This window comes from Abrus precatorius, unplaced genomic scaffold, assembly GCF_003935025.1.
Source record: "Abrus precatorius isolate BTA unplaced genomic scaffold, Abrus_2018 Scaffold11, whole genome shotgun sequence".
NCBI lineage: Eukaryota > Viridiplantae > Streptophyta > Magnoliopsida > Fabales > Fabaceae > Abrus > Abrus precatorius.
In genome coordinates, this window is record NW_020874303.1 from 28,061,497 (window position 1) to 28,173,083 (window position 111,587).

The following is a 111,587-nucleotide window of genomic DNA, read 5'->3' on the forward strand; positions in this document are numbered from 1 at the left end:
TTTATCAATAAAAAATAATGTCTTTCGTTACATGGGTTACTTCGTAACATTTTTATTTGAAAATTCAACAACTTAATTATGCATTACGCCTAAACTTTCATATTTTCTCAACACATTGGATTGAGCCAGTTAAACTACAGACGCATACCAGTCAGTTTTTTTTGCGAGGGGAGGGGGATGGAGGTCAACGACCAGTCAGCTTGGAATTCAAAATTTGTTTCACCAAAAGATCAGATTGGATTATTTACCCAAAAAAAACGAAATCAGATTGGATTTGATATCAAATTAATCGTGGCCCAACTGGTCCAATTAAGGCCCTCAGCACACCTATCTTTCCCATTTGTACAAGTAAGCTTGAATTCCACACCAGAAGTTGTTCGTCCACGCCTTGGAATATAGTGGAAGATAGAGCTAATTTCTCCTAACCATGCGAGGTCCTTGTCAAACACCTAGTCAAAATTTCCGATGCCCCCTATGCGTTTTTCTTATTCCCCACCCATTATTACCACCTAGGATTTCGCCACAACCAAGTCATTTCAGGATTCCTCTTGGCAGCCCCATCAGCGTTGACTTTGTCCAACGCGGAAGCTGACACCCTATTCCTTGCCAATCTGTCCACATTGCATCTTTTTTTCGTTACATTCAATTCAATATGCGATCTTCTAATTCACATTATAAATGGGTTTCAGAAGTCAACTGACATCTCTCCAACATTTAAAATTCAGGCGTGATGATAATGTTGAAAGAGTTGAAGGTTTGATTGGATATTCCATCATGTAGTAACTTATGTTCTCTTTCTAATTATGAAAGAGAGGCCAAAAAAACAGTTTGAGAAAAAAGATTAAAAAATACGGGAAAGTATAGTGGTAGAGAAAGGTTCAACTTTAGTTGGCTGGCTGTAGGGCTGAACCAAGCGTGCCAAAATTCAGAATTGACTACTCAAGTTGAAGTGCGAGACAGTTGTCAGACTCAATCCATGGAGAGCCATCGGTGAAAAATGTTTAACCGAGTCCTTTTGGAAAAGTTCAAACAATGTCCACAGTAGAGGAAGCGGTTATGACTACAATTGAACAGATCAAAAGGGCATGCAAGTGCCAAGGAGTTAACACCATAGCTAGCCATACATGTCAGAGCCAAATGAGTAAAGTTAAGGCAAGAGGGGAAAAAAATAACCTTTATCTTTTGGCAACTAGGTCCATGATTAAGGAGTGAAACAATAAAAGTGAACGAGAAAGGAATTCTTGAAACGCATGGGAATTCGTGGTGTCATCATCATCATCAAGCCAAAAATGACCATAATCCCATCAAACACCATCTCCACCCCACCCAAAACTCCCCTCCCAAGAATAAAATGAATGCCTCTTACAAGGACACAGATTTTGTATTCCTTCTCTGTTCTGCTGAATTTGGAATAATTCAGACCCCAAGGACTACTGCAACAACAATAATGATTAACAACAATGATTCTGCTCTTGTTCACGCGATTTGCATCCCACACCCAATATCTTCTCTTCTCTAAATTGGGACAACATCAGACATAAATTTAAAAAGAATTCTTACAAAGAATATGTGACTAAAACATATAAACATTAAACAAATCAAGTAATTAACAACACGAGAAAGAAAAATAAGCAGGGCTTCTTCCCCAAATGGATGCTCTGAGAAGCAGGAACAGAGTTTCTCGGGAGTTCCCTTTGGTGATGTATTGATATGGCGATGCAAATCGCAGAAACTGGGACACGTAGGGTAAACTAAACTTCCTCCATCTAACTATAATACCCACTTCAGTTCTATCATATTTACAGTAAGAATTCTCAACTGAAACTGAAACCTTGCTTTCCAAAAATAACTCCAACCAAATCAACCTTCCAAGACCCAGGTTCTGCTTCTTCTTCTACTGAACAACGAAGACGAAGAGCTTCGGCTTCGGGTTCTATTAAGGGACCCAATTCTCCCAAAGAAGGAAAAGAAATTGCGGAAAATTCTACCAAATCCACCGCTCTCCCTAACTCTGCCGCTCCCCACTGCCAGCGAGATTCTTCTCGAACCTTCGTTCGAATTGCTACCACCATCCATCTCCGTGTACACAACCGGCAACTGACTATCGCTGGCTCTTCGCCCGCCGGCAAACCGCCCGACAGCGAATCCGCCGCCCGGTAACCTCCATATGGTCAGCCCTACGGCTTCTTCCTCGATCTGACCAGCGACTCTGGATTCCACCGGGTTTTGATCGGACGGCAACTCGTGGCGGCACACAGGGCACGAATTTCGCATCGAAAGCCATGGGAGAATGCAATCGGAATGGTAAAGGTGGTTGCAAGGCATCTTGCGCGCCTCCGAACCTAGCTCGAAGGCTTCTTTGCAAACGGCGCAGTGCGTCTCCGTCTCCACCTGCGCCTCCGCGATCTCGATCGTCGGCATTGACTCTATCGCAGACTTCGACGCCGGCGGATTCTCCGCCCTCCCGAACCCGTTGATCTCGATCTGAGAAAACTGCTCCAACAACCGATCGAAGCCGGATCCGAGCAAAAACTCTGACATAGTTGGCGGCAGCGGTCGGAGACCGGTGCCGTCGCCGTCGTCGTAGAATAACTCGAAGCTGGTCCCCTCGTCCTCGCCCGGTCCACGGAGAACGATGACGGGGTTAAACGGCGAGCGGGTGCCGGCGTTGCGGCGTCTCCGGCGGAAGCCGTGTCTCCGGGAAGTGTGAAAGCCATCAGCGAAGAGGGAGAGAGCGGGCGATTGACCAGCGTGGATCTCTTCGACGAAGCCACTTTGGCAGTGGGGGCAGAGGACGTCGTCTTGGTCGAGGAGGTGAACAAAGCGGGTGCAGCTATAGCACCAATACGACGGCGTAGCGCGTGGGGTCTCGGAGCTCATTTTGGTTTACAAAGAGGGAATGAAATTTGAGTAGTAACTCCCAATAACTAAAGAGCCGATGAAGAGAGCGTTGATTTATGGAGTTTGAAAAGCGGAACGCGTCAGCTACAGAGAGGGATAGGATTGGATATTGCTAATTTCACTTTAATATTAATTAATAGGGATGTGGATTGGATTAGAGGTTCTTAATTAGGAAATTTATTTAATTATTAATTGATCGTGAGAACCCCAAGCCAAGGAAGCCACTGCCATAATAATACAATACAATACAAGAGACGCCGATTTTGATTTTGATTTTGATTTTTATTCTTTTAATTCACTGGATTCCAAGAAAGTCACATTATCAGTTCATTACCTTAAACGAGACAGCGCAGCGCACCCACTGTGAAACTCCATTCATACACAACTGGCCTTTCTCTTCAACAACTCCAATCCAATTCATATTTACACCTTTTTTATCTCCTGTTATAAATTCACAAATTAATTTTCTTCTATTCATAAAATTTAAAGTGTAAATGAGAATTAAAACTTTAATTTAACATCAACAATTATTAAATTTTGCATTGTCATTTTCGAATAGAACAAATGTGGCATCAATGGAGGCGCTTTCTTTCTTTAGGTTAACAGTGTTTTGTGCTCCTAACAGTCACTAAAATGATATCCTTGTGTTTGATTATTGATCTGAACCAGTACGAGAATCTTATTCATTTCCAGAATTAACATACACGTGTTGAGTATTCCATCGACTGGGTCAACATAGGTTTGATTCTAGATCATTGCCCACTTGCGCAGTTATGATAATGCATTTTCATATACATAATTAAAACTCTATTATATACCCGCGGTTTGTGATAAGCAGCCACCTTCTTTGATTCCCAATTCACTATTTTCATTGTTACAGTGACTTTCAGGTTTTATTATATATGCTTATGAAGACGATTAACACTAAGAATTTTAGAATCATACGTTCATTAATATTTCTAGCTGTAATTTCAGATTATCTATTCTGTGTATCCATTACCAACACCCCACAAATGTTCTCTGGTGAAAAGAAAGTTATTATAAGAATGGATTTGAGTTTTATTTTACTGTCTTATTTGTAAAGATCTTCACATTGTTGATAAATTTAATTTAATTTTAAAATAAATACTATAACAATTGACAGTCTTTGTCACAATTAATAATTAAATAATAAATTTTATGTTTTCTTTTGCACCTTGTAGTAAATTTCATAAAATCTAAGATATTTATCATTTTTTAAATATTTTATATTTGACAAAATTAATGATTCGGCCATCTATTTTCATTTTGATTTACAGAATAAAAAATTATAATATTAAACGCAGTTTAATGATATTATTAATATTGTAATTTTAATAAAATTTATATTTAATATGGGTGAATATATGAATTTATAAAATTTGTTATTTATTAGTCATCTATAAATTTTCAATAGCGATGGCATTAAATAGAATTTTATGTTGATTAATGTGGATTTGAAATCATTATTTAGCATCTCTAAAATTCATTTGACGTTGATTGAATTGTTTTCAAGTTTACGATACTGAATAAATTATTCAAATGACATTAAGATGATTTATTATAAATTGAATTAAGGACTATTTTTGTGTTTTTCAATGTTTGGAGAATTTAAATAATAAATGAATACTATGTTAGTCTCTAAAGGATTTAAATCATTAGTTTAATCTAAAGATTATTGAAACTGTCAATAAAATTTATAAGAAGCAAGTTATTATTTCATTTGTCATAATTAAATTGACTCAAACACATCAATAGAAATTCATTATGCTTTTTATTTGATTCATTTAAAATGAACGAGTCTCGTTCTATCAGACCAATAAAAGAATCATAACTAGAACCAGAAACAATAACTAATAACTTTTTGGTGTTGAATGTTTCAAACAAAATTTACTAATACTGCAGTTTAACTAAATTAATAATGAGCATTTTTCAAGTAATTAATCACATCCACGTTCCAATTTAACCGTGCAACTTGGACAGTTGCTAACTCGATTTTAGCTGTTCAAAGCCCAAATTTCGTAATGGATCGAATTTGAAATGGATTTACAGGCCCAAACCATGAACAGCGTCGTGGGAGTGGTCCACGTCAGAACGAAAAACAATAAATACCAATACTTTAATATCCCAGATGTTGCTCTTTCTAACTTTAATTTATAGTTATCGGCAATGCAATTTTAACATACATTGTGTTTGGAAATAAGTTAAAAAATTTTATAAATATAAATTCAGTGTTAAAATTATAATCAATAGGTTGAAGTAAATATAAATTGTCACTATTCACACACATTAAACATACATTGAATGCAAATGTGATATATACCCATTTTTTTTAAAGATCCAGAATGTTTTTTATGATGGTCTCACAAGACAAAGAATTGAGATGATTTTGAAGGTGTGAGATAACTCATAAAGCATTACAAAAAAATTCAAAAAACTTGACAAAAGACATTGACTCTTATAAGTTTTATAAAATTATAACTATTTATTGATTTTTTTAACATAGCAAGACCCATAAAAGATAACCCCTGGTTTGGTATGAAATTGATGTGAACTAAACGTATACACATATGTTTTAACTGCCACATTCTGTTGTTGATAATGTTATGATGCCTTCAATTGATGACTGTTTTTCTAGATGGGTGACACACCATTTATGGGCATTTAACAAGGCGAGTAAAGGTAATTAAAATGCAGTTAAATTCATGAGGAGTTAGATCCTTGCAACTTGGAAGCCAATAAATTTCCTACCTAGCATTCATTTTAGGAACAATTGAAAAACGTGTTTACTTACATTGATAAAATACACAAGTGTTTTTATTCATACAAATTCTATATAATAAATAAAGATAAAACAAATTTATATATTTTAAAATAAACAATTATAAATATGATCCAGATAATATTTCACTCTGAGAGACACAAAATATCATGTGAGATCCAAGATTAATTTATATTATAAGCTTTTTCTCACACTTGGTACTCGTATATCATTTTGAGATAGAAAAGATACTATTCTTCAGTGGTATTAAAGTATATAAAAAGTAAAAGGTAGCTCTACCCCATTGCTTGGGTGTTGGAACTTGGATGAAGAACACACAACATGAGTTAACAGTGTGGTGTTATATCACATTCCCTATGATATTTATAATCTATTGTATAAAAAAAATATTGAATACTTAAAAAATATTAAAAAATTAATATTTGATTGATGACTAAAATTTGATTATTATTAACTGAGATGAACAAAATGGAGAATTAAAAAATTTGTTAGAAGAACAGTAAAAAGATGTTATATTTTGATACTAAAATGAAGCAGAGAAGCAGAGAAGAGGAGGAGGAATAGGAAAGAGGGGAGGGGCAGTTGGGAAAATGAATTTACTAAAAAATGGGGTATTTTTATTGATCCAGCGAATCTATTAACACTACGTGTCAGTTAGGAACAGATTCTTCATTTAGATTACCACCAAATCTCTCTCTCTCGGCCATGGCAATACCCCTACATCAGTCGGTTATCACTTGGTCAATTTCCCCTAATTTTTAGGAAATAAATTTAGTATTTTAGATATTTCTCTGAAATAATGCTAACTTTTGGAAATTGAAAAAGAAAAAAATAAAAAAAGTAAAAAAAATTTGGGTTCCCTTTGCTATCATCATTGTATATAATCCTCCTCGAAATAGAACAAACAAAACCCTAAGGGTTCTTCTAAGAACCAATCGCCGCCGGATTCATCTCTAACATCGCCACACTCTCATTCTTTCCTTCTTCACTTTGCTGCGCCCTTCTTCTCCTTCTTCTCTTTCTCTTCTTTCCCACGCCCAACTCACGTCAATTTCGCTTCTAGATTCTTATCAGTAATTTATCTTCAATAATCATGGAAACCAACTCGCCCAAGCTTAATTTAAATTTCCTAATCTGACTGATTCTTCAGTTAGTGTTTGTTTCAGCTGCACGAATGAACTGGGTGTAGTTTTCATGGCGATAAGTTATTGTTGCTCTTATTATTTTTTTAATTCCGATTTTTGTTCGCAGCAGTTGCAAGTGAGCACTTTTGAAGTTGTAAATATGGGGCTTGGGCGTTTTGACGGGAAAAGATTGGGTTTTTGAGTTTTTTAGCGGCTTAGGGTTTGGTTTATGGTTGAGGGTAGTGATCAGGTTGTGGGTGGTGAAACTCCGATGATCAAATTGAGTTTTTGAAAATGTTGTCTGAATTGGGAAGAAGACCGATGCTTGGTGGTAACGAGGGTTCCTTTGGAGATGAATTGGAAAAGGAGATAGGGATGTTGCTTCGCGAGCAACGAAGACAGGAGGTGGATGATCGTGAACGCGAGCTCAATTTGTATAGGAGTGGATCAGCTCCTCCAACTGTGGAGGGTTCTCTAAGTGCAGTTGGAGGGTTGTTTGGAGGTGGCGGCGGTGGCGGTGCTGCTGCTGCCGCTGCATTTTCGGAGTTTTCCGGGGCGAAAAATGGGAATGGTTTTGCTTCTGAGGAAGAGCTTAGGTCTGATCCGGCTTATCTTTCATACTATTACAACAATGTGAATTTGAATCCTCGGCTTCCGCCTCCTTTGCTCTCGAAGGAGGATTGGAGGTTTACGCAGAGACTAAAAGGTGGAGCTTCAGTTCTTGGTGGAATTGGAGATAGGAGAAAAGTGAACAGGGCTGATGACAATGGTGGCAGATCGATGTATGCGACCCCTCCTGGTTTTAACACGAGGAAACAGGAAAGTGAGGTATATAACGAAAAGTTGGGAGTTTCTGCTGAGTGGGGTGGTGATGGACTAATTGGTTTGCCTGGCCTAGGTCTTGGTAGCAAACAAAAGAGCCTTGCTGAAATTTTTCAGGTGGCTTGCTTCTTTATCTTTTGATTTATTGCTTGGTTTCTTTGCTCTGCCTTGTTTTCCCATGATTGGATGGCGTGTTGTTTTTTACTTTGATCTTTGGCACATCATGAGGCTGGTTTGCTGAGATTGAGAACGCGATTCTTTGATGCATATTTTGTTTTGATGTTTGAACAGATGGTTGATTCCTGTTTCTGAGGGAATTAATTTTTGATTCAGTCAACTAGTAAATCTTAACATGACTCTGTTTCATACACTTTTTGGCTTTTATCATCTTCAATGTTATTTATAGTGCTTGCGGTGTTGGAAAAAGACAGTTTAAAATTCACTTGATGTGTTCTTATTATTAGTCAACTTCTGATGTTCAGTTCCTTTTTATTTTATCTGTCCAGTACTCCTCTACCTTTTGGTTTCATACAGGCTGGTATATTGGTACTTATAGTTCTGTGTCTTGTTCTATTGCATTCACTGTGAAATCTTTTTACTCACAAATATATCATTTCTTGTTTTTTTTTGTTTCTTTATTCATTTTTACCCTTTTTTGCCGCCCATCATTCATATCCAGTAATTGTGCAGGATGATTTGGGGCGTAATACCTCTATCACTGGCTTTCCTTCTCGTCCTACCAGCCGTAATGCGTTTGATGAAAATGTTGATATTATATCTTCTGCTGAAGCAGAGCTGGGTCATTTGCGTCGTGATTCGTCAGCCTCTGATACCTTAAGATCTGGATCAAATATTCAGGGATCATCTGCAGCCCAAAATACTGGCCCGCAAGCTTCATATACTTATGCTGCTGCACTAGGTTCTTCCTTGTCACGAAGCACTACTCCTGATCCACAACTTGTTGCTAGGGCTCCCAGTCCTTGCCCCACACCTATTGGGGGCGGGAGAGTTGTTGCTGCTGAGAAGAGAGGTGTCAACAGTCCTGATGCATATAATGGTGTTTCATCTGGCATCAATGATTCTGCAGATATTGTGGCTGCATTGTCTGGCATGAATCTATCGGCAGATGATGTTTTAGATGGGGATAGCCATTTCCCGTCACAGGTTGAGTCAGATGTTGATAATCATCAAAGATACCTATTTGGTATGCAAGGTGGTCAGGATCATGGCAAGCAACATGCGTACCTAAAGAAGTCTGAATCAGGACACTTGCAGAAAACAGCTTACTCTGATTCAGGTAAGAGCACTGGGGGTGGGTCAGACATCAACAATCCATCCTTGGATAGACATGCTGAGCTACAGAAGTCTGCTGTTCTTCCCAATAACTCATATTTCAAGGGATCACCTAACTCAGCTTTTAATATTGGAGGTGGATTGCCTGCTCAGTACCAGCCCTTGGATGGTAACAATTCAGCATTTACTAACTATGGCCTGAGTGGGTATGCTGGAAATCCAGCATTGGGATCCTTGATGGCTAGCCAACTTGGAACTGGTAATCTGCCACCTTTATTTGAAAATGTTGCCGCAGCATCAGCAATGGGAACCCCTGGAATGGACTCAAGAATTCTTGGAGGTGGTTTGGCTTCTGGAGTTGCTGCTCCATCTGATTTGCATGGTCATGGTAGAATGGGAAATCAACTTGCGGGTGGTGCTCTCCAAACACCTTTTGTTGATCCCATGTATCTTCAATACATGAGGACATCTGAGTATGCTGCTGCACAACTTGCTGCTCTTAATGATCCTTCTGCAGATAGGAACTATTTAAGCAACTCATACATGAATTTACTTGAGCTTCAGAAAGCTTATCTTGGGAATCTGCTTTCACCTCAGAAATCACAATACAATGCTCCAATGGGTGGTAAATCAGGTGGCTCCAATCATCATGGCTATTATGGAAATCCTGGTTATGGCTTATCTTACCCGGGAAGTCCAATGGCAAACTCTTTATCCACTTCTCCAGTTGGATCTGGAAGTCCTATTAGGCACAATGACCTGAATATGCGTTTTGCATCTGGGGTGAGGAATTTAGTTGGGGTCATGGGGCCATGGCACCTAGATGCTGGGAACATGGATGAAAGCTTTACTTCATCACTGTTGGAAGAGTTTAAAAGCAATAAAACCAAGTGTTTCGAGCTTTCTGAAATTTCTGGTCATGTTGTTGAATTCAGGTATATTCTTTTTCCTTTATGTTGCTCGGGTTTTTAGTTTTATTATATTTCCCTAATGTCTACTGAAGAATTAAATTAAATGTATTTTCTCTAATGTGCAGTGCTGATCAATATGGAAGCCGGTTTATTCAACAAAAGCTTGAAACTGCAACTACTGAAGAAAAAAACATGATTTATCAAGAAATCATGCCCCAAGCTCTTGCTTTGATGACTGATGTCTTTGGTAATTATGTGGTTCAAAAGGTGATTATTACTTTCTCTATGTATTGCCTATGCCTACTGAAATGATTCTCTTAAATGGATCGTATTAGAGTGACTATTGGTATATGGCAGTTTTTTGAGCATGGCCTTGCATCCCAGAGAAGAGAGTTAGCCAACAAGCTTTTTGGCCATGTGCTGACACTTAGCCTTCAAATGTATGGTTGTCGGGTCATTCAGAAGGTATTGATTGCTTTTGGATCTAGTGATTGATATTCCTACATGTGGCTCTGTTTCTAAGATGTTCTGAATTTGTCATCATTTTTTTCTTTTTTCTATTGTGTCCCTCTTTAGGCCATAGAAGTTGTTGATCTGGACCAGAAGATAAAGATGGTTCAAGAACTTGATGGTAATGTCATGCGCTGTGTACGAGATCAGAATGGTAATCATGTAATTCAGAAATGTATTGAATGCGTCCCTGAAGATGCAATCAACTTTATTGTCTCAACTTTTTTTGATCAAGTTGTGACTTTATCAACCCATCCATATGGTTGCCGGGTGATACAGGTAATATTTCTTCTGTACTTATGTTACTCCTTTTATGTACTTAAAATCTGCGAACATATAATAATAACTTTATGGCAGAGAGTACTGGAGCATTGCAAAGACCCTAATACCCAACAAAAAGTAATGGATGAGATTTTAGGGTCAGTGAGCATGTTAGCCCAGGATCAGTATGGCAACTATGTTGTCCAGGTAAATTTATTCTGGTTACTTACAGTCTGGGATTTTCAATGCTGCAATTATGGATTGTACTTACAATTTGTGTATATTTTTGGTTGAGTTTCCTTGTAACTCTCCACTCATCGAGTTTTTTTTTCTGAAACCATTCCCTTTTGTATGGTTTTTTTTTATCTGCAATTCTGTCAGTTGACTTTTTTAAGTTATGATTCTCTTTGTTATGATTCATCATTCAAGGTCATTGCTTAGGATTTTTATGGGGGCTTTTGATTTAATACTTTGTTTTATTGTGAACGTGTGCTCTTCAGTCTAAATCACATTTGTTACTGTCAATTCAATTTTTTTTAGAATTTGTTGCTTGATGATATAACATGCCGTCTTTTTGGTTTTGTGCTTAAAATATGCCATCCAAATTTTGTTCTCTTGTGATATATGGGCTTCTGCTTCCTTCTCCCAATATTCTGTACTCAATATACATGAAACTACTTTATTACTTAAAATTATATCAATATAAAATGCCATTTATGCTTGCCCGCTGATCTTTTGTTTTGTTTCATCTTCTCTTCGTAAATAACAGCATGTACTTGAACATGGGAAGCCTCACGAGCGTTCAGCTATTATCAAGGAATTAGCAGGCAAGATAGTTCAAATGAGTCAGCAGAAGTTTGCATCAAATGTGGTGGAGAAGTGTTTGACATTTGGAGGTCCTTCTGAACGTCAATTACTTGTGAATGAGATGCTTGGTTCCACTGATGAAAATGAGCCTCTTCAGGTTTTTTTTAGTACTTCCTTTAATAAACTATCTATGCCCTCCCCGCACGCATAAAAAAAAAAAACCTTTTCTTTGAGTCAAATTGGCATATATTTAGATTAAAGGTGTGATAAAAAAGTGATTTGATGATGATGGAATGGGGCTATTTTCCTTGCTCATCCGAGGCATGAAAAGCCAATTTTTGTCTAAATAAACTTGCAATGACCACAAGGTGATTATTCTAAAGAATTTAAAAAACTGTCCAATTTAGCTTTAAGGTGTTGTCCTAGGAATTTATTTTAAAAGTTAAGGGCCTGTTTGGTTTCTGAAAACATTCTGTTTTCATTTTTAGTTACAAATCTGCCGCTATGGTTTTATTCTGTTTCTTGTTTTCCTTAATTTGTATAGGAAACAGTGAAAGCAGAAAAAAGTTATTCTCTGTTTCTGATACAAATCTTTGAAGACAAAACAATGAAAACAAAACATTTCTTGAAACTGAACAGCTCCTAATATTCTCAATGCATTCAAGGCTGTTTTGTCTTTAAATACAATGTTGTGTTGTCACATATTCAGTGTTGGACTTTGATCACCAAACTTTTCTGGTAAAGTAAAAGGATGGTTAATATTTTTTCCTACCCCTTTTTTAATGCACTGGTGACCCTAAACTGATAGGTGCTTTGGTTATCAAACTTTCAGCGTGCCTTGACAAAATTTATAGGAGTTTCTCATCTTGCAAATGATAAATCTGGTTCCTCTTTTAAACAGGCAATGATGAAAGATCAATTTGCAAATTATGTTGTACAAAAGGTGCTGGAGACTTGTGATGACCAACAGCGAGAGCTAATTCTTTCAAGAATTAAAGTTCACTTGAACGCTTTGAAAAAGTACACCTACGGAAAGCATATTGTTGCCCGTGTAGAGAAACTTGTTGCTGCAGGAGGTACTTATTCCACGTTGGCATTACCACTTATTTTGATGCATCATGTGGGGTTTTAGGTACATGTTTGTCTAAATAGGTTCATGAATAGAACATACACATGAACTGATGCTGCTATGTGTGCCATTATATTCTTTAAGTTGCATACTTTTTGTTTTGTTTAGTTATCATATGCTAAGGTGTTACGTGTAGTTTGCCAACTGATCATCTAATTTCTTGCAGAGAGGAGAATTGCTGCTCAGTCTCCTCATCCTGCTTAGGTGGGCATAGAAAAAGAATGTTGTTTGTACAGCTAACTGAGGCTAGTGTGAGCTTCCTCCTCTCTTTTCCTACATCCAGAGGTTATGTTTACCTATCTCTTGTGATGGGTTGTGGCCGATTGGAAATAAAATTATCGGTTGTAATGCAGAACTGTACATTTTGTAGTATTAAGGTTATACATAGAATTTAAGTGAGGTGAGGCTCAGATGTGTAATACACCTGATGCCCCTGCAGAGGAGATAAAAGTGACAATACCAAGCCTTTTTAAGGATGTAAAGTTTTTATTAAACGGTGAGGTAGTTTATAAGTTGACGCGACTGTACAAAAATGTTGCCTTGTGGAGAGCTGTTTATGTTTAGGTGAGAGCAGGGTTTTTCTTTCATGTATGGTTATTGACTTTATGCCCAAATTTTTCAAGTTCACTTTCCCTTTCATTTATGTCTTGTGATAGCGATACTATGCTGACTTTCTTTTAACAACTAGTACAAGTAAAATTGATTCAACATACCGATTCATATGATATAAAATATGCGCTTGAGAATAATTTTGATTTCAAATTATAATCACGTTTAATGTTTTAAAATTAATGTTACTACATATGGATATTTAATAGTGACATGCTAATTCTTGTGATCAATGTGTTTAAATTTTAGATAAATGGATGATAATATACTGCGAGCAGGAAAGTGGTATTGAGGGGGTTCATAGAAATCTGCCACCCCTGTATTCGGCTGGGTCTCCCGTAGGGGATTTTAGTCAATTAGATTAAAGAAACCAGCCCCACAAGTGAAATAACTAGATATAATTTCGTGCAACATATGTGCTGGTAGCAAAGAAAAACAAATATAACGTAGCATTGCAAGAACTAGCGTCGCTATTACCATTTTCATACCACTCATGGTTCTGACGATATTTATTATTACTCTCAAGTAGTTATTATTATTATTATTATTATTTATATAAGTTTTGTTTAAAATATTTTTTCTACCTATATTAATAATAGAGATATTTTATACATTTTTTAAATAAAAATAACAAAAAATATTAGAACAAAAGTAAATATTACTCTTGACATATATATATATATATATATATATATGAAGAGTTTTTTTACGTTAATGTAAAATTAAAAACTCTTTAAATATAATAAATTATAACTTATATTTAATGGCGTTGTTAGATGAAAATTAAATAAAAAGTTAATATTTAGTGTAAAAGTTTATAAATTTATTCCGTTACAACATTTTATAATGAACGATTCATGACATTAAATTGGAATTATAACCGGTAGATCGGTTATGGACAAGTACGACAGCGTAGGCATGGCAAATTCCGATAAATTCGGATGTCTGAAACGATGCATTGCAATGAATTTCCCTAATTCGAACATGTTTGTTATAGAAACTGGAAATCACATTGTGAAGACTTAAAAAGAGTTAAAGTAAAATTCGCGATTTGAATGGAAGAGGAAGAGGACCTGAAATGGCTTTGGCGGTGTTATTTTTCAATCTGCAATTTGCATCCTAATCTAATCATCATCCTCGTATTCAACAACCTTTTGCCCAAATCCTCTTGGCCCTGCCCTGCCCCTTCCCACCTTCTTCTTCTTCTTCTTACTCTTGTTTGCTGCTTCTTCTTTCTCAAACTTCTCTTTCTCTCTCTTCTGCAGGAAATCTGTAACTGCTAGATATATTACCTGCAACACAGACACACCCATCCCTTATTCATAACAGAATCAATAAAGTGAAAAACTTGAAACCAAGAGTAAAGTAAAAAAGGGAACTTTTTGTTTTAGGGTGATACCCCAATAGTGATAGCGGTTAGACCAATGAACGCTGCAAAGAGAAGGGCTGATACGACTGTGGACACCCCATCATCGGTGTTGGACACCAATTGGTCCGCAGCATCCACCACGGCATCTTCCGAAGCTACAACAACATCTTCAGCGGCAGCAGCAAGAATGGGTCGAGGTGGATTCCGAAAAAGGGTGAGTTTTTTTATGGGGGAGATAGATGGAGGAGGTGGAAGAAGAGTTGTTCTAAGAGACAAATATGAGCGTGTGTTTGAGCGCAAACTAGAAGAAGAAAGGAAGGTTGCAATCTGTGGAGACGAGGATGATGCAAATGCAGTGGCCATGATTTCATTATCTGTCTGCAATCCTCACCTCAGCCGCGGCTTCCCACCACTTTTCTTTTTCTGACGTGGCATCCAAGGACAACCTGGGTCCGTCTGGGTTGCTTTTGCATTTGTGGACTGTGATTGGTGGGTGTAGGCTTTAGGATGTTCTAATACTGGTTTGCTTTTCTTTTTGGATCATATTTGTTAGTTTGCTGTGTCCAATGGAATATGGGTCACTGGTTGCGTTTTGTTTTGGATTTCTGATACAGACTATTCTAGGCCCTATAACATGTTAATAGTATGGGCTTGTGGTGTGACCTCAAGGGTGTTTTTGGAGGAAATAGATGTTGGATCCTCTTTGTGAACTACACTATTACTACAACTTGCATTTTCCCTTATGGATATATCAATTTATTTGGGGAGATTACTTTTTTTTTTACCAAAACAAAAGGAACATTAGTTTTTTTCGATTAAAAAAAGAAGGGAGATTACTTTTTATCGTTTCTACTAGCTGCTTTTTTTATTCTTTTAAAATTTATTTTTTGAAAACATATTTAATATATTTCAGTGGCAGTGTGAATAAAAAATGGCTTATCTAAAAAATAAGTTCACTTCTTTATAAGTTTGTTTTAGCTATGATAATATTTTCAATGCTTTAGTATACTTTCATCAAAGAGGAGAATCATAGAGGAGAATAACAATCTCAATGGCCTGAAGAACTCAAGGAGCCATATCTACAAATGTAACTAACATGCAAAATTTATTCATTACTGCAAAAAAGAAATCACATGTAAAGCTAAGTTTGTTTAGTTTGATATATCTATACAAGAGTCAGTCTTTTTAAATAAAAAATAATTGTTTTTAGTGACCTTTGCTTATTGTTGATGTATGATAATATTACACACAACACATGCACACACAACACATGCACACAAGACAAGTCAATAAGTTTTTTTTTTTCTTCGGAAAAAACAGGTATTTAATAGCTATCATTTTCTTTTCTTTTTTAATTTTTGGTAGGGGGTTAAACAAGTTAACGAAGAGGATACTCCAAATTTCAATCCAAAGCTTTGGGCGATAAGAGAGTGGTGTTGAAAGTTGATCCAGGCAGATTCCATAACCCTGTCAATGACAACAGAGACAAGAAGAGATGATAGAACAAAGATTTGGAGATAACATGCATGGATTTACTCTCTCTCTCACTGCAAACACCTTTCTTTCTTGTCCTCACACTCACCTTCCCTTCAGATCTCTTCCACCTCTTACTCCTTCTCCAATTTCTGCCATACCCAGTTGCAGAATCAGCTCTGCAAGTGGTTTCAATAATTCCCTTGTGCTCCATTCACTTTGGAAGCGTGAGAAGAAAGAAAGAGGTGGCAATAGAATGGTGGTTGTGAGAGCAAGGAGTGGCGAGTCTCCATATGAGGTTTTGGGTGTGTCTCCATCCGCAACTGTGGATGAAATCAAGAAGGCGTATCGGAAACTTGCTCTCAAGTATCATCCCGATGTCAATAAAGAGGTAGTTTCTATGTTTAACGCTTGTTATTCCTCTCTAAAATTTCTGTGTCTGTTTGAAAATGTTGAGGTTTAGCAGGCCAGGTATTGTTGGATGCCATTTATTCTGTTAAGTTTTCAGAAGTTAAGTGCAAAAGCAATTATTTTTCTCTTGATATCTGTGAAAAATAACTTTATATGTTGTTTATGATTTGGGGAAAACTTTGACAATTAGGGATTTTATCCCTTTCAGTTTAAGCTGCAGTTTTTTTTTTTAAGTTTTTTTGGTGTATTCTGTCGGTGTTCTTTTTCACTTATGCTAGATTTCAAATGTGGTAACTAATATGGAGTTTGATCATCAAACTATAGTTTGGCACTCTCCACTTTTAATATAAACATGGCTACTATGTTGATCTTCAATGAAAAGATGAATTACACTATTTGTTTAGATCCATCGTTAATATGTAGCTTGATCATTGCCTCCTCTTGTTTGGAAAGCACACTCACTCCCTATTACATGTATACTTCAATTCTCAAATGTTATTAAAAATGTGGATCTATGAAGGTTAATAACCTGAATGTCACATATCTAATCGTAACTGACAAAAGATTTATGAATCTCGTGTATTTGAACTTGTAAGTGGCTCATTGTCTTCCAATCTTGAATTTTCCTTTGTTCTTCAAGTTGTTTTACATTTTTTACTTATAGTTTCAAGCAAAAATTATAGTGGCGGTGATGTCTTTGCACTTCTAAAAGACACAAAAAAGAAACGGGAAAATAAATGTAAATCACAAGGACAACAAATAAGGAGTAAAAGCATATCATATTTACTATGCTGATAGTGCTTAAATGATGTAAATGTGATGCATCTTGGATTGTATGTTGGTGACCACTCACATTCATTTTTACTACATTTCCAATTAACACATTAATAATTAACCATCGTAAGATAGGAATCTGTAGTGCTTATTTGATGTATTTTTAAGTTACTTTTCACAGGATAAGGCACAGGAGAAGTTTATGAGGATAAAACATGCATACAATACATTGGTAAATTCCAGTTCTCGCAAAAAATATGATTCTGGAAATCGTGGTTCTGATTTTTCTCGAAGAAGCCGAAGTAGGAATGCACAAGCTGCTGAAGAAGAATTTTATGGATTAGGTAAATATTAATAACCATCTGCAATCTTGTGTTGAATGTACAAAAGTTCATTTTTTAATACGTTGTTTATCATTGCTGTTACACGTCTAAAAAAGAAAAAGGACATCTCAAAGTACCAAAGTATTTATAGTTGTGAATGATACCTAAACAAGCCATAAAAGTTATTCTTAGATGATTTAAATATGTCTTAGATATTCTCTAACGACAACAAAGTGGTTTTAGTGCTGTTGGAACTTAGCCAACGAGATAGTGCCCAAGATACAGCTCAATTGAAAGATATCAAGAAACGTTTTTCATCATTAGACCATTCGTGCATTTTGTGCAGTTAAATATTTTCAGGATGCATATTGGATTGTGATTGGTTAAGTTCTGGTCTTCTGGACTCAACCATGATACTACTGAGGGTTTCTCTATTTTTTTCTGATAATTGAAGACACTAGCTAGCGAAAACCTAAAGCCAACAGCTTCTATCTATGTTTCCTTTTTGTCCTTGCACACTCTTCTCATTCTAATTCTTTCCCTTTAACTGTCTGAGAGAATACTAATTTCTTTCCCTAACTGTCTGAGAGATAATTTTACAATTTTTATATGCTTCCTGTCCTATCATTTTATTAAGTTAGCTACTTTTTTTTTTTTTTAATCTTCTTTTGTCCAACATCTTAATGCTGCAGGTAATTTTTTGAGGGATGTTCAAATATCAATAGGTAGATATATACTCTCTGGTAGACATCACATGATCATTTTGACCATAAGTTTAGCCTGCATTCTTCCCAATTTTGCTGGCCATTGATTTTATCCCATTTAAATCTTTCAACATGGGAAAAGGATGTCTCTAGTATATTGCAACTTAATTTTATAATTCCTTTATTGTAGTGTTTAAGACCTGATTTGTTATTACAGAGGACTTCTTTAAGGATCTTCAAGAAGAATTCAGGAATTGGGAAGCCAATGCTGCTTCACAAGGAAAGCCAAAGAGCCTATGGGAAGAATTGGCGGTGATACTCCTGTTTACATTTCTCTCTGTTTTGGAATTGAATTCTGATGTCTACAAATATATATTAAATCCGGAATTGTAATAATTAAAAATTTAAATTTCAGGAAATAGGAGAAGAATTTGTGGAGTTCCTTGAGAAAGAACTCAATATTACTGATGCAAATGACAATTATAAAACGCCTCAGGGAGGAAATGATTCTAACGTATCTGGGACAGAGATACCAAGGAATAATAGCACTCAAGGTGAAGCTAGCAAGGGAAACAAAAGTGTTGAGGATAACCTTGATGAAATAGAAGCAACACTTGCTCAGTTGAAAAAGGAGTTAGGCTTGTAGCACAAAAGGATTTGGTTCCTCATTTGGTTGAGAGCAAAGGCCAAAATGTATTACCTCATTCTTGGCACAAGGCATATGGGCTTTATGTGAATTGAAGGCATATCTCTTGGGGGCCATTGCAAACTTAAAAGTTATAAAATTGACTAACACAAGGGCTTCTTCTGTTTTACTGCTTTTTCATGCTGGACATTCCTCATCCAGCAATATTTATTTATTTATTTTCAGTGTTGAGTTGGGTAGGTATACACATAACAGCACTAAAACTTCAATCATATTCATGGGTATATTAGGTGAGATGGAACCGAGGGAAATGTAAAGGGACTATAAAACTAAATTAGTTTGTAAAACATTTTTGCCTCTCTAACATGCAACAATACAAATTGGTTGTATTTTTTAAATGTTAAATGCATTCCCATTTTTTCTTATTCTCTTTTTCATAAGAACGCCTAGAAATAACCCCTTAATCAGTTAACATGGCAACGACTACACGAGTTCAAGAAATACCATCATTTTGTTAACACAAAGGAAATCTGTCGAAAAATATATGTACGATTTGATAGGAAGCATTCCAACGCAAACCTTTCATAATATAGATCATGAACTTACCAGTTCGTATTAAATAAACAATCAAATTATTCTACTATATTTGTATACGAACGTGTAGAACAGGGATGACATGAAAAATGTTGTATTAAATGTAAAAACATTATACGCAGGACAGAATTAAAAATGAATGCTTCGAAAAACGAAAACTAACGTAGATCCTATAATTGAAAAAAATGGTAGAATTTCGTCGTTAAGTGGTTCAGACAAGCTTGCAAAGACCTGCACATGCCCCAACAAGGAATGTAGATCAGATGAAAAGTAACCTTATCTTAGTAGAAGACCAAGAAAAACTACATGCAAAAAAGATTTATGGTGTCAGTTTATCTATAATTACGATTCACAATAGAATATTACAACATTATTTGATCCATATAGTCGAAAAAATCTAGTGTGAAAATGCTTGATATGTTATGCATAATCTTGCTACACCTAGAATCTAAAATATAATACAACAAAAGAAAATTTTTAACCTCTAATAATCCGACAATCATATTTATCAAATAAAAAATAATTTGTTTAAAAGATTATAATGTTCGATTTGTTCTCACGAACTGTCTATTGATCACTAGCCGCAGAAATAAGTAATATCCATTGAATAACAGACATCAAGATAATCTGCCATCTTAGTATTTCCACAGAACCCTATACCAATTTTACGGGAAACAAACAAAAAAACACTAAAGTCTACTATAAAAAACATATTAGCAGACAACTAGTCTAGTACCGGCTTGGCGTCCACTTGAACCAACACGTTTTCAAGCATCTGTAGAACCCCTCTGCTCAACTGCTGGCTGCAAGAATTCTTCCGCAAACCAAAAGAACAAAACATACTCAGCAATATAGTGACCAATTTGCACCTCAAAACCTCTCTCCGAAACGGAAAAATAATGCACCAGTTCCTGAGTTATGATCCACGGCATATTCTGCTCTCACTAAACCAAGCTTGAGACCAAGACCATAAGACGACCCATGACCCATTCGCCTATAGACTTCTGTAGGATTCCCTTTGACACTCTTTGAACTCCCTAGATCATTGCCGTGTTCTGCAAATGCATACACATGTGTACCTTTCACAGGTATCCGTAACTCAGCTGCAAGCTGTAGAAAGAAAAATAAATCAGATAGTTAACACCTGAGTAGTGGATAGTAGATTAGAAAAATAATCTAAACTTAAGCCTCCATGGGGATTCATAACGTGCATTCAGTCATCTCATTCCTACCTCAAGGATGTTTCTGGCAGCTCCAATCTCACCCATGTTGTAACCCCTCACAGAATAGGGCCCCCCAAGAGTAAAAGCATCATAACTTGGGAGATCACCCACGCAACCACCATAGTGGCCGTGGAGGACAAGCACTGGTGGTGGTGGTTTACCAGCCCCTTCCTCCACGGACATCAGCTGGACAAATCGTGTCACAGTTAGCTGATGACGGTTAAAGAATGGGAAACGGCTGCCAATGCCAAGGCCTTGATCTACCTGCAGTTTGCATATGTGAACAATGCATCATCATTAGAAAGCATAGACATAGAATATCCCAATACCAGAAATTTAGAAAAAAACAACATCTTGTCCTCAAAGGTGCTGCAAGTTGGATGTTGATTAATCCATGTACCCAACACCATAAAATGGGATAAGATAAAACTTGGTTGTTGGTTAAAAAGATGTAAAGAAGAGCAAGTTAGAATTGTCCTTTAACTTCCATGAACATGTGTGTCAGTGTGAGGTGTTTGCAAGGACAATATATGATCTAAAAGATTTTGTTAAACATTTAGGCAGACTATGGCATCTGCATAGAAATTACAGGCTTTTTTGCCTTTTGTTAAACTTCCATGAACATGCCTGATGCTTTCGGAACTCCTTTCTTCTTTCCCCACCTAAACCATGATTTAAATTCTTAGAAAAAGAAAAATGCTGAGAGCATCTTCAACAGTTTTTATATATATCGTTGTTTTGTCTCACTATGTCAGAAATCCACAAAAATGATAAAATGGTGCAGTGATCTATGTGGACAAACTTCAAAGGCAGTGAGTGAAGGATGAGGTAGTAACCTGGAACATATTTCTGTCTCCAACCACAGCTCCATTCACAAATCGTGTGTTATCACGAGTGATGTTTGCCTGTAAAAATGCCATGTGATCAATACCAGTACCACTGAGGGTGGTTGGAGGTCCATCAGCACTAATTCCTCCACTGGGTAATACTCTTTGACCATTTGCACAGATATGACTACTTTCATCCCGAGTGGTTATTTCTTCCATTACAAGTCCATAAGTGAATTTACTCTGACGTGTGAAATTCTGCTTGTCACACAAGACAAAAAACATTAAGATTAATAAAAAAGGACTCCCACTTAGCCCAAATGGCCAACTCATGGTTTATGTTAATAAAAAAAGAAACAGTAAAATTACCTCTGTAATATTAGCTTTAACACCTGCACGATCAACCCATATTGGGGGCACTTCATCCACACCTGGCCCCCCAGTGAATACTGGACTCAGCTTTCGGCTATTGAAGCAGCTTACACGGAGAGTACGGTTTCGTGAATAATATACACCATCCAAATATGGATGTGCATACTCTAGCTTAAATGCAAGATCATCCTAGGGCAAAACAGGAGGGACATATTGTCATCCCAATGCCAATATATCAACTAGACACAAAACTACTCATCAAATCAAATAAACTCAAGGAACTAGCTCAAGTGTATCTACCTGAGGATTTAAGAAGTTGCTAGTCGTTATAGAACCAGTAAGAGATCTATTGAGTCCTTGCAGATTCCGATGTTCAAAAGTAACAGTTCCCCCTGGCTGAAGCGAAGCCTGCACAAACAAAAATTGAATAAAAACCAATCAAACAAATTGAGCAGACAAAATTCCACAGTTGTTGAAGAAACTCAATATTTATGTTGTCAGAAATACCAAAGTGGGATGCCCTCCTCGTCCAGGGACAATACTCCACTCTGTACTGACTTCCGCTGTCTTCTGTTCCAACTCTTTGAGCTTGATTTCAACAATTATGCCTCCCTCATTGTTTTCATCAGGTCGCGGATTCACCTCAATATTCGAAAACAAAGCAAGGGAATTTATGTTCCTCAAAGCTTGCTTCCCAGCTTCAATGTTGAAAGTATAACCCGCGCGCAGCTATCATTCCAAAAATACAAACACCGACCAATTGAGAAACACTAACAAAAACTCATCATCAGGTATTAAAAACCCGAAAAAAAAAAAAAACTCAATGACCAAACACCAAAACCCTTGAGACAAGAAAAAATAATCATACAAGTTACAAACCAATCAGTGATCTAAAAAATTTGTAACCACCAGAAAAAAGAAGCTATACCTGTCTAGGAAGCTCTCTTTGTATAACAGGAACCTGAGTGTTGCCTTCAACAACATTACCAAGCTTATCCTGAAACTGAATATCCAACTTAGTGATATCCCCTTCCACAACCTCACAAACAACCTCCTTGGTATTAAGATTCCCAAAATTAACAACTTGGGCACATGCATAACCCTCATCATGGTACCACTTCTGAACCCTATCCCTAATCCTCTGCAACAACCTAGCACTCACCATCCCATGTCTCCTAAGCATATCAAGAATCTCACCATGAACATAACTGGGCAAAAGACAAGGCCTAGCTCTCTCCATTCTCCTCTTATACTCTCTCTCTTGACTCAAATAATACTCCAGCCTCTCCTTATCAGTAACATCAGCATCCATCTCCACCGCCTTCGTCTGAGCCATCAAACCCACATTGATGCATCGAAACGAATCCGCTTGCTGCCACGTGCTCTCGTTGAACCCAATCGTAACCGCAATTGTTCCATCTGGGTTTGCTTTCCCTTCCAAATCAACCTTCTCGAACATTCCAGAAGTCGCTAGAGTCTCCAACTCCTTCTGAAGCTGCGCCTTTGTGTATATTCCACCAGGTCTCAGAGAAACCATCTCGAAGAACGAATCTTCGCTTCCAACCTTCACTCTTCGGCTCCGATCGAAGAACATTATCTCCGATACTTTGTATTTCTTGAAGCCGCTCATCTTGTTCAGCTGAACAACGATGTTCGCCGGTAAGCCGTGGGAATCCCATTCCTGAGACTGAGATTCGTCGGCAACAGCGGCGGCCGGCGCGAAAATTCTGTGCCAAAACCCTCCGTTTCCGTCGCCGCCGTTCCCGCCGAACCAGCCTCCGTCACCGCCGTTGCCAGTATTGCCGCCATTTCCGCCAGAGGTGGAGAATTTAGGAAGGAAGGGAGTGAGAGGGGTGGAGTGTAAGAGGATAGAAGCTGCGGCGGAGGAGATGGCGATGGCTTTGAAGAGAGGGGTGTGAGAAGAGTGTGAATCGTTGGATTGGGAGGGAGAGAGGTTGCATTTGACCGGAGAGGGTGGAGAGGGTTGTTTCCGGCGAGGCGGTAGGGTGGCGCGGAGGGTGTTAGAGGCGGCAAAGGATGACATGGTTCGGCGAAACGACGGAGCAGAAAGAGATAAGAGAGAGGGTTTTTGATGGGTTTCGTTTTTGTATGGTGTTTTGTTTTCACCTATGTTATGTATCAATGCATGTATCTACTGTTCTGTACTCGATAAATGTTATGATTGTTATTTTGTCTCTTTTTTTATAATATGATAAAAATTAAATTTATTAATTATGTATGAGATCTTTTTTTCTACCAAGAGAATTGTATAATTTTTTTATGAATTTTCTTTTTCCTTTTAAGATTGGTATATTCTAGTTTTAAAACCATTTCTAAAATAAAATTGATGGTTGTGATTGATTCACACATGAATTCTAACACGCGATTAATAGAATCTAAATTTTGCTTTTGGGTGAAACAAAATTTACTTTCTCCTAATTTTAAAACATTCAAACTAATAGAATAGTATTTAATTAAAACGTTATTAAATTTATCTTTTTACTGTGAAAAACATTCACATTTAATATTTAATTATTCTTTGAACATGATTATTTTTTATAATATGTATATCTATATATTAAAAATTAAAATAATATGTGTTGAAGAAATTAAATAAAATCAAGTTAAAGTACAAGTTTGGAAACAACTAATTTTCCTTTGATTAACAATATCAACAAAACAACTCTAAGAATCCTCTCAAAAATAGTAAAAGCGAGTTTAGGTGAATATATTTGTTTAGGATTTTATAAGATTTTAAAAAAAATTAAGTAAAGAAATTTATTGGTATATGTCACTTAACAATAATTTATTGATATATAATCTGGATTTTCAAATTTTTTTAAAGAGTCCATTAAAATCTATTGATATTCATTTAAAAATTTTTACAATTAAAAACAATTCATTGGTATTAAAAAAAATAAAAATTTTAAAGAATTATTATATTAGAGATATTTTGAAGAACTTTTTAGTGCTATCTATAAATACCAAATTCATAAAACAATTCTATTTAAACCCATCAGATTTTGGATGATTGTTTGAAGTGACTTTTTAAGTGTTTCAAGAATTTGCAGGTAAGTTTTTCATCTTTTCTTTTATACTCTTGTCTTCTTCATTTTTTTTTTCTACTAATAATACTGCACTACTACTCATATATAATATTGTACTACAGTTCCTATTTCATTCTCTTATTTGGTGAAAACGTAAATAACAGTGCTATTGATTTACTCTATTTAGTTGAGTTTATTCCTAAGATATATAACATAGAAAATGCTTGAAATTTTAACTTTTAAATAGTAATTTTTTTATTACACGTGTCAAGAAAAGGGAAAGGTGAAAGCTGAAATTGATATCATGATCTCTACAATCAACTGTAAATCTTCAAATAGTTAACTAGCACATTTAGGATTGCATTGAAGCTGTTGACGAGACACATATTCCAACAATGGTGACAAGGCGAGATGTAAGCAATTGTCGTAATCGTCATGAAAAGATATTACAAAATGTATTAGCTGCTTGTAATTTTGTTTTGGAGTTCATATACATTATTAGTGTGTGAGAGGGTTTGGCTCATGATTTTAAACTCTAAATGATGCTATAATAAGGAGGAATGAACTTAAAGTAGCTCAAGGTAAGTGTTTATTTTTAAATAATAATAATAATAATATTGCATATATAATTAGGTAAATACTTCTTGGTGAATTATGAATTTCCTAAGCGATGCCAATTTTTAGCTTTATTTCAAGGTGTAAGATATCATCTATAAGAATTTACAGGTCAAGGTAATAACCCTGAAAATGAGAAAAAATTGTTCAATCTTCGTCATGTGTCTTTAAGTAATGTGATCGAGAAAATATTTGATATTTTTAAATTAAGGTTCATAATTTTTAAGTGAGCACTCCATTTTTATTTAAGACACAAATAGAACTTGTGTTAACATGTGTAGCACTACATAACTTTCTTCGCAAAACATGTCATTTTTATGAATTTTCAATTAAACTGATAAATAAACATTCATCTTCCACATTACCAGTTAATAAAGATCATAATTTTGAGTCTGTTATTCAAATCCAAGAATAAGAGCAAGAGGAAGCTAATGCTTGGAAGACTAGTAGAGCTATGGATATATGGGTGAATGTTACTTAGGCGGACATGATATTACGGAGAATTATTATTAGTATTTATTCAAATATTATTATTTTTTATTATTTTTATCTTTGACTCTTTTTTAAATTTGAATGTATGAAAAAAAATCCTGAACTCTTTATGTTAAAAATCCATGAAATTTTGCAAAGTCTATTAAATCTCGCAAAATCTATTAAAATCTTAATTTAAAAATCTTGCAGAATTCATTAAAAATTTTAAAAATCCTAACTTTAAAGTTTTGCAGAATTCTGCAAAGTTTTAAAAGTTATGCAAATCCTGCAAAGTCTTCTAAAATTTGTAACACTTTTTTTAAAAAATATCCTTTAAAATTCTAATCCAATACACTCCCTAAATAAAAAATAAATAATTTAAGTCTAATATGTTAAGCATTGATGAACGACCTATATTTGCTTAAAGGTAAGTTGTTAGAGTTTTTATAGTATTTATGTTAAAGAATATATTTTAAAATTATAATAATTATATAACTTTAAAAAATAAAAAAAATTAAGCTATTATAAAAAATGGATAGTAATATTTAAAAAAAATGAAAAACAATTATATACATAATTATCCTTTAAAAAAAAATAAATGAATCTAAATTTAGATAATAATCACTTTTAAAGTTTTATAAAAAATATTAAAATTAATTCTAAAAGTAAACTAAATTAAATAATAAATAGGCATATTGAGAAGGTAAACTTTAATATCTAGCAATTCAAGAGGGTAAACTTTAACAGCACTTATATAGTAAGACAATATGCCTATATATGATCTTGAACAATCTAGCCCTTGATCTTGAACCTGACCAATGACAGGGAAAAGAAAATTCTATTGATCTTCTGAAAGCACCACAAAGCGCAAACTGATGCTGTTAAGACTTCAAGTGAATATATTCAGCAGCCTTTAATTAGTTAAGACAGACTCACTGTTCAATTGAAAAGAAGATTATATGAATATTCATGAAAAATTGCTTAAGGTTTTCTATTCATTGTTTACGTGGATGGAGCAACATCTCTCTGTCAGGTGCTCAGCTCATAATTTCAAAGCAACAACTTCAGGAATCCGGATTTATTGCAATTAAAAAAACAGTGTTATTGGTATAGTCAAATGTAATGTAGTACAAATACATTGCAATTTATATAAATTATATAGAGTTCAAAACGCAAAATACCAATATTTTACATTCGATTGCACTAACAATACTTCTTTTTTTCACTTAATTGAATTTTAATTCTAACTTGAGGAAGTTCTGGAAAAAGGTGTAGGGTTGCCACCTGTGTCCATGGTTACCAAAAGGTTGTCCAATCATCTGGTGCTTCCCCAAGACCAAGTCTTGACAACTTTTAGTTGGAACTTTGAAGATAAGCCTTTAACTATATATTCCTTTAGGCCAATTTCCCTTTATCATTACTCCCATTTGTATTTTATAGTTAGCTTATATATGATTTTCATTATAATCATGATTAAGTTAAAATTTGTGATTTAATTTTTCGCAGCATGCATACTCTCTTATTGGCCACGTCAGAAAAGAATTTAAATAAAAAAGTGTCCTATGATTTAGCATAATGTGAACCCTAGTTATAGGAGTTGTATTGTACAGGTCATTCAAATATTAGATCAACTTATGAAAAAAATTATTAAATGATCTGAGTTCATGGAATCCTAACTACTTAAATTATGACATATATTAATTGTTTTAAAATTATAAATTTTATTTAATGACTGATATCACATTATAAAGAACAAGCTAAAAATTATTCACCTCCTACAATTTATCCATTCCACTTACGAGTTAGATGTTTCAACAATTTTTCTCATCCTGGCCTGGTCAACTTACTATATCAGGAAAGCACTTATTTGTGAGGTTTAGTAGCAAAAAAAATAAAATGTTAGTTTCCACGTGTAAAAAATGAGCCCTCAAGTGTTAGCCTCTAGATTATTGCGCAGTGCAAGAACCCCGGAACCAATTGCTTAACCACGGTTCATTTTGTGTCAAATTTCTGCTTATCATTTTTAACCCTATAATTACAAATATAAAAGCAGTGTTATTTCAAAAGCTGAGACAAATTGCGATCAAGGGAACTAGCTAGTCAGAAAAAAATGCCTTTTTCAGAACGCACGTACAGACAAGTTAATACTTCAAGAAATTCTACCATCAATGGCATGGAGCAATACATTCGAGGTAATCCTTTGTCGATTATCATGGCTTAAGACAAAGCTTAATTATGTTATGCTGGTTACTAACAAAAAGCATGTGAAATTACCATGAAAATACTAGAATGCATTTGACTAAACAGTTTACTTAAGATATAATTTGATTGTAAAATTTATTAAAATAAATAAACAAAACTTATTTTACTAAGTTATATAAAAAAACCATTATAAAATTATAAACCATTTTCATAAATACATTATATCATATGTTGTAGATGCAAAGTAAATAAGGAAATATGCATACTTTGTTTGATTATAGGAAAATCATATTCTTAGTTCTTGTTTCCGGGTACGTACAGGAGGGGATTCCACAAGGATGTCACCAACCTATTACTCTCCCACCTCATCTTCCCCTTCTTCTCCACACTCTGACAAGTTGAAGAGCATAGACCCAGAAGAAGATCATGCTCTCTATCAGAAGAAATCATCAGTTCTCTCCAAAGTGAAGGAGAAGGCAAGGAGATTCCGCAACAGCCTCAACAAGAAGAAACTTGAGGATGAGAACTTCACACCGTCTTGGGGTGTTAGCTTAGAAGATGATGGGGAAGAAGAAGAAGATGCTGAATACCTTGGAGCTCCAAGTAATAATAAGCACATTGAAGGCCTCCACGTTATTATATTTTACTCATTTTCACAAACATTTGTTTTGTTCCTTCTTAATTTCTTTCCTTTACTTTTTTATACGAAGTTCTTTGCATGAACATCATATTAATATTTCAGTGTATGAATCGGAGCTGGCACCTGAGGGATACAAAGAAAATGCAAGGCAGCATCCAAGAGCAAATCCAGTAATCTCCGAGAAGCATGTTTTGCAAACCTGTATCAAATCTGGGGTGCAACAAGATCGAGAAAATTCACTTGGTCTTGTCAATTCCACCACCACAACTCAACCTCAAACTACAACTCCAACTCATGCTGGTCCAAACTGCACAATGAATGCAACCATAGCCCAGAAACTGACACCTATCATTGTTGGAGGGTCAGATTCATCTAATTCACTATCCTCCAAAACTCATGCTGTTTCCACAACTCCTCAAGGCAACACATTCTGCCAAACTTGTTCACCAGCTCCATCTCCTGTGCAATATTCATCATCCCCATATGCTTCATTGAGTGGGGGAAATACATCCTCAAATGGTGCTACGGTGACATATGAAGAAACAACTCCAAGTATATATACTAGTAATGTAGGTGTGATTGAAAAGGTGAAAGAAGCTGTGAATTCTTTGCTCTGGAATGAGGAGCCATCACAACAATATACAGTTAAAACTCCTACCACACTTTCTTCATCGCAAACTCAAGAAGGTAACTAATTAAATATTATCCACTGTTCCTGCTGTGCTATGTATGATGATCTCTGTTGGACACTATCATCCCTTTTTTTTTCTTTTCATACGATACTACTTTGTCGTTACAGAAAAACCATAATTCATGTGATCATTCCACATTTTGCAGTTGATCAGGAAGAGAACCGTGGGAGAATTCTTCAGGCAAATTAAACATCGATCCTCTAAAGGGATTTGGACTCTCTCTTGTCACCAAGAGAGAAAGCACATACATTTTGTTGGTCTCAAAATTTGTAAGGCTAACAAAATGTATGTCTTTGTCTCTCTTACTCCTCTCCAGTGACTAAGGGGGAGTTTTTTCCCTTGAACGTTCTTTCTACACTTTTGTGTATGACTATATGTATCTAATTAATGTATATTCTCTTCTTTTTTTTCGCCATTTTGTGTATGTATCCAATAATTAGATTGGAAAGATCATTAATTTCAAATATTGTATTAAGTTCAATTTGTATGTAACTAATAAATTAACTGTGTACTGTGATTATCCACAAAAAAATGTGTGCCGTGGGGACAGTGTTTGTTAGTTAACGTGGAGGGATTCATTAGAAGAACACTATTGTTACTTTTTTGAACATCAACATTTTTGCATTGGTTAATTATGACTTACTGTCGGTACGTATGGTCTCTCAAGAATAGAACAAAGGAGAGAATATTTTTTTAATTAAATATATTTTTTATTTTGTGAGATTTTAAATTATTTTTAAAAAAATATTTTTAACTCTCCAATTTTAAGAATTTAATGTTTTTGATATTTAGTGATAACTCGGCCCAATAAAAAAAGCATTAATGTTTTTGACAATCTTCTAATTAATCACGTCATTCTTAAAGATAAAAGCATTAAATAATGCAAAACCCTATTTTCACATGTCTATTGGCTCTCTCGATCTCAAGCCTTTGGCTGCCACAAAATTGCTCGCCTTACATCTTACGAGACTCGATCCGAATTTATTTTGATGTATTTGTTCGTTGTTAGCAGATTGTAGCCCTTCTCATTTACCAAAAAAAAATAAAAAAAACATGTTTAAATCAAAAGATATAACACACAACATTTTGACGTGATTGGGTAAATGATTTTTAGGATAGAATAAAGTCCCTTAAATTTAATTTCCATTCTTAAAGCTTAAGACACCAATAATATTTATAGGATGATAATTTCTTTCCTTATTTTTTTTTTTTATCTTTTATGCACTTAAAATTAAAACAAATGAATTCACATATTTTAGAATATCTACAAGCTTGATTGTTTTCGCAATTATTTTTCTAATTAAACTCAGTTTTGATAAAGTGAAAAAAGATCGCTTCCATTCAATTTAACTAGGTTTCTGACGGCAATCAAATTTATGCAATCGTGTTTTGGACATAAAATGAACAGATGTCACGTCTCTCATGTTACGATTTTTTAACATTTTAGGGATTAATTTTGTTCATAGATATCCCTATACAATACCTTTGCATCTATTTAAGAAAATATCATTCTAAATGGTGTTTGTTTTATAAATAGTTACATTATTTTAATTGATATTTATTCATATGCAATAACATATTCTTTATTCAAATTACATTTATGATAAAATTGTATAAAGTATTATTATTATTATTATTATTATTATTAAAATATTTAAATTGGAGTGAAATAAGATAACTCTTCCATTCCATATTTAAATTTTTGCATAATTATTCAAAGATATGAATCAAATCACTTAATTATTGATCTAATAATTATTTCCCAAATTATTATTAATGATTTTCTTTTCATACTCTGTTTCTCTCTCTCTCTCTCTCTCTCTCTCTCTCTCTCTCTTTGGCATCACATGACTTCAGTGTAATTTATTTACATAGTTGTGAATAGGGTATATTATCACAAGTCGGTGCCGATCATAAAGTCAAAGAATCTGCCTACAACAACAATAATAAATAAATAAAATAAAAAATAAAGCCTTTTTTTAATTAAGTTTCAGAATTCACCCTTTTCAATAAGCAGAACCGGCATTAAGTTTTTGAACTCAAGCGTGAAAATAATGATCAATTCTATTACTAGTACAATCCAGTATTTTAAGTTATTGATTATTTTGATTATATATATATATATATATAATAAATTTAACATCGTATTAAACATATATAATTGTATATCTACAAATGCATGGGAACCTAGATGGAAATGTCTCGTATAAAGCAGTGTATAAATAGCATGCATTATTTACTCTGGAAAACTTTTACAACTATTAACTGTTTCCATATAAGGATCGTCCATAACAAAACTCCATGACTGAAAAAGTAGTAGAGAGAGATGGAGTCAAGTTACGCATGACGCGCATTCCCATTCTGCTGCGTATTTTTCTGGGAGAAAACATTAAACAAGAACAATAATAATACAAAAACTAAAACCATATTTAACTTTTAATGAAAGAATAGAGTGACAAGACCTCCTACGAAAGCTATAAGCCAACCAAAGTCCCAAACGTAGGATCATTTTGTTGTTAAAATACATTTCAGCCAATGTCCGCTAAGGAAGGAAAGTCAAGTGTCTTGTCATGTTCTCCATCATTCATTTTAAATATGGAACTTCATTTTGACGTGGATAATATGAGGGTGATTCATATTATTGTCTCGTCTTTAAGAGGGAACGTATACATAATACATGCAACTTGATTACATTGAAGATTATTAAAAGATGGAAGACAAAGATAACTTGATAAAGAAGAGTAGAGGGGAAGGATGCCCCACAAGGCTACAGAAGCATGCTCCAGCATCTCTTGACATTGATCGACCCTCTAACCCTTTTGCTGAGGCTTCTAAGGCTATTCCATTACTATCCCCACTCATTCTATCCCCACAACCTACATATGCAGAGATTAGTGTAAAAGCTCCAACATCGGAGAATAGTGTGAATCATGGTAGTATCAATGAGGGTATACCAGCCACAGGGTCGGAACATCCAGCTATGGCTTCATTTCCGGAGCCATTATCTTTGTCTAGTTTCTTCCAAAAGCAATGCGTTTTTGTGAACCATGCGCAGTGAATTTGTCTCTAGAGTCTACTAGATATGTTATTGTAATATTTTGTACGTTTTTTCATTTTATTCCTAGTTGTGGGGTGTTTCCGCAGGACCTACACTTCCCCATCTTTTGATTTAGTGAATTAATTACGATATATATTATTTAGCATTGTTAAGGTTCGATTACAGATGAATTCCTGCCAATTCAAACGTTACAAAACATTTTCCATTTAATTCCAAATGCAATTAGAATTAAAAGTTTGGTAAGAAATGGTTTTCTTTTTCTGTTGCAGTATAGAAAAACTAAAGCAACTTGAGAAGTGCCCACCTATTTCAAGATTGTCATCGTATCTATCCGTGTTTATTTTTGTGACCGGCAAACTACAGGGATGGATTCCCCTCAAGCACGCTTGAGACAATTCTATGAAAGAAAGACTAGTTAGAACACTAAAATTGGAGTGCAAAAATTCTTATCCAAAAGTTGATTTAATCTCAGTATAGAGCTCTTTGTATTAAATTTTCGGTGATGGACTTCAAATGCAACCACTTGTAAGAAGCAAGTTCGAAAAGGATCATGAAGGAATTAGAGAAGAACAGTTACCTTAATAACTTGCCAAGGATTGTGAGAAGGAAGCACAATTAATTTTAAAAATTCCACCTACACTCTACACTGCTGATATTTCAAATTCCTTAATTTTAGGCATTAAAATACTAAGTTTAAATTGGTAAAAATTTTAAATTATTTTAATTAAATATCTAAACAAAATAATTTTGAACGCTGCATTTTAAATTCATTAAAAATTACATTCCCTTCCAAAATTAATTTATCCTAACATACTTGAGGAACATTCTGTTCGGCTTTTTTACGGTTTTAAGGGATAATCTTAGTTACACTTGGTAAACTCTTTCTGTTCTTTTAACTCCATTGCTGTGTAAATCATGTGGATTTTAGTGTGCATGTCTTATTAGTAAGATTTACACGATGAGACTGGCAAATTTGAAAAATAAAAAACGTCCAAGAGGGAGGAAAAGCTTGTTACCAATTACAATATTTCTTTAATTAAATATGGGCTATGCCACAAATCATGTTTAAAGCAAATGAATCAATAAATCCTGTCCATTTAAAATTGTCAGTCAACTGCCATTAGAAAAACGAGATACTAAATAGTACACGTGAAAGCGTGTCCTACTGTTTTATTATAATCATTATCTTAAGTTATTGCCTTATTTTGTATAACAGATTCGAGAAAAGATTATGTACTATTCTCTGACTGGTACTATTTCAATTCAAACGGGAATTGGACTACGAACATAAATCGAAATAAGGTATAAAAATAGTATCAAACAAAAATGAGATTCAAGACATTCTACTTCGGTTCAGTGAGTTGTTAATTTGGTAGGGAAAAAATTAACAAGAGAAATAACATTTTCTAATCCATTCTTTATTATTCAATCAAACTTCTGTGAAACTTAATAAAATTTAAAACCTTTTGAATAAAGAGCGAAGGCCACATTTAGTGAGACACATAACTTCACCCTATTAAGTGCTGTAGACAAATGTGTTGTTAGCCTTCGTCAACCTGAAGGACGAACTCGCTTATCCTAATGGTCAAATAATAGTAGTCAACAGACCATAGGGTCTTCATTTTAAACTCGTAAAGCCGACATGATATACGAATAAAAAAAGGTTACTAAAATCGGTCATTAATCAAGAAGAGCATATACATGACAAAATTATAGAAAACATTTTTTTGAAGCTTAATATATCAATTCTTATTTTCCTTTTTCTTGATCGTCTAAAGTTTCAAATATCAATACACTACGCCAGAACTTAGAAGACCTACACAGTACACAATGTTATCTCCCAGTTTTAGGGTCCAAAGCTAAGCAAGAAAGACACAATTTAAACCAAGCCTAATAAACCATCATTATCATACACTGGGATTCTTACATTAACCAAAATGTCCAAAGTATACAGAAGAACTGAAGGAACCACATACTTGACGAATGGTGGGCTTAAGGAAATGTCAGTCTCTAACCATCAGGTAAAGGCCAAAAATGCTCATCCTTTATGTACAAGAGGCCAACATCAAAACAACAGTCTCGAAAAGTGTAAAGGATTTCTCTCTTCATCAATCTTTCACTTAATAATTATAACCAAAGAAAGATCACGAAACACTCAATGACACCTCTGTATCATGCCACACCAAAGCACTGGCCCCCCCCCCAACAAAATCAAAAGTCAAACTCTCCTGTCGCCTGCAGAGGTGTGAATAGCATCACCCATCGTGGCAATTTGATAAACAGAAAATATCATTATTTGTTCTCCTTAAAGATCAACAAACCTTATTGAAGAGAATGTCCTTATTATTTATGTGCATGATGCCATCCTTTAATGTGCATTTCCACCTGCTCTTGGTACGTGTCACCTAAATTTGTAGCAAGACAACCCTATTAGAGCCACAATAATTATCCAAACACCGAATCATTAACTGATATATCACCTTACTATAATAAAACACTTGACATCTAATTCACCGAAGTAGTGGGAGATTGTTACCTTGTCAAACTGGGCCAAAACAAGATGATGTGTATTTTGATCCTCTCCTTGTTCGAGGTCATCCAAATCATCATCATCATTTTCATTTAATGGAGGTTCATCATCATCATCATCAACATCATCATCATTTCCCTCTTCATTTTGGGCCAAGAGAGCAGGGGTACTTGCTGGTACTTCTAATAATTAAGAAAGAGAAAAAAATCAGTAACAACTATGACGGAAAAATATATATTATATTAATAAGCTCATAAAAATCTTCAAAATATCATTATTATATTCACATTCTCAATTTACCAGGAGGAGCTGGAGTATTGGAAATGTTGTAATCTTCATTGAAGACTCCATAATTGTATATATGCTACAGGATGAAATTAACCCAGTAAGATGATGGAATGCAAGACATGGTGAGGAAGGTGTCAAATGAAGCATGGTGCAGTTAAAACACAAAAAAGTTAGCAACCACAGAATTAAAATGAATTAACTGGAATTTTACCATTCAATCTTCTTCTCTTTTTGGCCTAAATATTAGCACATCCAATGAATTGGAGTTTTCAGGTATCAACAGTAGCATTAAGTGTGGATATATCAAAGCCATCTCATCATTAAAATGCAACTAATTCAGGTTTCAAATTATACAAATATCACTATATTACATTATCAACCTTGAATTCAAAATTCAACCACTTAAAGCATTTGAAATACTTATTTCAATACCTTAAATCACTTCCAGAGTTATATATTTACTCAGAATCACAGTAACAGAGTCATTCTGACTTCTAACAATGACAGACCAGGAAGATGGAGCTCATATTTACACTAAATTGAACAGCCAGTCAGACCCAATGTAAAGGGGAGAACTTAGAACTATGATTTTTCTCACTACTTAGAGCATATCAAAATGATATACTTCTGAATTTATAGTTTTGCACAAAAAAAATAACTCAAATTACGAACAGGAACCGCCCATTAAATACGCATAAAGAAGTGGCTATTGAAACCCTTTTTGACATTGAATGCATAATTGCAGAAATTATAAGCCATGGTGTCTACTAAACAAGAACTAAAAAGGAGGCAGGGGGTATGCACAAAACTAGAGGAACAACAGAAAACTAGAACAAGCAAGCAAAGTAAAAATGCATATCTGGTGTAGGGCAAAAGAACAAATGACAAAATGTTTCATTATAAATTGTACAAGTGCAGTAAGGAAAGGAAAAAATTCACTACTCACATTAACATTAGGGGTAGACAGCACATCATCATCATAAGGAATTGGTCCATCAAGTTGAGGAATCCTTGAACCTGGCCTCTCCAAATTTGTAGGCATTTTCCCTTTGAAAATAGTATGATGCGAATGAATGGAGATGCCCCCTCCATCTACCTGAAATATGGATCTTCAACAGTTCAGTAACTGATTACACTTTTCCATCAACCAAGCAAGTCAATGAATTAATAGCCAGACAGAAACTAAGAATGCATTTGTACTGAAAAGAAACTAGCAAATATCCAAAAAACCAACAGAACAATGTACATTTAATACAAGAGTGGGATGGGAAAGAAATTAGCAATCTAAACTTCTGAATAAAGCCATCAGAGCAAATATCCATACAGCAGATCAGTTCAACAGTGAATGTTTATTATTTCCCCATAATTAATTGTTGAGAAGGACAACTTGATAGGTCGACAAATAAAGGTTAGCCTTACTGCAGTTGATTAAAATGCAATGGGTCCAAATAATAGTAATAGATCAAGCTCTTATAAGTTATAACAAAAGTTAATCATGTTAAGACCAAAAGACTACAGGACAAAGGCATACAGTAGATATGGGACAAATCAGTATGAAACCAGACATAGAACAAAGGAAATGAAGAGCCTAGAACAAAGGAAACAAACCCTCGTTGATTCCATTCATAATAGAACAGGTACCACTTAGATATCTGATGAGTGGACATAGACTTCAACTAATTTTTCCCTTAATAGAGTGACTATGGACAGATTTCCCCATGATAGATTTCCGCATTGTCTACACCAATTTTTGAAAATTGCCAGATGCAATGCAGGTAGAGATGGCAAGACTTACCTCCATCATCTGCCATCCCTCATGCCCCCATTTTGTCCTAACCCTATGGCAAACCCCCATTTGAAAAAAGAAGAGGAAAGGAAAGTACCTCAGCACAATAAACTTTCAAGGGACGGCAATTGGCAAGACATGCCTCCACCATCCCCCATGTCCCATCTTGTCTCAACCCCACCCCTAAAAACGAGATAGGAAAGGGAAGTGCCAAACCCAACAAACTTTAAAGTTATAAAACTAGTATCATATCCTTGCTCTCATTCAGTCAAAAATAACAAATTTCATTAGAACAAAAACAACAGTAGTAAATTAAACTATTAACAGCATCACAAAACTACTTAAATATGGCATGCAACTGACCAATAGGAAAAAAATACCTCAATTTCAAAAACTCCAGATGCAGCATCGCCAGCTCCATCTTGCTGAGGTATATATCCACCAGCATTAAACTGCGAAGTCATATCATTTCGTTTTCGCTTTCCTGATGACATTGTGAGGAAGTCCTGGATTTTTGTAAAAGCATCAATAATATCTAAACATGATGGATTTAAATTCAGATTTAACATTCTAGACAAAAATACCCATAAAATGTGTTGCAACAAGAAAATAACAATATTTGCTAGCTTCATAAAAGAAGTCTACCACAAGATCTCCAAATTCTAACAGAGAGCAAGCATTCGTCTGTATGTAAGACCTCACTGACTTAGCTTACCTGTGTCAGAGGTTGATTAGAATTTCCTCTGTCTGCCTCATCCCGCCCTTCCACATAAGCTACAGTAATACATCCATCATTACTACAATGACATTTCATTAAACACTTTGTGCTGAGTTAAAATGGAACTCACCAACATTGACATCAAGTGATTGCCTCTGGTTCATCCAAGGAGAAGGAGGTTGCTGTAAAAGATTACAAGGACAATATTAGGGGGGCAAAAAAAATCCATGCACAAATTTAAACAGTTTATCCACAAAGATTAAATTCATTGATATCAGCAGTGCACTATACTGGTGTAGAGTGGCTACTGCTGCAACAAAGTTTGAATAGCAGTGCATTTTCAAATAGCATCCATTGCAGACACAATAGCAGCACTACAGTGAGGCATTTCAGAAACCCAATTTTGCCCTTAGAACAATGCCATTTTGGGGTGTTCTTTTAGGACCCTCCCACTTTTCAGTATTTAAAAAAAACTCCAACTAGATGTAGTTTCCTGCACTTTTCTCTACAGTGTGACACCCACCATGAGACCAGTAATCAACCCACCCTTCTCTCTTTCGTGATTACCAACACCTATTCATCTCTGCCAGCATTTCCGGCAACACCCATTCACCCTCCAGTGTTTTGTCTGTTCTGAAATCTGAATCACCTCTGTTCTAAATTCTGAATCCTCAATCTTCTCTGTTCTTTTCACCATGCGACATACAACCTTACTTTCTACTGAATGTTTAAGATATCTTGTATTTGAAGCATGAACAAGTCTTTTGATTTTCTCTTGTTTCCTTGACATCGTTGCTATTAACTTGTATGTTTTGCTTAAGGCCTGTGTCTTTTTATTGTTGATTATGAATATGTCATGAATTGAGATCTTTTTAGCATTTATATGTATATTCTATAAATTATTTAATATGTAAAAAAGTAAAATCAGACTACTTGCTATCCTGCTATGTGCTATCCCACGATAGAATTTTTTAGGTCAGCCACTATCGGAGATTGGTAACTACATATTAAATCAATTGCATAAATTGCTAATGGCATTTGACATACTAAAACAAATGAAAACAGATGATTTGAGCTTTACCATGTATGGACCAGGTCTTCCTCCTTTTACATCACCATTTCCTCCAGTGTCATTTCCAGAAGAGGGGTAGTCACTTGGTCCAGTAGGAATGTTATACGTTGAGTTATCCCCAGTTCCTGGTAAAGGGGTTTGAATTGGAGTTTGCAATGGGGTCTGTACATTAAAAGCCTCGTATCAACGGCCTCGTATCAACAATCCAATCAATTTTCACCCATAAAAGAACACTAAAAGGATAACACACTTGCCAAACCTACGGTTTGGGTTAAAACTCACAGGGGGGAAAAGAATTTCAGCTGTAGGAGTTTCATACTCCTCGGTCCCCTCATACGGCATGTTAAGATCATGAACCGGAGTAATTGGACCACCAGGCATTGGCTTAGCAGCAGTGGACCTTTCTATGGGACCAAGCACAACACCAGCTTGAATCATCTTCGATTCCCACATCTAAACAAATTTCCAACAAAACAAAAAACGATGACTATCTTCAACAGCTGCGATAAAAATTAAATAAATAATCCCATAAACACAACAGAAAACCCACAAAACAATCGATCGGATCCAAACCCTAAATCAACCAGCCAGCCGAGAAATAACAACTCTTCAAAACCAAACCAAAATCCAATGCATGTTTCAATAGATGCATACACGTCAAATAATCTCATTTATTTATACATTAAAAACCAATCGTAGAAATATGAGAAAAACAGAGGCGAAGATGGTATCTTACAGCTTGAAGCTCCTTGAGAACTTCCTCCCCGGGGCCACCGTTGTTAACGAACTCATCCCGAACCTTGACCATGACATCCTCGATTACATCAATATAGACCTGGCTCGTGGTGGAAGCCGCCATCAGAAAATTCTTCTCACGAAGCTCTGCGTGAATGGGTTTCACCAATTATCCTCCCTCAACCACCGAATCGGAAGAGAAAGCTCAGTTGAAGATATGGAGAGTAATCATGGAAAATCGAGAAGGTGTGTAGGGTAGCTAGGGTTTGCGATGGGAGGGTGAAGAGTAAGGCAGAGGGAGAGAGAGAGAGAGAAGAGGCGGACCAGAAACAGAGAATAAAGAGAGGAATATAAATAGGTTTGCATCCGATTTTAAACAACGCCCCACGTGTCAATATCTGCTTCTTCCTCATCTTTCCATTATTCCAACCCCATAATTTCTTGGGTTAACCTTTCCTCGTCCAAATTCCCAGGATTAAGCTAGTCAATCAAATCAAATATTAAAATTATATGGTTTTCTCATCGTTAATTTTTATGATTAATTTTGCGTGATAAATTTGTCAGGTTTATGTTAGTCAAATTTCAATAAAATAATGTTTTATTCTGTTTAGCAAGTATTAATGCAAAATAAGACACGAATTTTATTTTTTTATATTAGTGACTGAATGTATTATTTTGGTTTTATTTCATTAGATTCTATTTACTCGGTCTATATTAGTATACAAAAATGGTTATACTTAATCAATTAAGAATGAATATATTATTAGTATTTAATAAAATGAAATAAATGTGATATTATTTTATATGTTTTGTTCGATAATTATGGGATAAAATAAGGAGTTGTGTCCTATTTTTGTACGAATGATCTTGCTAATAAATCTTTTGAAATGAAGGATTTTAGCCCAGCAGAAGTCATTGATGATTAAAAATGTTCCAAAAAGACTGATAAATTAAACGTTAGACAATAAAAAAATTTACATTAATAAAATAGCAACTAATTAAAAAATATATGAATAATATATGACTTTCAAGTTTTAATTATTTAAAATATCCTAGACAAAATGAGCATCACAAGAAAGAGGTCGGAAAAAAAAAGTTGTAGAATGAAGAGAAGCACAAAAGATGTTAAGAAAAATAATACAAAAGGGAAGAATAGCACGCTAAGAAGCTGAAAATAAGAGCACAATAATTAATCTTATTTCATATGTCAAGGAAGCTAAAATAATTGATCCTCATGGAAGAGATGATATTGAGACCCTGAATGAGTAAAAGAGGCTTGAGAGTGCGTTGCAAACTATTTGAATCCCTTTAAGCAAAGGGGGGCATGAATCACCAATTATGACACATCTCAATTTTAAATTTTTATATCTTTAAAACATTGGTGTCAAATATCTCTTCCACATATTTTCAAAAGTTGGCTTTATTAGTGTTCGACTTTTGTGTATTGGTAAATGTTTAATATGCTCTATTATTGCTATTGACAATTTAAACGAATAAATGACAAATTTTGAATAAAATAAGTTGAGTACAATTTTATGCACACATTGTCTTAAACATGTTCTCCCCTTCCTCTCGTTATTTTTATATATATTTTTTAAAAATTTTGTTTGAGAATTTTGAGAGAAAAACAAGAGTTTAAAAATTATTAATATAAAGTCTAAAAATGGGAAGAATTTAAAATATATAATTACAAATATTTTAAAAGATTTATAAACATTTTTTATTTAAAAACTCACAAATAAACATTACATAAGTTTTTTTTTAATTGTGCTAAAAATTAACGCTTAAATAAAGTTTTAAGATATTGATTATTAACGGATTGAAAGTTTTAATAAATATATTAACAAATTAAATTATGAGATTTAAAATTTATATCTGAAACATTAAAGTTCTTTTTCTCTCCAAATGGCAAAGTTCAAACTCGTAAAGAGTACAGCAAAGAAAGAAAATAGGGAATCCATTCCACAGGGGTTATCCCCACCATGTGTGAGGTGAAATTGTGAGCAGGGCATGTCATCTTCGGTGCTTGGTGTTTGATGTATAAGCAGATAAACCCTGACTACGTGGCTCCACAGGATTGGCTAGCTTTTTCTTGCCTCTTCCAACGAGATAATTCTCATTTTTTCGCAAGATCGAGCAAAATTAAATCCGGTGAACGCACACAAAGAAAGTAGTACAGTGGTATAATAAACCAAAGTTAAAGAAAGGGAGGGTGACACAGGCAAATCTTCTGTGTCCTCCATGGTTCTCACTCTCACTTCCAATCCTCGTTGGTTGTCCCTCAGCAACCCAAGGCTAAGAGTCTTTCCCAACAAGAAGAAGTCTCCATCATTCTCCCCACTTGGGTTGGGCAAGCCCAAAGCTAAAAGAGTCCAACCAGATGATAACTCACCCAATTCTTCTAACCCTTTTCGTTTCAAACTTGGAAAGAAAAAGTTACCTCCAGAAGGTGCATCCTTTGTCCCAATTGTGAGCATCCCTTCTTCCCCTAGTTTCTCATTCGGGAAGCCAAGGCGTAAGGACCCTGCAACAGTTTTCGTTGCTGGAGCAACCGGTCAAACTGGCATTCGAATTGCACAAACGCTTCTCAGGGAAGGGTTCACTGTAAGGGCTGGTGTCCCTCAACTTAGTTCTGCTCAACAACTCGCTCGCCTTGCTACACAGTACAAGGTTAGACTTTCAATTAACTCTAAACACACCTGAACTTCTATCACACAACAAAAGTCAAAAACAAAGTAATCAAGATTAATCTTTAAATTAATCTCAAGTCTTGTGACCTTTTATCTAAATTAAACTGTTAATGTTGGTCACGGGTTACAGTCTCGCATTGGATCATATTAGTATAATGAATCATATTTTTAATGTAACAAATGATCGTAATGCATGTGATTGGAGCATTTGCTGGGTAACGATTCTGATGCCATATGACAAACGCAACGCAGATTATATCAAAGGAAGAGTCAAAGCGTCTAAACGCAGTGGAATCGGGCTTTGACGATGCAGAATCAATAGCAAAAGCAATAGGCAATGCGAGCAAAGTGGTTGTCACAATTAGTTCCGCGGAGAATGGCCCAACATCTGCAGTCTCCACGTCAGACGCTCTACAAGTAGTTCAAGCTGCACAGCTGGCAGGTGCCAGCCACGTGGCGATCATCTACGACGACAACACCGCGGGCACTTCGACCTACAATGTACTGGATGGAATCTCCTCTTTCTTCAGCAACCTCTTCTCTCAGTCTCAGCCCTTGACCGTGCAAGAGCTCTTGCAGAAAATCATTGAAACAAACGTCAGCTACACCTTTATCAAGACTAGTTTAACTGATGATTTCTCTCCCGAGAGTTCCTATAATGTGGTCGTGTCTAGTGAAGCGAGCACCACTATAAACGACTATAAAGTAATGTAATGTATGCATAACATAATATATCTTATGCATTAATTTTTTTCTGTTTATAATTTTTTTATTCTGAATTCCATCTTATGAAGATATCAAGTTTTAGAAAATAATGGTTATTAGGTTGCAAAGTTCAAGATAGCATCGGTTGTGGCTGGTGTTTTCTCAAACACAGTGGTGGCTGAAAATAAGGTATGTTAGCTAGCTAGCTTGTGTTTAATAGTCCGTGTTGATTTCAGATTGAGATACTGTTTTTTCTTGAATAGGTGGTGAAAGTTTTCACGAATCCTGAAGCCCCCTCTAGGCTTGTGGATGAATTTTTAAGGTGAATCTGCTCATTATAGCTAGCTGTTTCTATTTTGCATCTGTAGCTAGTGTTTCTGTTTTGCATGAGTTTGTTTGATTTGTCTATGTTACTCCATGGCATGAATAACTTCATCTTAGGTAGATTACGTTGTATTAAAAATTGTATCTTTTTAAAAACGAAGTCTTATTAATTCACTTGAGATAGTATTATTTATCCCATAGAGTAACTTAGACAAACTCAAATTTATTTTATGTTTTGGTGTATTTTTTTTTTAAAAAGAGGGATAGAACATGGCATGAGGTTGAAATGGTACATTTCGGTTCCATGAAAGTGTGAAACCAAGTAATAGGGACATTGCTTACACATTCTTCCATTTTATTTTGTTAACTAGTACCTTAATCTGAATTATAAATTGCCCTTCAGCACTATTCCTGAGGACAACAGAAGGAAAGCCTACGCTGAAATGCGCCAGAAAGCGGAAGAGGAAGAGGCAAGAGTGGTAGCTGAAAAAACTCGTGAAATTACAAGGTTGCTAGAAGAAGGTGAGGAAAAGCCGTTTAATGCAGCTCAAAAAGGGCAAGAGAAAGCAGAGGCTACGGGTGCTTCAATGGAAGGCTTATTGAATAAGGCAAAAGATTTTGGAGCAGGGCTTTCATGGCAAAGGTTGAGCTCACAGATTGGTACCTCAATCCAAAAGCCTGACTCAGATGAGAAAGTGAAGCCAAAAGTGCAGCTTGCCACTGTAAGGGGACAGGCCAAGGCTCGGAGTCTTCAGCCTAATAAAGCAGTTATTAAACAAAAAAGTTCAAGGAGTCTTGCTGGTAAACCAAAACAAGCAGAGAAAGCAGGGGAGGTTAGGAACGTTTTTGGTGGATTGTTCAAGCAAGAGACTATCTATGTTGACGATGCCTAGTGGAAAATGCATGCCATACAATTGCATCATTTAAGCAAGACTTGTTCTGAACTACTAATAAAGGTTCCATCACGAAAAATTAAATAATAAATAGGATTGTCCTGTATTTTCTTGACTGTATCTACACCTATCTGGGAATCATAGATAATATCTTAATTGAGCTTGAAGATCCAATTATCCAACTACTTTGGAAAACATTGTGACATTCAGTATGAATCGAAATTAGTACTAATTCAACTGTTTTGTTTTTTTCGAAAGCAAAGACCAGTATTATGAAGTTATTAGAAGTAAAGATAAAAATTACAGAAAAAGGTAACAGCCCCTAATCATCCATCGAAAGTCCAAATATCAAGAAATATGTTAAGATAATAAAGTTACATGTAAAAGAATTAGCTACAAATTAAACGATATATAAGGTAACGAGTGTATTTAAGGAAGACTTGAGGTTAAAAAAAATAATGAAGTTCAAGTTAGTAACAAATAAAAATAGATACATGCTTAAGGCATTTTAGAAAAACAAACCTTAGTCAAAACATGTAAGCTAATTTTGGGTTAAATCATTCCAATCCAATTATCTTGGTCAGATAGGTCTATACATTGAACACGTCAAACATTCCCAAGTGCCAACAACTGAAACCTTGCCAATGCACAAATAGTGCTTCGTTAAGGAATGTGGACTTTTACAAGGTCTTTTGCTTTTCTTCTTTATATGCTCGTATTAATCTCGATAAGATGCTCGCTCTGTGCAGTCTTGTGTTTATAGATTGCATTGTTTTGATAGAACAAACTCAAACTCGTCCAAAAACATGTAATTATACAATGTCGAGCAAACTGTTAAGATTAGTGTTTATATTTCATAGACCTATAAACAAATTATCGAATAATGATCACCAAAAACTCGAAGCTATCCGGTGGTTATTATCACAATAATTTGATAATAATAAATATACTAGACTCTGGATAGATCACGGGTTGAAAATTGTTGAACAATCAATTTCGTGTATTAATTTAATGCTGAAGTGAATGTACACTGTAAAAGGAATGAAATACTGAAGTGCATGCTTTTTGAATGGTATGATTTCTTCAACAGATGGATTCTTATAGCTTCCATCATACACACACACAGAAATTTAGCTAAACTATTTTGTGGTTCTTATTGTCAAGTTCTTGTTAATTAGCATCTTTAAATAATGCTATATAATTGAAATAACAAGAAAAGGTATAATATATTTTTTAACATTTTTTTAAAAGTCTTTAACCGGTGTTTAAAGAGTATTGATTAATATTTGCTTAATTTAAATATATATAAACGATGTGAATCTATTTTGCACAAAAATAATAGAAGAAAAGCGGTTTGTGGATAGTTCTTAACAAAAACTGCTTAAACTTGATTTCTGATTTATCACCGTGTGCGTGCTGATAAGCCAGGGAGAAATGAATTGTGTAATTCACGATTAAAAAATTTATATAATATATACAAAAAATGCACTTATTATTTCGATCGATAGAAATTATATAAATTTCAGATAAGATGCAAGTAAGGAAATTACCTAGTTCTTGTCGATGGACCTGAATGGCTAGTTGTAGATGCAAGGCAAAGTTCTCATGGTTCTTAACGAGAATAAAATCTTGTGTATTATGGGAATATCATACTTTGTTTTTTCTCCACGGAAAATATCATAATCCAATCTGAAAGTTAAATTAATTAAGCAACCAAGTTCAAGCGGCATTTTAATATTTGCTGTTTCTAATATTGATGTGGTTTGGAGTTGAGACGAATAACATGAAAATCTGTCATAGAAAGGATTGCATGCCCTACGAATACCGTGCATGAAACTCATCAGTTGTATGATTTGCATGCAAATTGTTAAGCCCAAAAATAATAACCTTTGATCCGATTTAGCATTAAACGAAAACTTACAACTGACGTATACAAGAAAAACAATCATAATATTAATTTAAAATTGTGAGGGAAAAAAACATAATTAAGATGTATATTTGTAACGGAAAAAAAAAACTATATAAGGGAAATTGGCACCTGAAAAATATAAATATATACTTGTTGTGCATTCTCAAAAGAATTTTCTGGTACCCGTTACAAGTGATGAATCCTCAGGGTGAGGCCCTAGTCTTAGTTCAAGGTCTAACTCCGATGAGGAACCATGACTAGATGGGAAAGCCATTTCACTTTCGATACCAATATTTTCCTCAGAAATTTGACAATATTGTGGTTTTTGAGTTTCGCAGCCAATCATTTGTGAATCAAAAAAGAATGGGAGTTTCTTGATGTGAACAACATGGGTTTCATCTTTTGAGGAATCAACACCATGCCAAGGCCAGTTTGGGTTGCTTTGCTTTTCAACACTAGGCTTGACCTTATGATGAATGTCCAAGGAATAAGGTGGTTGCGTGTGGTTGGAATTTGATGAAGTGTGCTTGATCTTGGCCTTGTCTTTCCTGTGGATGTTCATGTGCCCTCCTAGTGCTTGTGCATTAGAGAAACCCCTCTTGCAAAAATTGCACTCATAGGACCTTCTCATAACTTTGTTTCCATCTAGCTCACCATCACCATCGGTGGCCTTTTCTGATGTTGTATCATGAATATGATCATTGGACTCCATGTAATTAGATAATTTCAAACTACTTGATAATTATGAAGTTAAGTTAGATGATGAGATAAAGAGAGTTGGTCAACTGGTATGTACCTAGTGGTGGTTTTATATGTAATGTAGGGTATATCTTTTTGGAGAATGATAATGTAACTTGAGGACTTTTACAGCTTGAGTTGTATCAAAGGACATTATCTAAGCTTTGAAATTACCTTGGTACGTAAGGCATAAGCAAGTGATAATAACATTTCTTTTAACAATGATGTTATATTAACCTTATGTATACATCACTTTATATCACTATTTTTTACTGTTATCTAATTAGAGTTTGTCTTATTTTAGATATACGTGAGAGGTGATTTATTGAGTAATGTTTCCTTCTTTATTATAATATGAAACTGTGGAGTAGCTTTTCCCAATGCTGATATATGTTTTACTGGTATATCGCGTGATTTAATATATGTAATTGAGAGATTTGTTAAACCGTGTGTAAGAATCTTATTTAACTGACACAAAAATAAAGTATAAAACGAAATACCAATTAGTTATGTAACACAACGTATTAAGAAATTATAAAACTCGTATACATAAATTTATGTATAATAATTAATTGACTATATTTATAAATATATATTAATGTGCTGAAGTACCCTGAACCCCATGGTAGTTCTTAGCAGGAAAAAAAAAACCTTCGATGACCAAAATTTGAATATTTAGTCAGTTCAAAATTTACATGCTTGAATTTATAAATTAGGTGTTGTAAGTACTCTTTATAAGGAGTTTAGGTGGCTGAAATGATGTGATATTATGGTTAATTTAATTGGATAATTGATTAATTACATTTTTTGGCAAGTGAATAAATAAATAGACAATTAACTAATATGGTTGTTCTTAATGACATATATGAATTATATTACTAACTTATATTGAAAATTAGTTAATAATGTATATTATTAACTTAATTGTCTTATTTTCACTCTGAGGAAATATGATCTGTTTTGGAATTTTCATTTTTTGCTCTGGATACTTAGCCAGCCAGCAAGGTAACTTATTATCAATTTTATAATGCTAAAAAAATCTAACAAGGTTTTTCTTGCTTCTGTTTTGTCAATTCTATTTGACCCCAAAACGATGACCAAATTACTGCCTATCAATGCTTCACAACTTCGATTAGTCCAATTGGGATCAATATAAAACGAAAATTTTAGATTTGTGTGTATGAGAGGCATGGTTTTGGGACCACTTGATGATGATGCTGTAGAGGTCCACTTCATTTGACCATGGCTGTCTATTGATGAAAGCAAGGAGGAGCAATACAAAATTCACCAAATCCTCCATTGGATGGCACCATGTGCCAACATGAAGAAGAATTGATATGCAATATAGTGGCAGAGCTTCATTGTGCTATGGCCCTCCCATTTTTTTTCCTTAATAGATTAATAAACAATATAATAAGTACTGTCAAATTACATCAAGTTAGTGAATTATTATTGATTTTTTATACTAAATATTATGAAGGAAAGAAAATTAATTATAAATAAAGAAATCCACCCCAAATATAACTAATTCTGTGTATATTAAAATATTTTATCATGTATATACAATGTGAATTTAAACCATAAATGACTGACAAATTATCTATTTAGAATAACTTTATTTAGGATGAATGATAGCTTGTTTTTTGAATCTCTTTAAGAAAATATTTTATAAAACAAAGTAACTATATATATATATATATATATATATATTAATGTTTAAATTTTAAATATGGGGTGATAGAAATTTTTAAATCGATTTTATGCCTCAATCAATCAGGCTCTTCAGTTATTTTGACCATGAATTATTTTTTTTATAAATATGTTAAAAATGTGATGATTGTATATTTAAGAAAAAGAAGTAAGTTTTTTAATTACATGAAGAATAATGATTTTTAATATATATATATATATATATATATATATATAATGTTTTTAAAATTTAGGTTGTGACCTTGTGACAACGTAAAATATTTATTAACGGAGAAAAGTGATTGTTTGTTCTTGAGAACACGAAGAAGAAAAGGAAGGGCCGTAAGGTTGATTCATCAATCTGCATTTGCTTTACTTTTGTTTGTGTTGTTAACTGCCAGCGGCTACTCTCGAAAACCTAATCCCACTCCATTTTTTATAATTTTGTGTTTTATAATTTAATTATTTTTCAAGCAACGCAAAAAAATTGGATCGACTATTTTTGTGAATTAAAATATAATTTTTGATAGAATTTAAAATACAGTCCCCAATAACCTAACGTCAACCTCTACCATGGATTCATCTTCTTAGTTTTATTATTAATGTTATTCTTATTATTATTATTTGCAGTGCTTGCTGTTCTTCTTTAACTCGCGGTTTCTTCTATTCAGGTTTGTTTCGTTTCTAGTTTCTCAATTTCCTTTATTTTTTATTTTGCCCATAAACTGTTCAATTTGTGGTCTGAACTCTAAATTATAGAGGGAGAGAGATTTTGAACATAAGTTGTGATTTAGGGGTCCAATATGGCAGTATTCACAAAGATTTGAGTTATTCAAGAGATGTGCCAAAACATGGTAGCAGTGTATATGATGCTACCTCGTGAGGGATTCCTCATTTCATTTTCTAGCTTTCTTATGGTTTTTACTGTTGTTGTTGTGGTTGATTTTGTACATAGGCATACCTACATATGTGACGGGACCTTAGATAGGCTTTTCAACTTGTCCTGGATCCATTATAATTTATACAGCTCTAGATTGTTTTTGGTTAAGTTTGTCTTGTTCACGATGTCATTGAGGTTTCTACTTGTGATGCATGGAAGTCGCATATCAATGCTTCACAGTTTTTTCTCCACTTAGTGGAGTTTTGAATTCTTTCCTTAATGAGTTTCAGGAAAATGGACTGAATAATGTCCTTGAATTTTATTAACAGAGCATGAAATATATTATTCCTTTACTACTGAAGGTTGGATCTTGTGGAGGTAGGAGATCCATGTGAAAATTGAAAAGTAAAACATCCTGTTATTCTGGCCTACAGGGTGGGAATAGTAAAAGGGCAATTTATTCTAATCTAAATGATAGGAATGAATGTTGAAAACATGGAGTAGATTGAATTCTGCATTAATGTGTTCAAACATGTGCTTGTTTATTTATTTTTTTGTTCTAAAATTAATTGGCTGGCTCATGGGGTGGGTTTGGGATAGAATTTAAGAGGTGTACAGAATTTATTTTTTTTAATTTAGCAAGTTCATTATCTTCCCTGATCTTCTGTTAGTACAGTACAAAAAGATTGGTTATGTCATGAAATTGCCACACATGGTTTGTTTAGTATTGCGTGTGTGAAACTGTAGCTTTCTCATCTATTTACAAGATTTCATTCATGTACCCAGCAAAGGAAGTTTATACAAAGTTATGAATCCAAACCAAAACAACGAGTGGAGTCTGCATGGTTAAGGATGTTAGCTCAGAATTACTATTTAGATATATTAACATATAGTAAATTCGGTAATTAATGGTTTGAGGCAGCTAGAAGTAGGAGGTAGAATAGAGAAGTCCTACTACATTATATTCAATTGATTTGGTTGATTTAAGCCTATAAAATAAAATTATAATGGAAATTGAATTCTGTGCTTTTTTTTATATTTTTCAGACATTAGAATATTTATAAAAATTAATCAAAGTCATTTCCTTTTGAATGACTTCAATAAAACTTGTTCCAAACAGGCTGCTACAGGTTCCTGAACTTTCTTTCCACCATGGCCAACAAATCTAAAGAAGAGCCCAAGACTGCTCCTGAGTTTGGTCGGTGGTACAATCTCACTCTAGGACCTTCCTTCAAAGATGAATCCTCCAACAAATACTGCACTCTGCGATGTAAGTTACTGAATGTAAAAGCCCTTTCTATTTTTCTCTGTCTGGTGAGTCATTATTTGTTTTTGTCTTAGTTCCTAGCAACTGAACATGGAAAGTTCATTCTTGATTTAGCCATAATTATGTGGTTATGCTTTTGAGATTGATTTTTAATTCTTTTTCCTTGTGTATTTTGAATTTTAAACTTTGAAGTCTTGAAATTTGTGTAGATGAATTTAAGCCAGCTTCAGTTGATAAGAGTAAGCCAGGGTTGCTACGCAAGACCAAAGAGAATAGGGTTTCTGTGGAATTTCAGAACAACCAAGTAGGAAAACCCAAGGTGACATTTGAGGGGAATAGTGAGGAATACAAGGAAAATGATGCTGTATTGTTCTTTGATGGTGAGACACTTCGATTGGAGCGGCTTCACAGGGCTGTAAAGCAACTGCGGCATCTACGGATGCCTGGTGAATCTACAGCTGCTGCTACAGCTGCTGCATCTGGACCAGCTTTGGATCCTCGGTCATCCCCTGTTGGGAAGCCCGTAAAACCACCACCTCTTGGCAGGAGCTCATATCAGGCCATGCCAGTAAGCGGTCCCCTACTATATATAGCTTAATTGTTAGTTTAGTAGTTGAGTTCCTTACATCATAGAAATGTGTACAGTCTGAGACTTTCCATTATAAATAAGTTTATTTTTGCTATACATTTAGTGAATTTTGTGGAAGTTAAAAGCTTATTACGTTGGTAATGTGTGTATGAATGTCATATGCAATCTTCTTGATATCATTATGATGTGTTATACTTAACATGTTTTTAGATAGAGATAGAATTTGATTGGAGAGGATAAATATTAACTTTATTGTTTAACCTTTTTCCCCTGGAGGTACTTCTCTCTTAATGACAAGGCAAATCTTTGTATCCTTGAATTACTCAGTAAGCTATTTTTTGTGCTTGATCAATATATCTGAAGTCCTTTTTAATTGAAAGAAAGACCATTATAAAAGGAAATGAAGCCTGTTATTTCATGTTTTTGAGGTTTGTGTTCATGGGTTTCTTAATGGAGCATAAATACCCTGCAAATCTATTTTCCATGGTGTTGAATTGAACATATTTTTTCTTTAGGTCTTAATCATTTCTTTTGTGGTAATGTAAGGAAAGCAAATATTTATTTCTTGTTCTTTTTCAATGATATTTAACATTGATTCTGCACAGGTTGAGGTGGAACGTATTGACATTGGAGAACCTGAGAATACTGGTATGTATCATATGGTTGGAAGGTTTCTGTAATTGCTTATCTGGACTTTGTGTTGAGTTCCTAGATTAATTGATTTTCTATAAATCTAGTTACGTGTGAGATATCCTACCAAGGTATGAGTTTTGTAATGTATTCTATTTTTGGTTCTTCCATTTCAATTCTGTTTCCCCTTTTTCTTTAATATGGGGCAGGGAGAATACACTAAGCTTTTCATTTTTATCATGACTTGGTGACGCTGGGTATACTTTGTCGATATACTTAAATCTGAATGGGATTATTTGTTATATCAAGTGAATTGCTGTGTTATGTCTTCTGGAATGCTTTCCAGCTCGATAATTTTCACGCTGTCTTTGGTGCTTACTACAGATTTCCACTTTTTCTTCTGGGCATATGAAAAGACTTTTTTGCTAGATGTGTGCTTGCTTTGTTGATTCCAGAAATGGTGCATTCACAATTGATGAAATGGTTTGCAGTGACTTCGTAATTCATCTATTGAACTGAGATTAATTTAATGCGGTACTTATCATATGACAGGCCTCAAATCTGGTTCCAAGAGGTCATCTGATCATCTATCTGAACCACCACCCTTTACTTCTGCTATCTCACCAGGTCCCAAAAATGAAGTTGAGGAACATCACGATATAGATATTGATGAGCTTTTCGGCAGTGGAACACCTGAGGACGACAATAATGTTGAAGAGAAAGATAATGTTGGATTTGACATAAATATTCCCCATACTGACGATGAGATTGCTGACGTGGATGATAGTGGTGATGAGGTGGACAAAGGACCCAATGCTGCAGAAGCTCTGAGAGCCCAGGTGAATGCAGAGGGGAGAGATGAGCAAACATCTACGTCTACTAGTAGCAGTGGAAGTGGAAGTAGTGAAACCGGTAGTGGTAGTGGGAGCAGCAGCAGCAGTGATAGTGAAGGCAGTGATGAAGATTCAGTTAACTCAATCTGAAGAACAAATTGTACATTCAGGAATGTAAAAAAGTCAAGCCGTGTTCAGCCCTAGAACCCTATATTTGACGTACAAATGAATTTAGCCTAAATTTAAAGCTTAGAGTTAGGTTTGTTAGATGAATATGAAATTTGAACTGTGATTAATGCATATATAACTTCGATTAGTTTTTTATTTATCAAATCTGAAATTGAATTTGAAGCTTAGAGCTTGGTTTGTAAGATAAATATGAACTTGGTTTGATTATTTCATGTATAAGTTGATTAGTTTTTTATTCATCAAATATATTATGAAGTGTTTTCTAAGCTTACTACTTAAGAATTTAAAAGATAATTTGTTAGAAGATGAGATAAAAGTAAGAAGCGAAACATAATCAGAGTATTTGAATGCAATTTATTAAACATGTCTTTTATATATAAAATTAACTTTTTTTTTATCATTATATATATACAAATTATTCACAAACGTAAGCTTAAAATTAGACGAATGAGGTTGATTAAGTATATAACAAGTTGATCGTGTACAGTTTTTTGCTCAGTTTAACTTCTTCAGATTCCTACGAATGGAGATTTTTTTAATAAATGATATGTTGAGTCAGATGTGTTCATGTAAATCGTCTATGACTTTCCTTTGTCACTTAAACATGTGAAGCAAATTTAGAGCACGCGAAAAAATCGCCGAACTGCTATTGGATTAAAAACGTGCCCGGTGGTTCTAAATTAAGATTAGTTTTAAATCTTCTTGTTTACAAATCTTTCTAAATGAAGAAAAGATTGCATATTTCTTATATTTTCAACCCAATAAATACATGCTTTTTTTAAAATTCAATACTTTATAAAATAAGAAAAAGATTATTAAAAAAATATGTAGAAGGATAGAATATAATTTATAAATTAATACGGTATAAAGAATGACACATCCTAAAAATTCGAGTCTCTGCATAAAAGGGCTTCTTACGCCGAGCATCGCCACAAAATTGCTCGTTCCCATCACCACCAGTTGCTTCATTTTCACGAAACTAATAATTTCAAATGGGTAAAAATTCTGTGGACACTGCAAATTCGCGTCTTAAACAAGGGCTTCACAATCACTACCAGAGTATCATCATGAAACCGCTCGTTGCCATCACCGTACAGCTAACGAGCTGTCTTGCTTCATTTTTATGAGATTACTTTCAATGTTGCGCAGCACTGGCCTATAGCTGCAATATCGTTGATCACATTAGTGAAGGAGCATCTGATGTAAAAGACTTAAATGTCATAAAGAATGAATGTGTGCTTGTTACAGGGAAAAAAAGGAGAGGATCTTACAAGCGTGCAAGACCATCATATGCTCGCTTGACTTGTTCAAGTTGAGCAGAAAGCTGCATGACTTCTGCTGATAGTGCCTCTGCTCTGCTCTGTTCTTTCACAAGTTGGCCCTGCCAAGTAAACAGAGATGAGCAAAATTGTAAGGTCAGAATGACAACTTGTCAAAGCATAGACAGAACATAGGGACTTTCAATCAAACACAAGGACGGTAACACCAGAATCCTTATCCCACTAAAAGAGAAGAAAATACAGAAAGAGAGGGAGAAATATAAAAACATAGAGAGAGAAAGGAAGATAGATACGAAGAAAGAGTGAGTGAGAGAGAGAGAGAGAGAGAAACAAAGAGAAAAGAAAAATAAAGAAACTAAGAGAGAAACAAAGAAACAAGTAAAAAAGAGAAGAAAAGATAGAAAGAAAGAAACAAAGAGAGGAGTAAGAAAACAACAACTAAATCTTATCCCGTGAGGTCAGCTAATGGATTAGGGTTCAAATGTTCAGAAATCTTGAAGGAGTAAGAAAGAGAAGAAGAAATAATGAACAAAAGAAACAAAAAAGAGAGAGAAAAAGAGGAAGCGAGAAAGAAAGAAGCAAAGAAATGAAAAAAGGAAAATTTGTGCCATGAGTAAGTTACAGACCTTCATAGATGCCATCTCTTCTGTTGAGGCCAAGGAAGTAATCTCATTTGTGCCACTTTTAAGGGAGTTTGGTAATCCCCTAGCCTGTTCCATTCTCAATTTATCTAAAATCTCACGAAGCTCTTCATTTTGCTTAAGACACTCCATTACCTGAAGAATCACTCGCAACACAATAATGGTTAGAAACAAAATTGTTTTAAGTCTGGACCTATCATGTTTGTTCATAAGAATATAATGAACACCCCATAAAGAAAGAACTCAACACAGCACAGATGTTAAAATAAATGAAATTGTCAGCACCAATCTAGCACAAAAAATTATTCATGGTTGTTAGGGTCTGGGCTGAAGTCAGGCTAAAATCGATGTGCAGGGAAACAATACTCAACGCAAGAGAAATCCACCTCTCACTGTACAACCATATATGAAATTACTTCACCAGCTATAGTAACATATATGACTGACACACTTCTAAGACCCAAAACTGAGCGTCATATAAATTGTCAAGTGAACCAAGATTTTGCAAGATACAAGAATATTCAGCTCGAACACAATAATTAGCACAACAGTGAACACACATTTCACATATTTAAGAGCCTTCGTACCAAATTTCTCTGATACATCTACCAGAGCACAAATTCTTAGTCAGAATTTGTTCACTGAATCTCATTAATCAAAATATACACAGATTCTCGACTCTAAATAATTAGAAGACAGGTCCAGTAAACCAGGATTGTAAAGAGACGTTAAACCAGTAACTTATAAATTATATTTAGTCAAACCCCCTAATACTGATTGTTACCTGCTTTTCCCATCTGACTGCTGCTCCAATTGCCTCTTGGTATGAATTTGAGAGATTAGAATTTTCCTCAAAAAGCCTCTCTATTTCTGTAGATTGCAAGTCAATCTGCCAACAAGATGATGGAATATCCACAGCAATTTCTCTTTTTAATAAGCAAATATACATAGAAAAGTACCAAATAAAATTTAGATATAGAGTTCACCTCCATTAGAAGTTTTTGCCTACTGCTTTCCAGCCTCTCAACAACCAGTGCCATATCATGCAACTGCTTATCAAGTTTCTGCTTATCTTCCTGAGATTTAGAAAATCCATACAACATTAAAACAGAGTATATTAACCATCAGCAAAAGGTTGGATGACCATTAAGCAACAAATCTACTAGTCTGGAAATGTTGTTGGGATAAAAATTTAGGTCATTCATCATCAGCAGCCAAAACATCCATCCTACGTAATTGTGAGACTATGTATGTTTGACTAGGTGGAAGCTAGAGTTGAAAATTATGAATGAAAGTAATTTTACACTTGCTTGATATATGGAAAATATGGGCAGGTTGAAAAAGGCGTGAAACTTGGTGTCAAAAAATCTAGTCCACAAATTTTGGCCACTACTAAAGAGATTTCTACCTTCAACAATATGATTAGTAAAAATTAAAACCTTCCTATCTAATTTACGTACAACTCCTCTCTGATTTTCCACCTCCTCAACCATGCATAACCTTAAACAAGAAAACAGTAAACCTAGATACTTGTAATATTGCTAATACCTGACCAATGGTTTGAATGACATAGTAACTTAAATTTCTTGCCATAATTGATTAGCTAACAGATACCAAAATTTGAAAATTCACTGAATAATTCATATTAAAGAAGTACTTTCTCACCAAAGAATATGCTTTGTGAGCAACTTTATCTGAGATTTCTGCAAATGTACAATCCAGGGTAAATACCATGTTACAGTATATCAATTCAACAAGAAGAAAAGTTAAATGCATGCAAATTGGTATTAAATAGAGTCCATAGACATCCTTGCTAGAAAATAGGCACTCATAAATACACTGAAGAATTCACAGCACAAATACATGGGCAGATAAGAATTTACTTGGTAGAATTCAGAAAAATAATTATTGGGGACCACTCCTGGTAATTATAATATAAAACATGCATTTCTTAAAGAGAACATCGTGGTAGTAAACAAATAGTTGAAAAACAGAATGCTTCCACCGATCTAGTTTTGATAAAATTGAATTCATGGATATGCCATTAAGATCCAAGGACGACATAAAGCATCCTAGAAGAGCAATTGCTTATATAATGGATTGGCAGCATGCTTGTTTCAATAAGCGGGTACAAATTTAATATAAGATTATACAGAAGTTTTCATGAGCGGAACCTGCAGCCTCTCTAGACATGGAGTTAAGTTTCTCCTCCAACTCCTGCTTTTCAGACATCAGTGAGGCAATGTGGGCTTGGTCTTTTGCTAATTGTTCCTGCTCCTGGTGCCTCAATAGTGACTCTCGCTATAGATTTCAATCACCATCAGTCAGACAAACAACAGGAAAAGATATTAAAGAAAAGATGGCAAAATGAAAACAACATAATCATAATATCACCTGCAGTTCCAATTTTAAACCTGCCAGTTCATTTTCTAATCTTTGAAGATGATCTGGTGGATTACCGAGGGTTGATATTGTGCTAACTGTATTATTCATTGCTTGTTGCTGAATTAAGTTCAATTCTGCTCTCAATGCAGCTGCATCTTCCTCAGCCTAGAGCATGATAGCCAATAAGATTCTAAGAACAAAAAATGGTCTTTCTTGCAATAGATTTTTAGTAAAATAAAGTTGCCATACACGATATTGCTCATCTTCTGCTTCTTTAAGACGTTTCTTCAGGGTACGGAGCTGAGCTGAAAGGTCCTCCTGCACTAATATGTAAGGTATGATAGAGATTGTGAAAGATTTAAAACAAAAAGCAACCAGGAGACACAAATAAAGGTTTGAATATAATTACTCGTGCAACAACTGCAGCATCTTTCTCCATTGCAACATCCTTCAGAGCTTTCCTGAGAGATGGCACCGTATTTTGCTCCTGCATACAAGTGCCAAAAAAGCTATTACAATCTCCATTTATGGAGTTCTGTAGCTGTAGGAATTATGACCATTCAGGTACACTAGCACCGGGTTCACATGTTCGTGAAGTGATAGTCATTATCAAATTTGTAAATCAAACTAAAAAAAACTCATTGTCCATCCTTTTTGTTTACCAGATCGCTCAACTGCTTGTGCATTGCATCATTATCAATTTCCATCGTTTGAAGCTGAAATAATATACAAAAATACAATCAGCCTAGATTTTCTTCTCTCTTTTTCTTTTGAGACAGAAATAATGAACAAATAAGACATGTATGTTGAATTTGAAGCTTCACCTTTAAATTAATTTTCTTGTTTTCTTCCTCCAACTCTATGTTCTTCTTCTGAAGACCTTTAAGTTGAGATAGTAGAGCACTAACATCTGTCTGTACAAGAGTATACGCACAAAAGTTCAAACTTGATAAGATTGTGTCCCTCAAAATTTTGTTCCACATAAATTCCAATAAATAATTGGTTCACAAAAAAAAAAAGTAATAAAATGTTACCTCGGAGAGTCTATTTCCGCTCTCGGACTTGTTCATTCCGGCAATCTCTGAAGGAAAGAAAAAACAGTTTGATTGCATATAGAAATGGAATAATATATGAAGTAGATTCATTCTCTTCGCGAATAATACTCACCGGAGGTGCTCGGAACCGTGCTGAGATCTGGACCCGACGACGTTTTGCTCAATCTCTCCGCGGCCCTCTTTTGACGAATTTCCTCCAACTGTTCATGCGATCAAACATTCAAATCAAATCAAATAAAAAAAATAAACAAAAACCGAAGAAACTGATTGAATACAGAGGAAAATAAAAATGAAAAGAGAATGCGTGTGGCTATTAAGAAAGGTTGTATGTACCGTTCGTCGACCAAGAGATGCATGGCGCGCCTCCATTGTTACAGATGCTACGGAACGTTCGTCTGCGAATTCACCTCGCCGCCGAGTAGTTTGTTATTTTATAGTCTCCGGGTCTTCAAACATTTTTATTAATAATCTATGGTTACGATTACCAAACAGGGTCTGGGTGGTGTAGTTGGTTATCACGCTAGTCTCACACACTAGAGGTCCCCGGTTCGAACCCGGGCTCAGACATATCTTTTAACTCGGGCCTCTTCCTCTTTTTTGGGTTTGGGCTTTTGTGGCCTTTTTTTCTGTTTCACCAACAGCCCAAAAGACCGGTGTTTGTGACAAAAACAAAGAAAGTAACGGTATCGGTTACTTACATTACATGTTCCTTTTATTGCATCGTTTGTTATGAACGACGGGACGAGAGCACTCAGATAAGAATAAAGCATAAAGATGAAGAAGGAAGACACAGTGAAGCTGATCAGTGCCGAGGGTTTCGAATTTGTGGTTGATAAAGAAGCTGCAATGGTTTCACAAACCATTCATAACATGCTTACTTCTCCAGGTTCCACATTATAGATTACATTTCCCCCTTTTTCTTCCGTTGACTGCAATTAGGGTTCCAAGTTTCATGATAATAACAATTGTAGTAATAATTTCTTTGATAGGGAGTTTCGCTGAAAGGCAACACGGCGAAGTTACGTTCCCTGAGATCAGCACCACCATTCTCGAGAAGATTTGCCAGTACTTCTATTGGCATCTCCAATTCGCCAGGTCTTCCCTTTTATCTTTCAATTTTCACTTTGACACACTTTTGTTTGTGTAATTGAATATGAATTCTGCTGTATCGGAAGCCTCGTGTGTGTATTTATATTAGATTGTATCAAAAGATACCTATTACCTCGAAATGCAATACGTATGTTAGTGAAACTTTTTCCCCCAATGGTATGGGTAATGGGTCTGATCCTTGTTGTAGCTCTGCATATTTCCATTTCGCTTGGTTCTCTGTGAAAAATAATTCGGCTGAGTATTCAAGTACGGAGTAATACTAGCATCTCCTTGATCAGAGCACAAAAATTGTGATATAGGGGTGTAGAATCCAGCATGTTCAAACAACCTTGTTGCTAGTTATCTTTGCTGCGCATGAACAATGTACTTTCCATTTGATTTTTGCTTTGTTGCATATCATTATGAGGTTGCATTCAGCATAAAACAAAGGGAGGAAGAGGATTCGAGTTTGTTAAATTATTTGATTTGATTATACTAAGCGATTCTAGATTTTACTTTGATGTTAAAGATTAATGTGTTTATTTCTACCTAACTGGATGATTTTTAGTTTTGTTAATGATTATGGAGGTTCGTGGAATTTAGTGCTCCGTTGAAGAGTATATCGCTTTACATAGTTTGATGTGTCGTGTGTGCCATCAAATTTTGAGGGGGAAAATTGCACATTAATCATTATAAAGGAACCAAAAATGCAATTAAACGTGAATGTTATTTAATGTGTGGTTGTAATAGTTTCCTTTGGGAAGTAATTAAGCCTTAGAGGTTCGATCTGAAATCTGTTTATATATCATGCTAATTTCTATCAAAAAAGTTGTATTGACTAGATTATCTTACGCTTACCAGTGGGAAGGAGACGGAATTTGATATTGAACCTGAATTAACCCTGGAGCTAATGATGGCTGCCAATTACCTCCATACATGAGCATTTTGACTTCCCCAAGGGTGATAGTTCTTCGTCTTCATTGTAAGCCTTTTTACTATTATCCTGGAGTCTAACAAGTTGTAGTAGTTGTTTGTTTCGTTGTAATATTTGCCTTTTTCGCTACTTCGTTGTGTCGTTCGTGCAGATCGAACTATTGCTCAGTTGGGGGCTTTCAAAAGGAATGGAGCGTATTATTGTGCATTGGGAATTGTCTCTTTGCTGGAACTTATATGTAATTTGTATACTCTAATGATTGTTAGACTCAGCTTGCCAGACTCTGATGTACGAGTGGCTGCTAGATGATGTCAGTTGATTTTGCTGTATAAACTAACTGATTGAAGAAAATGCTAATTCAATGGGAATTTTGCCATCCGATAAGGCAAAATCATAATGCTTTAAAAATAAGAGATCTGTTATTGGAACATATAAAAATGATATCGAATATAATTCTCTCTCATTTTCTTTTACTGTCTATCTTTTTTTATGCACATGTATCTCAAAAATAGTCCTTAAAGTCAAAGGAAATATTAAAAGATATCTCACCTTGGATGTACCAGAAATATTTTCCTAAAAATAAATCCTATTTCTTTAGATACTTGAAATCACCCCACATCTCCCTATTTCTTCTAGCATGGCTTGCAATGAGGTTGTTTTCATTATATACTTTACAAATTTAAAATAAAAATAATATTTTTGGTAATTAATTATTTAATAAAAACATGATAAAACTAAATTACTTAAATATTAATAGGTATTTAATGTAAATGGTACATGTTTAGTTTTCTTTAAGCAAAATCTTAAGTTTGAGCTTCATTTTAAAAATCAACTTTTCCTTGAGTAAATTCATTTTAAGATAAGTGGAAGTTTATAAATTTATCATTGATAACAATTCAGTTTAAGTATGGAATCTACAAAATCTATTTATATATACATTTTACATGTTATACTTTATCAATTTATTTTTGAGATATCATTCCTAAACACAACCAATTTCTTTTAATCTCTTTCTTTCAAAATCATTTCATCAAAATCTAAAAGAAATGAACCTTGAATCTGCGTAATTCTCTAAGCGTCTTGGGATCTAGGATAAATCCCGTGTTATTGAGTGAATTTTATATATACCTCTATTTCCTCATAGCTACATAAAATTCAACAAATAATAATAATAAATGTGTAAAAAGTGTATTGATAAAATTCATCAATACATAATTCAACGAAAATTATAAACAAATTGTTGTCCCATCCAACATCTGAAGTTTTTCAAACTGGGATGCGACAAACCTACTCATGCACTCAGTAAATACACAATTTATCCTTGTGGAGCGCTTTGCAATTCTTGATGAGATCACGTTCTAACTTGATTGTAAAATGTTGAAGTCAGATTCGATTTAGATGCAATCACATCTATTATTTTACAATTTGTGTTTGACAGGGTATCGTGCAAGTAGCAGCATTACGAAATGTTTACTTTCCTGGTTGTTGCGAGTTCCCTAAGGAAAGTCTCGTTGCCACTTGCCTAGGCTGAAACACTGTGTGAACTTCCTTAAGAATTAAGATATCATGTAGACCGTAGTAGTTAATGACTAACTAGTTTGACTTCAGAAAACACTGATTGCTAAACAACAAGCTTAACCCCTTTTTCCCATCTTTTTAAAATTTGATGCTACTTTAATTATCTGATGGTTGGTATTCACAGAAATGGTGCTCATTTTTGGCACTTGAAATGCAAAGAAAAAGTCTCTCATAAGCAGCCACCATCTTAGTGGCAGTGAACAATTGCAAACCTCTTTCCCTTGCAACCTCACCTTTTTTGTCTAGAACTTCCCTGCCACCAACCCATAACTCATACATAGTATTCTTTAGAGCAATCACCGTTGGTGAAAATGTATAGCCCATTTCAGTGCCAACAATTACAGACCCAGCAATGCTTGCAAGCCTAGTAGCCATTACTGGCTTCCCAGTCAACATGGCTTCTAACAGAGTGTGATCCAAACCTTGTGCTCTTACGGTGGGGTTTACAAAAATGTCAATAGCATTATAAAAAGAAGCAAGTTCAGCTTGTTCCAATGGCCCCAAAACCAATATATTTGCCCCAAGATCTCTGTATCTTGCACCCCAGGGACCATCCCCAGCGACCAGAACCATGCTACTCTCTTGGAAAGTGTTGTTTTCTGCAATCAACTGCTTCAAAGCTTCAAACATTAAAGGGTGTCCCTTATCCTTGACCAACCTCCCTGCTATTCCTATCACTAATGACTTGGACTCTGGAATGCCATGCCTTTTCCTGTATTCCTTACCCCTTGAAATATCTGGCTTGAAAACTTGTTGGTTCACACCATTGAGAATAATATGAACCCTTTCTTCTGGAATCATGTAGACCCTCTTTATGATATCTCCTGCATGATCACTAGTTGCAACATGATGTGCATAGTTTGGGAAGAACTTGACCTCTTCAACAACCTTCATGGCTCTCTCATTCAATGCATTTGTCTTTGGTTCCTGGGGGCTTCTTAGGAGTTCTTGAATGATGTCAGAATGAATGGTCTCGTATGCTATCCCATGCCAAGTGACAGCCAAATTAGTGACATGCCGTGATCTTGTGTACCTAAGCCCAACACTTTCAGTGTGAACAATGTCAAACGGTTTACCGGTTGAGTTTTGTGCTTGAAACTGCTCCCAAACCAATGCTTGGTCAAGGTAACCAGCTGGTGTTGGTTTGGAGAAGTGAAAATGCAAGTTGTCAATTGAGGAATTGGAAAGAGAAGAATTTGTAGAAGTGGTGAATATGTGAAGATCGTGGCCTCTTCGGGCAAGGGCAAGGTGAAGTGTGAGAGCATGGCGTTCAAGCCCCCCTGCATGAGATTTCTGTGGCCATTTCTTGACAAAAAGTGCAATCTTAAGTAACTTTGCAGGTGGCTCTGAGGAAAAGATAAGGTGGTTCCATGCAAAAGGGTAAGAGAGAAGGTTGATTGGGTGGTTTTGCTTGTGTACTATTATTTGGTGTGGCGAATAGCATTGGCCGCAACAACGACTCCAAGAGAGAAATAAGATGAAAGAGCTGATGGAAAGAATGATAACTACGTAGCATAAATATTGAAAACTGAATATAGAACTTCGATCCTTTGCCATTGACAATTGATTAGGGGGGAGGAATATTAGATGAGAAAGTGCTTATGGTAGTAACATTCAATGTCATGATTTGTTTGATTAGTTTTAAGCACGAGCATAGGGAGACAAGAAAGTAGAAATGAAGAAACCTATCACATGGTGTCTAGCTAGGCCTCAGCATAATAAGATCGTAGACTCTGATAATTAATATAGGAATATAATTAGACTTGCTTGAACGGCAACGTTGCTTTACCAAAAAGTTATTGCACCAGAACCAATTTTCAGTGTTATCATTGCTGGTGAAGTGTTCTGTGATCTTCGTATTCATAAAATATCATTTTATATACACTAAATTTTGACGAACGAATGCGTATTGTACTTGAATCAAGTACACACACGACGACTACCTAAACAAAACTGTGATTGCATATTTAACGACAAAAACATTGCCAAACCTGTTTAATTCAATCCTTTTATTAGGATTTGGAGCGTTGTTACATCTTGGGCTCCTTAATCTTGAACGCAATTTTTTTTTAAATATATATATATATATATATGTCAATTGTTTAATATTTAAATAATAAAAAACTTATATTGAACAATATTCAAAATCCTTCGACTTCTTCGGTTTAATTGTTGTTGCATTTGTAAAGAAGCTTTTGCAGATCGCATACCCAATCACTCGAAAATAACATGTATAGGCTCACCGATTACTTACATTTCCCTTGGTATCAAAAAATAACTGCACACGTGACAATGTTAAAATATTTATACCAAGAAAAGTGCACTGCTATCAAATCATAAATTATCATTTAAATGAAAATTATTGACTTTAATTTTTAAAAAAATATACCTATCCTATATTCTAATTAATTGATAGTATAAAAATTCTTATTTCACAAAGATTAAAATTAAATATAAGAAAATTATTATATATTTTTTTGTTCTTGATTTAATAAAAAATTAATTTTAAATTTCGATCATGTATTTATGAACACATAACAAAAAAAAATCATAATTAAAATATTTTTAAAAAATAGCTTATAGCTTATATCTTACTTTATGAGCTGCATCCTGCGTGTGTGATTCATGGGCACAAAATGTGAGAAATATCACCAATTTAAGTAGACTCGGGTCTAATCAGCTGAACTGAAAGATGACTAGAGGTTGTGACTCACGCAGGGCCTATGGCCAAATTTAATCTTCATCATTCAAACTAGCCCATCTTACACCCTAAATTTAATATTATTTTTAATTAACAACATTTTATCCAACTAGTTTAAGCGTTGGGAGTTGGCTTTATGGATTGCCTTTGGGTTACCCTTTCCTTTATCTATCCCCCATCATCAATTCAAAGTTTGTTTTGAGTTTCCTTCAACATCAGTCATTAACACACTTTTTGACTTTGAGGAGCACCAATACCAAATCTAGTAGCTAACAAATAACAATTACAAACACGTTATTAGTGCTAATTAATAGTTTACCCGTGTCATATGATTATAATGCTTTGTTGAACAGGAACGGCAACAGAGAGAGAATGAGCTTTTGAACCAACACAAAGTCAAATTTACGATGGATCATGGACCTCTATCCACAATCGGATTTTGGATTCATTACACAGTAGAATCCGCATACCCCCACGAAATGAAATGATTAATATCTAAAATATTAGCAATAACATAATATTTAATTGTGAATAAAATTTCATTATAATTCTTAATCTTAATAAATTTTTCTTTTATTTTATGTTATATTACAATTTTACATAAAAAGATAAACAGAAATAGAAGCAGTAAAAAGGAGACAGGGATAAATTAATAGCAGAGGTTGTGACTGTTGGAGTAGTTCGCATGTTTTTGGGTGGGACTAATTCTGAGTGCAACAAATGGCAGTTGAGTTGTACAGCTAGGTAAATGACAATGTATGGTCCAACTACTAAACCGAACTCTGCGCATAAAAATGCTCCCATCATAAACCCAGCACCCAAACCCACGGGCCCACCACCCTTCATACACACACATATACTATTTCACTCTCACACTCGGTGATCATCATTCATCAATATCATTCTCTCCCTCCTTTCCATTAAGCCCTTTTCACTTTCTCATTCTGGGGCTTTCTGTTCTATCCTACACTACACCTTCTTTATTAAATTCATCAAATCGAAACCCCTATTGCTTCCTACTACCCAAATCCAACACTCATGTCTATTCCCCTCATCCAAACCAGTAATTATTATAGCTAGCTTCTCCACCCATAATTGCAAGTCCTCAAAAACCCTTCTTCTCAGTTCTCATCATTATCATGGCTGTTGACCTACACACTTCGCTTCCCTCTCAAATTCTCCCTGAAGACCCCCACCGTGATCTTCCCTCACCCTCCCAACACAACCACTCGCCTTTAAAACCGCTCACCCAGGCTCAGACCAACAACAACCTCGACGATTTCGCCACCGAGTTAACTCACCATATGCCTCACTTCGTGCTTCCAGATGACAACACTTTCGACTTCTCATCAACTGCTTCTCAGTCTCAGAATTTCGAATCGGTACTGTTTCATTCAACAGTTGAACTTAACTTAGATTATTTTTTTTTAAAAAAAAATCTTTGTCTTGTTGGTCCTCTCAGGAACCATCATCGCCGCCAGCTACACCCGAAGAGTGTTGTTGGAAGAGTGGCCACGACGTGTCTGGAATGTTGGAGAAGATGAAGCTTGACGGAAGAGAAAAATCGAAGCACCAACCAGGATATGAGATGAATCAGAGCTCAAATATGGGACTCTGTTCTTACCAATCTCTTATTCAGGAACAAATTCGAGCCATCGAAGTAAGATCACAGTTTACTCTTGTTGCGTTTTAGCTAACTATACAACCGACCTTTTAAGTGTTTCTATTCTAACTTGTTTGTTACAGTTGTCTCGGCTCAAGCAAGAGCCGTTCGTGTCTCCGAAGCCGAAAGCCGCGCCAAATCAGAAAAGTGAAGCTCAGATAGCGGAGCCCAGGCAATTTCCGAAGAAAGGTGGTGTTGGACGGAGGGCTCGCCCGCAACGGCCCGGTCCACAGCAAGCGGGTCAGGGCATGCGGGCGGTTTTTTTGGATGGGCCCGGTTCTCGAGGTGGGACGGGCGTTTTCTTGCCTCGTGGTGGACCCACCGTTCCCTCCGAATCACCCAACAAGCAAGGTGAGGTAACATGGAGGAGACGTATCATCCATTGGGTTCAGTTGCTCTTAGTTTATCACTACAGTTGAGTTTGTTACCCTCTTGTTTAACCAGTTGGTTAGTGAAAGAAATGGAATGTGTCCTATCCCACTAAGCACTAGCTAATTTCCGATTTCTTGTGCCCCACTCTGTATCTAGCTACACCACTCGTTTATTTTTAAATTCTAAAATTATTTTCATATTTTAGAATAATGTCTAGTTTAATTTAATTTATATACTTTTTTTAATTCAATAGTCTAAGCCACCCAAAAAAATTATTGATAAATAAAAGAAAAAAGTTTCATGTTGTCTCCAACCTCCCAGGTTGCTTGTGAACCGTGAGTGCTGACCAATATTCTTTATGGAGTTAGAACTGGAATCTTCTCTAATCTATTGTCACATGCTGCACGATCAAAGATCCTTCTGGGTCCGTTTGATTTTTCCTTTTGCCACAACGGGGATATAATAATGAAAAATAATAATAATAAAAAGCAGTTAAAGAGTTTGGTGACCAGATTTGAAGATTCTTATTTCTTCATGTTCACATCTTAGATGGCAATTGATTTTTATTATGTACGATAATGTTATGTGGCCAGGTAAAGGTTGTTCCACCGTTCTTATTCCAGCTAGAGTAGTACAGGCTTTGCAACTCCACTTTGACCAAATGGCTTCCACGTCTGGGCCCAAAGCTGGTGGCTTCCCTCCTCTTCATGGTACCCCTCAATTATGACAACTTCCATTTTGATTTGATTTGGTTTGTTCCAACAACACCCGGTGTTTATTTGTTGCTTCCTCTGTTGCAATTTAATTGTGATTCTCAAAAGTTTTTTATTTCTTTTAAATTGTTGAGTATTTTGTTTTCAATTTTTCTTTCTGTCTTTCCATTTTTTTATATGGCGAAATCAAAATATCAATGAAGTGAAAAAAAAAATTTAATCAAGTATAATTATTTTTTCATAATTTTATAAATATTTAATAAAATTTTCAATTTTATTCAAAATTTAAATGATGATTGTTTAAAAAATTGATTTTAAAAAATATTCTTAATTCCTTAGCATCAGTCTTGTGAGATGATATTAATAAAACTGTTTAAAAAATGTTATAACTATTAGATTCCTTTGATTAGCAAATCTGCATGGGAATGATTTAGGATGCCAATTTTGCTTTGGAAAGTTCATTACCATTAGCAAAATAGCAAGATGTCCGACATACGAGAGAGTATATAAAAAAACAATCTTTAATGGAGAATAGGATACAGGAGAGAGTAATAATAGGCATTTTATTGACTATGAATTCTGATATTGTGATTACAAATTGCAGATGTGCTAGTGAGTAACAGGGATGGCATGTATTCACTTCAAAAGCGAGAGTCAATGAAAGCGCCGGCAAGCATCCAAAATGATATGATTCTGCCTCAAGAGTGGACGTATTGAGAGCCAAGTGAAGAACGCCAGATTAGATGCACATGCATTTCCTACTAGTCCTCTTTTCACTCATACAGAATAATAATAATAATAATCCTGTTTTGGCAGTTTTTACCCAAACTCAAGAAAGAAACAAAGAAGAATATGAATAAGAATAAACCAGAAAAGGATTTCCCCTGCAACACATCGGATCAATAGAGGGAATCTTTTTACCAGCAGGGTACGACGAATAAGGGATCAATACCAAGAGTTTTAATAAATATGTCTTGTTTTTGGGTACAAGTTTGCATAGGTTTAATAATACTTTGCTTCTCCCTTTATTTGTGTTGGGGTACAGGAGTTGTGACTCTCTGTATGGCAAAGCAAACTAGAGTGTGTTCCAATTAAATCAAAACAGAGGATGTCTTTTAAAATCCTTTGTAATTATTCAGCTCCGCTTATTGTGGCCTTCACTCTTATTTCCTTGCTCTTGCTCTTGTTATTGTTTCCCTACCACTCATAAAAAAACATATTTTAAAAAAATTAAAGATTTTCTTAAGCATTTCCTAAAACAAAAATATTAGTTAATGTCAGCCCCCAATTCTTAGTTTGGAATCAACCTAATGTTCTAGATTCCAGAATATGCAGAAGTAGTACACATCAACCCAAAAAGACAATTTATTTTTGCTTTCTTTTTTCATTTTAATTTCTCTTTCTTTGACTGATCAACGCGGAATAGGATCATGAGAAGAAAAATATATATATATGCGCACTATATAATTAATTGTCATAAAATTTGAGTATAGTGCTAAAAAAACTAAGTTACATATAAAAATAATTAACTTTATTAATTAAAATAATAAAAAAATATTTTTATTCAAAATGTTACAAATACTAATCAATTACTCGAACTTAAATGTGTTTATATAAAATATTTTTTTAAGTAATATTAAAGTTATTATAGCAGCTAATTTATAAAAATACTTTAATAAATAAAATATTATTACAAATCATTAACGCATATATAACATTTAAAATTAATAAAAATTGAATATAAATAACATAGAATCTAAAATAAGAGAAAAATAAAATGAATTGTCTTTTCTTAAATTTATTATATAAAAAATTTATAATGCCTTTATTGAAAACAAGTAATTAAATATATTTTATAATTCTTATACTGTAATTTTAAAAATTGAGATAATATTAATATCCTTGTACGTGTACAAATAGAATGAAGTTGAGTGCGGCGTTCTCTCGTAGTTGGCGTTGATGTATAAATGTGTGCATATGGCTTGTGAGGTGTCAGATTCCTCACCTTTCGCGGTTCGTTCATTTAGTCAAATACTTCTCATGTCTCCAATATCTGTTCCTTTCACAGATCAGATATCACTCGTCACTCTAACCTTATCTGTGAGAGTTGCATTAATTGTATCATTTTTTTTAACATATCTTTAATTATTTATTTTATTTTATTAAAAATATTATCAAATGACAAGTTAAAAAATATATTCTTAACATTCTTTTATCTATAATCGATTTTTTTAAGATAAAGTTATTTTTATCAATTTTACCAAACTTGTGCAACTTTCATAAAGTTACCAAAACAGCATAAGTTGGACATAAGAATTACAATTTATACCATTCTTTTATCTGTAAATGTGTAACTTTTACAGGACATAAGTATCTATTTAAAATTTTATATTAAATTGTTTTTTATAATTTTCACGTACCAATTAACATGAAAATTCATATTTTCTACAGAAAAGACTTAAACAATTATTCTTAAAGATAGATCCAATCATACTGCAATACTTTTTCACATATATTTTTATCAAATGAGACTTTTTTTTTTTTTTTACTATCTACGTCAATAAAGAATTTAGAAAAATCATAGCATGAAAAAATTATGTAATTGTTATTTTTCTGTACAAATTTCGTCAGACAACAAAACCTTGAAAGATGAAGTCATGTTTCAACATTACGAGAGTATACAAATACTACATTTCAAATGTAATTAAAGTTTTTTCAAAAACAAAGAAAAATGGTGAATCCATGTTTCATCTAGGTGAGATATAAATGATGTTATTCAGATTATTTTGCTTTACTTCTTTAATTACGTTGAAAAACGAAAAATGTTAAAAACGCAATTTTTACGTGCTTTTAATTATTAGTTAATTTTTAATTAGTAAAAATTATAAAATATAAAAATATTAGAGTAAAAATAAAAAGGTGAAACTCATATTTTTTATATAATTTAATAAAATTTGACTAAACTTAAAAATTTATTGAAAAAAATACGTTAAATAAATCGTGTCATTGACTTTTAACAAGTGAAATTATTCTTATTGAAACTAGTTTACTGAGGGTTTTTTCTTTGAACATTTCTTTTTTTTCTATTTATCTCAGCTAGTTTTGAGCATCTTCAACGTTTTAAACTTGGAAGTTCCTAATCACAGTGTACTGTGGAGTGTGCATTTTTTTTTTCCTCAAACACTGGACTCCTACATTTCACAAGCCTTGCGATAGTTAAAGGACTTACGTGAGATTCTTACTTTATTTAGTAAGAAAATTTTGTAACAATTTTGAGATTTGTCTCTATTTAATTTTTAACCAATATTTTATGTACACTGATTACGAGGATCCAATAAAAGTAATCCGCTGAAGCTGATAGGTGGTGCAGAGTAATTAGTACACTTAGCTTTCGAAAAGATTTCATCATTAATCATTTCGCTAATATGCTGTTAATAATTGGCCTCGAGACATTGCAATTGCAAGTTCATTGAATTCGTATTCATGGCTATTGGGTTTTTAATATAAAGTAAATCACATGCCTTGATCATTAAACTTTTTCACATTGCATTGCCGTAAGAGTTAGGTCCCCATGTTTTAATAAATGTATAATTTTGCAATAAATGTTTTAATAATAATATATCATCTGTTAAATTTAAATACATTTAATTTGATTTTACCATATAATACACGAGTGACAAACTAACTATGTTTTGTCTACCCTTTTATTTCTCACGTTAATTATTTTTTTCTATAACACATAACAAATTATTCTTAAGGGTGGAATTAAAAAATAATTATTCATTACTATTGTAAAACTAAAGTTATAATATAATAAAAACAATAGTTAAACTATCAAACAAAAGGAAATAAAGAGAGTAAAATACTTAATCTATAAAACAGTTTGTCTTGTGAAAAGGTTTCTTTTAGTCAGTCTCATGTAAAATAATTAAAAATGTACGTATACCTGTGATACCCACTCTGATCCTATTTTCACACAAAATTTCAGTGCACAAATTAAAGTTTTTCTCTGAGGATATTATACAACTTATACAAAATATAATCATTAAAACTGTTTACAATTGTGTTATTTTATAAATTAAGCATTAAATAAAAAAAATCCTTATTTCGATTTTTTTAATTTTAAAAGGTGAAAATTATTTCATCGATTTTTATTTATTTTTTTGTTAGGGGAGAGGGTGTGTTTTTGAAACATGTATCATGGATTGTATCCAAACCTACAAACATTTCATTCGCATTGGGCTGTTTGGGCTACTTATATTATAATCTTTCAAAATTTGACCCGAGTTAAGAACAGAAGATCCTGACCCAATAATTATGATGTGAAATGTGTAATCGTTCATGTGCTACCAATATCAAGAATTGTGTATAAAGTTCCATAGCAAAGCAGGCACCATCATTACAGTTGTGGATCTTATTCGAAATAAGAGTTTTTTTTAAGGTGCGTAATAATGATGTATTTATTATCTTTACTTTGTTTCCACTTCACGTTTGTTAATGATATTTACCTTTAAATTCTATAAAATTATTAAACAAACACTTTAATTTTGACTAAATTTATAATCATACAACAATCACTTTCATTCTTATTTTTCCTTTTCGGCTTTATGAGTGCGTGCTTTTTTCTGGTCCATGGTTTATGAGTGCGCGGCTGCGTGCTTCAATGCCGAGACTTTGATTCGCAACTTTTGCGTGTTTCAAGTATTTGCAAAGCATTACCTATTTATCCATCCACAAATAATTAATTTCATATGAAATATTCAATCATTTCATATGTATTTTTTAATTAATAGGTTTTATTTTGGCTTCTGAACTATTTAAATAATCTTAAATTTTATTTTTAAATCATAATTTTTTTAAAATTCATATTATTGAAAAAATACTATACATGAGTTGTTACTGAGTGTCTTCTAAGTTAAAATATTTTATATAAATAAACAAGTGTTGATAAAAAAAGAAAAAGAAAAATTAACATTATGTTAAACCTTTATAAGAATAAATTAATAGACTTTTTCCCTTTCTCTTTTACTAAATAGATAAGAGCAATAATAATAATTATTAAGAATCAACAGTACATATATGTCTTTCGTGAGAAGGTTAAAAAAAAAAGCAAAAATAATAATAATATCATCATATGCTTAATTTGAACGTGAAAGAAAAATAAAAATATTTATAGTTCATTAATATTAATAGCTAACTTTACGTGTTCAACACCAACAAGTTAATATAGAATAAAAATAATGTTTTTAGTGATATATTAGTATTTAGGGCAAATTACGATGATATCTCTCCCAGAGTTTATTTGAATTATGCTCGATATCCTTCTAAGTTTGACATATGTACGATAATTTTTTTAATTTGAAGGAGACCCCTAATATTATACACTCAGTTTGTCAATTCGATTAAATAATAATTATATTATGTGGGACTCAACTTGTGACATTTTTATTTATTTATAATAATATCATTAAATTAGTCACCTTAATAGCTAATAGGTTAATGCTCGAAACACAACACCATGAATTTCCGTTGCATTATTATTTCAGCACTTACCTTTTCATGGATATAGTTTTTGATGTTGACATAATTTCATCTTTTTATAATAAATATCTTACTCTCCCACCTAAATTAATGTCCCTCTTAGAAAAATTATAATATTTCACTCTCTATTTCAAATACTTGAGTTGCATGTAAGCGTGAGGAGTAATTTGGGACGAAATAAAAACTGTGAAGGATAATTACATCCTTTTCCTTTAACAGTTATGATCAATTAACACTGTCTAATTAAAGGTAATTACTGTAAATATGAAACTTGTGGAGATGTGTAGCTCAATTTGGACAAATTTAAGAGAATATAATTGTAATTGGCCCTGATATATTCTGATTCTTTTTATAAAAAATAAAATAGAATATTTTTTTAATATTTATTATAAGAAATAAATAATAAATTTAAGATATATTAATTGTTAAATTTTTTATTAGTATAATTAAATATACAAATTATTAATTATACTATTTAATATTATAAATATTTTTAAAATAAAATTTATATTTATAAAAAATATAACTGACTTAATTAATTTTTTAATTTTAATAATTTATTCTTTATTTCTTGTAAAAGGGATCAGAATTAGTATTTAGCTAGCCGAAGCGTGAGTGAGGAGATGACAAAGAAAGGGATAAAAGGGAACACCAATATACTTTGTTTGTGGTATTGGAACATGATTGATTGATTGATCTCACTAAGGACGGCATAAAACGACAATCTGCAATTTCACTTCATTCCCCATTCACTGAGTAGCCCAGTCCGAGCCCAATTCATAGGAGGCCCATACTCCGTAAAGAAATACTTAAGTGGGTCCCTTTGAAGCCCACCAACCATATTTCGCTTTCAACCAGATCAAGAGACATTTTCACGTGGGACCCTGAATATGCTCTCGATATACCTAATGTAATAATCACCATCCGATTATAAGCCACTCGTTTTAGCCGTTTGATGAAAGTCGTGGGACCCCACCCCGCTTCACTCTCTCACAACACAAGTCTCTTACTCTCTTTGACTAGCACTGCGCACAGTGACAGATACGTGCAATCGAGAAAGTGAGGAACCACACGCACTCTCTCTCTCTTTCTCAGACATCGGAGTTTGAGGTTGAATTTTTCGAGGACGACAATTTATAAGTGATTGTCTCGTGTTTGCGTTTTGGGGTTGCTCGCTTTATACTTCAGTCTGTTGCGACGTCGTTTTGATTCCGAACGACGACACCGACACTCGTTGCTTCTTCTCCAAGCTAGACGACACTCCTTTTCTCTGCGTTTTTCGCTTCTGCATTCCTCACTGCTTCTCCGGTATGCATTCCGAGCTTCGAATCAGAGTTTGGGTATTCTCTTTGGCGTTTAGATTATTCTTCTAATCTTATGAATGCATGTTGATAGGATTTGCATTATCCAGGGTTTTAAGTTTAAACCTATTTGGCAATTTTCAGCAATCGTGCGGTTCTGGCAATAATGTTTAGAGTTGCGACTTGCGAGGGAAAGAAGGGAAAAGTGTTTTTTAAAAAAGCTGTTCTGTTCCTTTTTCTAGTTTCCTTTTCGTGGTTGTGAACAATTTGCTAAACTCCAAACGAGGCCCTACTGATCCGTCATTTGAAATTGGAGTGGGAGTGCGCTTTAAAATTGGACTGTTCCGTTTTTTGGGGCGAAAGATTTTGATACGAGTCGTTGTTGCATGATGCCTTATCTTTTGGATTTTGAAAATGGGATTGCATGGACCACTTCAACTTGTTTTTTGCCTCCACATTTTATGATTTCGGATTTGTCCCTACTACACTAGTGCTTTTTATTTCAAATTTAATTTTGAAGTTTGGACTAACTCGTAAACCAACGTGTAATTTTTTTTTAATTTCGTAGGTCAATCTGTTGTGCAACTCCCCTGGTTGTTTTTCGTATCTTTACCTCGTTCAATTGTTATGCGATTGATTAGGAACAGTTGAAAGCAGAAAGGCTCCATCATGAGAGTTGCGCTACAACCTTTACCATTTACCCTTTGCTTTCTATCTGAACTGGGTGGCCTGTAAAGGGAGTGGGAGCTATTGTAAGGGACCTTTTCCTAAAGGCTTCTTGTTCTTTTTTCTCAGAAAGATTTTCAGTCTTATCATTACGTTGCCTTTTCCATTTGCATTAACCTGATTGGATTTTCTCATTTGTTGCTGCTACCGATCAAATTAATGTAGTGGGATTAATTTTTGGTTCTTTGTCTTTAATATGGTGGAGTAGTCCCTGTTATTGCAATTTGCTTATTGGTCTTGCATTTGGTTCCCGTGGTTATTAAAATGAGCAAGTAAAAATATGGTTGTAAAAGATATCCTTGATGTTGATATGTTTGTTTATTTCGATAGTGATTATTCATTTAGCATGAAATATTTGTTTTTGGAAGTTTGATTTGTAAATGTAATCCAGTTGTGCAGCTGAAGCAGTAGCATTTTTCCAATACAACAGAAAGGTGGTAACTTGTCCGAAGCTGTACCTCAGAAAGTTTATCCAGCTGATGCCAGGTCAGAACGAAATTCTGGAAACCATCAACCAGAATGAATAGAAAAATTAATGACGGGTTGAAACCAGAGAAATCTTCTTTGTCATATGCTGATTTTCATCACGAGATCACCAAAAGTGAGGAAGACAGCTCTTTAAATCCATACGAAAATCAGCACAAGCAAGCAACTTATAGAAGGGCAAGTGAGGAAGATGAGCTGGTTAAGTACATGTCAAATTTACCAGGTTACTTGGAGAGGGGAGAAAAAAATCCTGAGAAAGTTTTAAATGTTGGGGTCCTTGATTGGGCCAGTCTAGAACAATGGCAGTACAGCCATAAACATGTACCCCGCATAGGTAGCCAGAGCTTGACTTCTACTAGTAATGCATTATCTTCTGTTTCAACAGAGGGATTGTCTGGTAATTCCAACAGAGGCCTTAGCTGTTCTCCTTCTCATCAAAGGATATTTCGTCCATCACTTCAATCTCACTTCACAGCACCTCCAATGCAAGACTACGATGTAGCTATCAAATCATCTGGAGGAAGTACTGGAAATTGTCAGAATCTTAGAGGAAGCCACAGTAATATTGACACACACAGCAAATATGCTCAAGTTGGTGATCATCATTACCAGAACCGTCCTACTTGTATGCTGAAAGGATGTGACAGGAGACAACTTAATCCTCATAGTAATAAGGAAAGTGGCATTTTGCCAAATGAACGAATGTGTGGGGCAGCATCATGTTCTAAGCTCAAAATGAGCACTCAAGATGGTAGATTTGAAAAGAAAGTGGACAGTTTGGGAGAACCAAATATAGACACTGATGAGCAAGTTATGCTAGGGAAAAGCAAACCAATTGTTCTTATTCTGCCTAGAGACATCCCCCAGAACATTCATAGTGAAGCTCCTGATATGCAAACATCTTTGGTTGGAAAGCTAGGAAGTCCTACTCGAACAAGATTTTCAGAAAAACCTAAAGAACCTTCCTGTAGATATCCAAATTGCAATTCTTCCTGCTCGTGTCCTCTGCCAGATGAAACTAATGGAAGCCGTTCTCAGCTTAAAGGGTCAGGATCCAGTTCAGTAGATCCAGAAGGTTTTAGAATTCCTGTTTCTACTTTATCAGCATCCTTGCCGATCAGAATGGGAACAAGTCCATGCAGATCTACAAAGGTAGAAGAAAAGAAACACAATGTGGGTGCTTCTTCATCTGCAAATGGATCTCTCAAGGGATTAGACCTGAAAGTAACTACTGAGAAATCAAGAAGTTCGTCACCTTTTCGTCGATTTAACTTCAGCATTGGCTTTGCTGGTAAAGTTTCTGGCTGTAAAGAGGTTGCACATGTGCCACATCAAAGCTCCATATCAGCAATTAAGTCTAGTTCAGACAATACAAGAGGCAATGCTGGCTCAAAAAATTCAGGCAATGACAAACTTGGTGATGCTGGCAAAAGCAGGTCCAGCCCTTTGAGGCGATTACTGGATCCACTGCTGAAAACAAAGACAGCAAACTGCCATCACTCCATGGCATCATCTCAAAAAGATTCAGTGTTAACAAATAAAAATTGTAGGTTAGGCAATGGGAAACTTTCCACCGAACCGCCGGAGAAAGAATTGGACAAGAATCAGAGGATTGGTTGTACCACAATTAATACTGCTGATTCATCAAAGTACAAAAGGTATATGCCATCAACATTTCAAGCTCTTCTAAGAATTGCTGTGAAGAATGGTGAGCCCCTTTTCACATTTGCTGTCGACAACAATAGCAATATTCTTGCGGCCACAGTAAAGAACTTGACTGTCTCAACAAAAGATGCACGCAACTGTATCTATACCTTTTTCACCTTTAGAGAGGTTAAAAAGAAGAATGGAAGTTGGATGAATCAAGCAGGCAAAAGCAAAGGTCCTGACTACATTCACCATGTCGTTGCCCAAATGAAGGTTTCTGATTCACGCCAATATGATTTCACTAGCCAGAATTGTGTTGACTCCTCTACCGCAAAAGTGTTTGTTTTGTTTTCTGTAAAGCTAAGGAAGGAAGATGCTCAGGTCACTGACTATCAGCCAAATGATGAGCTTGCTGCCATCGTTGTCAAATCACCCAAGGCTATCAATTTTATCAATTGTGCACGTCAGAGCAATAGCCAGAATGACAGTCAAGACCTTCAACGTGTGACAGTTGTGCTCCCAAGTGGTATTCATAGTCTTCCAAGTAATGGTGGACCTTCATCACTGATTGAGCGCTGGAAAACTGGGGGATCATGCGACTGTGGTGGTTGGGATTTGGCTTGTAAACTTAAGATTCTTGCAAATGAAAGTCAAGCCCGTATGAAATCAAGAATATCAAAAGCATATTTTCCACATCCATTTGAGCTTTTCCTCCAGGTATAGTGTGTTGATTAATTGGTTATTTTCTAAGCTTTTTGCTGATTGGTCTTGTTTGTTATCTTGTGTATAATTAATTAGTAATGTTTGTAACTATCAATGCTAACTACAGGGGAATGACCAAGACGAAGAGAACCAGCCTGCTTTCAGTTTTTCTCCCTTTAAGCCTGGAGTATACTCGGTAGCTTTCGATTCGTCACTCTCACTTTTGCAAGCTTTCTCCATCTGCATAGCGTTAGTAGATGGCATGATCCCATATGAACTTCCTGGATCAAAAAACTGCATTGAAGTTAAAAATCCAAGAGAAAGTCTATTGGTGCAAACAGATGAACCAAAGGCTTTTGGAAATTTTGAGGACATTCCTGCAAATTATGTGGCTTATCCTCCGGTCTCACCAGTTGGTAGGGCCTAAATTAACATAAAGTCATGTCTGATGTTTCCTTGCCATTAAATGCACAATGTGGGTAATCAGCAAAGAATCTTTTTTTCCTCCGCACTGATGAATGTGTCACTCATATCTGCAGCATACTGGTGAAAGTCTTAATAAATAATTCATGACTCCATCATAAATCTAATCATCAAACATCAATCAATTGAAGTGTGAATAGTATGAATAAATTGTATTTTAGCTTATTCTATTTTATGCATATTCATTGCATCTATTAACTGACCGCGGAATAAACGTGTATCTAGGGGCATTTCCTCGATGGTTAAGTGACTAGATTTAATTGTCATCTCAAGGTAAATATGCCGTAAAAATAAACTTAATTTCCAAAGGGCAACAGCATGGTTCTCTGATATCGATGTACGTCATAGAATCAACTCAGACTAAAGGAGGCTCGAGGAACCCGTTCAAGTTCTCTTGGGGATTGTTATTCCTACCATCCTTAATCTCACTTTTAATCTTTGCTTCTTGTTCTTGGATTCAAACATGCCGGTTTATGTTATGTTCGGTTCTTGAATTTCTAGTTCTACAAAAATTGAATCTCGTGGGGGATAAACAGATCAATTAATTTATTTTTTTCTTGGGTCGAGGATCAATTTAAATTTCAAAATGATTAAACGCTGCTAGGACTTGGGCACAAACCAAGTACCCAAAACTGTATGCAGAATATACCATGCATCAAGGGCTGGAAAAATAATACCTATTCTGCTGCATGATTCCCGTCAGCAAGACCGATTAGTATTACTCTTCGATATTAGGGGCAACTGTTTCAGTTTTTCAACTTTTTGTCGTTTAATATTCATGTAGTATTATTAGATAAAATATTAGGTCAGAAATTTTAGAAAATATAAATGATGCATAATGGAGCGTGAGGAACGGTTTTCAGGTTTACAACTTAAAATCTTTCCCAGCCCAACACATTTTCTCGACCTAAATTGGGCTCCTGATAATTGAAGAATTGTTTAGTTAAAATGAAAAACTTGTGTCACTGGGTTCTTTCATGTACATAAATAAACAAAGCCATTATTGAGAGTGCACAGAGCAATAGGATGAGAAGAGTGGGCAATAAAAAGGAATAAGACTTGGGGGGGTTAATAATGTTTTTGCATTTTCTTCTCTCTTAGGATGATGAGATGGGATTGGCCGGTTAGGGGAGAGTGGGCAAAAGGTAACCAAAACAAGAATCCACGTGAAGTGGCCAATTCAATTCATGCTAACAGTAGCTTGATCCGATGATGCAATTTTAATAATGCCTTATTGTCTGATGTTCCATGCACTGTGCAATGGTGACTGCTTACTGCTACTCTTTTCCATTCTTTTCAAAACCTTTTTTTCCATTTGCATTCTCTTGCCATGGGATACTGTATGATACAGGGGACACTTAATTGTTACATCACATTGCTTTCATTATTTCCTTTCCTATCAAACCCACTGCTGTTTTACCTTTTCTGTCGTATCTATATTGATAACATGACATTTCCTCTAGCTTTCCCTTTCAATGTCAAATACTCAAATCCAACATATTATTATTACTACCCATGCCTGTGCACTTTTACTTCCGGAGGCTGTTTGGTGACAAAATACAATAAGTCGGGCTATTGCTGCTGCGTCAGGTAAAGATAAAAATTTTCTCCTTCCTTCCATTTTGCACATGAATAAAATATATTGAAAAAAGTTACTATTTTAGTTTACAAATTTTTTGGTTTATATAAAAATCTTTTAAAAAGAGAAAAAGTTAAAGGATAAAAGGTAATTCATAATTTTTTTAAAAAAGTGTTATTATTATTATTATTATTATTATTATTATTATTATTATTATTATTTTGCAAATAAGTGAATTGGTAGGCTGAAACAGTAGAAGAATACATTTTTTTTAAATATATAAAGAAAACATGATTATTAAGCAAAATTGTATAAGTTTATGCATATTTTTATTTTTTTATATGTACTTAGGACGTATGTAAATAAATAAAAAATAAATAGATGTTACTTGAAAACTACACACAAATTTGTTTTTAAAAAGTAATTGAGATGAGTATAGTAACAATACAATTTTTGTTCCTTAACTGTTAACACGTATCTTATGACACATCTTAACAAAATCTATTTATGAAAAAAATATGAATGAATTTAATTAGAACATAATATCAATATAATCTTTTTTATACTATGATTCAACCATAAATTATTATATAATTACAAATTGTTTTTATAATGTTTATTTTAAAAATCATATATATAATAATCTTTAGTTAAAGTATAAACAACGATGACAATGTGTTAAAAATTAAATTCAAACTTAATAACACAAAATTATATTTTATATTAATGTTTATTTTTCTGGTATAACTTGAATATTTATTGTCTAAGCTAATCTAGTTACTAATCAGAGAGGATTGGTTCAAAAATTTCACCCACGCTAGTCCGAAACCCAAGAAATTTTTGAGAATGAGTCATTTTTACCTTTCCGTCTTTGATAGTATATCAACTTTGAATAACCACACAATTAAATAAGTTGTGCATTTAAACAGTAACTTAAACAAATGTTTGCATAAAAACACCGAGAGACATGTTACTCTGCATGTTTGCATTAGAAAGCGTGCAAACGAAATGCCAAACACACTGCAAGTTTGGCTGCATGCAAAAGAGTCTATTTGTATGGTGGACAGTTCTTGCATACTTTATATAATAATGGCATATAGCCACAAAGGCCCAGTTGAGTGAGTTCAGGTTGTAGTGAGCTGGAAATTTTGGTTAAGAAATGACCCTTTATCGAAGATTTCCAAAACCAGATAAGAAGTGTCTCTCAAAAGATCTCCATTATTAATTGAAGTGTTAAGAAAAATAAAATGGACCCTTCGTGTCAAGTGTCAACTTTTAGAGTATGCTGCAACAATTGCTTGCATAGTAGCTGGATTGGGATGTGACGTCGTCTCTGCACATTTTACATTATAGTAAAAATGAAAGGGAAAAAATCACAATCTAGTTGCATAGTATATAGTAAAATAAAAAATTAACTACTTTGTATATGGAATCAGCATATAAAGATATGCGTGGCGCATACTATATGATATAACAATTCTTTTTCGCCCTTCTCTCTAGATAATACCAGAATGGAGACACCAAACATTTTGTCACTTTGTATATGCATGCTTTGAATTTGTATATATTAATCAAGGTCAACTCAATTTCAGCTCCTAGTTTGGGTAATACATCCTTGAGGGAAGTAATCAGAACTCCAAATTCACAAGGCCACAAGTTATATTCGGCTCTAAACGTGCACACTTACCGGTATGCTTTATTATTGTCTAAATTGAGTTCATTTAAATGACCAGTAATTACAATTCATAAAGAATTAAAAAAATCTGGAGAAAAAGCTGTTTGTAGTTTCTACAAAGGCCATGATGCTGCTTTCTAGACAAAATAATTACCACATAATCACAATCCATAGATCAAGGGATTACGCGATCATTAAATCAATAAAGCTAGTTCTAGATAAAAGAACAGCCGATACATGGATGATTAAGGCTTTAAATGAAAGTAAGCAAAACTGAAATGAGTTAATATGTCATAAAAACCAAACAGGAACTCGACATTATAGAACAAAAGGGATATATAAAAACATTGTTTTAATTTCTTATCCAGCGTTTAAGATTCAACATTTGTCAAAGAAATATGATTGAAGAAATCAAAATAATGCGTTTCTTCGTAATTAGAATTATACTTGTTGAAGGTATACATGTTGAGCAAACGCTTCTGTCTTGGTCTGTTTAGATACTACTTTAGTATTATGGTGAAAAGGACTGCACAATTATTAAGCCACTTACAAACGCAACTATATCTACAGCTTGAGCACAATAACATGTACACGTTATTGAGTCTTATCTTTTTCATGAACTTTGACCCTATATATCAAGGTAGAGATATCATCTGTCGGGCAATTGATAGCGATTACCTACTACGTGCTCGATCACAATTGGAAGATTTACATAAGACATTATTGTTGTTTCTACTATTCAGACAACACAAAAAGTTGTAAAGGAATTTGGGCCAACCACAGATTTGCAATGGAAACGAAAGAGAGAGAACGTTAAGCACAACATATTATTTTTAAACGGGCATACCAAAATAGTTTTTGCCTTGTAATCATGTTTTTACAAAAAAAATTAACGCGAAACTAGGCATACGGTAAGTATATGTCTGATTTTAATTTAATGATAAACACACGTTAGCTATATTTTAAAAATTACTTTATGTAATATTAAAGTTATTCACGTTGAAAGTGGAAAAAATATGAAATCAAATGTGCTATAACTTGTAAGACGAATAGTTACAAATATGCTTAAATATTAATAATTTTGATTTATTTAGAAGTTATACAATATTTTAAAAAGCTATAAAAATGTTTTTACATCATTTAAAAGAGAAATGTTTATATCTTCTTGGAGTAATATATTGACTTAATCAATATTTGATTTATGGAGACAGCATCGAGTTTATAATAATTGATAAATCATTGATTATTTTAAGAGAATACAACATTATATTCAACCTAAATATCATATTTATTTGAGTGTTATAAATTTAAACAACTAAACTTAGAATACATTTTGTTATCTTTACCATTAATTTTCAAACTAGAAAAAAAAAATAGACAGAAAAAAGTGGGATAAATAAAGCGTGTGCAGAACAGAGACAGAGCTAGAAGGAATGAAAGCAGAAAGTAAATGATGGAGAAGTGGTGAATGATACTCGCAAACAAAAATCCCTTGAATCCCATTTAAAAAATAACTTTTTTTTTCTCTTTTCATTTCATTCTTTGCCTCCACCTTATTATTTTTATCTAACAAGACTAAGGAGAGTTATAGGGGGGGGAGAGAGAGAAGAAGAAGAAGAAGAAGAAATTGAAGAATTGGTTGATTTTGAGCAATGGGAGGTTGTTGCTGTAAATTGTGTCTATGGTGTTACCCCTCCAACACCCAATCCAATCTTCAAGACTTACCAGAAAACGGTGAACTCATCTCTACTCACTATTCACACACTGAGGGCCAATAGAATAACAGGAAGAAGAAGTCACTGTTTCCACTATATCATTGTGTTTTCGAATTAAAGTTTTATTTTTTTAACACGGGTTCGTTTCTGGGTATACAGAGGATGAGAAGAAGGATTCATGGGGTGGCTTCATCGAGTTCAGCTTGGACCAACTGAAAACTGCCACGTCAGGATTCTCACCCGATAACATTGTTTCAGAACATGGTGAGAAGGCTCCCAATGTTGTCTACAAAGGAAAGATCGAAGATGATAGATTGGTTGCTGTGAAGCGCTTCAACAAGTCTGCTTGGCCTGATTCTCGACAGTTCATAGTTCGTGTTCCTCTCTCTGCATTGGCATTTGCATTTGCATGTTTGTGAGAGGAAGTTGATGTTTGATGTGTTTGTTTCATTGTTTGTTACTTTGTTTGGTTGGAAATATAAGGAGGAAGCACGTGCAGTGGGGCAGCTAAGGAATGAGCGGTTAGCTAACTTGGTTGGTTGTTGCTGTGAAGGAGAAGAGAGATTGCTTGTTGCAGAGTTTATGCCCAATGAAACTCTCTCCAAACATCTCTTTCACTGTGAGTTCTCATTCATTTCTGTTTCATACTGGACTGCATTTCTTCATCAATCAACAAGGGCAAAGTAGTCATTGGAAAACAGATTGGGGAGGTATTTTGAGATGTGCTATGTGCTGGCAATGATAGACATGGATTCCATGCCACATTTTGTTTAAGGAGCTGAATTTAAGTATTTGCTCTCTTCCCATTTTGGTTTGTGAAATCTTAAACTTCATGTAGACCAATGAGTTTTTTATTTTGATGAAATGAACTGGTAGGGGAAACACAGCCCATGAAATGGGCAATGAGGCTGAGAGTGGCCTTGTGTTTAGCACAAGCATTGGAATATTGCAGCAGTAGAGGAAGGGCATTGTATCATGATCTTAATGCTTATAGAATTTTGTTTGATCAGGTATGTAAGCTTTTATGACCAGGTTTATGCCTCTTTTTAAGTCATTATGTTTTATTAGTAACTATTGTTTACATGGTATCAATGGTGCACAGGATGGCAACCCTCGGCTTTCTTGTTTTGGACTCATGAAAAACAGCAGGGATGGCAGAAGCTACAGTACAAATTTAGCCTTCACCCCTCCTGAGTATTTGAGGACCGGTACAATTTTATTTTATTTTTTACAAAATCTGATCTCATACTAGGGTGTCTTAAGATGTAGTATTCGCCTTTCTGTCCACAGGAAGGAGGGAGTGAATTTCATTAAAAGAGCAGTTAAGATTGCTGTAGCCTGTATCCAATCTAGTTGAATTATATAGTATTACTGCCTATGCCTTCAGTTTTTTCCCCATTCATTTTGTGTGAGCAGAAGTTGCCTGTTCTCTTCAGTCAAAGTAAGATGATTGGACATATTCATTGGTATAGGCATTGTATATTCTTACAATTTTTTCTCTCTGTTGAAGTGGAAAAAGGTTGTTTATTTCAAGATTGGTGTTAGCTTGTTAGTTTTTGGATTGGGGCTATATCTGTTTTGTTATTTATTGAAATTTTCAATTTCTTAACTGAGCCAACACAGTAATTTGAAATTTGGCAGGAAGAATCACCCCAGAAAGTGTAATTTACAGTTTTGGCACACTCTTGCTTGATCTTCTGAGTGGCAAGCATATTCCACCCAGTCATGTATACTCCCAGCTTCCTATTTTCTCTTTTGCTTTAATTCACACTGGTATTTTGTTCAATGAATCTACTACAATTCGGGCAATTTCTTCTTGAATTTTACTGGGTTTACAGTAGCATCCTATGATAGATTGGCTCAAAATGATCACCACAGTTGGAGTTCATTAGTAAAATGGGTGCATAATCCTTTTACTTGTAGGCACTTGACCTTATACGGGGCAAAAATTTTCTGATGCTGATGGACTCATGTTTGGAAGGTCATATTTCAAATGATGATGGAACTGAAATAGTGAGATTAGCTTCGCGTTGTCTACAGTATGAACCTCGTGAGAGGCCAAATGCCAAGTCACTTGTGACTGCTCTAACTCCCCTTCAGAAAGAAACTACAGTAAGGCCTTCCTTTTCTCTCAGTTTTTTTGTCTGAAATGCCCTCTATCACAAGGTTCAAAAGTAGCTTGATTGATCTGTATTTTACCATATTAGTGAAGCCCAATGGAAGCATTGAAATTTATTTGGTTTACACCTGGTGTTACTTATCAGGTTCCATCACATGTTTTGTTGGGCATTCCAGATGAGAGTGCCCCATCAAAGGAAGCAGTTCCGTTGACACCTTTTGGTGAAGCTTGTTCTAGAAGGGATCTCACTTCAATTTATGAAATTTTGGAAAGGGTGGGGTACAAGGATGATGAAGATGTTGCAAATGAGGTAATGCAATGTTTCCCTGGATTTTTCTCTCGTGACAGATTTATAAATATAAAAGAATCTGACATTTCATAAAACCTCGATCCCCAAAGCAGTAGAGAAAGTTGTAAAAATCTTATCATTACAAAATGAAGTTAATACTTAAAAGAGACACCTGAAAGATACATACAGAAATATTCAAGAGGAGAGTGGTAAAGTTAATAGCCTTGCACAATATATATTGAAAACTCAAGGCAAAATACTGGTCATGAATAACTATATAGGCATGTTGTTTGCTGAAAAGACACTGGTTATAAATAACTGAAGACTGTTATGTTCTAGTTCCTGGTCAATTTATTCATTCAAATATGTGACCCTATATTGCTAATGTGTTTGCTCGCCCAAATTCTATCCCCTCTTTAGAAAAATAGTTTAATTCATCAGTACTGCAAAATGTATTGTTGTGCAGATCTTATGAAGCTTGACCTTCACTAATCTTGTACATTGTATTTTTGGCTGTGTCTTTCCTTTGCAAATTGCAACACAGCTTTCCTTCCAAATGTGGACGGATCAAATACAAGAAATATTAAATTATAAGAAGCAAGGAGATTCTGCTTTCCATGCCAGAGACTTCTCTAAGGCCATTGACTGCTATACACAAGTAAGTCAGCTAGAAATGTGTGGAACACGAATCCGTTAAAAATCACCCAAAATAGGTTGCAGATTTCACTCTTTTCTACAAAAACAAATAACTTCTGATTATCAACTTCATGTGGGACGAAGTTCATCCTTATTCTACTAAATTTTATGGGTTGGTACTTACTAGTATTTGGCTACGATAGTGAATGAATAGCTCGTAGGGTAAAGGGGTCAATGCCTTGGAATTATGAGTTAGCCTTTCATTACTCACAACTCACAAGACATGCCAAGTAAAGTAGCCTATTGTGCAACTGCCCAAACTAAAAGTGTATTCTTTTTTTTCTGAGAAATAACTGGTTGCTTGTTTGCATAGTTCATCGATGGTGGGACCATGGTATCCCCAACTGTGTATGCAAGGAGGTGCTTTTGTTACCTGATGAACAACATGGCACAAGAAGCACTAGGAGATGCCATGCAAGCTCAATCAGTATCACCCACTTGGCCAACTGCATTCTATCTTCAAGCAGTGGCCCTTTTCAGCCTTGGGATGGACCATGATGCGGAGGAAAGTCTTAAAGATGGCACAACACTGGAAACCAGAAAACAGAGAAAATCAAATTGAAGTGTATATAGTTTTTTCTTCCTTTCTTTTGATTATCCCCTTCATTTTCTCGGGGAAATATTACAAGCATTAGGTGCATGTTTCTTCCTCTATCCAGTATTTTCTCCACCAGGCCTCAAACTCTTGATTGTCACCCCCTATAATTTAAATAAAACTGAAATTGGTCTAGTTTGTATAAAAATATTATATTTTATGGCCGGAACCGATTTCCTTTCGCTTGCAGGTATAGGTACCCTCAAACATATTCACCAAAACTTTAAATGTTAGTATTTATCCATCATTGCATTGCAAGACTTGGAAAAATTCTAGAGTTTCTGATTTGTCTTCTCTTAGTCTCATCTCATGCTTTTAAATCAACTGCTTCTATGTTACTATGTGCATCCTTTTCTGGAAATATTGCTGCACATACTTGCATGTTATCATACCAGTGATTTTCAATAACAAAAAAAGGGACTTGTGGAAACTCCATAAACGGCACGTGGCATGTTAAGTGGTTTCTCAAGTGTAAGCATAGTTTCAGTAGTTAATTTTCTTTTCCCGGGTAAAAAATTACATCACCATTAGACTGAAACAATTCTTCTATGAACTTCAAATTTATTCATTTTTTTCTTGTAAATTTAAGAAGTCATTTTTAAATAAAAATGTTTTATGATTCATTTTATTTTTAACACATTGCATATTTTTTAGATTAAATATTTTATATTTTTATATATTTTATTATTTTAAGCATTATTGTTTAAATTTAATGAATTTTAATTTACAATTAAAATTTAATTGGGGCATGCATCCCCATTGTCTACTGCATCAATCCATCTCGACTGAACATCAAGCATATACATAACAAATCCGGAGGAGCACTAAATTTTTAATAAGAAAAATGTATAAGGTGGTCAAACATTGATGACCACGAATGTCATGATGTAAAATTTTGAAAATATAAAATAAATAAATAGCTGCGTGTATTTCTTTAACACGAATTTGTATACTATTCAGTAATTCTTCATTTGTCAACTTCTGTTTTTTTATCTTCATTATTTTGTATATATAATTATTGCTTAGGAAGATGGGATGCGACGAGGTTATAGATGTTGTCTTACAGAGTTAACAGTCCAAAGTGTCATTGTGCATATCTTGTGACTTTGCTTTACAGAATTCTCCCACAATTTTATGTGAGTGTTCAAGTATATAATATGACAATCACTCATGCTGTCTCGTACCCAATTGGGACAAAACATGTGATGGGACAGGCCTTTGATTGTTGCATTGGTGTACGAATCATATCACAGTGAACCGTGCTTGATTAACAAAGCAGGTTCAACCCATCACTAAATCAAGATGTAAATATGTTTTCTTCAAGTACTAGCGTGTAAAAAAACACTTCTTTTTAATAATAACTAGGAAATAATATCGTACGTAGATGAATTTAAAATGAGCATCACAAGACGATATGAATACCAAAATTAGTTTTCATATGAAGTCCAAATCTATCAACAAACCAATTAATAACTAATTTGTTGAATATATAAATTTAGTGATTTACTAGAATGGATATAAAGTATAAGGTCAAAGACTAACACAAATGAAGAAAAAAGAAATAAATCCATCCAGATTACTGTCTCAAAGCACGTTTCATGGTTGGTAGTTCATTTAATTAAGAAATTAAAGAAATGTTAACATCCTTGCATGAATGCGCAAGGAGTATTTCATGATTGACTAAAAAATGCTACCATAGTCGAAAACAACTATGCCAGTTGAAAATCAACTCTAAGACATGGGATAATGTCGATAACCTGAAAAACCCAAAGTCACTAGAAAGCGTCAACTTGCTTGAGTTTCAACTTTTATGCCACTGTCTGATGAACTTGTCAAGTTTGTTGAGCTTTCTGATGCTTTTACTACATTTGGTAGGTACCTCCAACAACGCTTGTGAACTCCACTGATTTTTTTTGGAGCATCTGCTGCTGGCAAGCCTGCAATAAGTTGTATGATACCAAATCAAGTCAGAAAACAAGTAAATGCTTTAGTACTCACAATACAATATACACTTTGTTTTGGTAAACTGTGCTTCATACAATATTCACTGTAAGAATGTATCAAATAAAGCTTCTAAATTCGAACAAATAACAGAAACACAATTGTCATGTATGCAAAATTTATGAGAGATTAATAACAGGTCAGAAATAATTTGACATGGAACATAAGTGAAACAGACAACTTAGACGTGTGCAAATGTAGGGGAGTGCTCGTGTGACACCCTTTCCCTGAACTTATGCACACAATCCTCTTACAAGTTCTTAAGCCCAAAATAAATTAATATACTCTTCAAGGGCTCTTCACCAAGGCAATGTTAGACTTATTCCTTTTGAAACACTACCAACACTTCTATCAAAAGTCATTAAAAAATAATTACCATTCTTATTTTTGGTAGCCGTTAGAATGGGACATGGAGAACTACCTTGGATTTTTTTGTGCACATAGTAACTACAAATCTGAAAAAGTTTGAAGAAAGTATATTAAGACAAGGAACCAGCATAACAGAGAATTGATTTGGCTTTATGAGAGAGAGAACAACCATATAGGCTTAATTGTGCAATATAACTCCAACAGAATCCCCTAATGAATGCATAAAGAACATAAACCAACGCAAGTAAACACAGAGAGTTCCCTACTGAGAATCCATTAGCACCACAGTATTATCAAAGTAATGACAAGCAATATTGCTCAGAAACTGAGACGTGTGGAAAGTCTTTAACAGAAACCACACAACTTAAGTAACAGATAACAGTTTCTAAGTCATTATAATCAACAGATTTAGCAACTCAAAAAGGTAATGAAGCTTGTCTGATCAGATGAGACTCAAACACTTCATTAGTCCTCAACAAGAGACTTCCACACTTCTCAGTTTTCACTAATCTTATTTTTTTATTGATTATGGTGCTTATCATCCTATTGCTAAGTGTAAATGCCCCCAAGGAGTCCTATGTAAGATTTCAGAATGGCATTCTTAGCCTAGATTACAAAGTCATCAAAGAATAGCACTGCAGCAAGATTATCACTGACTTTGATGAATAGAATATACTGTAAATATGAAATGAAAAACTGAATAACCAAAAGTCAAAAACAATGCCAATGCAACATAAGAGACTAACCATTTTTATAAGCAATCCCCCATGCTTTTCCATGTCTTCCACCCTGCAAATACGTATATAAAATAAAAATTAGACTCTACATAAGAATTGAGAAGAATGGGGGAATAAACGGCATCACTGTGAAATATGTGTTTAAAATTTGATAAAAATGATAAAAGGTAAAGAAAAACAGTTGAAGATTGAAAGAGAACCACCTTATAGAGATTGATTTTAGTGATTTCGTAAGAAACTTCATTCCAGTGCTTCTTGGCCATGTGGTAGCCCAGTCCCCAGTTAGGTAAGAACTGAGCCACCTCAAACAAGTTCTTCTTCTTTCTTCGCTTCGATTTCTTAGGATTCTCAGCAGAAGTAGCAGCAGAAGGAGAAGGAGAAGAGCTGAGGACTCTCATGAAGTTGAGTGAAAACTTTAATAAGGGAGAGTTTCGAACAGTTTCAACTCTGCTACCCAATGCACTTGCCATTGCTTTGCTGTTAAACCTCTCTTCTCTTTCCCTGCAGTGACTACTACCCAAATATATAAAAGAGGAAACCCTAAAACTGAGAATTTACAAAAAAAAAATAAAAAAATACTTTAAAACAATTGGTACATGATTTTTACACATTAAATTTACATTAACAAATAACTAGAAAACAAGACACGTCATATTGTCAATGTGATATTAATTAATTATCAAAGTAGTAATTGGTCATAATCTTGTTACCCTAATATATACCGCTCACCAATTATTTAGTGTAAAGTTAATAGTTAAAAATATACAAAAAGTAACCCAACTGTGGGTAGAATTGTCAAAATGGGCCAACTCACCATGGGCTGAACTCTTAACAAAACAAACCAACTTGTCTATTATAATAGTGTGCAAGTCAATCCAGTTCAATCTCTAAGTTGGTGGGTTAAACAGGTTGAACTATCTATTTTTTTTAAAAGGAAAATCACAAGAAAGAACCTCTAAAATGTAAAAATAATAAAATCTAAAAAATCCAAACAAATAAAAATAAAAATAGAGCAACTCTTGCACTGCAAAGGAAAAATAAGCATCAAGATTAGTAAGTAGTCCAGAATTTAGATGGAAACGTAATACTTGTACTAAATGCAACCATCAAATTAAAAGAGAAAAAGTTTTAAATCCAAACAAATCCAGAAAGCAGATAGAGAGTTTTAAACACTGCACTTTGAATGATAAGGACAACTGGACAAGTATGCACATAGATCAGTAATTTTAGTGTTTGAAAGACAACCCAACACCAATTTTCTGAAGCAATTGCAAAACCCAAATGCAAAGATTAAAGCTCTAATGATATACAAATGATCAAGCAGCTATTTCGCCCCATTTTCAACAACAAACAAAATGAAGAGCAACTAATTTTTCGGTGGATCAAAGGAGCTAGCAGCCCAAAAAGAAAACAAGAGTTAAAATCCCTATGGAAAAGTCAGACATAAGAGGAATTATAAGCTAACTAGGAATTATAAAATAGAAAATTTAACTCCACTTATTAAAATTCCCATCTAAAAAACACATGCAAGTATCTAGCATGGTCTTGGTTCATCCAGGATTCCAAAATTACAAAATGAACGAATTTCAAACAAGCACAACCAAGTGTGAGGGATTCCAACATTAACGTCCTTACCTTTCTATCACCAATGCCTACTAACCCTATAATCTTTTATATCAGTTAATTTTTCATTAACTTACCATTTTCAAAAGGGTTCAAATACAAATGAAAATTTGTTTGAGCATGCCGAACAAAGTCACTTGAAACAGAAGTAAACAGATTCAGACCATATGAACAGAGTCCATATCTTTCACTTCTATAGCTATTTTCACATGCATCAGTAATCTTCAAGACTCACCCGTCTACACTATTAAAGAATACTTAATCATTGTTCAGTCTATTAACCAAATAAAAATAGAAAATATTATATTACCAAGTGCTATGAAAATGAACCCAAACTCAGGAGTACTTGAAATTAACTGCTAATCTGTAATGATCTTCTCGAAACAGCTCAAATTCGAGGTCTCAAACAAGAGCTCCAGTAACAAGGAAACAGAGCACTGCGAATTAGGTTTCGCGGGAACTAAGGTTCGTCATCCCCAATCAGATTGCCAACTACGATCGAAGGAGCAAAAACATGTCTCTGTTCACGTTAATGATTTTTTTTTCAACACCATGTCTCGGCCCACCATTCCATTTTAAAACAAAATAAAAATGGGTACACAATTGAGTGGGCCAGTTTTTTAATTTTGGATAGATTTCGGTTTAGATTGAGCCCAAAACGAGTTGTAAAGCATAACAGAACAAAAACTATTATAATTAGTTATAATTTACAATTTTATCTTTATTTTGTGATAAAATAAATATTTAATTAATTATAATAAAATTAATGGATTTATTAATTATAAAAATATACATCGATCAGATTATTTTTGAAAAGATAAAAACTACATCTGTGATCTTTTAATATGCATTTAAACGTCAATATAGTCCTTCAAATATATTTAGTTAAAGGCCTTATATGTAATTTTAATAATCGACAAAAATGATTGACAATATTATATCACTCAAAAATTCATTAAATTATTTATATATTTTAATATAAATTATTTTATTTTTATTGTAAAAATGTAATTTGAAACTTTCAATACAAGTTAACTAAATAAATGAAAAATTAACATTTCATTCTTTAAATTTAATATAAATTCCAATTCACTCTTCTATTTTTGTAATTCATTTTATTTTTAACTGTCATTTTAATCTTAAAATTAAAAAAGAAATGTCTAACATGACTCTAACATTGTGTTTATATTCATATAAGAGAAAGAATTAAGGAGAGAATGCAAGAGTGAATACAGCGCCTTCCTCATTTGATTTTCAAAAAGAAAAGGTGGGAGGAAAGAATATATAGATGGTAAGTTTGCTAAATTTTATTGTCTGCCCATCTCTTATTAATATGTTAGGATGAAATAGAAAATGAGTAAGAAAAAAATACTGTGATAAATAAATAATGAGAAAAGAGATATAAATGATGTACTACTGGAATTATTTATTTATTTATTTAGATGAATAAAAAAATATAATTTATAATAATGAAACTCGCTTAATTATTTTCCTGTCACAAAATGATAATTTTTTTTTTACAAAATCATTTCTTTATTCTTCTTTTCGATAAATCCAAACAGTGTCTCAAGAGTAAATAGATCTTTTAATTTTATTTTCTTTCTTTTATCTCTTCTACCAAATCAAATAAGTGAAAAAATTCGAAGTTTCTTTTCATCCTTATTTCCTTCCCAATTTGCTTCTCTTCATCCATCGTTTCTCTCTTTTTCTATTTCCATTTTCTCCAAACAAATAAAGTATAAAAATATGAACTTAGGATATATTCGTTGGTATTTTTAAAAAGAATTTTCTCATTTTAAAAACAAATAAGAATATGTTCAATTTTTCAATATCGTTCCACAAGGTTATTTGCTTTGTCTTGCATATGTTACGGCTAAAAAACAAGAGTAGTACCACGCTGATGTAGGAACCACCTTATACAAACATCCAATAAACAAAAAGTCATGCATCTTTATTCAGCACTAGTACTTGTTCCATGCAATCTTTCACTTTCATGTTATTCATGTAATTATATTTGTTGTAGGGTTACAATAGAAGTTTGATTCTATGTTTCATTTCATTGTGAGACTATGATAACAGAATTAGAAATGTTTTTGTACATATTCTGAAGCAGAGGTAGATTTGTCAACCAATGCCCCAAGCACAATCAAGCAGGGAGAAAGTGTCTATTCTTTCAAAAAATATCTATGAGATTTAAAAGCCTATGGAAAACTTTTATCACTGTAATGTAACTAGCAAACACCACTGGCCAGATATGAAGCTAAAATTATTGTGCCGTCATGAACTCCTAAGGAACTCCCAAGGTCCGGATCCCGTTCCAATCCTGCATCAAAATAGTTCATTTATTAGTTGAAAATGACTTAAAGAGAGTGCCTTGTCATAATAATAATAATAACAACAATAATAATAAAACAAAGATTGCCTTGAACTCTCATCAAAGTTATAAGTGTGACAACTAAAAGGTGTCTTAGAATAATCAATTCAATACGGTGGAAAACATTTGGAAAAATAATCCTTAAAAATCATTACCTCAAGAAGCCCGCAAATGCCCTAAGACCCATGTAGATGGTCAAAGCAACCCAAATTCCAATGAAACCACCAACGGATGACAATATAAGCAGACAAATGATGCTAATAATTGCTACCACATCCTGAGAGGAACCATAGTCAAGTAAATCAACATCTTCGGTTCATGCTTATTACAATAGGAAATAAAGCATTCTAGCAAGAGTTTGGATATGGAAACTGTATAGTTAAAAAATATGCCATCATGTAACATTGAACATGGAGAAAAAAAAATACTCACCATGGAAAAGGCTGAGTATGCAAAATCAGACGCCCCAAAGTTGACACCATCAAACACAAATGCTAAAGAATTCAAGGGTTGGGTGAATGCAACAAACTGGTAAAGAATGAACATAAATGTAAGTCCACTGCTTTGGGGGCAGGAAAGATGAATAACCAATAATATCCTTTACCATATGAAAATGAATAATTACCGGGATCCCAACTCTAATGAGGTTGAGAACTTTAACATCATTTGTAAACAGTTTAGCTCCAAAATGTAATCCTGTTCCAAGAATGAAAGCAAGTGCCAATCCTAGAACCAAACCCATCTGCAGTACTCGGGATGCAGTTGCGGTCGCCTTGTCATAGTCCTTATTAGCAAATGCACCTGCAAGAATTGCCTGAAACCAACATGTTATTTTGGAAGATATGAACTAATAGAGCCATAGTACCAAACTGAAAAGTTAAAAAAAAAAGGCCTTTTGCTTGTGTTTCTAAAGGATGGCAAATAGCATTATATAAAGAACTAGGGAGTGTGACTACATCCCTAGATAGGACAAATAATTATAAAAGAAAATCAATTGGATGACATAAATATGTAATTACGGCTTCTATTATTTATTTCATACCCATTTTTTTGCAAGAATATGTGCACGGAAAATAAATTCAAACAATCATCATGTTTTCCAGAATCTTTTCATACAAGAAAGCATTATTCAAGTAGAGGCCGTTGATATCTTTTATTAAATGTTTTGGCATGCAGCCATCATCAAGTAACATAGCAGGACATTTATTGCACAAAGTAATTATATCTAACCTGCCCTGCAACAGCCAGACCATCAGCGAGAAGAGACACTGACAACCAAACCTGCAGACAAACTTGAAATGCAGCCATGGATGTTGATCCCTGCCTTGCAGCTAATGATGCAGCCAGTGTCACACAGAATGTTACAGCAATGACTCTCATTAATAATAGAGAACCTGGATGACAATAATGAAAAATATGACACCAAATCTCAATGCTGAACTCCTAGTTGACCTGTATATACCCTAGATAAACAATTAAATGAAGTATAGATTTTTACTGAAAGAAAAAATAAAACACTAGAAATTTCCATTAAAAAATTTTGATTATGGTTCAGCAGATGAAATCTCAATAAAAGAAAGTAACATGGGTCCTTTTTTCTTTATCGATCATTTGGTCAACAGAAAAATAAATGCTTACCATTTTTAAGAAATCGATCAAATTGCAAATGCTTTATGCTTGGAGGTATAAGGTCAACTTGTTCCATCAACCTCCACAGGAGTATAACTGAAATTAGGTACCTACATTTACATTTTAAGTTGAAAATAAGAGATGCTAGGGTCATAATAAGCAAAAGGAAAATAAGATACAACGGACAAGAGTGTAATAACAGCATTTGCATTATAATTAAATAAAACATACTGAGAAATAACATGGGAAATGGCTGCACCAGTGACACCCAAACGGAATACAAACATGAATAAAGGATCTAGTGCCATGTTGGTTACATCTCCTGCCACTGGATTACACCAAAGAAAACAATTACAATGAGATAATAGAAGGATATCGTGACACTAGATCAATAACAATTTAAGTTTATCAATCACATACCGGTGGCATATAAAGGAGTTTTAGTGTCTTTAAATCCTCGGAAGACTCCTTGCATTGCTAATGAAAGAAGAACTGCAGGAGCACCAAGGGACCTCAATGTCAAGTACCGCTGTGCAGGATGTAGCATAGGAGAGTCCTGTATAAATAATCCATATTATTTGTCAATCATCCAATGCTGCTATAAGGTCTAATCACACAAGGAACAAGGTACAACAAATGCCAAAGTGCTATCAGGCCTAAAAGTAACATCCCTTCATATTTACATACAGAAATACTTACAGAGGATATACCCATGAAGTTCAATAAAGGTTTTGCTGTAGATATAAGTAATATTGCCTGGATGAGACCAAGGATGCCACCAATAAATAATGCTGATGAAGCTGAAGGGATATTCCTTCTCTTATTTTCCTCCTTAACTATATTAAAACTTTCAACAACTAAAACCGAATTGTGAACATTTCCGCCTGTAACCAACAAATAAAATGGAAGGGATCTAAATTATCAATTGACAATATACAAAAGAAAAACCTTCCATGGGTTTTCCAATAGAGCAATAAGACATCACTGTGAAGTGGAATCCTAGAAAACTTGGATGAAACCAATCAAATTACAAAACAACGGAGGAATGGTACCCTTCTGCGGTAGCAAATTTTTGGTTTCAGCATCCATAGTGGGACCTGCTTCCAAGCATCTACTCTCCTCTATCTGAGGGCTTGCTCCACTGAGGGTATCTTCCTCAGCCACAAAAGAGGTTGTGACACTAACAAGTGGGAATATTGCTATCCTTGATACTTGATTGAAAAGAGCTATGGAAACTCCTACAGCAGCAAGCTCCACTGGACCTGCATGGCCCAACAATATTTAACACTCGATACATTGTAAGACATTCAAATACATTCAAGGAAAGTAATCTTGATCATTGATACTTTTTCTATCTAATTTTTTCAAATCAGATCAACAGGTTTGCCAATAAATACTTTTCCAATTTTCTAGTGGATTATCTTTAATTCAGTCACTCATCCCTTAGTCACTCACATGTTAACCCACACTGTTCCTATTGTTCTGTCATAAATTCATAATATAAGCTCGTCCCATTTATATAAGTTGGTTGATAAGCAGTTTAGATGAAGCATCTCAGACCCACTCACCCACATATATTCTAGTTTTACTGATTTGAACAGCCATCCCCATCTACTTTTCAGATGACCTACTTAGACAGGGAAAACTGTGTGCAATAAGCTCAAAGCTAATAAACTATAAACAGAACATACCTATTTGGCCAATAAAAGCTGTGTCAACCAGTGAAGCAATAGGGTCAGCTGTCAAAGCCATTGCTGCGGGAAGTGCAATCGACAAAATTTCCCGGCCAAGACTGTCTAATTTGAAAACTAGTCTGTACAATAAGAAGAAAGTTACGAGTTATGTCCAGCTACATCAGAAAAACATCATGATACAACCGCTAGAAGAAAAAAGCTACACATAGGCGTTCATCATAAGAGCACAGCACTCAAAATACAATAGACGAAAATTTTCAGAAAATAAAATGTTTAAAATATGCAGTTTCTGTTTAATGCTTGAAACTTCCCGTTTAGCTTCTTCGAAAAAGGATGTACTATAGAAATGCTATATCGTATTAGTATGTATGTATCATACCTGGCATCCTTAAAGAAAGTGCAGAGTGGTATTCTCCTCCAATCCCTTGATGAATACATACCCTCTTTCTCAGCCATTTCTGAGAAGCCAAATTCACTGTGTTGTTTGAGAAATCAAACGAACCGAGTAACTACCAGAATCTATTGATGAGTGGTAAGGCAATTAGTGATACCAAAATGAAAAGACACAGAACGAGCTCCAATATATTAACCTTGTTGCTCGAACATTAACACAAATAAGTTATCATAATTTAGGGCCCAGAGCAAATAATACACAATATCTCCATATTTATGTGGTTAGCTACCAGCCAACAAATCAAGTCAAGTCATAATGGAATATGTATCATGGAATAGGTATCAACCCAACAGTGACGAAAGGTTGGTAAAGGAGATGCCTTTTTATATTCTTCTCACTCTGAGCAAAATTACAAACTAAATAAACCATCAGAATGAAAAAAACCGCATAAAGGGTATACAAAAAAAAAAAGTTACCTGGATAAACTTTACTGTAAAATGAATTCCCTTTGAAAATAGCTTTTAACTAAAGATTTTTCTTAAATCCAGTTAATATTCAAACTCAACAGGGAAACTTCAACTTGGACAATTAAGCTTTGAAAATTTTGAAACAGCAAGAGAGTTTGGAAAAAGAGGCAAATCAACCAATTACAAGTAAGACAAAAAAAACTGCAGTTCAGATACCCATACTACTAACTAAAAACGTGATCCACTTCTAATTAAAGCTTTGAAGTAAAGCTACCCAAAAAGCAAGTCAAGTTTGCCCTTTAACTGGAACAAACAACAAAACAAACAAGAGAGTTAGCTTGCCCATGTCACGAAATATGCAATATGCATGACAGAATAATAATATGAATATGATGGTGGGAAAAAAAAGTTGTCCACAAAAATCACGCGGGCCTAGCTTCCGCTTTCAGTTTCTTGGGGCACTTAGAAGATGCTTCATATCATAGCTCGCATTTAATTAGCAGTGCCATGAATTGCTAAAACATGTGGCAGCGCTAGAGTCAAGAAAACCGCTCCATCGACGTCAAAAGCTTCGAAGTGGCATTGCATGCTTACCAGCGTTTGCCACGTGTCGTGCCACATTCCGCTGGGGAATGTCCCTTTTGCAGGAAAAAAACAAACGAAAAAAAAGGAAAAAGATAAAAACTTTCCATGTAAAGACTCGTACGTCAACGGCACTCACTGGTAGACGGGAACTTCAAACGTTACGTACCCTAAGCATTATTGTGAAACTCGAATCATACAAACTCCACATATGTTTTTTAATGAATTTTACAGTAGTATCCTTTTACGTATTTTTAATTATTTTATTTTATAAAATAATTATTAAATAAAAAATTATACGTGTTTATTATCTGAAAATATTAAAAAATCTTTCATAATTTTTATTTTATAATTAAAAATGTATAAACATACAAAAATAGGAAAATAAATTCATTTTTAATATATTTTACGTAATTGCATTAAATTATGAGTTATGCTTTTGTATTGAAAAATAATATATAATTCATTTGATGAGAAAATTTTATTTCACAATAATAAATAAATATTTGTTCTAATATGTGTTCAATAATTCAAAGAGATTAAAAAAAGAATAATTGTAATTTTTTTGACATTTTATGCCTATAATTTTTAATTATTAAATTGAGAAAATATTAAATAAAATTTATATTTTTAAAATGATAAATACATATTTTTTCATTTAATACGTATTTTATATTCCTTCCATTTTTTAATCTGTCAATTAAGGTGGTTTTTACACAATTTAAAAAAAAATAGTTATTGTCTTAGTTTATATAAAAATTGATATCTCATTCTTAATTTTACCTTTTATATTCATTAATTTTAAATAGTGAAGGTATAATAAGAAAAAAAAAATAGAAGAGAAAAGTAATTAAAAGATATAGAAATTTTCATTAAAAATAATGAATAAAAAATTAAAAATATAGTATTTAATATTATCAATATATTAAATGTTATAAGTTTAATAAAATGTACTGTATATAAATCTTATTATATGTCATCTGACCGACATTAAAATTAATTATATATTTTCTTACATTTTATTTTTATAATATTTTTAATTATTATATAAAGATAATACCTTTATTTTATTTTTCTATTTGTGTTAAATTTTAAGATAATATTGATTATTATTCCTGCTCTTTTTGTCTATATTAAAATATCAATTTTTCAATTTAATGTAATAAAAATTAATAAATAATAAAATTTTATTAAAAATGAATTTTTTATAGTATTAATACTTTGAATTCCTCGGTTTCCAATAAAAATATTTTATATATGAAATTTTATTTTGTGTAATATAACATAAATTTTAAAAATAATGAAATGTTTATAATATTTAAATAGTCCAAAAGTCAAAAGAAAACACAATAATAAAAGATAAATTAGTAATTTTAACAATTAATTTTAATTAAATAACTTGAATTTATTTATCTGAATAAATAAATAAAAAAAGTAGGATTAAATATTTTTATATTTTCATGTATACTGCTTCATATATAAAGTAAGAGTGTATATATATATTATTGACTGAAATTATACATAAATACTTTTAATTTCTATTATTAAGAGTGAAAATGTTTAACAATAGGAAATGCCAAAAAGTATATCTAAAACAATAAAACTGTTGAAAAAAGATTTTAAAAAAACATTAAAAATTTAAAACATCCATAATAGAGAGTAATATCCAAAGAAATAATGAGTATTACGACTTTAATAGAAACGTAATTAATAATGCCATTAAATCAAAACACATGTTGAATGCAATGTGTATTCAAGTTATTTGTGCCTTGGAGGGCAGATACATGGGTTTGCTTGTGTTGGTTCTATATGGGAGCGTGAGGTCATGGTTTGGCAAAAACCTAATATTAGCTGTCCAGAACTCCAGATTGTTCAAAGTGCAAAAGCTATTTTCGCTTAACCTCAATTTTTAAGTTATGTTTAAGTATTTAAGAGCAGAAATTTTTTTATTAATTTTTTTAAAATTACTATTATTAATTACTTAGGTTAATTTTTTATTATTTGAAAATAAAATTTCTACAAAACTAGTTTTTTTTAATTATATTTCGTATGTCACTTTTAAAATATAATTTTTAGAAGGTGATGCAAAAAACAGTTTGACTAAACAGAACACAGGACTTCAACTTTATGGCTAGAAAATATCCCATGCCCGTGACTTCTGCTCAATGTTTTATCACGTTTCTACATATTTTCCTCTGTTCTCTTAGAATTGGATATGCAAGATTTTAACAGGTATCCAAAATTAAACACAAGTTATTTAAACCTAGATATCAATTGCTAAACGATCATCTAATCAATCATAATTGGCGAACTGAAGATGCTAAAACTCTACCTATTAATGATACAAACCCTGTGACGAACAGTTTCATAAGAACCATTAGTCCTATGAAAAAGTGTAATTTCCATTTTCATGAAGTGACTTCCTTTTGGCTTCCACCGCATCTTTTTTTATATAACTTTACGACCATCAAGGAAAGGGTGGAAAACATCGATGTAAAGCAAACAGGGATTGTAGAACACTGGATTATGAATTTAAGACGTGTTTTGTCCTTTATGATAATACATTATACATATAAGTGATATAACAACTTGTGAAGGCAACATTTCATTATTCCTTTGGAAATTGATAAAAAACAAGAAGAATAAAAAGTGAACTTACTTTGCGGTTGAAAACTTCTTTGATTGTCTGTCATATTGAACTTGAGGCGAAGCAACGATTGTACAATCTCTAAGAGTGTGAAATTAGTAACACGAGAAGTTCGAGCATTGGGGATGGGGAAACTGCCATAGCGAATTAGCAATTCGAAAACAGAAATAAATCTCAAATGCAGCTCGATGTGATGACATTGTGAGAGAATAAGGAGAACTACACAAAAGGGAATTTTGGAATTCATACATGATAATGCAGTTTGAATTTCAGGATTTGGAGTTTTGTTTTTTGTTTTCTCTTGGAAAGAATGGTGCTTAATCAGCTAAACTTTTGGGAGAATGAGAAATTAATAAAGGCAATTAGCATATGAGGAGTCTCAGAAGGGACACAGTAGAAAACTTGAGGAGCAATTTTCGATTTGGGTTTCTTTGGTCCATATTCTTCACCCTCATAAAATCACGGTAGAGACGTGTGGAATTCACGGTAATAATATAGGGTAACAAATGACTATATAGAGATTTTGTATATAGTTATATAACAAATGCATGTATATATCCAGCTATATATAAGATAAAATAAGTGATACGATGAAAAGAGATAAAAAATCAATGTGTAAATAGTTTTTGTATAATATTGTGATAGTGCTTTACACACGTTTATTAGAAATATATTAAAATGAGACAATTAAATTTGTTTATTTTAATTTTGGAATTTGTTTTTAGATGAATGGATATGAAAAGAATAAGAAAAGTAAAGAGGAATGATTTAAAGTCCTCAAAATGAAGATGTTCGATGTGAGATTCACACTTTTTATCTATTTTAAACACCATTTTTATAAATTTATATTAAGTTTAAATATTTTAAAATACTTTGTTACCTATTAATCAGCTCAAATGAATCGAAAACCCATTTTACTTTATAATAAAAATGTGCTTATAAATTTTAAATAACACTAAAAATATTGGGAAAAAGATAAACCACTCGAAAAAGTGATAACGAATCGGAAAGAGAAATCCCTTTTATTCTTTTATGAAGTTTAAATATTTTGGTGTGGTGATTGAAACGTTGAAAAGTTGAAGAACCATAGCAAGGCTAAAAGCAGTTGATGATCACGAATAATCTCATTCTAAATTATAGCGTAAGAATCCAGCAGGCCAAGCTTATTGCATGCTCCATTACAGCTCTCAAGGGGTAAATTCCATTGCGCTTTCCTTTCATTTTAGTTTTATTTATTTCTTCATTTTAGTTGGCACGAGTTTGAATAATATGAAAAAACAACTTGCTGTGTTATTATATGAAGATTTATTGTTTTTTTTAATTATTAATTTTTCTCTTTCAACCTTAGCTCTTTGGGAGTGTTATAGTTTCATATTAAATCTTAATTGTTTATGCCAACAAAATAATTTTATAAATTTTCTAAGAGGAACAATTTTAAATCAGGTAAACTATCAAATTAATCTTTAAAATTACTATAATATATTATTTAAATTCTTAAAATAAAAAAAATAGAATTTAATCTTTCAAATTAATAATTATCGATCATTTTTATAATTAAATTTAAAATTTTTAAATTTTTATTCAATCAAAGTTAATTAAATGATTATTGAATTAAACTCTTTGTACCCTCATGTTCAATGGTTGCAGTGAAAGTGGAGCTTTAAGTGAAATTTATTTATTATCAATAATTAAAAATTAATGAGAATTTTGTTTAGCCATTACTCACGTTTAAAGATTAGTCTCATAACTATACTCTAAAGGTGTTTGATAAAGAAAATATCAAAAGTCCTGGAAATGATTTCTTTTTAATCATCTTCGATTGAGATATGTTAAATAAAAGCGATGAACAATGACAAAAGAGAGAGAGTGAAAGAATAAAAGTGATAAAGTGACATTTCTTATCCCACAGACAGAAACTCAAGTCCAATCGCTCTTTCAGTTCTTAGTCCATAATCAGCATAATAATGCTTTGGTGAGTAATATTCCACCAAGGACCAACCCTCGTCAGCTTCAATATCTTTGGGTCAGATTTTAAATAACAATAATTAATACATATGCTTTTACAGCTGATATATTGTCTCTACTAATCTTGGAGAATATTTTAATATATGTGTGTGTAAAAACTTAATAATTATATAACAATTACTGAATGTTCTAATAATGAAACTAATTCAAAAAAGGTTAAAGTATTGTATTTTCAAAACATCATTGAAAGTGTAGGCAGTGGATCCCAGTCACCTACATTAGGCACTACCTCCATGACAAAATGATTGCGGTATTAGTTGTTTTTTTATGTCATAATACAAAGTTTACAAACCATTGATGGTGGCTCCATTGATAAAACTACTATGGTTTTAAAATAAAATAAAACAAGTGTCCTTAAGATAAAGGGTCGTTCTAAGAAGGCAAGTCATTAATAAAGATTTGCAATGAATTTATATCTGTCAAAAGAATACTATGAATTATATATATATTTTTAAATTCAAATGTGAATATTAAACCAATAAATGTTTTGAAACAAAAGACTAATTGGGCAAACTAACACAAATAAATTGAATCATAAATACTATATAAAAAAATTGGGCTTGCAAACTAACAAATTTAACTATAATTTTATGATATTTTTAAAAAAGTACATAATAAAAAATTATCATATAATTTTTATTAAAAATTATAAAATATCATTAGATTCAACACATAAATAACATCAAATGTTATTAATTTTATTATCTATTAATATTTAAATTGAAAATGTGTTATTGAACACACGTTAACAATTTGATACATTTATTCGAGCTTTTTAATTTTAAAAATAAAAATTCATTTAAATAGGAACTTACATAATATGATCATTAGCATATATAATTGCGAGATGATACGAGACCAATTGGACCCTATAGCCACCTATAGTTACGATTACGAGGAAACAGGAAATTAGTAACCCAATCTCAAAACAAGGCTTGTCTGGTCATCGTGTTTTGTTCTAAAGTAGAATTGGGTGTTGGATATAGGCCCAAATTAGGGACCAATACCCCAACACAAATTAATACAACAATGGCAGCTAAGAGACTCTTGTTTTTAAAGTTCGTTTACTTTAATGGTACGATAACTGAAATCAATACTGAATATTATTTACCAATTGATTTTCACACCTTTGATTCTTTTTTAAAATACTTTCACTGTCGTATTTTTTCCTTTTCGTTTTTAAACTGCAAATCAATAGGCTTCACCAAAGAAGCACATGATATAATTAAGCGTAATTGTATTCCTAAATTCAAATTGATCATTGACTTTGTTAGAGCATTAGATTATGAATAGCACGTTGCACATTTAAATACATTTTAAAATTATTTTAATGTAAATATTATATATAACTAATAGTTGAATCACTAATTTGTCTGGTTGCGAAAAGAACCGCTGTTTATTTTCTGTAAGTTAGTGTGGTTGACTGGCTATGGTAGCTTCAAAAGTCAAAAACATAATAATAATGATAGTGATAATAATAATATTTTTATATTAATTTTGTTATACATTTTTTTCCTTTTCTTTTTTATCACATATATCACCCATTATACCTCTCTTTCTCGTCCATTTCGCAACCCATCTGTCTCTCTTTATATATATATATATAAAAGGTTGAAGAACAGGAAAATATAATTGAAATAATTAATAAAAATGCATTAGTTATGGTATATGATGGAAAATGATATAAAAAAGCACTTCCGATCACCGACCCTTTCGACGACGGCCAACTGGTGTAACTTGACGTCAATTTCAAATTTAGTTGCTTTACATTCACTTCTTGATAATTATCCTATATTATATGGCATATTTTTCGTTTGTCAATATAATAATTATATTTAGTTCTCTTTCAAGGCTTAAAATCAAAGTAGAAGTTATAATTGCTCTTGGAATAATTCAACCATTTAGCTTAACTAACTTCCATATAATATGATGAACCCTCGACAACTGATTACCCATTAACCGTGATTTTCTACCAAGTGGACTTACTTTTATGATTAATCAAGCTTTCCAAGTATATAAACAATCATGAAAGCAAATCTGATTGCTTCCTGGATATTTACAGCAGTATCAATCGATTATTACTATACGAACTTAATGGCGTCCAATTTGAAAATTGAGTTGGGAAAATTAGAGAGTTTCTGTATTGAATATCCTGTAAATGTACGTGTATATACAAACTTGTCACCAGTAACAATATTATTTTGTACATCGATCTCTGGTTATTAAGGTTATATAAAACGAAATATATAACAAGAAGTATGATCATATGTATGAATGTATATCATCACAAAAGTTGAACAAAAAAAAAATATTGTATATAACAAACTATTCACATATCTTTTACAGGTATGGCATATTATTGTTGTTAACTAAACTGGTTTCCGGAAAATTAAGGAGAGATGATCTAAAAATTTGATAATACACAAATTAACCTGCAAGACTAATTACAAGATCTCGAACCCAGGAATATATGTTGGGACTTTTTATTTTGAGACCTACCTGCTTGTTAATTTGTGAACTTGTTCCTTGGTATAACGGCAAAAATACCAATATATATTGTACAAGGCTCTGTGGAGATCCACCAGATGTGCAAGATTCGCATAGGCTCTGTGGAGAATTTAACAATTATAGGATCAATCAGAATGAAAAATCAAGAAACGGAAAGGAGGTAGCATCTTTCATCAACTCCTCAAAGTCCCACTCTCCCATGGTTAACTCTTCTTGAAACAAACTCTCCATCCCAGCCTTATTTTCAGCTCCTTTATTATTGTTGTTAATGTTGCAGTTATTAAGCATACTATTTATGTCATCAAAGTAACAATCGTTAGTTTCTCTCTTGCACGTGCTCTCAATTACTCTCTGGTTATGATTAATAGAGGTGCTAACATTCTCAAGGGGAGGAACAAACATATCCCCTTCTACTCCAATATTTACACTCCCAAAAACTCCATTTTCTAAAAAAGAACCTTTATTGTCAACTCCACTTTGTGAAAAGCTCCCTGTGCCCTTGAAGTACCCTCCAGAAGCTGGCATGTTAAGTCCATACTCCAGCACAGGCAACCTATCAATCACGGAATCGAGAACTGTGGTTGGCATTGAAGATGGAGATGAACCAAACATGGGCACAAAGCTTGCATGATGATCATGATGATGTTGTGTGGAAATAAACCCTCCCATGTTGAGGTCTTTACTAGGCTCTGACGAGGACTCGCTTGCATTTGGGGAGGTTGAGGTTGTGGTTGTGGACGACATGTTCTTAAGTCTTTTCTTTATCGTTGAATTCCAAAAGTTTTTTATTTCATTGTCAGTTCGCCCAGGCAAGCGCGCTGCTATTTGAGACCATCTTTAAACGTGAAACATAATATTAAAATGTCAGGTCAATGAATTCACATATATAGCATAAGTTAACTTAAATAAGTAGATTCTAAATGTTTATTTTTCTGTCGATAGCTACAGAGGAATGCTTTGCATGGAAAACTAATAAAAAGCGCAAAACAACTCAGATATGGAGTGTCTTCAACTCGAATTCTTTGTTAGTTCATACGTACTAATTAATATCTAACAATTATATTTGCAACTTTCACTTTTATTTTATTAGCACGTCATATTATTTATCATCTTTTTATTTTTATTATTCTTTTTACTTTATACGCTCCAAGGATAAAGTGTATAACTAACGTTATTTATTAATATTGTTCCAATGTTTTAATTTTTTTAGATCCCATAAAGAGCTGTAAAATAAATATAAAAGAGAGAGAGAGAGAGATATAATAAATAATGTAATAGAAAAATAAATAAAAATGAGATATACAAAACATAAGATATGAAAAATATAATTATTATATATTCATCGCTGATCGCTGTTGTTATTTGAACTTCAAAACCGTGTCTCCACTAAAGAGAACGAGATTTCGACATCTGAAGAATGTCCTTTCCACTAGAGAAAGAGAGAGAGAGAGAGAGAGAGAGAGATGGGGGGGGGGGGGGGGGAGAAGAAATAATCTCACGTATCCTTCTGTAAGGCACCTTCCTTTACTTTGCATCTTTTGTTAAAAGTATTTGTTTGGGAAAAAATATGCACATTAAAATGTGTGTTTTTTTTTTTTCATTTTATTATTATCTTAAAACAAGAGCAATGAAAACACGTATAACAAAAATATTGTGCAAACAACATTTTCAATTGTAGAATGATTAGTTAGGTGTAGTGGTGTCTCTAGGATTGGTTTTTGCAATTAAAAAAAGGGTCTGGTTAAGTTAATCACGGGGCATAAATAATTACATCTTAATTAAGGGAATTAAGAGAGTCAATGTGTTGTGTTAAAAATTGTATCAATTTTTTATAAATAAAATTTTATTAATATACTTAAAATAGAGTTATTTACTCTATAAAATAACCTAAAAAACTCTTTAAAATATTGAATTGAATATATCTTAAAAGTTTTATTTTTATTCTCTTGTGTGGTATCCTACAAATAGAATCCTTCTAAAACAAAACCATTTTAGAATTCATGATCATTTTAGTGGTTTCAACACTAAACATCTATTACTCTTGCAGGAATGCGTATCTTTAAAAATAAACTTGGATTTTCATACTGTATATGTAAACATTAATTATACATGCATGTGCTCAGTGGCTGAGTTCTTTAAATTAAGGAATAAAACTAAAAATCATTGTGATGATATAATACTACCTGTTGCCAAGAAGGGAATGCAAATGGATGATGAGTTCCTCTTCTTGGGGTGAGAATGCACCTCTTTTAAGATCAGGCCTCAAGTAATTGATCCATCGAAGCCGACAGCTTTTGCCACACCTTTGCAAGCCAGCATTTCTTGCCACATCGCTCCAACAACCTTGTCCATTGTTTAGCATGTAGTTCATGAGCTTGTCATCTTCTTCTGGTGACCACAATCCCTTTCTAAGTTTGCTATTGTTGTTGTTTTTAGTACTGCACAACTCTGGCTTCCTCATTGTTCACCCTCAATATTCCTCTCCAGGGCAATTTCCTCTCCCAACTGGTTTTGATATGTACATATAAGAGAATGATTTATAGAGTGAGAAAGAGTAGAAAGAAGCTTCATGGGGAGGCAATTAATGATGACCATGATGATGATGGTGATGGTTATGGGGTTTGCTTACAAAATAGGGAAGAGTGAGAAAAAAAAAAGTTGAGAGAGAAAGAAAGAGAAGTTGGTTGATGAGTCTAGTAGAAAACGGTTTGGAGAGGGACCTAAGGGATTGAGAAAGATGGGTGGTCGTCTTGTCTTTGACTCCATGGCCTTGTCTTTTTCTTTTCAATTTTTTCTTCACTCACAAGGTAATCATCGCACACATGAATCACAGGGTGCTAGACAATATATATATATATATATATATATATATATATAACGTATATACAAGTTTGTTTTATAACCAAGCCAAGTTATTTGCTTCCACTTCACATAATCTCTTTTCTCCCACACGTGTAATTGAAGGTATATGTACACAGAACAAATATAAGAATAATGAATAAAATCTAGGTCGGCGACAATAATGAACATCGCCTGCGTATATTTATAGTTTATTTAATTTGTTTTAGCATAAGATCCACATGCTTACGTTTCACATGAAAAAGAATTTCACAAGAAAAAGTAAAACACACTCAAATATGTGTGAATCGATAATATACACACTTTTTCATTCCCAAAAATAAAAGTGACAAAAGAAGATGTTTGGAGCCTTCCGGCCCATATAATTATAAATGTTTGTTCATATATTTGTGTATATGTGTTGAATCCACTACCTGGTAGAACTCATGATCTGATCTGAAAGCAATCACAGCCATTAGATGATCTAATATTAGTTACTTTCTTGATTATTAAGCCAATTCCAATTACATAGCACTGCTACTTTCACTAACCAAATAAATTAAGGTTTCTCATACATTTGTATAATTGCTTTTAATCATTGATAATTTACTTCTTCAAGTACATGTGTGGATTGCCAACAAAGTCTGATTAACACGTATATGCAGATATACGTATACAAACACTCATTTACACATGTACAGAAGATGTAATTTAGCATAGCGATCGAGTGATAACTTTCTTAAATAGTAACCAAAAAGAGTTATAAATTGTGATTTAAGCAAGTGATATATGGACTTTAGCCTTCTATGTTTTTGTCATGCACATTCTTTTCCAAACAAAGGTGAATCATGTGAGAAAAAGAAAGAAATGGTGCAACAGATCATTGACTTCTCATACCATCTTTTAATGCAAGGACAAAATGTATTGACAATTTCAGTTTTCTTGTGCAGGATTACAAGATGCAAAACGAACTTGAATGGGATAGACCAAAATCTACTTTGGTTTTGGTCGTTATTATATATACTTTTAACTTTTTCACCCACGTACCTATGAAAAATATGACTAGAATGTAGGCAGCTTGCCTATTTTACCCTACTTTGTGAAAGAGCTTCTGACAAATCTTATAAATATAGAGGATTTTGTGGTAGTTAAAGGGGTGAATTGAGAGTTTCAACATTTGAATGAAAGACCATAAAATGAAATATTAATGAAAAATGTTCATGTAATAAAATTTTAAAACAATTTTAATACAATTTTTTTCTCTATTATATCACTTATTTTATACTTTTTTTTTCCTATTATAATCTTTCTCTTGTATGTAGATTGTTGTAAAATTTTGTTATATAAATTACGTTACTCAAATGATTAACTCCAACAGTGTATATTGACAAAAGCACTAAGTCATTGGAATGTATAAAAAATAAAACACCCAATATCCTCAATAGAAGGAGCAAAGTAGACCCACTCCTGCAAGAGTAAAAGGAGAATCAATTTAGATAAGGATAATGGATACCCTTTCCATACATTCATTCTGGAGATATTTATTATGATTGTTCTTTTTTATATCTTCTCGAAAAGTTCCAAGATCGTACAAGGAAAAGTAAATATTCGATCAATTTAGTAAAGTGGCATCCCCTTAGAGGGACCAAATGGGCAAGCAGGGACGAAGAATGCTATATTCGGACATCAAATTATGCACTTAAAGGAATGTGGCGTTGCAGGATTTGATTGGGTATAAGGTAGAATGGATAAAGTTATCAAAGGAAGGAAGAAATTTTACCATTGGTCCACCGCAGAGTTCCAATTTATATCGTTACCAAAACATTATATTTACTTTGACTTCAAATAATATAATGATTAATCACAGTTATGGTAATACTATAGGCTCAACAGATTAAGTTAAAGACTCCAAATTAAGGTACAAAGAAGGTAAACAAGCAAGCATAAACCTTAACATTATGACTAACCAGTGTTAAATTCCCTTCCATATATTTACTACAGAGCAATATTAGTTAAAAAGTCTTTTTAACACAATTTTTTAATATATATATATATATCAGTAACATTTTTATGTATACCATTAGCTAGAATTAGTCTTTATTAAGAGGAGGATATTAAACTCAAGAAAGGCTTCAGCTTTTCCTATGCTTTCTCTATACTGTTCTCTCTTCAAAGCTTATCCCTGTCTGAGTTGATTACCTCAGAACTAGGCAACATTGAGTTTGGTTAGATAAGATAGGTCCAACTCCTTTCCAAACCTAGTAAGAAAATGTAACTACCAGAGTAACGGCCTATACCTAAAGGGCATGTGGTATATAAGGATTGTTTAGTTTACATCACTCAAATAAAAGAGTTGCATAGAAAACACTTGGAAAGCTGGGGAGTTAGTAGTCATGTATTCAATGAATAAGGAATCAGCAAGAAAGCTATTGTAGAGCCTTTAAAAATCTACTGAGTAATGAGTATCCTTTTTATTAGTATCGATATCAATTTAGGAAGCGCAGATACTGCATATACTTTGGATATGCTATGGTTCATATACAAAAATATGATGACAGTGGATCTATGTGAACGAAAATTTTCTTCCATGTCTGTTTTGTCATTTTACAAAACTCAAACTCAAAATCTCATAAGAGTATGTTCAAATTTGTATTTAAGAGA

The 111,587-nt window shown here is 33.7% G+C and overlaps 20 protein-coding genes and 1 non-coding gene across 43 annotated transcripts; 11 read left to right on the forward strand and 10 right to left on the reverse strand.

Annotated features, from left to right (window-relative positions):
* Window positions 1-227: 227 nt before the first annotated feature.
* LOC113855425 (E3 ubiquitin-protein ligase RDUF1-like) lies at window positions 228-2,923 on the reverse strand. The gene has a single exon (XM_027487064.1). The coding sequence runs from the start codon at window positions 2,878-2,880 to the stop codon at window positions 1,861-1,863; it is 1,020 nt and encodes a 339-aa protein (XP_027342865.1). The 5' UTR covers window positions 2,881-2,923; the 3' UTR covers window positions 228-1,860.
* A 3,669-nt stretch (window positions 2,924-6,592) lies between these two features.
* Window positions 6,593-13,197, forward strand: LOC113853717 (pumilio homolog 2-like). Of its 3 annotated transcripts, XM_027484269.1 has the most exons (11): window positions 6,593-7,764; window positions 8,338-8,446; window positions 8,519-8,900; window positions 8,994-9,875; window positions 9,977-10,118; window positions 10,209-10,316; window positions 10,428-10,640; window positions 10,719-10,829; window positions 11,392-11,586; window positions 12,331-12,505; window positions 12,725-13,197. In XM_027484269.1, the coding sequence occupies exons 1-11, from the start codon at window positions 7,120-7,122 to the stop codon at window positions 12,760-12,762; spliced, it is 3,000 nt and encodes a 999-aa protein (XP_027340070.1). In that variant the 5' UTR covers window positions 6,593-7,119; the 3' UTR covers window positions 12,763-13,197. The 3 variants fall into 3 exon arrangements, with proteins under 3 accessions (XP_027340070.1, XP_027340068.1, XP_027340069.1); XM_027484267.1 differs by having other exon boundaries at window positions 8,338-9,875; window positions 12,331-12,561; XM_027484268.1 differs by having other exon boundaries at window positions 8,338-9,875.
* An 816-nt stretch (window positions 13,198-14,013) lies between these two features.
* LOC113855322 lies at window positions 14,014-15,057 on the reverse strand. The gene is made up of 2 exons (XM_027486915.1): window positions 14,567-15,057; window positions 14,014-14,459 (listed from the first exon to the last, which is right to left on the reverse strand). The coding sequence occupies exons 1-2, from the start codon at window positions 14,897-14,899 to the stop codon at window positions 14,292-14,294; spliced, it is 501 nt and encodes a 166-aa protein (XP_027342716.1). The 5' UTR covers window positions 14,900-15,057; the 3' UTR covers window positions 14,014-14,291.
* Window positions 15,058-15,866: 809 nt separating this feature from the next.
* LOC113855039 (dnaJ homolog subfamily B member 8) lies at window positions 15,867-19,267 on the forward strand. Of its 2 annotated transcripts, XM_027486484.1 has the most exons (5): window positions 15,867-16,400; window positions 17,376-17,538; window positions 18,210-18,242; window positions 18,439-18,533; window positions 18,637-19,184. In XM_027486484.1, the coding sequence occupies exons 1-5, from the start codon at window positions 16,032-16,034 to the stop codon at window positions 18,865-18,867; spliced, it is 891 nt and encodes a 296-aa protein (XP_027342285.1). In that variant the 5' UTR covers window positions 15,867-16,031; the 3' UTR covers window positions 18,868-19,184. The 2 variants fall into 2 exon arrangements, with proteins under 2 accessions (XP_027342285.1, XP_027342286.1); XM_027486485.1 differs by lacking the exon at window positions 18,210-18,242 and having other exon boundaries at window positions 18,637-19,267.
* Window positions 19,268-19,460: 193 nt separating this feature from the next.
* LOC113854396 (protein TOC75-3, chloroplastic-like) lies at window positions 19,461-24,061 on the reverse strand. Of its 5 annotated transcripts, none has more exons than XR_003502756.1 (8): window positions 22,812-24,023; window positions 22,391-22,612; window positions 22,184-22,291; window positions 21,881-22,072; window positions 21,521-21,769; window positions 20,694-20,948; window positions 20,198-20,571; window positions 19,461-19,692 (listed from the first exon to the last, which is right to left on the reverse strand). XR_003502756.1 is itself a non-coding variant. In XM_027485350.1 (7 exons), exons 1-7 carry the CDS (start codon window positions 23,925-23,927, stop codon window positions 20,332-20,334), a joined length of 2,382 nt encoding a protein of 793 aa, XP_027341151.1. In that variant the 5' UTR covers window positions 23,928-24,061; the 3' UTR covers window positions 19,786-20,331. The 5 variants fall into 5 exon arrangements, 3 of the variants coding, with proteins under 3 accessions (XP_027341151.1, XP_027341152.1, XP_027341153.1); XR_003502757.1 differs by lacking the exon at window positions 19,461-19,692 and adding an exon at window positions 21,286-21,346 and having other exon boundaries at window positions 19,978-20,571; window positions 22,812-24,003; XM_027485350.1 differs by lacking the exon at window positions 19,461-19,692 and having other exon boundaries at window positions 19,786-20,571; window positions 22,812-24,061.
* Window positions 24,062-28,126: 4,065 nt separating this feature from the next.
* Window positions 28,127-29,739, forward strand: LOC113855972. Its single transcript, XM_027487601.1, has 4 exons — window positions 28,127-28,208; window positions 28,540-28,821; window positions 28,961-29,545; window positions 29,696-29,739. Exons 1-4 carry the CDS (start codon window positions 28,127-28,129, stop codon window positions 29,737-29,739), a joined length of 993 nt encoding a protein of 330 aa, XP_027343402.1.
* A 2,521-nt stretch (window positions 29,740-32,260) lies between these two features.
* On the forward strand, window positions 32,261-32,608 carry LOC113855973. The gene has a single exon (XM_027487602.1). The coding sequence runs from the start codon at window positions 32,261-32,263 to the stop codon at window positions 32,606-32,608; it is 348 nt and encodes a 115-aa protein (XP_027343403.1).
* A 1,488-nt stretch (window positions 32,609-34,096) lies between these two features.
* On the reverse strand, window positions 34,097-40,062 carry LOC113854409 (transcription initiation factor IIA large subunit-like). Of its 4 annotated transcripts, none has more exons than XM_027485369.1 (11): window positions 39,739-40,062; window positions 39,285-39,455; window positions 39,012-39,164; window positions 38,061-38,112; window positions 37,928-37,986; window positions 37,593-37,718; window positions 36,373-36,522; window positions 35,439-35,502; window positions 35,145-35,320; window positions 34,930-35,013; window positions 34,097-34,843 (listed from the first exon to the last, which is right to left on the reverse strand). In XM_027485369.1, exons 1-11 carry the CDS (start codon window positions 39,859-39,861, stop codon window positions 34,820-34,822), a joined length of 1,182 nt encoding a protein of 393 aa, XP_027341170.1. In that variant the 5' UTR covers window positions 39,862-40,062; the 3' UTR covers window positions 34,097-34,819. The 4 variants fall into 4 exon arrangements, 3 of the variants coding, with proteins under 3 accessions (XP_027341170.1, XP_027341172.1, XP_027341171.1); XM_027485371.1 differs by having other exon boundaries at window positions 36,379-36,522; window positions 39,739-40,049; XM_027485370.1 differs by having other exon boundaries at window positions 34,098-34,843; window positions 35,439-35,499; window positions 36,379-36,522; window positions 39,739-40,049.
* Window positions 40,063-41,660: 1,598 nt separating this feature from the next.
* On the forward strand, window positions 41,661-44,455 carry LOC113854457 (protein PLASTID TRANSCRIPTIONALLY ACTIVE 16, chloroplastic-like). Its single transcript, XM_027485439.1, has 5 exons — window positions 41,661-42,407; window positions 42,680-43,132; window positions 43,253-43,321; window positions 43,396-43,454; window positions 43,860-44,455. The coding sequence occupies exons 1-5, from the start codon at window positions 41,979-41,981 to the stop codon at window positions 44,347-44,349; spliced, it is 1,500 nt and encodes a 499-aa protein (XP_027341240.1). The 5' UTR covers window positions 41,661-41,978; the 3' UTR covers window positions 44,350-44,455.
* A 1,966-nt stretch (window positions 44,456-46,421) lies between these two features.
* Window positions 46,422-46,970, reverse strand: LOC113855974 (transcriptional regulator TAC1-like). Its single transcript, XM_027487603.1, has one exon. The coding sequence runs from the start codon at window positions 46,968-46,970 to the stop codon at window positions 46,422-46,424; it is 549 nt and encodes a 182-aa protein (XP_027343404.1).
* Window positions 46,971-49,005: 2,035 nt separating this feature from the next.
* On the forward strand, window positions 49,006-53,311 carry LOC113854938 (ELL-associated factor 2). Its single transcript, XM_027486283.1, has 6 exons — window positions 49,006-49,032; window positions 49,316-49,356; window positions 50,686-50,835; window positions 51,042-51,400; window positions 52,027-52,069; window positions 52,604-53,311. Exons 3-6 carry the CDS (start codon window positions 50,718-50,720, stop codon window positions 53,032-53,034), a joined length of 951 nt encoding a protein of 316 aa, XP_027342084.1. The 5' UTR covers window positions 49,006-49,032; window positions 49,316-49,356; window positions 50,686-50,717; the 3' UTR covers window positions 53,035-53,311.
* Window positions 53,312-53,845: 534 nt separating this feature from the next.
* On the reverse strand, window positions 53,846-58,896 carry LOC113854951 (paramyosin). Of its 2 annotated transcripts, none has more exons than XM_027486309.1 (15): window positions 58,768-58,896; window positions 58,547-58,634; window positions 58,414-58,460; window positions 58,204-58,293; window positions 58,042-58,095; window positions 57,789-57,866; window positions 57,629-57,697; window positions 57,389-57,544; window positions 57,169-57,295; window positions 56,660-56,697; window positions 55,981-56,070; window positions 55,779-55,883; window positions 54,980-55,129; window positions 54,345-54,454; window positions 53,846-54,235 (listed from the first exon to the last, which is right to left on the reverse strand). In XM_027486309.1, exons 1-15 carry the CDS (start codon window positions 58,801-58,803, stop codon window positions 54,160-54,162), a joined length of 1,314 nt encoding a protein of 437 aa, XP_027342110.1. In that variant the 5' UTR covers window positions 58,804-58,896; the 3' UTR covers window positions 53,846-54,159. The 2 variants fall into 2 exon arrangements, with proteins under 2 accessions (XP_027342110.1, XP_027342109.1); XM_027486308.1 differs by having other exon boundaries at window positions 53,949-54,235; window positions 56,660-56,703.
* Window positions 58,897-58,927: 31 nt separating this feature from the next.
* On the forward strand, window positions 58,928-59,001 carry TRNAV-CAC. The gene has a single exon. It is a non-coding gene; the product is annotated as a tRNA-Val (tRNA).
* A 162-nt stretch (window positions 59,002-59,163) lies between these two features.
* Window positions 59,164-60,882, forward strand: LOC113856094 (elongin-C). Its single transcript, XM_027487764.1, has 4 exons — window positions 59,164-59,320; window positions 59,424-59,529; window positions 60,385-60,505; window positions 60,609-60,882. The coding sequence occupies exons 1-3, from the start codon at window positions 59,209-59,211 to the stop codon at window positions 60,461-60,463; spliced, it is 297 nt and encodes a 98-aa protein (XP_027343565.1). The 5' UTR covers window positions 59,164-59,208; the 3' UTR covers window positions 60,464-60,505; window positions 60,609-60,882.
* Window positions 60,883-62,131: 1,249 nt separating this feature from the next.
* Window positions 62,132-63,592, reverse strand: LOC113856644. Its single transcript, XM_027488565.1, has one exon. It carries the CDS (start codon window positions 63,590-63,592, stop codon window positions 62,132-62,134), a length of 1,461 nt encoding a protein of 486 aa, XP_027344366.1.
* Window positions 63,593-65,705: 2,113 nt separating this feature from the next.
* Window positions 65,706-68,628, forward strand: LOC113856142. Its single transcript, XM_027487828.1, has 5 exons — window positions 65,706-66,118; window positions 66,199-66,396; window positions 66,483-66,750; window positions 67,365-67,481; window positions 68,089-68,628. The coding sequence occupies exons 1-5, from the start codon at window positions 65,876-65,878 to the stop codon at window positions 68,199-68,201; spliced, it is 939 nt and encodes a 312-aa protein (XP_027343629.1). The 5' UTR covers window positions 65,706-65,875; the 3' UTR covers window positions 68,202-68,628.
* A 5,398-nt stretch (window positions 68,629-74,026) lies between these two features.
* On the forward strand, window positions 74,027-78,492 carry LOC113855303. Of its 3 annotated transcripts, XM_027486890.1 has the most exons (5): window positions 74,027-74,333; window positions 74,895-75,078; window positions 75,444-76,940; window positions 77,067-77,902; window positions 78,015-78,492. In XM_027486890.1, exons 3-5 carry the CDS (start codon window positions 75,572-75,574, stop codon window positions 78,312-78,314), a joined length of 2,505 nt encoding a protein of 834 aa, XP_027342691.1. In that variant the 5' UTR covers window positions 74,027-74,333; window positions 74,895-75,078; window positions 75,444-75,571; the 3' UTR covers window positions 78,315-78,492. The 3 variants fall into 3 exon arrangements, with proteins under 3 accessions (XP_027342691.1, XP_027342690.1, XP_027342689.1); XM_027486889.1 differs by lacking the exon at window positions 74,895-75,078 and having other exon boundaries at window positions 75,444-77,902; window positions 78,015-78,396; XM_027486888.1 differs by lacking the exon at window positions 74,027-74,333 and having other exon boundaries at window positions 74,753-75,078; window positions 75,444-77,902; window positions 78,015-78,397.
* Window positions 78,493-83,276: 4,784 nt separating this feature from the next.
* On the forward strand, window positions 83,277-87,301 carry LOC113854631 (serine/threonine-protein kinase BSK5-like). Of its 2 annotated transcripts, none has more exons than XM_027485757.1 (10): window positions 83,277-83,353; window positions 83,530-83,710; window positions 83,823-83,958; window positions 84,216-84,349; window positions 84,442-84,547; window positions 84,981-85,066; window positions 85,263-85,451; window positions 85,604-85,768; window positions 86,292-86,405; window positions 86,757-87,301. In XM_027485757.1, exons 1-10 carry the CDS (start codon window positions 83,277-83,279, stop codon window positions 87,003-87,005), a joined length of 1,437 nt encoding a protein of 478 aa, XP_027341558.1. In that variant the 3' UTR covers window positions 87,006-87,301. The 2 variants fall into 2 exon arrangements, with proteins under 2 accessions (XP_027341558.1, XP_027341557.1); XM_027485756.1 differs by having other exon boundaries at window positions 83,277-83,338; window positions 83,515-83,710.
* A 1,194-nt stretch (window positions 87,302-88,495) lies between these two features.
* On the reverse strand, window positions 88,496-92,317 carry LOC113854929. 6 transcript variants are annotated; one of them, XM_027486272.1, is made up of 4 exons: window positions 92,079-92,267; window positions 90,349-90,646; window positions 90,155-90,197; window positions 88,496-88,975 (listed from the first exon to the last, which is right to left on the reverse strand). In XM_027486272.1, exons 2-4 carry the CDS (start codon window positions 90,613-90,615, stop codon window positions 88,824-88,826), a joined length of 462 nt encoding a protein of 153 aa, XP_027342073.1. In that variant the 5' UTR covers window positions 90,616-90,646; window positions 92,079-92,267; the 3' UTR covers window positions 88,496-88,823. The 6 variants fall into 6 exon arrangements, with proteins under 6 accessions (XP_027342073.1, XP_027342071.1, XP_027342070.1 ...); XM_027486269.1 differs by having other exon boundaries at window positions 88,592-88,975; window positions 90,349-90,655; XM_027486271.1 differs by having other exon boundaries at window positions 88,615-88,975; window positions 90,349-91,169; window positions 92,079-92,317.
* Window positions 92,318-93,700: 1,383 nt separating this feature from the next.
* Window positions 93,701-98,790, reverse strand: LOC113856608 (protein DETOXIFICATION 42-like). 4 transcript variants are annotated; one of them, XM_027488505.1, is made up of 13 exons: window positions 98,206-98,790; window positions 97,845-97,940; window positions 97,463-97,584; window positions 96,824-97,033; window positions 96,471-96,655; window positions 96,192-96,327; window positions 96,003-96,099; window positions 95,781-95,881; window positions 95,373-95,536; window positions 94,768-94,956; window positions 94,575-94,670; window positions 94,298-94,419; window positions 93,744-94,091 (listed from the first exon to the last, which is right to left on the reverse strand). In XM_027488505.1, the coding sequence occupies exons 1-13, from the start codon at window positions 98,286-98,288 to the stop codon at window positions 94,046-94,048; spliced, it is 1,647 nt and encodes a 548-aa protein (XP_027344306.1). In that variant the 5' UTR covers window positions 98,289-98,790; the 3' UTR covers window positions 93,744-94,045. The 4 variants fall into 4 exon arrangements, 3 of the variants coding, with proteins under 3 accessions (XP_027344306.1, XP_027344307.1, XP_027344308.1); XM_027488506.1 differs by having other exon boundaries at window positions 98,336-98,624; XR_003502899.1 differs by having other exon boundaries at window positions 93,701-94,091; window positions 94,768-95,536; window positions 96,482-96,655; window positions 97,845-98,790.
* A 7,180-nt stretch (window positions 98,791-105,970) lies between these two features.
* LOC113855428 (transcription factor MYB46-like) lies at window positions 105,971-108,579 on the reverse strand. The gene is made up of 2 exons (XM_027487068.1): window positions 108,272-108,579; window positions 105,971-106,923 (listed from the first exon to the last, which is right to left on the reverse strand). The coding sequence occupies exons 1-2, from the start codon at window positions 108,547-108,549 to the stop codon at window positions 106,218-106,220; spliced, it is 984 nt and encodes a 327-aa protein (XP_027342869.1). The 5' UTR covers window positions 108,550-108,579; the 3' UTR covers window positions 105,971-106,217.
* Between the last annotated feature and the right edge of the window lie 3,008 nt (window positions 108,580-111,587).

What these genes read in the sequence shown, in the direction of transcription:
- LOC113855425 (XM_027487064.1), bottom strand. Translation starts at nt 2,880, where the DNA reads ATGAGCTCCGAGACCCCACGCGCTACGCCGTCGTATTGGTGCTATAGC.
- LOC113853717 (XM_027484267.1), top strand. Translation starts at nt 7,120, where the DNA reads ATGTTGTCTGAATTGGGAAGAAGACCGATGCTTGGTGGTAACGAGGGT. An exon ending in ATGGCAACTATGTTGTCCAG is followed by an intron (nt 10,830 to 11,391) that starts GTAAATTTATTC and finishes CGTAAATAACAG; the next exon opens with CATGTACTTGAACATGGGAA. An exon ending in ATGAAAATGAGCCTCTTCAG is followed by an intron (nt 11,587 to 12,330) that starts GTTTTTTTTAGT and finishes TCTTTTAAACAG; the next exon opens with GCAATGATGAAAGATCAATT.
- LOC113855322 (XM_027486915.1), bottom strand. Translation starts at nt 14,899, where the DNA reads ATGGCCACTGCATTTGCATCATCCTCGTCTCCACAGATTGCAACCTTC. An exon ending in TAACCGCTATCACTATTGGG is followed by an intron (nt 14,460 to 14,566) that starts GTATCACCCTAA and finishes TCTGTGTTGCAG; the next exon opens with GTAATATATCTAGCAGTTAC.
- LOC113855039 (XM_027486484.1), top strand. Translation starts at nt 16,032, where the DNA reads ATGATAGAACAAAGATTTGGAGATAACATGCATGGATTTACTCTCTCT. An exon ending in ATCCCGATGTCAATAAAGAG is followed by an intron (nt 16,401 to 17,375) that starts GTAGTTTCTATG and finishes TACTTTTCACAG; the next exon opens with GATAAGGCACAGGAGAAGTT. An exon ending in AGAAGAATTTTATGGATTAG is followed by an intron (nt 17,539 to 18,209) that starts GTAAATATTAAT and finishes TTAATGCTGCAG; the next exon opens with GTAATTTTTTGAGGGATGTT.
- LOC113854396 (XM_027485351.1), bottom strand. Translation starts at nt 23,927, where the DNA reads ATGTCATCCTTTGCCGCCTCTAACACCCTCCGCGCCACCCTACCGCCT. An exon ending in TTAAAGCTAATATTACAGAG is followed by an intron (nt 21,770 to 21,880) that starts GTAATTTTACTG and finishes TGTGACAAGCAG; the next exon opens with AATTTCACACGTCAGAGTAA. An exon ending in CTGCCAGAAACATCCTTGAG is followed by an intron (nt 20,572 to 20,693) that starts GTAGGAATGAGA and finishes TTCTTTCTACAG; the next exon opens with CTTGCAGCTGAGTTACGGAT.
- LOC113855972 (XM_027487601.1), top strand. Translation starts at nt 28,127, where the DNA reads ATGCCTTTTTCAGAACGCACGTACAGACAAGTTAATACTTCAAGAAAT. An exon ending in TGAATACCTTGGAGCTCCAA is followed by an intron (nt 28,822 to 28,960) that starts GTAATAATAAGC and finishes TTAATATTTCAG; the next exon opens with TGTATGAATCGGAGCTGGCA. An exon ending in TTCATCGCAAACTCAAGAAG is followed by an intron (nt 29,546 to 29,695) that starts GTAACTAATTAA and finishes CACATTTTGCAG; the next exon opens with TTGATCAGGAAGAGAACCGT.
- LOC113855973 (XM_027487602.1), top strand. Translation starts at nt 32,261, where the DNA reads ATGGAAGACAAAGATAACTTGATAAAGAAGAGTAGAGGGGAAGGATGC.
- LOC113854409 (XM_027485369.1), bottom strand. Translation starts at nt 39,861, where the DNA reads ATGGCGGCTTCCACCACGAGCCAGGTCTATATTGATGTAATCGAGGAT. An exon ending in TTCTCAAGGAGCTTCAAGCT is followed by an intron (nt 39,456 to 39,738) that starts GTAAGATACCAT and finishes AAATTTGTTTAG; the next exon opens with ATGTGGGAATCGAAGATGAT. An exon ending in ATCACTTGATGTCAATGTTG is followed by an intron (nt 37,987 to 38,060) that starts GTGAGTTCCATT and finishes GTATTACTGTAG; the next exon opens with CTTATGTGGAAGGGCGGGAT.
- LOC113854457 (XM_027485439.1), top strand. Translation starts at nt 41,979, where the DNA reads ATGGTTCTCACTCTCACTTCCAATCCTCGTTGGTTGTCCCTCAGCAAC. An exon ending in GCCTTGCTACACAGTACAAG is followed by an intron (nt 42,408 to 42,679) that starts GTTAGACTTTCA and finishes AACGCAACGCAG; the next exon opens with ATTATATCAAAGGAAGAGTC. An exon ending in CCACTATAAACGACTATAAA is followed by an intron (nt 43,133 to 43,252) that starts GTAATGTAATGT and finishes AATGGTTATTAG; the next exon opens with GTTGCAAAGTTCAAGATAGC.
- LOC113855974 (XM_027487603.1), bottom strand. Translation starts at nt 46,970, where the DNA reads ATGGAGTCCAATGATCATATTCATGATACAACATCAGAAAAGGCCACC.
- LOC113854938 (XM_027486283.1), top strand. Translation starts at nt 50,718, where the DNA reads ATGGCCAACAAATCTAAAGAAGAGCCCAAGACTGCTCCTGAGTTTGGT. An exon ending in CAAATACTGCACTCTGCGAT is followed by an intron (nt 50,836 to 51,041) that starts GTAAGTTACTGA and finishes AAATTTGTGTAG; the next exon opens with ATGAATTTAAGCCAGCTTCA. An exon ending in TGGAGAACCTGAGAATACTG is followed by an intron (nt 52,070 to 52,603) that starts GTATGTATCATA and finishes ATCATATGACAG; the next exon opens with GCCTCAAATCTGGTTCCAAG.
- LOC113854951 (XM_027486308.1), bottom strand. Translation starts at nt 58,803, where the DNA reads ATGGAGGCGCGCCATGCATCTCTTGGTCGACGAACG. An exon ending in ACAAGCAGTTGAGCGATCTG is followed by an intron (nt 57,867 to 58,041) that starts GTAAACAAAAAG and finishes ACTTGTATGCAG; the next exon opens with GAGCAAAATACGGTGCCATC. An exon ending in GGCAAAAACTTCTAATGGAG is followed by an intron (nt 55,884 to 55,980) that starts GTGAACTCTATA and finishes TCTTGTTGGCAG; the next exon opens with ATTGACTTGCAATCTACAGA.
- LOC113856094 (XM_027487764.1), top strand. Translation starts at nt 59,209, where the DNA reads ATGAAGAAGGAAGACACAGTGAAGCTGATCAGTGCCGAGGGTTTCGAA. An exon ending in TAACATGCTTACTTCTCCAG is followed by an intron (nt 59,321 to 59,423) that starts GTTCCACATTAT and finishes TTTCTTTGATAG; the next exon opens with GGAGTTTCGCTGAAAGGCAA. An exon ending in TGGCATCTCCAATTCGCCAG is followed by an intron (nt 59,530 to 60,384) that starts GTCTTCCCTTTT and finishes TACGCTTACCAG; the next exon opens with TGGGAAGGAGACGGAATTTG.
- LOC113856644 (XM_027488565.1), bottom strand. Translation starts at nt 63,592, where the DNA reads ATGGCAAAGGATCGAAGTTCTATATTCAGTTTTCAATATTTATGCTAC.
- LOC113856142 (XM_027487828.1), top strand. Translation starts at nt 65,876, where the DNA reads ATGGCTGTTGACCTACACACTTCGCTTCCCTCTCAAATTCTCCCTGAA. An exon ending in CGAATCACCCAACAAGCAAG is followed by an intron (nt 66,751 to 67,364) that starts GTGAGGTAACAT and finishes TTATGTGGCCAG; the next exon opens with GTAAAGGTTGTTCCACCGTT. An exon ending in TGGCTTCCCTCCTCTTCATG is followed by an intron (nt 67,482 to 68,088) that starts GTACCCCTCAAT and finishes TACAAATTGCAG; the next exon opens with ATGTGCTAGTGAGTAACAGG.
- LOC113855303 (XM_027486889.1), top strand. Translation starts at nt 75,572, where the DNA reads ATGAATAGAAAAATTAATGACGGGTTGAAACCAGAGAAATCTTCTTTG. An exon ending in CATTTGAGCTTTTCCTCCAG is followed by an intron (nt 77,903 to 78,014) that starts GTATAGTGTGTT and finishes TGCTAACTACAG; the next exon opens with GGGAATGACCAAGACGAAGA.
- LOC113854631 (XM_027485757.1), top strand. Translation starts at nt 83,277, where the DNA reads ATGGGAGGTTGTTGCTGTAAATTGTGTCTATGGTGTTACCCCTCCAAC. An exon ending in ATAGAATTTTGTTTGATCAG is followed by an intron (nt 84,350 to 84,441) that starts GTATGTAAGCTT and finishes AATGGTGCACAG; the next exon opens with GATGGCAACCCTCGGCTTTC. An exon ending in CCCTTCAGAAAGAAACTACA is followed by an intron (nt 85,452 to 85,603) that starts GTAAGGCCTTCC and finishes GTTACTTATCAG; the next exon opens with GTTCCATCACATGTTTTGTT.
- LOC113854929 (XM_027486272.1), bottom strand. Translation starts at nt 90,615, where the DNA reads ATGGCAAGTGCATTGGGTAGCAGAGTTGAAACTGTTCGAAACTCTCCC. An exon ending in CTAAAATCAATCTCTATAAG is followed by an intron (nt 90,198 to 90,348) that starts GTGGTTCTCTTT and finishes ACGTATTTGCAG; the next exon opens with GGTGGAAGACATGGAAAAGC. An exon ending in GGGGATTGCTTATAAAAATG is followed by an intron (nt 88,976 to 90,154) that starts GTTAGTCTCTTA and finishes AACTTATTGCAG; the next exon opens with GCTTGCCAGCAGCAGATGCT.
- LOC113856608 (XM_027488505.1), bottom strand. Translation starts at nt 98,288, where the DNA reads ATGGTTTATTTAGTTTGTAATTTTGCTCAGAGTGAGAAGAATATAAAA. An exon ending in CAACCTTTCGTCACTGTTGG is followed by an intron (nt 97,941 to 98,205) that starts GTTGATACCTAT and finishes CAAACAACACAG; the next exon opens with TGAATTTGGCTTCTCAGAAA. An exon ending in AACTCCTTTATATGCCACCG is followed by an intron (nt 96,100 to 96,191) that starts GTATGTGATTGA and finishes GGTGTAATCCAG; the next exon opens with TGGCAGGAGATGTAACCAAC.
- LOC113855428 (XM_027487068.1), bottom strand. Translation starts at nt 108,549, where the DNA reads ATGAGGAAGCCAGAGTTGTGCAGTACTAAAAACAACAACAATAGCAAA. An exon ending in CATTCCCTTCTTGGCAACAG is followed by an intron (nt 106,924 to 108,271) that starts GTAGTATTATAT and finishes TCACGTTTAAAG; the next exon opens with ATGGTCTCAAATAGCAGCGC.